The following is a 121,896-nucleotide window of genomic DNA, read 5'->3' as shown; positions in this document are numbered from 1 at the left end:
GCTCAATTGTGCGAAGCATTGCTGTAGTTGGTACATTCAACGTTGAGCATTATGCCGCATAATGCGCTCTAGTGCTGTAATTGGAAAACGCACTGTATAACTATATTATCGTAGACAGAATTGAGAATACATTACAGAAATTTGTATGGTCACAGAATACTAATTAAAACAGAGATGGCATATGTAAGGTGAATCTTTATTAATTGGCATATGACAGCGGCCACTTCAAAATTTAAAAAATGTCAAAATTAAATTGTGTATACAATATACATAATTGTAAATTGATAAAAAATAATAAAATAAGTTAGAGGTAGACGAATTACTTTAAAATATGGTTTTATTTGTTAATTAGAAACCTTGTTGCCAATTAATAACAAAAAAACGTATGAATGATATATGCCATTATAATATAAGTTTGGAGAATAAGGCAATGTATTGAATAAAAAGAAACATTTTCATCAAAAGGGAAGTTTCGGCTCTGTTTGTGCAGTAAGTATATAACATATTATATTAGGGCAGCTTTTCTTCTAGAAAACTAAAATTCTCCTCGTTTTTTTTTAAATTGCCTTCGTTGTCTTAAAATCTACACAAAAAACTGTAACTGCTGGTCATTACGTTTGAAGTGCATATGTTGCAATGATACTGGACAAACTGGCACATTGCCAATTAAATTCCAGAAATAACATATTTCTTACGCGTCTGTAGCGGAATGTTTATTAACCTGCGTATTACGATCGATTTATTAAAAGTGTAACGTTAAAATGGACCGTCAAAACATTCATTCTAGTGTCCATAGCTCTTTCAGAAGTCGGGATTCTACTTCTTCCACGAGAAGTGATCCTCGGGAAAAGATTAAGGACTGCCTTCGAAAATTTATAGCGTTTATGTTCACCCAAGTGGGTGTTGGCGCACTTGTTGTTTGCTATGCGATACTAGGAGCTGCCGGTTTCATGCACATAGAAAAAGATAGCCCAGATGAGCAATTAGAAAATGTGAAACAGTGGAGGCAAAGTTGTGTTGAGCAGCTCTGGAATATCACCAACAGATATAATGTTCTTAACCAAACACAATGGATGTACAACAGCAACCATGTCCTTAAAATATTCCAAAACAATATTTCGAATGCTATTCATCAAGGTTACACTGGACGTACACCAGAAGACATTTGGTCTTTCCCTGCAGCCCTTATGTACTCCCTATCTGTTTTTACAATGATTGGGTATGGGAATGTAGTGCCAAAAACTGCTTGGGGCAAAGTCAGCACAATAGCATATGCCTGTTTTGGAATACCAATTTATATACTTTATTTCTGCAATATGGGAAAGGTCTTAGCTCAGTCATTTAAATGGTTATACATCACAGCTCACGAGTGTAGCCGACGAGAAGATGTATTGATTGAGGATGGAGAAATGCAACCAATTAAAAGAAAAGTCACCGTTCCTTCCACAGCATGCTTGTGGGTTATATCATTTTATATATTATCAGGAACAATAATGTTTGGAGCCTGGGAGAAGTGGAACTATTTAGATTCAACATATTTCTGTGTTATTAGTCTGTGTAAAATTGGATTTGGTGATTTTGTACCTGGTGCAAATATTGCAGATTCTGCTGAAGGGTCACACTTGAAGCTTGTTATTAACTTCATATATGTTCTTCTTGGCATGGGGCTAGTGGCGATGTGCTACAACTTAATGTGTGAGGATGTACAGGTCAAAGTGCGAGAACTACGAGAAGAATTAAAGAACTGCTTGGACGATATAACTCTTAAGATTACTGTGTGTATGAATGACACTAAGTATTATCATCAACGTCAAACAAGAAATGTTAAATGAGCCTGTTAACATATTTAATTTGGTTTAATAACAATAATATTCTAAAATTATTTATAAACAGGCATCTGAAATATCACTGCAGTGAAGGTAAGGGAGTTGCACAATATTGTTATAAGTTATAACAAAAGAAATATAGTTTTAGTTTCCATTTTTTAATACCAATTATTGTCAATGTGTTTTTGGGAGGGAACTTGCCTTAACACAGGAAATTTTTTAAGGTCGAGGCTCTCATTCATGTATCAACATCATTCATATAAATTATTTTATGCTATTTCATGTAAGTTAACTATTTATAAATATTTTTTATTAAAGAACTAATTAAATAGATGTTTCTTTTGATTGGCTTTCTCTTATCACAAACAAAACTACATATTTTATATATGGGCAAAGTATGAGCCCATTATTAATAAAACATAAATGATTTATGTTTTACGCATAATTCCTGTCTGTTTTCGTCACAGCGTCAACAGAAATTGAAAGAAAGTAACGGAGGACGAGTGCTTTACTTAAAAGAGTGCAATTAGACTGATTTATTTTTTATAAATAATTTCCTTAGTTTTCAAATTGGAGGTTTGAAATTGCAATTCTTGGCTTAAGGGCCCATTACGGGATTAATGCTGGTTAATCTTAACAGGAAGTTAAAATTATAAATCTGTTTTCGTTATACTGGGCACTGAGGTTTATATATGTGTCTATTTCTAAGTTTAAGTTTTAACGCCTAAACAGATCAGAATGAATTTCGGTATGGTGGAAGGTGTCTTTTTGAAAAAGCCATTGCCAAAGCCAGTGATTACGTCATGCAAATTGCTGCAGATATGCAGCTAGGCAAGTAGGCGGTGCCGCGATGTTGCCTCTTCGGCTGCGTCGCGTAAGTGGACACGAGGGCCGCGAGAATGACATATTGTTCCACCCGCCACGGTCGAAGCCACCGACGCCTGAAACGTTGGTGTTTTTCGGTGGAGATGTGCAGGTATTTAAAAAGGGCAACGCTGCGGCTCTCTGTAGCCGCGATAAGGATTTTTTTGGTATTTTCAATAACATTTTTGAAGATATTCTATAGCCTGGGTTCATTTACGGTGGTAAAGTAGTTTTGGAGCTTATTCTATGCGAAGAAAAAAAAACGATGAAATCTTTTCTATGGTTAATCTCAGTACATTTAAGGGAGTGTTACGTCACGCAATTTTTGGAGATTATTGACCCCCCCCCCCCATGTAACGCGCCGTAACGTTTTTCTGTACCCAAGTACAGTACTGTTCCCAAATATAGTCAAACGTTTCGTGACCACCTAGTGACTCTTTATACCTAAAAGTTACCATTATGTGGTGTAAAGTACTGGAAAGTCGAAAATAATATTAACAATAACACGTAATTCAATCCCCGCCCCGCATCGTAACGTTTTAGAAAAAGACCCCCCCCCCAAATTCGTTACGTAATACTTGAACGCTCCCTAAGTAAAAGTGACTTCTTAATTATCTTGATATGCTTTGCTCTAAACAATATTTGAAGTTAACTATTCTAGTACCTATTGAAAGGTAAAAAATGATAACTTTAGCGTAACCTGGGTGACCTTCCTTCAAAGTCCACTCGTTCAGCGAGAACTAACTGGTTTTAACCCCGTCCCAATTATGATTAATCGAACAGGATTACGAGGAAGTTATGCAAGCCCACCGTGATAATAAGAATTACGTGAGATGGAGTCTCGAGAACACGGCGCGTCTGCTGAGCGAACACTTCCCGACCAAACACATCGTAGTCGTGAGACCGGCTCGGTAAGTGTATACGAACCCGTGACTTAATTCGTATCGAGAATAATAGCGGTGTACTAGAGAAAAAGTTTCCTTTCACATCACCAGCATAGAGTACAAAAGCTTCAGCTGCTACGACAACTTCGTCCCCAGCAGCAACGCCGGAGTGCCCGAACACACGCCGACTCACAGTGCGCTGCACCACCTCGAGAAGTGAGTGAACGAATATTTCAATAGACTCATTCTTGATCTCATTCTCAATTCTGTAGGAAGTTTGACACATTTCACAACGTTAAAGACGAGATCGTGACTTAGAATAGCCTTTTAGATATTTTTCCACGCAAATGTAGTCGAGACAAAAGGTTGTAATTAGAATAAGAGAATGTCGATCGATTGACAGATTGCTCCAAGAGGTGGGCAGCAGGGTAAAAGCGATGCCGGTCAGACAGTTGTGTGACGCTGTGGTGTCTCTCTTCTCGGATGATGTCGAACAGGTAACGAATAACTCACAAACCTTAAAACTGTTATTTAAATGCTTTATAGGTAGAAGTGGAATAAAGAAAAATAAGTAGCGCTCCCTATTAAATCCTAATTCTTGCATCTGAATGGAATTGACAAAATTATGTCCGTAATTATAATTAAGTGCCGAAGTTAATTTTTTTTCCAGTTAGGTCAACTAACTAAATGGTTTTCTTTCAGAGTTGTAGTCGGAAAGATAGCGACTCAAACGGCGCGACTAAATGTGATGCGGTTAAAGGAGAGAGCGACGACGATGACACGCAGTGAGTAGGTTTTGTTCCAATGGATGTCGTCTTCTAATTTACTTTACTCTTTAAGTTTAGGATAGCGATAGAGAGAAAGCGGGGCCGTAAGGTGCTTTAACTAATAAGAAAAAAGGTATCGGTCGGGCGTTTGCTTTTTACCAAATATGTATTCGTAAAATATATCCAATCGAAATAATCTAACATACGAAAAAAATCCCTTTTAAAGTCAGAAGTAATTTTGTCATTACGAAGGTCTTTTAGTAAAAAGTAGAATACGTAAACGCGACTAAAACGAACACACGGACAGAGCCTCCGCAGCCATGAGATGGCGCGAGTGCCTCCTCTTGGGCGAGAGCAAGGTGTCGGTGATGGGGTTCAGCAAGGGCTGCGTGGTGCTGAACCAGTTCATCTACGAGTTCCACTACGCCAAGACCCTCACGCCCTGGGACAAGCACATGTGCAGGTACCGCTAATTTAGATTATTTCTATACATTTTTAATGCCTCGCCACCGACGAGTGACGAGTGGGTCTGGTCCGTTATGTCTGTTCGTTGGCATACAATTGGGTATATACTTATAACTGTCATCAGTAATATGAACAAAAAGGAAATATGTTATTTTAGGCTCTGCATTTTATATTGAGTTATCCACGATCAAGAATGTTAACTAATTTTGAATATCCATAAAATTACTTCGATACGTCAATTATTTTTGGATTTATAGAAGTAAACGTGCGATGCAGACTCGTAGTTCGTACTCGACGATCAGTCCGCTCTCGGTGTCACGTTTCGTCGACGTCGTCTAAAGGAACGTCCAAATGCGAAAGAAATGGATAAAAGCTATGAAGAACTCTTCTTCATTCTCTAAAAGTGAAGGAGCCGTCGGTCGCCCGAACACTTTCGAGACGTAGACTAATTACTTTGACAGGTTCATAGAGCGCATCCAATCCATGTGGTGGCTGGACGGAGGTCACGCCGGAGGGAAGAACACCTGGATCACGGCTCGCAGTCTGCTGGAGACGCTGGCGCGACTCGGTACGTTTGTCTCTGAATTGCGCTTCTCGTAGATATCAAATCGTCGTTCGTTGTGCCGGACGGTGCCATAAAAATACTTTAACATTACAAGTGAGCGTCAATAGCGATACCGCCATATTAATTAAGTGCAAATGAAACAAAATGGCGGCGAAAGTCTTCTACATCGAGTCCACCTTTCAGACGTAAACGTCTACGTGCACGTCAGTCCGTATCAAGTCAACGACGAAGGCCGACCTTGGATTGGAAGAGAAGAGAAGACTTTCAGCTCCTTACTTCACAGGCTCGGGGCTAAGGTTAGTTTCAAACAATCCTTTGACTTATTTAAGCTTAAGTGGTGATTGTCGTTGCACTGTCGCCACAGGACAAACTTTACGTAATTTCTTTTAGTATTTAGTTTATTTCGGTGTTTTGGTATGGTTATCGGCGGCTGTATTGTAAGTTTTGCACTCTCGCCCTTTCCAACTATTCTTTTTTTACTTTGTTGTCTATCGAGCTCGCTATAATTGTTAGTTAATATGAATCGATTATCCGAAGGATTGCTTTATGGCTACCTTAATTGAGACTTCTCGCCTTAAAATGTGTACGCAGATCGAGCGGTACGTGCACGCAGAAGGCAGCACCCGTTACTCGCTGAATACGCACTTCAACGTGCTCGCAAACTTCAAAGAGGTGCAGGACTCGCGCTCGCCGGACCCCCACAACGTGTCCGACGACGATAACTAATTTTAAAAGATATTTATCAATATCATTTCTCTAATGTGGGCCCGGCTTCACGAAACATATATATATATAATTACAAAAGTAAAGTTTTCAAAAAGATTGTATATTTTAGCAAAATTCTATTTTCAGAGTTTAGAAACGGTCTCGAGATATATTTTGTTAAGAGTGTTCAAACTTATCTTTAATATGTATGAAAAAAATGATACACTTCGTAGGTTGGACCGAAACGTCTGGAGCCGAGCTATACCGATTACCGTAAGTTTCGTTAGCAATTACAAACAAACTTTAAATTGTTAGTCATTAATTTTATTGAATTAAATCATATCGTTAAAACTGATCTCATTTACTCGAATGTAATATAATTTATTAAAAATAAAGATGATATTTTGAACGTAACATTGGTTTTCATTTGGTAGGAGGAAGGAGGTGAAAGAAACTCGATTAAAATGAAATAACAGCTTGGCTTGATGTAGTTTTTATTATCATCAAATACGCACCTTACGAACTAATCATAAATGTATTTAGCTAAACGGATTCACATAAACTATCTTTGTCGAAACGGAACTAAAGTATTTAGTTGAAATTCAGTAAAATCAGTTCTAAGGCATTAAACGTGCAAATGATACGTAGAACTGCCGTGAATACATTTAGTTCGATAGAATTCGGCGAAGCGAGGCGAATTCTCGTAACCGAAAATGAACTTATTTTGCGGGAAGCGTATTTGCCGAAGCATTCCTAAAAGCCAGTACTGTATGAGTATTCAGGAAATGCATTGTTTTTGATGTACGTGAGCCAATTTAAACCCTCGCTTATCCGACGATCTGACTAGACGTAAAAAATTAGACATAGCTCAATATGTCGGCGTCTTTTACTCCGATACGTTGTGACCTTACACTATTATGAAAATATACAAATATGCGTAACGGTAACCTCGACTCGGTCGACGAAGCGAACTATTTACATTCGTGGAGTTTAACATTTTGCCGGATTAAGTTCACCTTACGCCGCAAAACTGTTACGCTTACGAAATACCGAATTACACTTACGACTCCCCCCTAGGGGGGCGAATCACTAATTGAATAAATGCAACAGATATACAAATATAAATTTAAGAAATCGACAGATAAGATTATTCCGTGTCGACGGTGACGATGAAGCCTATTCTAAATGCGTGGTCTTCGTCGTCGTCCGCGGCGACCGATGTATGTTACGTATGTATGTATTGCACAAAAACCGTCGTCCGCGTCGACGCGTTCAAGACGTCACTCGTCCGCTCGGTTTTCTCGGTCCCTTGGCGAAAGCCGGTCTCTTGAGGGCTCCGACGGGCTTCGCGGCCGGAGTCGACTTGGGCCTCGGGCTGGGTATTTGCGACACTCTGATGCCTATCGCGGTCTTCTGTTTCGTCGCCGCGGGGACGGCCCGCTCGGGTCGGCCCTCGAAAGTGGAGCTTCTCATCAGTTTCGGCGCTTCGGTCTCGTCGCTCTCGATCCAAACCTTCCTGTCGCTCCTCGCGGGCAACTTGCGGGTCTGTTCCGCTCTCCTCCAGAGATTGGCTATTTTGCTCTCGACGTCCTTCTGTTTCGGCGAAGGAATCGAATGAACGCTCGAGGCGCTACCCTGTCGAGAGCCTCGAGCCAGGACGACGGTCTTCCCGCTGTCGTTGCTCTGGAGGCTCTGGCTGGACGGGGAATTTTTCAGAGCGGTTTCGTTGCGTCTGGCCGAAGTCTTGGTCTGTTTGGGTTGGGGTGTCGCTTTAGAAGTCTGCGCTCGAGGGCGATTGAACTGAGGAAGCCTCGAAGGAGACGTGTTGGCCGAGGGTTTCATCGGAGACGTCGCGCTTCTTGCGCTCGGGGCGGTCTTCTCTTCGGGTATCGGAAGTTTCTTAGGTGGAACCGAACTCTCTTCCTTAGTGAAAGTTCCCTGTCGAACCAGAGGCGCGGACGTCCCGGCGGAGGGGGCGGCCGAAGATTTTTGTGCCGTTTTGGTGAGAGATTTAATCGGAACTGACTTTTTAGGGGAAGAATTAGTACTCGGGACTTTCGGCGGAGTTTTAATCGGTTTGGAAATGAAGTTTGATTTGGGAGGCGTGGACGCTTTTGGAGTGTTCGTCTTCGGAACGCACTTCGCTTGGGAGGTCGCGGCTCTCTTGGGCGCCGGCGTGTTTCTCCGATACGGAGAGACATAGGCGGCTTTCTTCCTCCCTCTGACGGGCTTCGGACTCTCTCGCTCTCTATCACCCGAGTCGTTGGAGTCCAAACTTTGGTCCCTTCGAAATTCCGGTTTGACTATTTTGGGTTTCGGTGCATTCGAGTTCACCTCCGTGTCCGATTCAGATCGAGCCCTGCCTTCGGAATTCGTGTCGCCTTCGAGACTCGCGAAGTCGCTCGTGCTCGGATTTAGATTTTTATCACTTCGAGACGCTCGTCGATACGACGCCGTCATTTCAATATTTTTCAAATTGTTGACCACACACAAGTCCACCGAGTCCGGACTCTCTACGACCGGTAGATAATTTCTAAAACTTTTGGGGTACGTCTCCGAGTGAGCAGAATTTAACTCGAAGTCTTCGTTGTGTCCGCCGTCGACGTCTCTAAAGACGTCGTCTAATATTTGTTGATGATTCGGTTCGTTCGAGGACAAGCTGTCGTAGCCGGTCGTAGTTTCGACGTTTTCAAAATTGGCGTCCTTGGTGACGAACGTAGGGGAGGGCGGGACGTCTTCGCTGAGCGTTCTAGTTCTGTACCTCTCGGCGTCTTCTATTCGCTTCTGTTTGATCGTCTTCTTCGCGGCCAATCGTCGCTTCAAACTTTCTATTTCGGGATCGACTCCCTTCGGTCGGCCGGCCGCGGAAGCTTCGGGCGCGAAAACGTCGCGAACGTCGACCGTCTGAGTCTGGTACCTAGCTCTGTCCTCCAGACGTCGTTGTTTCGCGCTCACTCGCCTCTTCGACTGAGACTCGGAATCGGCGGTCACGTATTCCTCGGATCTGTCGCTCTCGGATTTAGTCCAAGTGAGATATTCCTCCGGTTCCTCGGTCTCCAGAGAGAACTCGTTCTGCGAAACCGAATCTTTTATCGTGTAAGTTTGGTATCTATCGTTAGATACTTTTCGTTTTTCTTTCGGCGTCAAGTACGCGGCGTCCCTCAGTCTCTTCGGAGTCGATTCGACGCTGCCGACGTCGGAAGGCAGAGGCGTGCAGTCTTCCGACCCGGAGGGGATGTCGGTGACGACGTTCAACGTGGACTCGCAGTCTTCGAAGACGCGTTGCGCGGTCGTCTGCTCCGGTTCCAGAGTGGACTCCGCCATCTCGTCGAACAGAGAGGGCGGATTGACTTTGTCCAGGTCGTGGAACGCGCCGGACGGGGCCGGCCCGAGAGGAAAATCTCGCCCGGGCTGTCCGAAGTCGAAGACGATCTGCGGCCTATCTTTCGGATCGGTAACTTCCGAGACGATGCTGGACACGGATATCATGCTCCCTTCCATGTCGACGTTCTCCATCTCGGAAGGCGGTTTGACGTTATCCAGAAAGGTGACGTGGGGGGCGTCGAGGTGTTCCGAACTGCCCAAATGATGGGAGTTACTCAGCGCCCGCTTCACCATCGACGCGACCGGGAGGGACTTCTTCCTCGTCTTCTGGCTCCTCTTGGGCGTCTGCGCGGCCGCGTCCTCCCACTGCCCGGACGCACTCAGCGAGAGCAGACTTCCCAAGTTCGAGGGCGGATTCACGCGATCGAGATCGATGGAGGCCGAAGTCGACGTCGCGCCGTTCTCCAGAGACAGCTTCAGCTGCGCCGCCAGCCGGGCCGCCTCCTTTTCTATCGCGGCCGCCATCAACGAGTCGAACTTCTGCTCGCCGTCTTCCACGAGCGACGTGTAGCTGGGCTCCGGCACGTCTTCCAGGAGCGGTCGGTCCTCTTCTTTCGCGTCGCCGAGTTTGTCCGTCAGATCGGGCCTTAAGAATATGCGACGCGCGTCGCTCTTCTCGAGCAGGTCGGGAAGGGCGGAGGCCGGGTCTCCCGATTCGCTCCCGACGGACGACGCCAAGTGAACCGATCCGCTCACGGTCGGGAAGGTGACGTCGTCGGGACAGGTGTTCTCGTTCCACGTGTCGTGCTTGGAGACGTCGTCGGTCCACCGGAACCGGCGCCCGCTCTTGAGAGTCGGCGTCCCCGCGTCCCCGGGCCCCGGCCGGGGGGACCCGTCGCTCCAGGAGCCCTCCAACACGTCCGCGTACGACTCGTTGGATCTGTCGAGCTCGCCCTTCTCCGACTCGAATGTCGCGTCGGCGGACTCGGGGGCGAGGCACTCGTTGGATCTATTTATTTCGGCCTCGACGGCCTCGAAGGCGGCCTCCGAGTCGACCGCGGGACGCTCGTTCGGTCTAAAAAAGATGATGGAGTGCGATCGGACGTCGAAGTCGGTCGGGTCAGAGCCAGTTCCTCGCGCGGGATCGGCGCGCGCGCCTGCGACCGCGAGAAGCGCAGGCGGCGCCGGAACGTTTTTTGACTTCGGCTCCTCGTCGGGGCTGCGCGGCCGTCCTCCGCGGCGCTCGCCGGCCCCCCGGGCGATCGCCTCCTCGAGGACGGCTCGGTCCCGGGAGTACTCCTCGCCGACCATCCTGTCGAGGGCTCCGCGCGTCGAGTCCTTCTTGCGGCGCCGCGGCTCTCGCGCCTCCAGGCGGTCGTCGCTGCGGCCGCGTCTCTCGACCGGCTTCGCCATGCCCATGCGCACGCACTTCTCGAACACCTCCTTGTCGGTGGAGCCGAAGGAGTCGTTGCTGTGCGAGCTCGGCGAGTCGCTCCGGTCCCGCCCGCGGTCGATCCCGGCCGGCAGACCGGGAGGGCCGCCGTCGCGGAGCCGGCCGAGCCTCCGCGCGGCCCGGGCCGACCCCTCCGGCCTCGCTCCCTTCGCCGCGTCGGCCCTCGACCGGCGATCGAAGTCGAGGTCCCGGAGCCGAAGCTCGAGCTGAGTGATTTTGTCGCTTCGGTCCAGGGACTTGTGACGCCTAGGCTGCCCGTCGACCCCGGAGCGAGCCTTTCCCCCGGGAGAGTCGTCGGCGTGGCGGAAGTCGGGGTTGACGCTGGACAGCCCCGCCTCGACGGTCTCCTCGAAGATCTCTCTGTCCGTGGAGCCGAAGGAGTCCAGACTCAGGGAGCTCAGCGAGTCGTTCCCGGCGAGAGCGGTCGCGACGGAGGGGTCGGCCACGCCCCGGGGGGCGCTCCGCCGTTTGCCGCCCGGAATTTCTGGAAAGAATATAAGTTGTGAAGCGACGTGAAACGTGATCGTAATAAACTATGAAGCGGATCCTTCTGCCCAAAATTTTAGTAAAGAATTAATATACCGTCAAAGCGGGGCGCAGAGCGGACGGCGGGGGGCCGCGGAGGGGCACGAGGAGGCGTCTTGGGGGGCAGCGGAGGGGGGGCCGAGGGACTCGCGTCGCCGGCGAGCGTGGGCTCGTGCGAGGCCAGCACGGTCTCCGTGGAGGCTCGGAGGTACGACGGCAACGATCTCTGTAAGGGGCATTTAATCATAATATAGGTATAGGTCGGTTATCGAAAGCTGGCGCGTTCACAGTACTCACACTAATGCAATTTTACTATACAGTATGTTTAAAAATATGACTTTTTTGCCAAGCTATATTTAGTCTACTCTGGTTTTAGTAAGGTTGTAAATAAATAAAAATGTGTCAAATACATATAAATATTAGGTGCATACGAGGGTGGATCCAAAAGTTCTAAGCCCGACCAAGAACGTAAAAGAGTAGTTTGTGTAAATAATTTTTCATTTTTCAACATAAGCTCCATCTAGCTCAACACTCTTCACTTTTACTTCACTAACAATTCTTTCAATACTCCTCTTAGAAACCCCGGTCGCATCTGATGTCAAATTAAAAATTAAATTTTCATTAGGTAAACTGTTTTTATTAAGATGCTTAAAATAATTAAATTTTGTACACCATTTCACGAGATTGTCCTGGTAATGTTTAGACGGAATATATTTCATAAGACATTTTTTTTTCAAAGTATTCTAACCTCCAACCAAATAAGTAAACAATCACAGACAAAACAATAATGAGAAAAAAGATCAACATAAACAGTAGCAAAAGCAAAACAATAACTGTCTCTTTTATACTCATATGCTTGACCGAGCGCGAGAGAGACGGACAGTCTTTTCATGATGTATTTGTGATTGTATTTCAGTTTGACATCACGCCTCGCGCTTATTCACAGACACTACACAAGCACAAAGTGTAAATGTGTCGAAGCCGCCAGCTTTAGATAACATACCTATAACACATTGTACACTTATGACTTGTCAGTAAAGAAATACATAGCTTCTAATTTTACATTTAGTGCCAGTTCTCAAATCGACTCAATAGCAATAAACTCTCCGCCAATCTCGTTATCGTTAGTCAGCCTCGGGAGAGAAAGAATAACTCACGTAAACGTCGTCCCTGCCGCGGTGGGCGTGCACCGGGGACGCGTCGGACGAAGGCCCTCTGTTCTTCACGACCTGCAATGGAATTGTCGTTGAACTTCGGGTCTTCTCGACGAGTTTGAGAAGATGAAATTGTTACACTTCTCGGGAGACACTCCGAGCGAAGGAAACAGAAAAATCACTCAAAGAAACGTTTAGAAAATCGCACGTCAAAAAACAAAAAAGCGACCTGAGCGATGCCCTTCCGGATGCACTCCTCGAGCAGGTCTCCCGCGTCGCTCAGGTTGGAGCTGTCCGAGGTGTCGGCGGGGCGGAGGCCCGCGGCCGAGGACTCCACGGACAGCACCGACAGGTTGGAGTTGCTGCCCGCCTTCGACAGCACGGCGGGCGTGTCCTCGGTGAAGTAGACTCTGCACGTGTCCCCGGGGGTCTGGTTGCCTGTGAACGGCGAGGAGTGTCGGTTTAGTGCCGCCTTTCATAATCGACTTTCAGCGTCGGACGTACCTTTCGTTCGCTTGTTGAATCCACCCAAAACGGGAAGCGGGTCGGGGTCTCTGGAACAGACGAATTTTCACAAATAAGAAGACGTTTTAGACCAGTGCCGATAATTTTTTAAACCAAAAAAAATTACAGTAGGATGAAACCCATTAGAAAAGCAGGGGAATATGATCAAAATGAAAGGAAAAATAAATTACGGTCGATCCGCGGTCGGGAAGGGGTGAGGGGGGTAAGTTTTAAGGGTAAAAAACCCTTTATCTCGATTTCCGGCAAAACTAAAAGTCCTATTGCATTTTTCATTTCCGATTTCATCACAAGAAAGAAGAGCAATATCGAGGCAATAAAAAGAATCGACTTTACAAAGAGAACATCCGAGGGAGAGAGAGAGAGAGAGAGAGAGAGAAACAGAAGGAGTCCTCCGTGCCGTCATATGTTTTCGATCACTCACCCGTCGTCATCGTCCACTTCGTGCTCGATATTTTCCGCCGACGTGTCGGCGTCTGGATTGGTCGTGTCGGCCAATAGCGACGACTGGAAATACACAAAGTTTATATTAATATTTGCAATTCTGTATTTTAATGAAAACGTACAACAATTTGAATGTTAAATGAAGTTTCGTGATTAGACAGTTTTGTAGTGTTCGTTACGTGTACAGCCAATCGAGCGAGTGCCGATATCTCGCGTCTAAAGCTCGGTACGACCGGCGCGGTGGAGAGAGACAATAATTTGCATAAATCGGTTAAACCTTAGGCTCGTCGTTGATGGTGAGGCTGGAGAGGCTGGTGTTCCGAGAGAAATGCGCCGGAGTGTCCTCCACCACGAACCGGGACACGCGCTCCTCGAACACTGAGCCGGAGCCGCAATCCGCTGAATTCAAACATTACATCTCATTTATCCGTCTATTCGATATCAAATTAACGGAGAAATTATTCGGAAGAGCTACTCACGCGGCGGGGGCGTGGGGGGTTCCGTGGGCGGATCTCGAACCCTGTGCCGAGACCGAGGGGACAGCGGGACGCTCTGACCCGGAGAATCCGGGATCTCGCTCGGGGATATGCATCCCGAAGTTAGCCGGCTGGGGAGACGATATATCGGTTGCTTCGATCAAAACAATAAAATAAATATGTACTCTTTGGGCCTCTCGTTCCTGTCGTATCGAGAAGTTGGAATACGAGTCGATATAATGTAAGTCCGAGCCGCTTTGGGAACTTTAGGAGAAGTAAACGAAACTCACCTAACTTCGGAAACTACGGAGCCCTGATCGTCCTGATGTTCACACTCGGGGACGGAACCCAATGAACTGGATCGCGAGAACATGAGCGGGGTCTCCTCGATGAACCGTTGGGGCGAAGACGTGCGCGCCGACGTCGTTCCCGACGCGTCCTGCATTTCCACCGGCTCACTGGCGAACGTCACCGCTTTCGACGCTGGAATCGTGAAGAATATTATATATCACATAGCATACCCACATAGCAAAGAACTGATTTTTATTTGAAAGTCGACGACCCACCTTCTTTGTCTTTTCCGGAACTGCCGGCGCTTCGGTCTCGCAGGCCGGGATCGACGTTGATGGTGGCCTGGGCGTTTCTCTTGGCCAAGCAGTCTTCTTCGGTCGGCTCCCCTATGCTGCTCAGCGAGCTGACTCTGGAGAAATATCCGGGGGTACCCTCGTCGCAGTAGTTCACGGGTTTCTCCGGGCTGATCATCCCCGAGCTGAATTTCGTGTCGAATAACTCCCTCTTCTCCGGAACCGGTTCGGCAATTTGCGGAGTCGACACGGCCACGTCGTTATCGTGCCTCGGGGGATCTTCGATCGAACAAGTGTCTTTTTCATCGGAATGTGTCATCACTTCAGGGTTCTCCTTTACGTTCGACGTTTTCGGCTTTCCGTCTTTGCCGATCACGCGTAAATCGGACATAGACGTCGCCGTGGAGAAGATTATGGGAGTCTCGTACGGAGTGCCCTCCGTGGCGAAGTGTTTTATCGTGTCCTCGTTGATAGAAGGCCCGGGAGGTTCCGAAATATCTGACCCGGTTTCCGATTGGTGTTCGGCGTAGCGAAGCGAATAATCGGTAGGTTGATCCAAGTCCGTTTCTTGATAATCGCCAAAGGTGCCGGTCTCTTTCTTCGTGTACTTTTTGTTTGGACTCTTCGCTTTGCCGACAGGTTCGGATTCGACTATTTTGGTCTCCGAGTATTTTCTACTGAAATCGATAGGTTGGTCACAAGAATCCTGGTCGACGTCGTAACCGGATTCTGTATAATTAGTTCTCGAATCTGTCGAGCTACGCGGTGGAGGGACAGGAGGTTGACTGGCGTATCTGAGTAGAGCTGCATTCTTCGACAACGTTCCGGAGCTCTTCGGCCCTTCGGCGCCGTCGGTTTTCATGAGATCCTTATTCCTCGGCGTCGGTACGGGCACTTTTCCAGTCCGCATCACTTTTTCCAAGACCGAATCGGAATGCGTGCTCGTAACTGAATCTTTACTGTCTGATCTGTTGACGTCGTTAGAACTGCCTCCGGTCGCCGAGCGAGATGTCAACGCTCCCTTCAACAAGGTGTTGCTGCAACTTAAATAGCTAGCCAGGTTAGCACTATGACTTAACGATATCTGCGATGCTAGCGTTCCCATTAAGGGAGAACTGGACGTCATCCTGTGCCTCTCCAGATTCATCGCTATTTGCCTTTCCGTGGCGACGAAGAGATTCTTTTCTTCTCTGTTGTTCGTCGACGGAGACGTCGCCGGTTCGATATTATCACAGGTTTCAGCTAAGTTTTGGTCTAATTCTTGTTCTAGCGCTTTCTGTTTTCTAGCACCCAGAGTCGGCAACGCAGGCAAGTTCATGTTTCTCGCCGTCGTGTCCAAAGAGATGATGTGCGTCTTTCCGGGTTTTGAGTTCAAGAGATTTTTGAGAGCGGCGCTCGATCCCATAGCTATCATTTTGTGTTTCGAGTGAATGAGACTCCTGAGCATCGGCACCGCCCCTTGGTCCCACAGAAACTGCTGATCTTGCGGACACCTCGCAGACAAATTCCACAGAGTGCCGCAGGAGTTGCTGACTACGGTCAGGCTCGGAGACTTGAGGTGCTGAAGAAGGACACTTAAACAATTTCTCTCGCGGAGAATCTGTCTGTAATCTTCTCGGACGGCGATGTGACTGGACACGTTCCGCATGATGCCACCTGCGTTCTCGACGATCGCTAAAGTTTTCGTGGGGGAGTTGTAACTGAGCATATCTACTAGGAAGCCTAGAGCTCCGTCCACCGAGCATAGAGCCACTTTGTTCATGGAGCAGTGCGCTGTGAGGTTCCATAGAGCGGAGAGCACAGATTTGAGCGTGGCTTCCTTTTGGCAGGTCATGGCGGCCTCGGTGAGGCCCTTAACTGCGCCCACTTCTCGGAGGACTTGCTTGCTGTTTGTGTCTGCGCGCCACGATAAGTTCCTCAGGACGGCAGCGGTGACCTGCCAATATTGAAATTGCGACTATTATCTGGATGTAAAATTTCGATTCTATCTTATTTGAATTATGTACCTAGGCTGCCGTAATTGCAATTGCCAAATATTTACTAAAAACAATCTGCACTCACCTGTCGCATGTCGTCATTGGGCGACTCCAGTTGTTCGACGAGCGCCATCATAAAGTCTTTAAAAGAGCACAATAACGACTTATTGTTTCCATCGCCGAACGTTAAATTAGTTAAGGTCATTCCCGCGTATTTTCGCATCGTCAAACACGTGCTGTCGTCGGTTCTGCTCCCGTGTGCCGCTTGGTCGCCGCTCACCAACGCCGCTAATGCCTGGAGCCCCCCGAGCTGGCAGACGACATGTCTATGTTCTTCATCGAACGATAACTTCATCAAAGCGGCCACGCTTTGACTCGGATGTTTTGTCGTATCGTCCTCTAACGCTTCCTTCCCTTCTTTTCTATTTTCTACAATATCTTCCAAAGAGTAACAGTACTCTCTGACTTGTTCTAAAAGCCTCCACACCCGAGCCTCTCGCCTACCCGCTTTGTCATCGGTCTGTGTGTGAATAATGTTTCTCAGCGCTTTAGCGGCGCGATCTCTGGTTTCTCTGGCGACTTTTGAATGGATTAATTGCACTAACAGTGGTATACAACCGGCTTGTCGCATTGCTATACAACTTTCGACGGATCTACTCATATCTAAAAGCGGTCCACTCAAATCTGCATTGTTTTCGGGAGATAAACTGAGTAGGGAAATCAAAGAGCACACGCACTCCATTTTGTTTTCTAGATTTGACGATGGTCTGGGACAGTCACTGGAACCGTTGCTCGAGAAGCTGCGAACGCTTGAAGTATCGTGACCCGTCCAGACGTCGCGTTCTCCCGGCCAGGTCCCGGTGTAGAGTTGGGATGCTCTTTTATGCCGTTCACTCGATCTAGCTGCGTTTTCGAGCCCGTAATGTAAAGCGCTTCGATAATTGGTTCGATGTGGCCTATCGTCTTGTGAGGAAGACTGAGGTTTCGTCTGTCTTTTTGGAAGAGCTCCTTTCTTTTGTACTTGATTATCATCGACATCTTCATCTTCAAGGAAATTGGGATTTGTGATATCGCTTCTTTCATCAAATTCATCGGGTGACGGAGAGTGGTCTAGAAAATGAGGTTTTGGAATCCTACATTCTAGATTTGTTTTTGATTGTAGTTGAAACTCATCATCGAGAAAGTTTGAACGGCGGGGTATGGCGTCTGGTAACGTCTCCAAGTCCAGTGTGAAGTCACGGGCACGCGCCTTGTCTGTGATTTGTTTCTGTTTGGCCTGATACGTATTTTGCGTGTCCCGTTTGCGGCGCGTGTCCGGTGTTTCTGGAGATGAGACATTTATAGGGTTTCGTGTTTCACTGGAGGTAGACGGGGTGCAGTCGTCGCTAGCTGATGGTCCGGAATCTGTTAATGGCGAATTAGATGAGTCCATACTGCTCCAAGGATCTACCATAACTTCGTTCTCCAACTGAAATAAAATATAGGATATAGATTAAATTATGAACAGAAAATTAGTAATGTGTCAATATTAAGGAATGGATAGGCGCCATTAAGCCGTAATTTATCATAAATTAATTTATCGTAATTTATCAGGATACTGAGGCCGCTATCAAAACGTCAAGGATAAATTGAAAGCTTATTTTGGAATGTTTTGGGTTGTCGATATAAAAACATTTTTACAGTCATTCTAAAAGCATTAATACGTTTGCTCTTTTTTTTATTTCATATTTAATGAGGAAGCAAGCACGTAGCACACGTTTCCAATCTAGCAAATCAAAGCCAATTACGCCCTTACAACTAAATAACAGCTGTAAGGAGGCCTATACAAGAAAATATCGGAATAACCATTAAATGTGATGACAATTTAACTTGATACATGACTGTAATCATTTGGGTTGACAAGCGTTATGTGAAAGTAGTGCAGTTAGATTGTGGATTTCGCGTGCTCGATTTATGTTCACAGTTGTAGCAATTGATGTATGCGCTTTATGTTGGCCATCTTTATTAACACAGTTCACTAGAAACGGACAATCGCCGGAGGAAGCCGTCGTGCTTCAATGGCTGTAGACATCCGGCATCGATTGCATTACCTTATTTGCGTGAATAATTTTGTTATTTGCAATATTTTCAAAAGCCTTTTTCATACGACTTACCAAATCTCTATCATTAGCGGTAACGTCATCAAGTGGATTTCCGTTCTCGAGATCGACGCCGGAGTCGTTTAGATCGGCTCTTCGTCTCTCGTTTCTCATAACTTCGTGGAAGTTCCTAATCGAGTTAAAGTTAATGCGGAGGTCTGTCGTGAAGTCGTCGTAAAGTTTGAATTGGTTAGCATTGAACTCAGTCTCATTGTCTAGAATATCACGTGTGGGACGGTTCGAGTTTCTATTGAACATCACTCTGTAGTAATCGCGGTTCATTTTGGAATCCAAAAGACGATTTTAAATTTGTTGTCACTTGTTCTTCATAGTGTCACTGTCATTCACTTTATATGGAACTGTTAGTGAAATAGCAGTTGCGTCGATTGCTTATAATTATTGGATATAATCGCGATTAGCACGTAAAACTGTGGTGTAAAGGGACTGTAAGACGTAACGTAGATTCAGCATTAAAATTAATAGAATGTAATCAAACAGACTCAACCTCTTACTCAAACCGTACAGACAATAAAACTGGGCTAGAAATATTTACGCTAACAGATTTAAACAGAGGGTCAGTATAAGGTGTGCGGTAATGTATTCAGATTACTAAGAAATGTGTTTGTGGGTTAAGTATGATATGAAACAGAATTGTGATGAAAATAAATAACGCCTATATTCTATTTTTAATATCACAGATCAGGCTAATACGAGTGTTCCATGAAAAAGAAAGCTGAAGGAAAGGCGGTTAATCTTTTCATCTTTATCCTATTTATACCCTTGACATTAAATAGATCTGAAGATAAATATAACTTGAACCGTACATGATGGCACATTGCCAGCCATTAACAATACTGCGGGACTATTTATTACCCGACTAACAAAAAAATATGGATTATTATAACGACTCACAATTATAACCTTTTGGAATTGCTTTGTGAGAAACTACTTATTTCCACTGTGGGAGCGTCTTTTATTATTTATTGTTTTTATTAATAATTGAAACTAATTAAAATAAACTTAGCACATCCAATGAAATAGTATTGTAAAAAAATTAAGAACTCACGAACAAAACTGATGCTATAAAATTTTACAAATTGTAATCAGAAAGTTAAAAACGGCTTTTGGAATAAATAATTTAAGTCGCATGTCAGATAATTTCATAATATTTTCCTAAAATGGTGCGAGCAGAATTCACGGTCAGCAGGCGAGAATTTCTCAAGAGCTTATATATCCAGTTCCATGTAGATTTCTTGACCTACATCAGAACCGAGCGATGGCCCTTCAACTGCGAACGGTAAGCACCTCATAAGAGTGAATGTCTTGAAAAATTTCCTATACGTAATATTTTGACAGTAACCTCAAGTATGTAAGCTAAATGTATCAAATATCAATAAAACAGGTTGAAACAAAAACAATTCTTCCAGTTTCCTATTCGATGTTTGTTATTATATGTTCTTCTACAGTTTGTACACTAGTAAACAGCGCCCTTGCGGCATAACTTCTTTTTTTACTTTAAGGAAAGTGATATAGGCCACTAAACAAATTATCTATTTATATATGTTATAGGAAAACAAATAAATATAATCGAAATGTGTTTAGTCTGTTAGGAAATACGTTCAAGATTTAATTCTTGAATATTTTTTTAGCATATCTCAAAAATTAAAACACCCATCAAGCATGTCAAAAGCGGCTCTTAACAAAAGCACGACGTGCAGAATTGTCGTAAAATTATGGGATAAGCAATGTATCTATATGCTATATACTTTCAGTTTGTGCATTTCATAAAGATGATTTTAAGTTTTAAAAGCTTAGATAGAGCTTTAGGGTCTTAAGCTATGGATATGAAAATCGACAGTGCATTCTCCCCCATAAACATGTACGCAATATTGCACTATGCAACTGCACACCGAAGCACGCTACAGCAAATAATCTGCGTGTTCAGATCCACTCAAGCAGAACTTCATTTGTCGATGGTTATTATTAGCAGGTTAACAGCTTAATTATACCTTTCGTAAGAGTTTGCTAAGTTGTTTACGTATAAGAAAATCATTTCAAGTAAATCTTAAGCATAAAGTTATTAACATTCTTACGTCGTTCAAAGGAAGGCATTTTCACGGGATCATCCAGTTCATGACCACGCAATGTGCAAAGCGAGCGACATTCAGTTAGTTAATTACATTTAATTATAACCCGATCTTCGCACAGGCATTCTATTTCGTTCAAGGCCGTCAGTAGGTACGCGATCCATCCGAGCATGCTTTGCTTGGACGCCGACCAGAAATAAATCATAGTATACAACTTTTTGCGGTCCCGATTAGATTTTACATCAAGGCTAATAAGGCTTACGCCTAACTATTGAAACTTTATAGAAATCCCACACACTTCTTAATTTGGGCATTAATTTTTCATCGCAATGGAATTTCATATTTGGCATTTGAGTCCGATAGTAGAGATATAGTCAATACTTCTCATTACAAAGGTTCATATTGTAACCTTAAAAACAAAAAAACTATAGCTAACTAAAGCTACTAATCTGTACCCGGTTCCAATCCGTCGACACCTCATGAAACTCAGTCACATAACCGTTGGTTCATCGTTTATCTAAGTTTACAAATCATCTATATTTATCGTTTCCTGCACCATATTTTTGTCACACATCCAAAGCCGACATCTGATGCCTTGATGTATACTTCCTTCTTCGTGAAACAACGTTACTCACATTTTAAGTTCTTTTTTTATACAACCGCCCTAACATTACTTCACTAAAGTTTTTAGAAGAGAACACACTTTACAATATGATATTGGTAGGAATTCACGTCTTTCTGATAATAATAGTGCTACATTGTTTATTGTCGAAGACGCTTATACATCTTTAATAAGCAATGTCATGTTATACACAATCAAAATATGTAATTATAAACTGTTGTATTACTTTGCCAACTTTGCTTTGTTTTGTTTGAATAGTAATACATATAATTCATTCATGCTACATCGGAAAGGTAACGTTTTAAAGCAAAACCATGCACAAAGCAAAACAACTAGATCAAAAAGCATCACAATTCACAACTGAAAGCTGAATGAGCTCGCAACTCAAAAGACGCTTTAATCACAGCGATACTGCGGCGTTAACGTGCTGATTTGTACACAACGCCTAATTAACACGGAAAGAAACAAAAATAAATCGTATTGTTTTACTGTTTGGTCATCATTAATTGATATCATATTTCAAAGCGTCTCACTTTTAGTCCAACATTACTTTAGGAAACCTTATAAAACATTCATATATCTCAATCGAGCTAAAGACATTAAATAATGTGACTTAAAACATTTTGATTAGACAAATTAACGTAACTGTGTGTGGTTAAATGAAAAGTTAATTTTAAGCGGGTCGTTTGCCTAGAAGACGAAAGCAGAAAGAAACCCGCGGTTTGTATGTAACACGACCGGTGAAAGTGTGATAGAATTCTGTGATGCGCCCAACCTCTAGGCTATTATCGTAATTGGAGTGAGACGAATACGTGAACACATGACTGCTAAGTCAAATGAATAGACCGTTTCTTCGCTTGAAAAGGAAAGTGGTCGTGAGATCAACGTGCTTTTTATCACCACTCCCGAGGTTCCATTATTGTTATGGAACTTAAAAAAACCGCTGTTCATATTGTAGAAAACCTTAACATTTTCTCTGATGTAGCAGAATGTTTTGTACATCTTTTACTATTTCTTAATTATCATTTAATCTATAAGAGCAAATTAAATGATCTCCCTCCATGATCTCAGTCAAGTTACAAAGTTTTAAGATACAAATGGGAATATTGTGTCGCATTGCGGTGTCTTGAACCGTTTTCCTGCTCGTCGCTGCACTTCTCAGTACTTGAACTGGGCTAAGTGATTATTACAACTATTCTTAATGCTGCTTACATAACAGTACCTATACGATAAGCGTAATGTTATAAATTATATTTTCAACATTAGTTTAGTTTAGTAGAAGTAAAATTGAGACAAATGCGTTTAGGTTACAAAATTCGCAACGAAATGTGGCTCATTAGCAGAACTTGAACTATTTTGATAAGAGATAAGATAAATAACGAGAGATTATTCATTCAAGAAGTATGTGCCTCAACTGTTTGTGAACCATTTTATTATTAAACACACACACAGTAAAGTGATTGAATTAATAATTTCATTTGAAACTTGCCCACTCTACAAACACTGCTTACCAAACTTCTGCCTTTTAGGAGTTACACAACTGAAGATAAAATGGTAATCACCGTCGTAATAAATGAACGGAATTCAACAATTTGATTGCTTTTCAATTTGCATTGCTGTGTCGGATGTTTACCTCGGCCGATAGTGCATATATGGAAATACAATAATAAATTATTATTGCTAATTAATTAACTAACTTGCTAAACAGATAGAAAACGGTACAAGAAAATATTACGAAACTAATAACGGGGAAATACTCAATTTTCTCAGAAGACAAAAAAATTAAATCGTCTCGACGTTACATATCGAGTAGAACACGTAAGTTCCAGAAAAAGATACAATGAGTAGGAAAGTAATAATTATTAATATACACGGATATAAAGTATAAAATTATCAAATAATGAGATGAATATGCCTACATTGTTCTAATATTCACAGGATTTAGTATGTAATGTATTATTTACAATTACCTACCTTTAAAATGCGTATTTAAACACTAGTTCTCAATCGCCACATTTTATATGATCAAAGTATAAAAAAACCTTGGCAACATTATACGCCGAAGTTCCTGCGCCAAAGGGAAGCCCTTTGGCAATTTCCTATCGGGTCAAGACTAACATCAATCACAATACACCGTGAAGGCATGGGAAATGATGGTTTAAATTTACAGGTACAGCAACAGGATAACGTAGCTTTTAGTTAATTAAAGTCTGATGTTAGACGCGCGTCTCATTTAAAAACATAAAGCACCTTATTTTGTTCGAGTCCCTTTGATAAATCCTCTTACAATCATACTGAAAGCTCGTCTTTAATTCAATGAATATATGTCTACCTCGTATATCGCAATATTGTACTAAAGTCTAGTTGAAATGCTAGTTTGCATAAAACTGCAATTCGTATAATAATTACAAAGTTTTATATGGGCCAAGCAATACGCCACTCACAAGCAGGGCACGGCAATGCAATTTACATAGAACTTCGTAACGGTTTCTTAATATGCACTGATTATTATTACCTGTGTAATAATCGAGTTGGTGAAGTAACAAAAGACATAACACGTATGTTAATACGGCGTTTGACTGCTCGTAATCATTATAATTATACACGAGAAGCTTGTACGACGTCAGACTAGCACATGCTCCCTTAGTAATACACTCACCTCACTCCAATGTTTGGTAAAGTGAGATTTTAAATGCTAAGGGCACAAAATGAAATTGTCCAGCGGTTAGCGCTAAGTAACATATTTGTGCCCGATCACACTGCTACCAGGCACTTAGTAAAGTGTCATGTTTAAAGAACTTCTATGACAAAAACAGATGAGTTTCGTTACAACTGCTTTGAATTCTAAAGCACAATTCGTGTTTGATTCGATATATTATACAAAATGTATGTAGCAACAGATACCTAAAAAATCAAAAAGCGATTTCCCAACATTTTTCTTTTTCCAATTATGCCTAGATAGATGGAAACATTCAGGGTAAGTAAGTAGGCTAGGCAAATTTTTTTCTAGGCACGTTAGAAAAATTTAATACATTTTTAGTCTTAATACAACTGATAATAACGATTTAAATATTGTACATAGAATTAATTTTACTACATATACAAGCTTTGAAAGAGAAACTGGTTTCTTATAACAGAAAGGCTTTCTAGAATAAATTCCAGAATCAGCGCTGGCAAATATATTAAGATCACGGCGCACAAATCTAAAAAGGCTTCTTCAAAATTTTAAAGGATTTTTTACCTTTATATTGTTTTAACTTTAATTGATTGAATAGAAAGAAAAGTTTAAAAGGTGCATTTAAACAGTTAAAGGGAGAATATATATCCGATTTTTATGAGGAATATTTCCAGCAGTGTTGTTAGTTATGTGGGTTTAATGATTAATATTCATAACACAATTTCAACAATACCGACTGCGATTGGCTGCCCAATACGGTGCTGAAGCCTTCGATACTGCATACAAATAACTGGCGTAGGATGATTCCAATGAAATGGTGATGGAAGACAGATTTGAATTTAAGAAGGTTAAATCAATAGTAATTTATGACATTGACACATGACACTTTTGTCATTACCTATCGTAAACCGCAGTAGCCTGATGAACAACACAATATTATATTGGAAAAATATTATAATCTCTCAGAATATACATTATATTTTGCAAAACTTATTGGAATAGATCTTCAGACAACACATGCATTGTCTGATACGTAGGTTCGTCTAGAGCCAATTCGAAAGGAATGCTTCCAGTAAATAACAATGTGGGCGAAAGCTCCTAATAGAGTACACAGTAGGCAATAGAATTAAATTAAAGCTGAGTTTCGAGATCTAATTGGGTATATTTGTTGACGTAAGTAGCATAATTTGTATGTGCTTCACCCTTTATGAGAAATAAGGAGTTTTATTCTTGTAAAAGACAATCCTCATACTAATTTGTTACATTGTTAATAATTCCACGAATTTCAAGACAAAAATTCAAAATATTCCCTTATGGGTATGTATGATAAGAAAACTAATCAACGATTTCCTTAGACATAATAGTGAATCATGTAAACAGCAATTATTATGAAATCAAGCGATTGTTTCCGCTGAATTAAAATCGAGAGAAGGGAAAGCTATCTAAATCGAATCGAGAATGTTAATAGAAATGTCAATCGTGATATTATAAAGAGTTTTAATCATAAATAACAATAGATTTTGAAATCATTTTTAAATCATAACTTGATTTATCCAACTATGAAAAGAAGTGAACCCTAAATGCGATTGAGTATGAGAAGAATAAAAAAAGTTGGAACAGTGGAATAACTATGTTATCGGTTCAACAAAAACAATGCACAGTAAAAGACATAACGCACCATAACCGAATGTGGGACGTATTTACCATAACGAGTTCGTTGGTCCAACCTGCGAGACCGGTGTCTACTGGCCCGCTCTGACTCACCGTGTGACCCAATGCTTTTCATATCAAGTAGATAGAAAGTGCAATTTCAAACAAGGGTAGTTAGTCCCATAGCGATTAATATCAATTTTACGTTCTTCGCAGAACAAAAAGACGATGATAAGGAAACACGTGACCCATCTCCAACAATTATTATTAATATAACACGTATTTGAGAGATCAAGTTAATAATAGACACCGGATACACTTCAGCCTAAACCTACTTCAAAATATAGTATAAGTAGAAAAGTGTATATGTCACAGAAATTCTTAAGAAAGTAAATAAATAATACGCACAATGAATGTAGGAGTGCTTTGTTTATCGTGTTCATTAGATTTGAACAAATTACCGATTATTACTCATTTCTTAATTTAGAGTAAACGAATGATTACCGTGATTACTTCTTTAGGTTCATTAATAACAATTGATTTTCAGCGTAGAGGCAAACAGTTAGTAACTGTGTTATGACTAAGAGAAATGAGAAGGCAGATGTGCATCTTGGTGAATCATGCGCAGGTGAACATTTAAATTTTCGTCGAGTATGTTCACTTTCATCATTATTCTATACATTACCTATTTGCATTTTTTAAAGATAGTTAACTTGTACATAGTTTGAATGTATTAAATGTAACCCGATAGAACCATTTTTGCTTAAATTATTTCTTTGTCTCCTTCTATCCATTTATACTATCTTATTTTTATCTATCTTTCATAGTAGTTATATTAATGTATTGAGGACTGTCATGTTGGCAAGATAGACAGACAGCCTTTCTATTTCATTTTAAAACCATCATCAAAGTACGTAGCAGGGAATGAGGGAATAATTTGTTTGTAAAAAGACTTGTTACATCCCGATCTCACATCTAAAATAATATCTTCCGTAAACAAAGAATCACTTAAACCACATGTCCGACCTAATTCCTGTAATAAATTTCACAGAGCTCAGTGACGTACATATTTAATAACAGTAATAATTAATTCTACGCAGTTAGATTTTAACACTCTCTTTAAACTTTCTAACGAATTATTGTAATTGCAAATCTATTGTGTGATTTTAATTAAACTCCTAATGCAATGTTAAGATTATTTTTTTGTACTGAAATAATAGGTTTATGAAAATAGTATGATCTACTTTTCACAGATTGAATAGTCAACGCTGCACTATGGATTAGAAAGGTTTCGACCGGCCACTTAAGTTTGCGGTTACAAAATATTAAATGTATTTAGTACATTTTTAAATATTTTTTACTGGCTACGTCAAAAAAGTCCTGACTACTTTAGATACAAGGGTAGAACACACTCTATGCGTAGTCTTGCCCTAAATTCTCAAAATAATAATTGCATAACACATGTCCAACTAGTGTCATTGACAGTGCCAGTGAGTCAGCCACTAGAATAGGCGGTCGCGGTAAGGGGGTCATACTATTTATTAATTCTAATTAACACATACATTGTTAAGAACAACAAATTGTATTGTCTAAACTTTAAAGTAATTTAAGTAGACTTGGAATAAATATATTAAAGGCAAGTTATGATTTTCACTAACAAAGACCTGGGAGAAAGAAAGATTACGCAGCCTGGGACTTGAACATAATTGATGTGCATAACAAATGGTTATATTGTAATGGTATATGAGTGTTGGACGGCGTCGGTACTAAAGCACATTACGCTTAAAGCTTTGGTAACAATCGCTAGATTAATGTTAAAATTAGTCTAGTATTACAGTGACCTGTTTTCTGGCGCCAGTTTATTTGAGGTAGTGACTCACACGCCCGAGACACTTCTTAACTTCTTGAATATAAACTAAAACCATAATCAGTTTTTTAAAAGATACAAAATGCTATAATTCTACTATATAGTACCTGAAAGATAAGTGTTACATTTCCATTTGGAAGAAATATTTAAACACTTGTTTATGTATTTTAAAGAGTAAAGAGGACATACTATTCTTACCGGTTATTATTAACCTATGACCGACGCTAATAATAATAGCCAAATTCGACAATATTTTTGTCACTATTATCTCTCCTAAAACAGAATTAGTGTAGGTAATAATTATTAAATCAATTAGCACCTACGTAAGCAATTAATTGTGTAAGATGCAAATGTCGCATGCATATGCAACGAATTTCTACGAGTACAATCTAATTATAACGTTACACGCTCTCACTCCTCAGGTCGTTACTCCAGCGTCGGCTAATTCACTATTTGAGCCTAGGTCAAGAACGTCGCCACTACCACTCCTCTTTCTTTTTTAACATGTTGGAAACCGATCGGTGACCTTCCCCCGAGGCGAGTTCAATTGTCAATACGTGTCGTTCCGGATTCTTAAATTAACGTATTATTGTAATAAATAATTAACCGGCAATTTTAGCGCAGTTTAATAGTTATAATTTCCTTATTATACTGTGCTGTCTCATTATTAGCTAATAGCAAAAAAATAATAGAAACACAGAAATAGAAAAGTTCAAATTTTGTCAGTTGGCAGTTAGAAAAAAAGGTGGCTTTCGATGATTTATTTTATGTTATACCAATACGTATCTTGTGCTGAGATTTCTTTTAAGCTCTGACGCACAGTTCATAAAATGTGATAAAATACTGATAGTGGGATCATCCAAGATTGTAAATCATATTTCTATGATTCATTGTATACCAAAATACAGTAGCACAAAGGCGGAATAGCTAACATTTCCCAACTTTATTGAATACGTAGGGCTCGTACCGAACACATGTCAGGGGATCTTTACTTCCCTACAATTATATATACATTTCGTCATACCCGCATCAAATATCTCGTTAATTGCAATACAGACTTTCATGTTGGAACTATATAATTACGATTTTATTTTATTTAAGCCTTAGTCACAGGTTCAGATGGAATGGCGTTGGAACTTAACAAAATATGAAGGATTTTTTATATAAATTTTTATAGTAAGTAAAAATCATAACTGTACCGACGCAACCGCTACAGAGCACTAGTGCCTGAGACCAAACCGGCGACCATGTCCAAAATTCGATCAAGCATCACCACACGACATATCCACTATCAACACTGCTGTTATTTGCAAGCCACAACTCGTTTCAAATTTGAAACTGACAGCGACGCGCGCGCATGCCGCCGCGAGACCGACTGACGAATCAGTCTTCAATGTCCCGCGTGCGATTGTATAGGGGATATTGTTTCACGGCATTCATTTATCAAAAGTGCAAATGTAAATATTCCCCGGGGAAATTTGATAAACATTTTCCTTTATTATCATAACATTTTAATTAATTTGGAAACTAGTTTCGTAGAAATGATTCGATAGTATTAGATAACAAAATATTTCTCGGTAAATAAACATGATACAGCAAACAACATTATCTGAGGCCAAGAGTCTATCGCTGAGAGCCATCAATACAACGTGTGTGGAAGTCCATGGCGGGAAATTCCAATTGGCACGTGCATTATCGCCTTCCTAGCTCAGTCTTCGTTTTGATTCCCGGAAAAAACTTATCGCACTTGGCTTACAAGCACAGATCTCTCTGTGATGAGTAAGTAATAGAAAATTTCTATTGTACTCTCACATTTTTCAAGAAACGTCATTATTTTGAAGTCCATTGTAAACATTGGGCACGTGATTTACTCCAAGTCTTTAAGCTGAAATTACTTTCTCGTAGTGCAATTACTGTCGTAATTTTATCTATAACTACTATTAAGTGAAAGTGGAGATCAATATCGCGGTTGCAAAATGATTGCTACTTTAAAAATAAAAAAGCCTACGCATCAACAGCTTAAAACAGAGGTTTTAGTTATTATTATTCTTAGCTTTGTATTTTTTCATAACGAAACCTTTAGAAATATAGGTATCGCTGTTCTACATTGAGGTAATTAGATAATATTAAAAATGACAATAACCATTTAACAAACGATTTTTAAAAGAATAAAAGGTGAGGTAAATGAAATGAACCACACCCGGGAAGGAACTGAAGGGTGCAGAGGTAGACCATTCGAACATTTGAATAACATAACCATTTCAGTCTAGCCTAATATAGCTTTATGTATATACAACTAACTAATATAAATTAGTTACCTATATAATATCGTCTATACGAATTCCGCTTTTCTTTATTTAGCTACTGCATTGATTAGGCTAATGTGTGAACAAAAATGTTAGATTTTAACTTCTATATCTACATATTTTTGAACCCAAAATACATTTCGCACGCAATCTGGACGTTTATCACAATGCCCTAAATTACCTTTGTATCTATTAGCAATTATAAGACAAGGTTCTATTGTATTAAAGCATATTAGCCTCCAGCCAGACTCTTAATTATAGACAAAGGACAAGCAGTTTTAAAAGAATTGTATCGTCGTACATCGCTAATAGTTCAATCAAGCTCACTCCATTCATTCGCGAAATTGTTTACCCACAGTCTAGTGATTCACTCTCAAGCTGTGCATTACATCATTAATGCATTCATTGTCTTCGAATACCGAAGCTCGTCACAAGGACAGAAGCACTCTCTCAACTACAAGCCACACGATCATATCCAATGAAAATAACCTTTGTACCTTATACGCCCAAAATATACCAACAAACTAAGCCTCGGAAACTAAGCTAAAGAGGAAGCGTCGCGAATCACAGAATGACAGACCACGAAATCACAGATCACTATCACGCACACACACAAATTTCGACGGATTTTAACTAAGAGCTAAAAGCGCGATAATAACAGTCCGGATCCGACAGTTTTCCTTCGCGGGGAAGAAAAGAGTGGAATATGTGGCGCAGTATCGACGCGTCCGGACCACGCCGCTGAGGCGACTGAAAGGATCGAACAACCCCGGGGGAGGCTTCTGCGAGTTCGAGCGTGATCCGCAGACGATATTGTACTCGACCGTCCAAGCATAAGGCTCAATTTACCACGACAGTATTGATGGCATCAATCGATAAATGCGGTGTGTCGGAAAACCTGAAGAAACAATCACGCAATTCAAACTTGAGCTTTATGTGGAAACGATAAAGCTCACAGTTCTTTGTAAAGCATGAGTTGGAAAGTGAGGGATGAGGTTGTTTCCATCTGTTTAAGTGGGGTGTGTTCAGAGGGCGTTGGAATCGCGTATTTACCGGTCGCTTGTAATAGAAATTAGTAAACTTTGTTGCAAAGGAGGCTTTGGTTCTCATCTTTTATAGAAGTATATTTCCGGTTCTTATTAACCAAATAGAAAATACTTTGCTCAGTGTATTCAAACAAATAAGCTGATCAAGTGGCAAATATGTCATCCATCACTGGTCGTGTTAAACAAGGCCGTAATGCGAATATTATTCAAAGCAGTAGAAAATGCATGGTTTTGCAGTATGCTAATATAATACTAAATAAGGAAAGTATAGCGATAACGTATCATGTAAAATTGTAAAGCTAAAAATGTAATATGTATTCAAAATTCAATCCATTTTAAAATCTTATTATAATTTTCGTAACTGTAACGCTAAATTTATAATTATTCTTACAAAGTTTGATCTGCCGAAACTGAAGGCTGTTCTATTGGCAAACACACAGCGTCCGCGAGACGCCACGTGGGCGACGGCGGTGCAATCGATACCGTGATGCAGTGGAGCTTACCTCACATTGTTTACTGCTAGACCATGAAAATGAAAACTTTTAACATTATTGAGTACTTCTCAGGTGTATTATTACGTAGTATGGTTATTTAACTTTATATTTATTCTAATTGTGATAGTGTTTATTCGTTTAAAAGTCGTAGAACAAACGTTCAAATGACGTTCATTTTAATGGACGTAACTACTTCTGTTCTTAGATAGAACACTAAGGTATGACCTGTGAAGTCTGAATATATAACACCTGTAAAAACACTTCTCTACGTCTGTCCGCGAATGAGAGCAAATGCTTTGTTGGTCATGTTTGAGTATGTTGAAAAAGTAATGCGGCTAAAATGCACGCATCTTAAATGTTTCTGCATGACCTGGACAGCGGCGCTCTCGTGAATAACTACAGATGTCAACGTAAGACAATGTTATTGTTTTATTCTTTAGGTATTATGTTAAAGAACATCTCATTTGTGCAACAACTTAAGTTACCAAAACAATTTAAATTACTTCATATGGAATATATTTTTGATATTATAATAATAAGGTTAATCTTTATTATCCAAGAAGGTCTACTATACTTTTTTCAATAATAGTCATACTACTGCAAATTTTTATTTGGTTTTTTCAAGAACCTCAACCGCATACGCAATCCATAACTCATAAACCGCTATGCACGGCACGTCACATAGCAGGAAAGCACGTTTAGAGAATATCAATATACTATTAAAGAAAACGGTCAACGGAAGAATGGCGTTAGACATTCGCAAATCGATTTGCCGATTAGAAATGGTCTCATTATTATGATGTCACGACCTCTGTTTGCAAGTCGTTTGCAGAGCGTTCATTCACTCGGATCAATTACTAAGCCCAGTAGGAACTCGAAATTAGTAGAGCAGTGTTGGCCTAATGACTACAGCGTGCGACTCTGGGGGCGTACGATCCGTGAGGTCGTAGGTTCAACCCGGCTGTGCACCAATGGAGTTTCATTCTATGTGCGCATTTAAAATTCGCTCGAACGGTGAAGGATAACATCGTGAGGAATCCGGCTTGCCTTAGACCCAAAAAGTCGACAGCGTGTCTCAGGCACAGGAAACAGATACAGAAATCTGAGGCCCAGACCTTAAAAGGTTGTAGTGCTACTGATTTATTTAATTCAAAATTAGTTGTGTAAATATGTTTTTAGTTAGATTTACGTTGTCGACTAGATGTCTACAAAGTGAGGTGATATCTGCTACGATATCACTTACCTTTGTGTCCAAACTAAATACAATTTTTTTAAAAGAGACCAAAGAGATCGGACGTCATGCTACAGCTAACAAAGCTAAAAACTTTTTTCTTATGTTGTAAAATTGTATGTAATGATTTAAAGATTGGAAATTCATAACATAACTACGCAGTCAACAAGGGTCTGACTTTGGTTAAAAATATTCTGGTAGCCAAATAACTACCAGATGATAACCAGAAGCTTTTGTAACAAAAAAAGAATGCCCTCGATATTTTGCAAATAGAAAATAAAAATAATTTAATAATTTTTATTTTGAAATAAATAAATAATCAAATCAAATAGGTGTTTAAAACTTTTATTAAACAAGAAAGAATTTAAATAAACAAGCACTTCATAGAAAACCGGAATGTTTCTAGAAACTGTTAGGACGATAAAATGAAATGTATTTAGTAAATTAGTATAGATTAAACGTTGATCTAACTAATTTATAATTGTATTAAATTATTTGTAAACTTTTTCAGACTAATCCAGTTACGCGCCCTGCTCACATAATTTTACTTATTTTTTATTCCGATAACAATAATACCTATCGCCGCCTAAGATAAAAATGCGTAAATTTGAATTCCCCAAGACATCACAGCCAAAGCCAAAGCCAAAGCCGCACCCCGGATTACAACTTATTGCATGGCGATTAGATTTACGCTCCCCTCGAGAGCCTGAGCTATGTAGGAAATTATTTAATCGGCGTTTATTGCCACAGTCTTACGGTAGACGTACTAACATGCAATTATCTCATGGAATGATAAGTCTTTCAATGTAAGAAAATCAGAAGTCAATACAAGTAATCAAAGGGGTGTTATATTACATTTATTTTGGCTTAATCTTTTGAATCTATAATTAAAATCAAAAATTAATTATCAATTTACCTGTACATATATTCTAAGATTTGTCTGCCATACACGAAAGAAAAAAATATTTGAAATATATTTTCAAAACCCGTTATAAGAAGACACTTCCTGCGCACAAATAGATGTACCAACGAGTGTTTCGGTGTTAGAGATGAATGACAAGAGTCCTCTCGGGCTGACAAAACGGAACGTTTCTGAAAGCTGGTTAGGATATAAGTCCCGAAGGTCCTGGTTCCCTTTAAACCTAAATTTGTGTCGGGTCAGCATAGACGGCCGATCACCTTACAATGATCATGAAATGAACTGACTTCGGACTTATGAGTGGTTTTGGGACGAAAAAAAAACTCCGTATACTTTCTGTACGTCATGGGCCAGTTCAGTTCAGTAGACCCTATTATTACGCTACTACCCTACAGGCAGCTAAAGTGCGACGTAATTAGCGACCCCCTATGTCGGCACGTGGCTGGGACACGGCAGAATAATTGTTAACGACAAGATATTGACTGGTATTTTTTTGACAGCTATCCACTATAAATCGTAAATAAAATTAATAGTACATATTTCTAATTTGACTGTAATAAAGTATTCGACGATCGCTCGTAATTATTAAATATTACTTAATAAAATATTTTCGCATGATTTAAGTAAATGGGTACAGAAAAGAGCGAAAATGTATGAACGCCGAATTGTATTGATCGAAATGCAATTGGCTTGCCGTAAGTACACAAGGGGAATGAACGACTCTATAAATTCGACTAGACTCGAGGGATGTAAAGAAAAAAATTGTTGGGGGATTAAGTGCCTTTCTGAATGTATAAGCCGAACTTTGTATCTAGGGGTCACGAGCAATGTATATATGTGTTTACAAAAATTCTGACTAGACATAAAAATAAAATCCCATGAAAATATGTAATACATATAACATATTGCCTTTAAAACTATAGTATGACATACTGTATATGATTTTGCAAATATCCAAAATTAAATGAAGATAATAGCGTCAACACTGGATTAGTTTAGATTAAACTTTATTCTTGTTGCTATGTTTCAAATGAACCAGGTTTTAAACCAACTGCAAACTGGTTGCTGATTGTGTGGGTGCAAAACCTATATCAAGATAGTTAATAAAAGAGACACAATTTTTATCTCCTAGATATTTTGAGATTTACATAAATTTCTTAGAAATGAGATTTAAATTTACTTACCCCTCAGGAATCCATGGCCGATCCATTTTTAAGTGCTTTTATTAACCAAGTTTTCATGTGTGTGTGGGCAACCTTAAACATAAGTATGTTTTTTGAATTATGATTGTGCTTGTATTTATGGAATTAAGATTCCTTGTTAGAAAAAACATATAAACCTTATTTAAAAATGAAACTGTAGAGAAATATTTGCATTTGAGGCAAACAATTCTTTATAATATCAGAGCATTGTTCCTCAACTTTCATTGTTATATCATTTGTAAAGTTTGTATACATATTTTTATGAAGTTTTGGGTTATTTACAAAATGCATGGTACTACATTATTAAATAGAAAGAAAGAAAATAATCAATGTACATACAATAAGATATTCTAGAAAGTATGAAGTAACAAACAGTTAAACCGACAACATTCTTATTGGCTTACAGGGAATTTATTCTATGTGTCACCCGTCCCAGTGTTAACAATATTGAATAGATATAAAAATGCCTTGAACAGTACCTTGATAAAGTTGGGAGGGGGCCCCAAGCACGGCAGACTCAGTGAGCCTCACCAGCGCTATCTGCCCCCACCTGTGAAAACAATATAGTAACATAAAACAAAAAATATGGATTATGAATTCCAAAGTTTATTAAAAGTAATTTTAGCGTGATAAAGAGTTTTGGACAGAAGTACTAAAAATTATAAATATGAAATTGAATATGAATAATTAAAGATGATTCTTCTCAGATTTTAAATATTTCCATAGACGATGAGAAATACTGTTGATAAAAAGCAGAAAGCTTTAAACAATATTATCTTATTGAGATACTTTTTATGACTAGAACGATAAAAAGCCGATTATGGATTCAAACATAGTTAGCAGGTAGATGAAAATTGTAAAAACAATGCGTAGTACACACTAGTATATTAAAAAAATTTACCATATCTTTTTTATCCCATTTTTTTAGGTTCAATGTATCATGCATACATGAGGATATAATAAAATCTGTGTAATAACGCTGGTTTTAACGAAATTGTTACAAAATACCAGAACTTGTTCAGTATAGTAGCAAAAGCACATTAAAACGTACGTACATCTTTATTATACATAAATGCTTACCGTTAAATAGTACTCCTCTTTTCCGTAATATATTGATTTACCAATTAAACTCACTAACTATTGTATATAAATTGAATATGAAATTATTACACTGCCATCCATTGCACTTGCAATCGAATTCAACGACAAGACAAGCGTATACACAAAGGTACTCTGTGGCCAATAGACCACAGATGAGTTATAGACCACTACAATGGATTTTGTGTGTGCTTTTTGTAAGGTTTCCAGGCAAAACTGTAGAGGTAAACTATTAAATTTCTAATGATTTTAACAAATAAAAATATTGCTGATAGACCGGGCGCTAGAAGTAAGTGAGTATGCAAAATGTGAGTGACGAATTTCGCCAACGGATTTGAGTTAAGAAAAGGTAAAGGAATAATAATGTGGATCTTGCCGGTCCATTCTTTTACCCCCTTTTCTCTTATGCGTAAAGGGAATGTATTGAGTACATGATATAAAATCATTTTAATGATGATTTCTATAATAATTTATATACTTCGTTCTTATGGTAAGGTGAGGGTAGATTCTTAAATCATAAATTAATTAATAATATTTTTTCATTAATAAAAATATATAAGTTATAAATGAAAAACCAGCAAATTCAAGCATAAATGTACATGTAGGTAAAAAAAATGCTCATTTTTATTTTAACATTTGTTATTGTTGCAGTTACATAATGAAGTACAAAACAATTCAGATTTTTTGCAATTACAAGACGGAAGAGGAAGCCCCATGTCTGCGGACTGTCGAACACTGGTATTTAGAATTCCAGCATGTACATACTAGTGTGAAGTAGTGCGAAGAATGCCCAAAATCCGCAGAAGATCTTGCATGAAGCACTTGGTGTGCAAAACCTATTTTGTCGTTGGATACCGCATCTGCTTTCCGACGATCGTGGCAGCTCGCGTCAGATGGTGAAAGAAAACTCTGCAAAGGTGCCACCGATGAGAGTCAAATCTCATCTACGACATCATCAGTGGTAACAAATCTTGGATTTATGCCTACGATCCTGATTTCACCATCCTGCACCACGATAACGCAAGCTCACACAGCGCTTGTCAAACGATTGAGTATTTGAAGCAGAAAAAAAGTAGAAATTCTTGACCATCCTCCATACAGTCGTGACCTAAGCCCCAACAATTTCTTTACATTTCCTAGAATTAAGAAAAGTCTTCGTGGTCAAAGGTTCCAGTCTGGTGAAGAAGCAGTCGACGCTTTCAACTCAGCCATTCTGAACACCCCCACTTTAGAGTGGAATAAATATTATAATAACTAGATTGAGCGAATGGAAAAGTGTATTAAGGTACGTGGTGAATAAAAACAAAGAAAAAACTATAAAAAGTTCTACAAGGCTCTAAGTAATTGTGTTTTTTTCTTCAAACGACAAATCTTAAAAGGCACGCCTGTAAACGATCAAATTTGCTTGACAAACTTGTTTGTCAAACTTCACGTTTTCATCAAACAATAGCTTAGACGATCAAACCAAATATCTATCAAATTTGTTAAATTTCTAGTAGATTCTCCTTTCGTGACGTGACGTTGCCGTGCCGAGCGCGAGTAATTCAGATGACGCATTTTTGGCATTGACTCTAGCACTGTGTATCAAGACAAAAAAAAGAAGACGATGGAGTCGAGAATGGTTGAAATTAAGAGATAAATACGAGAATTTGCTACGGGAAATATTGCGCACTGAACCTAAAGACTACGCAAACTTCCTGCGCATGGACCATAAAACTTTTGAAGATTTACTGACTATACTCCATCCTCGTATTGAAAAAAAGGACACAGTTATGCGGAAATCTATACCAGCTTCTCAAAGGTTATCAATAACTTTGAGGTATCTGGCTAGCGGCGATGATTTCGAAGACTTAAAATTTCAAGCCTGCGTTGCACCTCGAACATTGAGCAACATTATCATTGAAACTTGTGAAGCAATAAATAAAATAAAATAAAATAAAAAGCCTTTTATTTCTTGCTAAAAGATATACAAAATAACATAGGTTTACTAAAAATAAAAAAAAATCACGATAAACAGATATGAAATGCAACATAAATTCTATGTTAGTAATATTGACACTCATATTGTCACTGAGCGTAGCGTCCTCCATGATGTCAATACAACGAGTGAGATCTTGTTTCAAACTCGACATCAATCCAGATTTTCATCAAACACGACAAACACGTAGATTGTTTGACAAACGCGTCAAACACAGCAGTACACTATCAAATAATTTGACAAACACGTAAAATTTGACAAACAATTTGATCGTTTACAGGGCACTTTATAGACCATCTAAAATGGCACTTTTGAACGTCAAAAAAAAAAATATAAAGAAGATTCTAGTTGCCCCTTCCAAAAGGTAGTTTCGTGTGGAGAAGAATGGGCATAGACCGAGACCCCCAATACTTGCTAAGTATTTCCAGTAATAAACTGCCAAGACAAATACATCTGTATCAGCGCTAATTATGATAATATGAGCAGATTGTATCCTTTCTGCGTGACATGTGTGGACGAACATTCTTGAATCAGCTTCTGAATGGTTTGATTGTAATTCAAGTAGGTACCTCACAAAGGGAGGAGAAAACTGCCAAACTTTGCCAATAGTACCGCTGGTATCGCTTGACCCATAACAAATGCAAACTAACGTCAAATCCCCTACTTTATTATTATAACACAAGGTAAAACATTTTTTTTCTCCAAAAATACCTCGCTGCGCAGCAACCGTTTGTGATAACAATGGCAATCACAGTTTTCCTAAGGATTTACGCATAAAATGACTGGGAAAAAGCTCTAAAAAGACGTAATTTCAAAGCTATAAACTCTTGGAGGTTATGTTCGGAAGCGGAACATTTTATTGAATCCGATTATAAAGGTGTAAACTCCTCTACAGGTTTGCATAAACTACTTTTAAATTATGATGTATATGGTATAGGTACTAAGGTATGTAATAAGTACTAATTATTATGCATTCATTTTAGGTTTACCTCAAGTTCATAGATATATGAAAAAGACTCCAATCCCAACTGTTTTCGCATGGAAGAAACCCACTACCAATGCAAGTATCGTAATAATATAATTATAGTGTCAGTCAAGTCATTAACATCAGTTGAATGGATCAATTTCTTTTGATGTTAGTTAAATTAAGAAGAAATAAATCTGATTTTGAGATGGCAATTTTTTTTTACATTAGTACTACTTACTGCTGTTGGGAATATATTTGTTACGTCATGGGTAAATTTTGTTTATGAATTATGGAAAAAATAGATATTTGGCCTAGTCACTCACTGGTTGTTAATATTATGATAGATTTATTTAAGCAATATCATCCAGCTACCAGAGTGATAATAATAGATGGTACAGAAATACCCATATCAAAATCAAAAAAGGGTTGGGTGTGAGAGTGATGCACCCGAATCTGATGATACTGATTATGCAGGAGTCTCGGAGACCTTGATTGGAACACCTCCAAGTGATTTTAGCTGCCGGAAATGCGTCAAAATATTTAAAAAAATTTTTTGTGAAATGTATTGAAATTTGTAAACAATCCGCCATTATCTACTTTTCTATTGGTTATAAGTGATGTGACTTCTCGGAAAATTAATCGGATCGATTATTTTCTCATTTGTTATTTTTAAAGTTGAACCTAATCGAATCGATTATTTCCTCATTTGTTAATTACCCTGACATTTTACAAACGAGTTAAAATATAGTCTATAGTCCTTTTCACGAAAGAAGTCCCCCAGACGCGGCGCTGCAATCGCATGACGTAATGTTGCCATTTATGAGTAAAAGATTTACCTATTTTATTTACATTTAGCAGATGTAATTTATCAAGTAATATTATTTTCTGCATACTTCGATGAAACAATATTTCTGTTATGTAAAAAGTATATACATATTTATTTACTTATATTAGCGGTGTTCTACCTACTTACAGGGAAAAGTTGAGAAGATAGGGTAAAGAAAAGCAATACAATTTTTTATTCAGAGTTTTATTGCAAAATTGTTGGGTTACAATTTTTTTCGAAGTACACACCGCTGTTATACCTTCGTTTGTAATTCTTGTTATAGTTATTTCTGACACACCTGCAATTAAATTATGAACAACTAAAAATAATAATAACTTTAAGTTTATAATGCTTAGGGTTAGGGTTAGGGTAGAAGGACTCCTTTTTCCGCAATTAGACTCGTGGTTGGTCCGTTGTGCGTACGAGTCCTGGCTAATTTAGCCAGCCTAGCTCCTTCCAGAAGCACAGAAGTCTCCTGGGCACTTCACAGGCTTCCCGGAGCGACCTCACCGTTCCGAGGATTTTTTCACGTTGATTAGCCACAGCCTCGCATTCCAGGACTACGTGGGTGACTGTTTCTTCTGCGCTGAAACAGCCTCTGCACAGGGGGCTGTCTGTCGCGCCTAGGATAAAAAGATGTTTATTTAGGAGGCAATGACCCGTTATTGTCCCTATCATTATTTTAAGGTTGGTTCTATTTAAGTTAAGTAGTCGCTTTGTCAGTTGCGGGTTTACTGCTGGCAGAGCCACTTTGGACTGTCTGCAGGCCGCACCATGCGACCATCGTTGTTGCTGGAGGTCAGCGGATCTCTGGCGGATCCAGGTTCGCACCAGCGAGAAGGGCAGAGGAAGGAGCGGATACGGGCCAGCAGGCATCATTCCGGAGCCTCTTCTCGCAAGCTCGTCCGCAGCATCATTGCCGAGAGATCCACTGTGTCCCTTTATCCACTGTAAGGTAACCCTATTGGTTCGGGTTATAGCCTCCAGTGCTTCATGACACTCCAGTATTAGTTTGCTGTTGGTTTTTTTGTTTCCGAGCGCCATCAGCACGGATGCACTGTCGGATACGAATTTAATGCAAAAGTCATTAATCCCTAGCCGCTGCACGGCTCTGGCTGCTTCGGTTAAGGCGACACATTCACATTGAAAGATCGTGCTCTGTGTGCCCAAGGGTAGGTGTATGTTGATGTTGAGATCAAGAGAGAATATGCCAGCGCCTGAGCCGGACCCTGTTTTGGATCCATCTGTATATATACGTAGCTCATTCACGGTCGACCGGTCATGTTCCTCTTCTCTCAGTTGTATATGATATTTCCTGTTAAATATTAGTTGGTTAGTGATTCTATCACAGGGCGCAGCAATAAGAGGTTGATACTCTGTTGCCCTGTTGAGAATCACTGTGTGTGTACTGTAGTGATTTTTTCCCCATAGATCCAGTACCATAAGCCTGATAGCAGCCAGGGCTGCCTCCTGCTGTATGTGTAGGTCCAGGGGTAAGATCTGCAGGGCCATCTCCATTGCTGCGGTTGGTGTTGTTTTCATGCAACCGCTAGCAGCGGACAAAGCAAGCCTCTGGAAGCGTCCGAGTTTGGTAATTGCCGTTTGAAGTTCTGTTCTGGGCCACCAAACAAGGGCTCCATAGGCAAGCATTGGCCTAATTATGGCAGTGTATATCCATAATGTTACCTTAGGCGATAGGCCCCATTTCACGCCTAGCATCTTTTTGCATTGATAAAAGGCGATCGTTGCTTTGTTTAGTTTGTGTTCTAGATGTTTGTTCCAGAGCAGTTTACTGTCCAAAATCACACCTAGGTACTTGATTTCATTCTTGAGAATGAGTTCAGTGTTGAAGAGTTTCGGAAGTTTGTACGGTCCAAGAACTCTTCGGTTGGTAAAAAGTATTAGTTCTGTTTTTGATGGGTTGACAGATAACTCGTGCTCATTGCACCATCTCTCAATCACTTTGAAAGCTCGTCTCATGAGGTCGCATAAGGTGCTTTCAAAGTTCCCAGATATCAAGATTGCTATGTCATCAGCATATCCCACAGTGAAGAGATTGTCAGCGTTGAGTTTTGTGATTAGTTCATTAACCACAAGGTTCCACAGTAGCGGCGATAGAACACCTCCCTGCGGACATCCTCTGCTGACAATGCCTCGTGTTGTGGAGTTTACCGTGAACTGTATAGCTCGTTGTTTTAGCATGTTGTTTACCCATTCTATAAGGGTTGATGGTACTCCACATGACCTTAGTGCTCTGGTTATACTCGTGAAGTTTGTTTTGTCAAAAGCACCTTCGATGTCAATGAATGCACCAAGGGTTGACTGCTTTAACTTCAGGGAGTTGCCAATGCGAGACACGACGCTGTGGAGTGATGAGTCCGTTGATTTGCCCGAACTGTAGGCATGTTGATTAGGGTGTAGGAATTTGGATAGCGATACCCGGCTGCGTATCTCCAGGTCCCCCAGCCTCTCCATCGTTTTTAAGAAAAATGAAGTAAGGCTAATAGGCCTGAAGGACTTCGCTTGGGTATAGTCCTCTTTACCCGGTTTTGGGATGAATATGATTTTTACTTCTCTCCATTTCAAGGGTATGTATCGGTGGGCTATACAGGCTCGGAAGACAGAGACAAGATAGTCTACTATTAGGTTCCCACTCCATCTTAGTAGGCCTGGGAAGATGCCGTCCAAACCAGCCGCTTTGAATGGAAGGAAGGAGTTGATTGCCCACGTTACTTTTTCATTAGTGATTATTTTGTGAGCTACTTGCCAGTCTGAGCTGTCGGTGGCTCTCTCCGAGTATGGTTGCCAAGCCTGTTCGTTGGCAATTATGCAACCCGGAAAGTGTGTTGCCAGTAGTAGTTCACATGTTTCTGAATCAGTTTTTGTAAATGAATTGTCAGGTTTTTTAAGACAACCGATCGAGTGATTGGGCTCTCTGGAGAGGCATGATTTCACCCTGGTTGCCTGGTTGTTGGTTTCAATACTGGTGCAGAAGTGTCTCCAACACTCCAGCTTCCTAGTACGTAAAAGTTTTTTGAATCGCCTTCTCGCGACCGTGTACTTGTCCCAGTCGGTGGGTAACCGTGTGTTCACTGCTCTATTGAACAGCTTCCTGACCTTCCGTCGGTGTCTCTCCAGTTCGGGGCACCACCAGTTATGTCTCCCTCCCCATCTTGGTATGGTAAGGGGACACGACCGTTCATAGCTTGTCAGGAGTAGGGACGTTAGGTTGTTTACATGTTTGTCTATGTCTTGTATATTTATGGTGGTTGGTATCGATAGTTTGTCTACCTCGGAGCTGATAAGTCTATGAAATTTTACCAAATCGGTTCTCCGTGGTATACGTCTAGGTTGAGGTTTAGGTAGCTCCCCTTTGATTGCAAAGCGGATCCACCTATGATCAGAGCATGATAACTCGTTGGATACGTGCCAGTCCTGTATGTGATCTGACAGACCAGCAGTTACCATTGTTAAATCAATAATAGTTTGCGAACGCGCGTTGATAAAAGTTGGTTTTGAGCCATTGTTTGCCAAGATAAGGTTATTGCTAAGTATAAAATTAAGCATGTCCTCACCTCGAGTGTTGGTACTAGCGTTACCCCATAACGTGTGGTGCGCATTGGAGTCCGCCGCGATGATTAGCTCCAGTTTCTCCCTCTCACAGTAGTCAGCCAGAAGGCCGAGTTCTGGAGTGGGCACGTCCTCGTCACCTGGTAAGTAGGCGGACGCCAGGACGACGTCTGGTTGATTGTTTCTGTGTAACCTAATAGCTGTAAGGTTCCTTGAACAGAGTTCGTTTATTAGAAATGCTGGTACATGTTTAGGCAAGATTATGCAAGTTCTAGGGTTACTTACGGAGGTATCCAGTAAAAGTTTACCACCGGTGCTGCCCAGGCCACATATCTTGCCATTCCTGATCCACGGCTCTTGGATCGCGGCGATGGTCTTCGGATTGGTCTCCAGCAGTCTGCGTAGGGAAGCCGACGCTGTCTGACTGTGCTGGAGGTTAGCCTGGATGAGGTCAGTTCGGCGATGGGGAGGAGCGCAGACAGCTGTCGCTGAATTCACTCCCCCCGGTCTCCTGAAACAACTCATCATCCGAAGTTAGTTGCACCGGTGACGGTGGATGTGTAGCTACCTCCATAGGGGCGTGTGTCCCGGTGACCGAAGCCGCCCCCGTCAGAGACGTGGACGGCCCCGACCCCGACGACGCCACCCCCGATGTGCTGGTAGTTGTTGGTGGGGCGTTGGCCACCTGCGAGGGTTCATCTCTATCCAGGATGCGGATATAGATGTTCCCCATCAGGTAGTATAAACGCCGATTGCGCTCTTTGATTTTAGGGATCTCAAACTCTGGCACACGAAAGAAGAGGGACACGCCTGTCGGGTCCTGAGTTCTTCGTTCGTGTGTCAGGGTCCATGATCTGATGTTGAGGTGGCGGTTTTGCCTCGTGATCAGTTTCCTCAGTGTTTCCGTGTTGCCACTGTAGTCTGGTACATGTAGCAGACACGGAATCCTATTCGGAATCGCCGATTGAGGCCGAACCACCAGCCTGGTGTCAGGTATTGGATTTGTGATGACATCACAAGTCCCGGTCAGCCAACCCAGAGTGTAAGTGTCCTCGCACCAAGTTTTGAGGACACCATCCGAGAAATGGGCCTTACCCCGGAACCTGATGTCGTTGGGCTCGGTAGTTAGGGTAGCATCAAGATCCGCCAGGAGCTCGTCTTGAATTTTACCCTCGATTTGTAGGCGGATGTTATCCGCCTGTTCTTGTGTCATATCCACGAAGGGCTCAGTCATCACGGCAACACAAAGCTCGTTAGTTTTGTATGACGCTGCCGCTTCCGCGTAACTGGCCGAGGTCCCTGCCACCGTCTGAGGTTTGTTGGGTTTGACCCTTTTACTTTCCCCAGTCGGTGTTACGGTTTCCTCTGGCCGGTTGCGCTTCTGGCCCTTCGTGGCTTGGTTGGTTTTGGAACTCTTAAGTCCCTTGCCGCACCCAGAGCAGCTAGGCACGGGCGCAGCAGTGGATCTTTTAGGCTTCGGTGTCCTTTTCCCGCCTCTCTCAACTGTGGTTACAGCGGGGGCAGTTCCAGGTTTCACAGGAGGCCTCGGAGCGCCGGTGACCAGCTTCTGCTGTTCCGGCGCCCTTAAGGCTCTCCTGTGCCGTCGCCTTTTGGAGTTGCTTACGACCATTTTGAAAGTCGGCTCCTGAATTGCGGTCTTCAGGGCCGACATATCCATGGTCGTGGTTATTGCACTGGACGTGCCCACCGTCGCAGCCTCGGTCTGCCGCATCGCTCTTGCCGCGGAAGCCCCCCCTTCAGACGCAGACAGTGCTGTATCATCGTCCGGGGTTGCCATCTTTGGCTCGACCGACGCAGCCAACCTGGCCGCAGCAGTGGTCACATCCTTGTGCGGTTGTATAAGGGATTCCATCGGATTGGGTACGGGCCGGAGTGCAGCCCGGATTGGTGCAACCCCAGCCGCTGCCCTCTCCTTTGGGGTCCCGGACGCTGCCCGTGAGGGTGCATCCATGTGTGTGACAGGGGCATCAGAGAATCGCGCCACTGGTGACTTGCACCGCGACGCGTCCAAAGACGCAACCCTGGGTTTGTTGGTGTTTGTGTTTGTTCTGTTAAGTTTGTTTGCCTCTTTATCCATGAGGTGATATGGTTTGAATTCACCTTTGGAGCTCTCCACCCGCCACGGAGCCCTCACGTCGGGGACGTCCCTTGCTCAGCAAGCGACGTCAGAGCTACTCCTCCGGTATAGAGCCGGCACGTAGGGAGGCAGACGCATCTGCACGCAGCAAGGAAGTACGGAGCTGTTCACGCCACGAGACTATGACGCAACTCACCCCGAGTCCCGTACCGCGCCGACGGCCCCCCCCCCACATCCCGACTCTCGCTCGGCAGCCCGCTTATGGGATGCCACAGCCGGTTGACCGTGGTTAGCTAAACCCCGGCCTCCCGTGTGAGGAGAAATCCAGACCAAAGAGGTGTGTTGTGTGCAGCGCACAACTGTTCCGGCGCACTACTCCACTCAACCCCCAGGATTCCTTCATCCTCCCGTACGGGTCCCCGCGCACGGCACAAACACGCGGGAGGTCATTTACTGTCCACCGTCCTTCCTGTTTGGACGATGAACTCGCAAGGACATGACCTCTCCATCCCTGCAATAGTTCGCTTGGCGGTTTTAGTTACGTCTAATACATAGGGTATTAGACCAAGAACAGGGTCGGCAACCTCGAGAAGGCTAGTCCACCAAACTTGCTTTGAGGGGATCATAGCGACTTGCGCTACCCCCAAAAGCCACGCCTCCCTACCCATCAGAAGGATGTGGTAGGGTGGGTTTGCACCTATGCTACCATGCAAGCATGTCGTACTGGGAACCGTAGAAGCATAGACCCAAACCCCCCCCGTTTATAATGCTTATGTAATATATGTTTTAATTTCAGTTACCTAGTTTCATCACGTTATGTATTTGTTCAATTTTGTCGCAAAAACGAATTTATATCATAAAAGTCCCATCAATACAGCAAAAAAAAAATATTAAATGGCAACTCTAAAAAGTACCTGTTTTGGCGGCAATTCTCTTCCGAACATTGTTTAGTTGTATTAAAACACCTTGATTCTTATGTTCCGCTTCACAGAACTCTTTCACCTTTAATATCATTTCTCGAGCCGAACTTTTTACAACTTTTGGCATTGTAATCAATATTTAAAATGCACTAAGCTAGTTAAAAATTCACAAAAATCTACCACAACAAACGAACTTGATAACATCGACGAATGACAACATTGCCGACCTGTCAAATTTAGTTCCAAAAATATCCGCGGGACTTCTTTCATGAAAAGCACTATACCTTAGGAGTATGGGGTTTGTTATTGGTTGTCAGCGGCTAACCCGCAGCCCGCAGCCGTCATAGTATCCGTCATCCGAGTCATAATACAAAAGTAAATTGCAAAATGTCAAAATATTCATAATTTTGATCAGTGAATATTTGTAATTTTTGTAAATATTAAAAACAGTGAATTATTTAAATAAACATAAGATAAAACATAAAAAGGTTGTTGTTATTTAATTTGTTATCTAGTTTTAGACACTTTTACAATCCATTATAGTATTTGTTACTCTTCATAAGCGTGATGTAAGAAGCCTAGTTTTTCATGATTTTCAGTCTCATTAGACAGTATATCACATTTATAGTGATGAAATCATTTTATATTTTATTAGTTTTATCTCACATTTCCAACATGGTTAATATAAATTACAGAGTATGTTGAAATTTGGAGCCTTAGTGTCGTGGAGGTTAGGAACCCGTTCAGCTTTGCGAAACTTATCAGGCCCCGGCGCCACTGTAATTAAGTCTGAAAAATCTGATCATCTCAAGGATGTTACTGGCAAAGATCATGAATTTGAAATGTCAGATGAGAAAGCTAGAACAGGTATGTGCATGTAAACTATATGAATCATCTTATCGTTTTCATTTTTTTTAAATAAATTCAATAAACTCCTTGAAGATTCATATGTCTAAGCTGTCTGAATTAAGCAAAGTTTTAAAGGCACTTAAAACTTGACATTTTATTCTTGCAAACAAAATAATCATCTAAGTTACAATGATTGTATTTCATAAAAAATGTAAACTAGTTTTTACGGACCATATATTTATGAATAACATTTAATACAAAGAGCGTTCTAAAGATTAGGCTTAAAGATTTTGTTATTAGGCCATAAAATCTAAAAAAAAAATACTAGAGAAGCTTAAACATTCACTTTTAATATAATTTGTTCAAAATCTACTCTCTATTTTAATGAAATATTTGCTTTATTATTGCAGACTACATCCAAACTCACTTACATACTAAATTATGCAACTATTTTTAGGCCTTGTAGCAGCTGCATTTGCTACATTAAACACACCAGAAAGTGAAGTAAAAAAACCAAGTGTAAAGTCTGTTAGGCTTTCTCGGACTCAACAATTAGACACGCTAATAATGAAAGCCACAGACATAAATAGCCTTCTGTCAGTGGCTGAAAACCCAATTGTGTCAAGAAAACATGCTTTAAAGGTATTGTTCTTAATTGTTAGAAGTAATAATTATTGTCATGAGATGTTTGTGTGTGTGTGAGTTATGGGCGTCATTAACACTCGCTAGTATGTTGAAAAACATTTTGACGAAACAGTCATGACTCAGACCCAAAAGTTGAAGGTGTTTGTTAGGCTCAGAAGGCCTGACATACTTGCCTTTAAAGTAAAAAAAATACAAAACAGAACATTTATAGAAATCTGAGACCAAGGGTTGTTGGAGCGGCCCTTTTTTTTTACTTTAATCTCTTTAAAATATTTTTATTAATATAGAACATATTGAACTTATTTATAATTCAGGTAATTAAAGTAATTTAAATAAATAAGGAGTGGTCGTGTGTGCAGTGTTTAAATTCAGACAAAAAATATTTTCAGATGGTTTCAGTTCTATCGGAATGGTCGAGTTCTAATCGGGTGAAATTATCAGATTTTGAGAAAGACCCGAGATTTCTTAAGTTGTGTCGAATTCTGGCACGAACTCCAGCCAGCCACGCGATGACATCATTGACCATGGCGGAAGATCTGAGTACCGTGTTAGGTATAACTGGAGACGATGAAGCGGCCAGACTTATTGGTAATTTGTCACTGTCACAAATGATTAAGGTAAATTTCTCGATAGTTAATATCAATATAAGTAATAATGGAAAGTATGCATCGTAGGATATTAATTGATATATAAATTGAAAGCACAAGAGTGTGGTTAATGGAGATGGAATTAAGTTATTTTCATCAAAATGAATTTGGAGTAATTAATCATCAATATAATGTTTTGAACAAACCTTTAAATAATAGTATAAATTATGTTTAGGTGATGAAAGCCCTTCAGCAAAAAAGTCGTCGAAGTACTCCATTACTGCGCGCTCTGTCCTACAACATCACCAAACAGCCGGACAACATCGATCTAAAGAAGTCGGCAGATTTGCTGTTCTCTATGGCATCCTTGAATTTCCCTGACCCCGTATTGTTGGACAGGATTTGCAGGTAATTTAAAAAGACCACACTTTTTTTTATAGCCTTAAGTTTATTTAATGCTTTTTTGCAATACCGGGCCAGGTCGTGCCGAGAGATCGGGCTCGTCCTTAAAGATGGCATTTATCACTCGCAAAAAGCAAAATAAGATAAATTACTTTCTTATTATAAAACTAATGTGTTTCACAGCGAAGTCATAAAGAATCTTCCGTCAAACGTAGAAAAGCCGGCGGTGGTGAACTCGATCCTGGTGTCGTTGGGGCTCCTCAAGTACAGACACGAGGAAGCCCTGTCGGCCCTCGTGGATTGGATGCGGACCAACCGAGCCGTGTGTAGACCGAGCGATATCGCATCGGCCGTGGTCACCCTGGCCAACGTCAACTTCGTTCCGCCCGACTCCGAGGGCTTTCTGGAGGTGAGTACTTCGAACTCCCGACGTCCGTTCGTCGAAATCGGTCGGGCTCACCTGTATCGAAATGTCTCCGGCAGGCCGCGCTCCTGCTCAAGGAAGACGAAATGACGAAAGCTCTCTCGTGGCTGGACCTCGTCTTCTCTCTCCTCGTCCTGGAGAAGGCCGAGATGCATCATCTCACTTCCACTTTGAAGCCGGAGTTCATCGAGAAGCTGTTGTCTCTCGGAGGTGAGGGTTTATTTAATATTAAAGAACTTGTTTTAAATCGACCTAAATTCGAGAGGCTTTTATATTGTGTATATATATATATATATATATATATATCGTTTTGTTAAATAATATTTTTGTTATATGCATCTCGGAATATATGACTAATAAATATAGATTTATAAAAAAGTCCGATTACAAGTTTCCCAATTCTCGTTCGCCTTACGAAAAAGTGAGGCAAAAGGCATCAATTTTGCTCCAGAATTGATTTGCTATTTTACACGCTTTACATTAGCTTCACCTGTATGTATGTATGTAACCGACTCCTTCGGACTCGATTTTGACCCACTTTTAACGGACAGATTTAATTCACACTTTGTACACTTATAAAGAATCAGCGACAATACAATAAATTCATAGGTTATCTCGAAAAAACAATGAATTTTTTTTTAAGTCCACAAAGCAATACGATTAAATTGAGACAACACGTATTGCTGCTAGGACTAAAAAGTGAAAAATAATTTAGGCAGAAAATGGTAATGAACAAAAAATACTGGTATTATTGTGAAAAAAGCGTGGGGCGCTCTGTGCCATATTTTTCGTCTATCGAGCGACCTGTGCTTTAAAAGTGTGTTTTATAGTTGTTTTAAACTATATTACTACATCGGTTCAGTTATAGTCACTCGAATCACATGAAATAATCAAACGGCGGTAAAAAACAGAATTCGATTGCAGAAATTTCGATTCCGTCCCGTCGCAAACTAATGGCGATAGACGCGTACGTGGCCGCGAAGCTGCCCCACCCGCCCCGACTCCCCGAAGACATATCGGTGGGCGTGGCCCTCGTGCCCACGAAGGAGAAGGCGCTCTTCGTGCAGAGCGTCATGGACACCTTCAAGAGTCTGGTCTCGGCGGAGACGTTCCTGCAGAGGGACTGCAACTCCGGCATGGGCTTCCTCTACGGTGAGCCTCACTCTAGCCGATGCGACTTATTCTTGTCTATACTTCAATTCATTCAACTGAACAAATTGTCATTTCAGACGCAGAATTCGCAGTAGACTCGAAATGCCATCCGGTTCCCTTACAAAAGGCTGTCAATAATCACAAGTGAGTCTATGTATAATTGTCGTATGTGAGAATATAATATGACGCTGTCTCATGATTACAATTATTGCTATAAAGAAAACGACACTTCAAGCGTTAGCTTCTAAGCCGCGATGAACTCTTTGGTAACCTAATGTCGTATATTGCATTCATTTGTTATTTGTTTTTATTATTGGCGGCAAATCTAAAACTCTCGTTACACGCGAAAATGAACCTAACGCGAGAAATTTTTTTTATTGAATGCTGAGCATTTTCTCTTCCGACCTGTAGCGTTCACCGGATAGCAGTTCTCGCGCTGGATTACCACGACATGACGCGAAGGGTGCCGGTCGAATTGGGCACCTTCAGGCTTTACACGCGCCTGTTGGAGCTTAGGGTGAGTATTTTTCAAATAAAACGATTATTTTGCATGTCGGTTATTGTTATATATAGGCATAATTTTTGATTAGACCGTTAAAAAACAGAGGTAACGGGCCTCGTCCTATATCGTAGAAGTGGAGCTACATTGCTCAGATTTTTTAATCGTTTTGGTAAACTTTTCTTAATAGAAATGTTGGTGATTAGCGATCTATGCCTGTGCTTAGGTCTATGACGTTTCGATTTCGTGAGCGTGAGAAAATCTTTTTCCCTCCCCCCTGGACCGCGGAAGCGTTTAGACGTGTGCATTCTATTTGTTTTATAACTTAAAAATCAAATTAAAAATAAATTCCGTGCGAATAAATTAAGGTGTGTACCAGGAGCGCATGAGTTGCGTTGCAGTAAGTGCATCTGTGCGAACGGGACAACACTTGTGAGACAGCTTAAGTTGTACGCTCCGTCTGCGCGCATCATCGATACGCAAGCTTTGTAAGTTGCCGTAATTCATAAGCGATAGCGGGTAGCGGAAATTTATAGGGGGCTGGTCCAAGTTTATTTTTTCGTGTACTCTGGTGTCATCTTTTGTCAGAAATATGCCTCTTAAGCGCACACCTCCCAGCACCCCCACTCCCGAAGACTTAAAGGAAGCTAGGTTGAACGCGCCGAAAGCTTCTTTTTCGGGCTCCGCGCCAGATTTATCTAATGAGGAGCGAAGCAATGTAACTATGAGGCGCAAGCAGGATGAGTCCTATATTAAAAAATTCATAACCGAAATTAAGGATATGCTTGCTAAAGCAAACTCTCAAAATGAAAGTAAATTCACCTCCTTGCAATCCTCCATGAGAGAAATCTTGACACAAAATACAGAAATAAAAGACTCCATTGCTTTTGTCTCTAAGCAGTACGAAGATATGAAAGCTAAATACGAGAAGTTGGAAAAACAGAGGAATGAAGATCGTCTGTATATTGATCAGCTTGAAAAGAAAATCGAGTCGCTGGAACGAACGTCTGCCTCAACTAAACTTGAACTAAGAAATATTCCTAAGATTACCGGTGAAAATAAGGATAGTTTATGTAAAATTGCTTCAAAAGCTGCAGATGTTATTGATTTTCCCATACAGAAACAGGATATTAAGGATATTTATCGTACAAAAAGTAAAACTGGACATGGAGCAATTATTGTGGAATTGGGCAGCGTTATATTGAAAGATGGTATTATTGAAAAGGCACGCAAATTTAACAAAATGAATTCTGCTAACAAATTGAACACGGCACACTTAAGTTTGGAAGGACCAGCAAAGCCATTTTTTATTTCAGAATGTCTATCACCCTGCGGAAAACGATTAAATTATCTGGCTCGTGCATTTGCTCAGGAAAATGGATATAAATTCTGCTGGACCTCATTTGGAAGAACCTACCTGAGACAAGATGAAGGTAAACGGCATATTAGAATTGATAGTGAGGGTGATTTAAATAAACTTCGTCTAAAACAATGACTTTTTGAGGCCCCCAGGAAACTCCGCCGGCCTACGATAACTTTCCTGTTTGTGAAAATCCGGCACTTAATTATTGTTTTTATAGATATTATTTTATTTTTTTATATATTATATTATTGTTTTACTTTATATACATACTTATACTCTGTTCATTGTATTGTATTTTACATAACTAAAAAATTATACATTCTTAGTCTAGTGATCATGTTGAAATCGAGATCTTATCTTTGTAAAAATGTCAGCATTTCTCAGACACGAGTAGCTGCGACAAAAAGCTTAATATTTTACAAATGGCTAGATTTATTGATAATATAAATAATGATATTGATAATATAACAGTGGCAACTGCCTACAGTTGTGATATAAATAATTGTAATGATTTAGTAAAAAAATCAGGAAACTCCCTAAAAATTATAACACAAAATATCCGTAGCGTTTACAAAAATATTGATGCATTCTTGGCCCATATAGCTCGTCTGTACTTTGATCCAGATATAATAATTTTAACTGAATGCTGGTTAAACGATAATAAACCCATACCCAGTCTCAAGGATTATAATTCTTATTTCACAAAAAAATGCTTAAATCAAAATGACGGTATTATAATTTATGCTAAACAAAATATAAATTGCGAAATTGAAGAACCTAATCCTAAAGATGCTAACTTTCTGCTAGCTAAAATAGTACCAGATATTGTACTTTTAGCTATTTATAGATCACCATCCTTTTACTACACTGAGCGCTTTTTGAATGCTTTGAATGATATTGTTAAATCTAGGGATGCATCCGATACCGATGCCGATACCGATATATCGGCGATACTTTGGGTTTGCCGATATATCGGCATCGGCGATATTTTCATTGCCGATTCACCGATACTTTTCAAATTTCACGCTTTAAAAAAATAATGTAAACGCGCATTTTGTATGATCTAGTTTGTTGCAAACGAGCCACGGACTATTGTTGCCCGAGAAATCACCGCGTTTTATTCAGTTTGTTGTCTGTATCATTCGCTTGGGGACAAAGCATTATTATTTATGTATAATGTATATATGTATTTCATTTCGCTAAACACTATTTATTTATTAACACTTTGTTGCATTACAATATAAAAATTAAACATAATTAAATGAAAAGGAGGGAAAAGATACATATTACATATAAACTAAAAAATGTCTACATGAAAAATAAAAAGTGCACATGAAATCACGATAATTTACGATCAGTCTCACGTCAGTTAGTAGTTAGTACGAAAAACTCTTGTAGGATTGATTAGTAGACCAAAATTTTTACTCGAGTCAACTATTTTTGCTAGCGCATAGTTATTAGATAGGTATTATGGCTTGCGAGAGATCATTGAGACTTTATTGAACGTAGATTTGAAGATCATTTAGTTGACTTTTAACTGCTATCGCGAGTAGTATTTTTTCGATACCAAATTTAATAAAATACAAAATTACAACAATGTTATCATTGTTAATTTTTAATTATTAACAGTTATTTATTTGATTTTAATTTTAGTAACAACCTTTAAAATAATTCAAAATTTGTGGCTATTTTTTGTATGTATATATATTTTTTTAATAAAAATTATAAACTTTAACTTAACTTGATATATTTTACCTTAATTTAATTTTAATTCAATAAATGTTGGTATCGGTATCGGTATCGGTATCGACGATATTCCTACAAGTGTATCGGCATCGGTATCGTATCGGCAAAAAAGCGTATCGATGCATCCCTAGTTAAATCTATAAAATCTAAGAATATATTTTTAATAGGTGATATAAATATCGATATAAAACCTGGAAACGGTGACAGAAACAGTAACTCTTACTTAAATTTAACCAGCGAATTGGGTTTTCTGCCAGGCCACACATATCCAACACGATTAAGCAATTGTCTCGATCATGTAATGGTTAAAACTGTTTTACAAACTAGTGTTATAGTTATAAATTCCACCGTAACTGATCACGACTCTATTCTAATAAATCTATCCCTTAACAGTAAACGGACTAATACTCAGTGCCCTTCCATTGTTGAAAGAGTAAATTTTAGTGAAGCTATAAAATATGTTGAATTGGCTGATTTTACTTTTATGACTAACAAGCAAGACGCCGAGTCTGCTGCGACTCGATTTGTTGAAATTCTGTCATCTGCTATTAAAGCTAACACTGAAAAAGTCCGTGTACCCAGGCGCAAAAAATCTCTTAAGCCCTGGATGACTCCGGGCCTACTTCGCTGTATCCGTCACCGGGATAAACTGCATCTTAATTTAAAAAGGGACCCCCAAAATGAAATTCTTAAAATAACCTATAAAAGGTACAGGAATTTTTGTTGCTCATTACTTAGAAAATTGAAGCGCGAACACGATAAATTCTTATTAAAAAGTGCAAAATCAAATAAAGAAACCTGGGCTGCAATAAAATATGTCACCGATAGTTCAAGTAAAAAATCTTCTGCCGATGAGTTAATTAGGAATTGTAACGCATTGGATGCGGTTGAGGACATAAATAGTTATTTTTCTAATGTTGGTAGAGAGCTAGCTGAAAAACTTACAGGGTGTAAGTATAACTACATATGTACAAGATCTAATTGCTCGACTAACTCCTTCGTACTAATGCCACCAGATGAGGTTGAGGTGGAATCTCTCATCTTAAGCTTAAAAAATGATTGTGCCACTGGTTGGGACTCTATACCAGCTCGATTTCTAAAAATGGTAAGACATGTCATTGTATCGCCGCTTACTATCTTGTTTCAGACATGTTTTAGGGAAGGCTGCTTTCCAAAAGTCTTTAAAAGGTCTCTCATTACTCCTGTTCACAAGGGTGGGGCACGGGATTGTGTTGCAAACTACAGACCGATTTCTGTGCTTACAGCACTATCAAAAATCCTAGAAAAGATGCTTAACGTGAGGTTAATACAGTTTTTAAATCGGTACAATATTCTGTCCAGCTCACAATTTGGTTTCAGAATGGGTATGTCAACAGAAGACGCTGTGGGTAGCTTGATTGAGTTTGTCACAGAAAAACTTGACAGGAAACAAAAGTGCCTTGGTGTCTTCCTCGATCTTGCCAAGGCATTTGATACCGTCTCAATACCTATACTTGTGGACAAATTGGAGCGAATTGGAATAAGAGACTCAGCCCTGCTTATTTTTAAAGATTTCCTTAGTGGTCGGGTGCAAAGGGTTAAGATTAATAATTATATTAGTTCCGACGCAAATGTAACTTTTGGAGTTCCGCAAGGCAGTATTCTTGGTCCAAGTCTTTTTCTTATTTACATAAACGACCTATGTAATATGTCCCTAACTAGTTGCAGGTTGTTTACCTATGCCGATGATACGGCTATAGTTTTTTATGGGGACACCTGGACCGAGATACAAAATATTGCCGAAAGCGGACTGCAGAAGGTGGCTAGATGGCTCAGGGAAAATTTACTTACTTTAAATATTTCTAAAACTTCGTATATTCAGTTCCAAACTATTAATTCCCATATGACTGATATTAATCTTAAAATACACATATGTGTCTCTGAGCGCAATTGTACTTGCATTAATATAACAAAATCCAATACCATTAAATACCTCGGTATCGAATTAGATAATAAATTGAGTTGGCTTCCTCACATTGAGATTATAACGGCACGCACGCGAAAACTAATCTGGACATTCAAAAAATTACGTTATGCCGCGGAATTTGAACTACTCCGCACTGTTTACTTTGCCTTAGTAAAATCGGTTATTGGATACTGCGTGAGCGTGTGGGGTGGAGCGTGCAAGTCACATCTAATTCAGCTTGAAAGAGCCCACAGATCTTTACTAAAAGTAATGACTTTCAAACCCTACAGATTTTCAACCACACTTTTATATAAACAGTGTGAGCTCCTCAGTGTTAGACAGTTATTCGTCTTTAATATAATAGCCAAACAACATGTCCATACCCCTTATAACCCAGAGGTTTGCAGTAACAAACGCTGTATACCAAATGTACTCCCCACAGCAAAATTCCGTACTACCTTCGCAAGGCGACAACGAGCATATCTCTCAGTCTTTCTATATAATAAAATAAACAAAAAATTAAATTTCTACCCTCTTTCACTACATGACTGCAAATCAATTGTTAAGACTTGGCTTTTGTCCTTAAATTATGAGGAAACAGAAGATCTATTTAACTAACATGCTACAATAATATTTTAGTTATTTTGATTCATTAATTATGTGTATAATTTATATATTTATACTAGTGTTACATATACCCATATGTAAAATGTATAATTATGTATATTTATGTATTATGTATATTTATGTATTTTAGTATTTTATGTGTATGTACCTATTTTATTACCTATTATATTCATTGTAATTTATACTGAAACATTTTTTTTTAATATATGTTATTTTTGTTTAAGTATATTATGTGTAAGAAGATAATTAGATGTAATATCTGGAATTTACAAATGTCTATAAAAAGTATTGTCTTGTAAAATTTTGAATAAGCTCTCTTGACACTTGTTACGAATTATATTGGGAGAAGCCACTGACTCCTGAGATACAGGCACTAAAGCCTAGTTTAGGTGTCAGAGTCTTCATAGGATTTCTGTAATTACAAATATGTCAATAAAGATTATTATTATTATTATTATTATTATTATTATTATTTTTGTGCACAGTCAGGCAACGAGTGCCCGACTCTTTATTTTCTTATACAAATTATACGTAATTTTGTTCCAGGGTTTCAAAGTACTCAAAGTCCCGTACACGGAATACAACCCGAAGGACAAATTGGTGTCGCGAGTGCAATACGTTGAGAAGCAATTGAAGGAGCTGATCGCTTTATAGAGCTTGGACGGACTTAGTTAATTTGTGTGGATGTGATATTGTGAGCGCGAGAAATACTTTTTCGATAAACGATGACAAATTCCATCAGAATCGGTTCAGCAGTGTGACCGACTCCCTTTGGATGATGCAGGCTAATTTATTTTCTACATATATCAAACCCCGAATGAAAAGGATTCTTTTTTCTATGATTCCTCTTCATTTTCAAAATAGTTTCAGGATTTTTTCTGTATTTCAGGAATTCCATGAATCGGTCGTGTTTATTGTATATAAAAAGAATGGAAAAGATAATTATTGTCATCAATTTCACCTTAATCTTTCTTGTGTAAATAACTTTGAATCCATTTAAAATAATAGTATTTTTATCAACTTTGTTGATTAGTTTCGTGTGATAATTGTACAGTGTATGAAAGGAGGAATCGTACGAAGTATTTTGTATTTATTTGTTAATAACTTGTACGGTTACGTTAATAAATAGATTTTAACAAAACATTCTTTAATTATCCTTAATTGTCTTGTCTTGTTGTATCAATCCGGTAGAATTATCTCTAATGCAGGCCTCTTGATACGAAACTGTGAAAATTAATATCATTATTAAAAATTTCTTTAAATCGATACTCGAGGTCAATCTAGCAATTGGGCGAATAGATATTAAAAGCGGAAAATCTTGGACTCTATAACCCTTAACTGAATCATTAAGCAAAGGTCAATTACCGTTCAACTTAGAAATGTTATCGGCTGAAATCCATCTTAGGCGTGTGACTAGGTGAGTACCTCGTAATATTTTTAAAGAAGTTCCGTATAACTTTGACAGCATCGCTAAACATTTGCACGGCGACCGGCGTGGCGACCAGTGCCGGTGGTGGCTGAAAGACCAGATGGTGAGACAGGCGCTGGAGACTTCTGTAGTTGTGTCTTCCTACGCCTACGTTGCCGAAAACTCTATACTGGAATTAAGTAAAATACGGATAGATTAATTGTTGAGGAGCGAATAACTCTATTGAATTAAAAATTATGTTAATGTAATAATGTACACATTTTCCAAGATTTTCGTAAAATTAAGATTTGGTAAACAATACAAATCTGTACATTTCATTTTAAACTACTTTAACCGTTTTATTATTTATGCAATTGCGACTTGACGGTGATATTCGTTGGAAGGCAAAGATAACCTTATCACCTGTTTGCTTATAAATAAAAATAATCATGCCTTCTATCTATTAGGCAATAAAGCAATGGTAAAAGCGGTCTTGACTTCAGCATGCGACTCTCATCCCTGAGGTCATAGCTTCGACCCCGGGTGTTCACCAATAGCTGTCTATGTATAATAGCGGCCACTGACTATACGTCCATTAATCCGAATGGAGTAGTCGTCGTCCAAAATCGTCCCATGAATGGTAAAAAAGTATTCCATTTGGATGGACGTCAGCCAGCTCTGGATTTCCAAAAGGATTGAAATCCATGCGTCCAGGCCAAATGGACGTCATCCGTGGCCGTCCGTCAATGGCAGAAACGTGCGCCACTCCATATGGAAGCAGTCCGAATTGTCCGTGAATGGACGAAACGGCGTCCATTTTTTTGAGGTTTTTGTTTCAGTTTATGTTTTGATGTCGATGGTGGTGCATATGCTGTATATTTGTCAAGCGTTATAATTTTCTTTTTATTATGTCTTTGTCCGCGCGTGACTTTGTGTTGGAAGTAATAGAAAAAAATAAAAGTATTTCTATTTTTAAATAAATATATTTATATTATTAAATAAATAAAAGTATTTCTTTGTTTCAACCAATCCTTCATCCACCTTCTCTTAGGTTTTTTTTGTCTTTTTAATAAAATACACACAACTGCTGCCGTACGATTGCAAAGTTCGAAGTGACGCCATGCATCCAAATGGAAGTATCGTGAATGGTACCGTATCTCGATAAATTTCCATTTGGAGTGCATCCAAAAGGAAGTCTACTAAATGGACGTATCGTCAGTGGCCGACTTACACTCGTTCGTACGGTGCACCAAAACATCCAAACAAAAGACCCATATAGGATTGTAGTGTCACTGGATTATTATTATTATTATCTCATAGGGAGTTATACATACCAAGGCGTCAGAAATATGTATGGGTTTATCATATATAATCCAAACGACTACTTCATTGCACTCTGGTGAGGTCAGTGAGCCCAAATACGAATAATAAGATTCCTTCACAGGGATGAGTTTTCTGAAAGTTTCATAATTTCAAAACGTAATTTATGCATAACTATCAGGCATTTCGAGCGTGTACAATATGTATAATAAATGTTGTTGTTAAATATTTTATTACTTGGATATAACATAAAATAAAACCTTTACCGATAAATGTTGATGGAAGATAACATTCTTCCAAACATGTAGTGTAATGTAGCGTGCGATTATTAACCCATAGGTTCGAATCTCAATGTCAAACAATGCGTATTAGACTCGAGAAAAATGGTGACGTGTATCAGGCACAGAAGGTTGACCACATCATCATAATTGAAGCGCTACAGCCGGTCCTATCTTGTACTTCCTGCATCCAGTTGGTAAAAGAAATTAAGCCAAAAAATGAAATAGACGCAGTTAGGTGTCTGTCCTGTGACCGGGTTACGGTACTTCATACCTACTGGTTTGTGTTGCATAATTAATAACGCCTGTTCAGGCACCTACGCGCATTTATTTTATATCTTATGATAATACACTGTTGAATGACCGATCGACCTAGACTTAAATTGGTCACTCATTTACAAACCGTACTTACGGTCACATCTAAGGTAAAATAAGGAGCTTCATTATTGGTTACATCCTACTTCAAAAAGAAATATGATGCCAATATGCTGCACGTCCTTTATAATTCTGAATTACTCGTATAGGCGAAGTAAAGACATATTATATCGTTGATGAACTAGATTTTGTACCAGACAAGTTTGAATAAAAACTGTCTAGTAGTGTTTGCTTGAGAGCTACGTTAATTAAAACAATAATCCTTACTCCAGATCCATAAGTACACCGCTGATGCGATTTGCAGTCTTCATCAATAAAGGAATATGCAGCATCAGTTCCTCCGATGTGTCTGCTTCCTCAGACTTGAGCTCTGTCTTAACCTGTTTTAGTACAACTTATAAACACATGAAAAATATTACTATGACTAACAACCTCTCGTGGTACAGGTAGCAGGTTAGACTGATTATAGATCTTACTGGTAAGGGAACGGAACTCCTTCCAAGGGTCCAATCTTTTATTGACCTATGCTGGTCATATTATAATAAATTATCTGCATATTAGTAGAAACGGTTGCTATTTCTACGCGATTTTTAATCAAAATAATGTCAGTTGCATTATCAATTCTAGTCAAACTTAACGGAATATACCTAAGTTATATTTTAAGTATACAAATGAATTAGATAAGCTTCCTGTTTTAGAGAGTTGGTCGGAAATATAAAAGCAGTTTATAATAATTATTATCTATGATAAGACTGGAGATAATATTTAAAAAACTGATAAATGAATTGTTCGATTGGATAGATAAGAGTGTAATGCATTAATAAATCAAATGGTGTGATAATACTAATCACACATTTATATTAATTATTTGTTACTGCCCAAAACCTGTTAGGTCCGGAATCGTATTTGCTATGGCGAAGTTTCAACTAAATAATAACAGAAACTCTGCAACATTCATATAAAATAAACATATAGATTTATAGTATAACTTCACGTATATTGCGCTCTATCAACGAAATTGCACATGAAACGGCTTTATTTTTTATGCTTTTACCATTAAAATAGTATAAAGCGACTGCAGACTAAGAAGAAACAAAAATAGTTAAACATTTCATATAAAATATCCTCTTCTTACATTGCAAAACACGGAGACTATAGCAAGTCCATCTCGTTTGTTGAGTGCCTCTGATACTTTTAAATCAGATCTCACGTGGACGAAATGAATCTCCATAGGAAACCTGTAACAGTTCAATATTTCTTAGGTTTATATCGTGACGTGTGTCGTTGTATAGTTAAGAATACTTAAGTTAGGTATTTATTGTTATTTAGTGAAATAAATTGCCTTTATTGCTGTAAATACTTAAACTGGTACATAAAAATGATTGTTATTATTATAGTGAAATAAAATCGAAATCCTCAATAGTGACGTAATTGCGGCCGGTCAGACGAAGCAGCGATAGGCCGATTCACGCTGTGATATGGATCATTTTGTATTTTCGGTCCGATAATAGTCTGGTAGAAACCACCGAGATCGAATCCGACAATGCACTGTTACCGGCATCACACATAGTGAATACAGTTTAATAGATCTTAATATTAACTGAAGTGAATATGAAATAATCCTTACTTGGCTCCGTTGACAGCATGCTCGGATAGCCAGTGGAAGTGGAGCTGCTCCAGACGATAGTCGTGTTTCAAAGGACCTCCGGTGAGAGTCGGGTGCATCGAATTGTCACCCTCGGTACTAAATTGAACTGAAATTGCGAATTACATCTCAAAAATATTATATAAAAATATACATTATTCATAACTTAAATGTTGTTAAGACTAGCCTCAACCCGCATCTTCAATATACATATTTAGGCTGAACTCTGAAGCCTGATATACCACGAGTCAAATTTTGGGCTTGGTGATTTGGTATAAAACTATTTGTTTTCTACGTATTAGTTTTCAATTAAAAATAAATCAGTTTAGTAGACGTAAAAAGTATACATTTCTATAAAAGATAATAAACAACGATAAAGATCATGCATTTGTACGATTATATAATTGTAATTAATTGTCATTTCTTGAAGGTTGTATGAAATCAGTAAAAAAGTTCGTTATCTGAACAGGAAATATCTAATTTTAAACGTTAGACATATGTTCACTCACCGGTATGCCCATTATTGATTCCTGTCAATAAAACAGCTTCATAGCCCTTGTATTTCAGTTTGCCGTATTTAATAAATTGTTTTTCGAAGTCAATGATTACATTTTTGGACTGTATGTCGATAGGTGACTGCCGCTTGCCCCCTACTTTGCAAAAGCCCCCTGGCCATGAACTTTCATCTGTGGAATACAGTAGTATGATGATATTACTAGCATTAGTTTCACGTGATTTTATAGTGTAATAGTTTCTGGTGCGAAATTGCGTTCGACAAATCAAAATAAAAATACGCGTTAGATTGTTTTTAATAGTTAGTCTCTATTTGCAATTTAAAGATTATTTAAATTATAACTATTTAATCTGACTAACATACCATTATAACTCCAAATTGGTCCAAATTTTATAACAGATCCAGCGAAATCTATAAAAAAATATAATCAAATTAAATTATTACTAACTTTGCTGAATATACATCGGAGTCGGGACGTGACCACCCACTGGTGAAAAACCTGTGACAGACGTTATTTCACCAGCGCAATCTGTCAACCCCTTCATAGTAAGAGTACCATACTGTTGCCAAATGGACAGACACGACTGGAGCAGTACGGAGTGAAGTGATGCAGTAGGTTCACCTTATTCTACTCGAGTTTCGTGTAATGAGTTAATTTCCCGATTTAGGACACCTCGGTTCAGCTCAGCTCTGAAACCACCTATCACGGTGGAAGATATTTTCACGACTTTGCTTTAGCCAGAACCGAGCAAGTCGTACTGACACAAATGGTCCCTGTGATTACGCGAATACCTGACATGAGTGGTCATAAACCCTCTTTGTTTGACCTTCTGTTGGCTTCGCATCCGCAGAACTACTCAGTCTCTGTTGATCCGCCAATGGGTTCAAGTCAATCTTCTCTTCTTGGCGGCCTTGCGTCTTAAGGAAGAATACTTTAAAGCCTGGGCAAAATCGGCGACATCCTGTGATGCGACTATCAAAGTCAGAGCTCATTGCTAGATTTGCCGAGAAATTGGCCCGCCTCCTCGTATTCGGAGGACTTGTGCGAGTTGATACATGCAGTTGAGTTTCATCATCGGACGTCGAGGCAGAATACGAAATACCACGCTAAATTTTTGCCGCGCACCACCGCTATGGGGGAACAGCTGTTAACTTCCACTTAGGGTCTTTCAAGAAAGGAGCGTACCAATTCTTAAAACTTGTAAGCCTTCTGGCAATATGATGTAATGTAATATGTGTCCATGCGGTATCTAACATACGTAGTCGGTCCCAAAGTTCCGTCATAAATGGAAATAAAGATAAAAACAAAACTACTGATCGATAATCGAAAATATTCGAAATGACCTCACTTATTTTTAATACAGGCCCTTAAGCGCCGCGGCCAGTCATCTATCACAGCACGCACCATATTTATGTCGATTTCAGTCTCTGATATTTTTAAAGATGACTTCAGAATCTCCAAATTTTTATGTGGTATAGAACAGACCTTCCTCTCTAAGACCTGAAATTTATAGTCCAAAGGATTAAGGTCCGGACTGGAGTAAGGCCAATCCTCATGTATAATTAAGTCGATGTTTTGACGCTCAAACCAGGCTTTAGTGGTCTTGGCTTTGTATGCAGGCGAAGAGTCCTGCTGGAACACGAAGTGATGTCCCGCAAATAGGGTGCTGGACAGGTCTTTGACAAGGCGATCCAAAACCGTCTCTTGGTACACTTTAGCACTGGTTTTGACCCCCTTTTCGCAAAAATAAACCTCAGTTAGCCCGGATAGGACATTCCCAACTAGACCATTACTGATGATAGATGATGACCATGTTGCACCCTTGGAACTTTATTTTCAGCTTCTTCAGAACTCCTAGCGTACACTGTATCATTTTTTTTATTGTACTCGTCTTCGATATCGAAAATTTTTTCGTCCGTAAAGAGGATATCACAGTGTCGGTTTTTCGCGTACCACTTAAAGAACACCCGCGATCTCTTAAGCCTTATTGCTTTTAGACGAGCATTAAGTAAGTTCCTACTCTTTTTTTGTATGGTCATAGACCAAGATCTTCATTTAAAACCTTTTTCACTGTTTTCCTACTGACACCCATCTGCATAGCCATCAACTTCTGATTTCGGACAGGATTTCTTACTATCCGCGCCTTGATAGCTTTGATTACTGCTGGTGTTCTTACGGAGCGTGGCCGGCCAGTTCTTTCTCTTGTCCTCAACACTGGAGACTTCAAGGTACCTATCAATAGTACCGTACACACACCTAAGCGTTATATTCAAATTTTTGAGCAACTTGAAAATGGTACTCGGCGAGTGCCCACAGCGGTGCAACGCAATAACAACTATTCGGTTTTCTTTCAATGTCCACTCCATCATGAAAAATTACGGAAAGTTATTGTTTTTTGTTTTAAAACAATAGTCAAACATTCCAAAATAGAATGCAATTATTTTTTTATAAAATCCTCCTCGAAATTTAGAAATAATGTGCCAGTGACAGAACTTTGGGACCAACTACGTATACATAACATCAGTAGAGCCTGATGCCCGTTTGCCCCTTGGTATATATAAAATACTTAAATAGAGGCAATATCTGGTTTTCCCCCGCAGCTACGTCGCAGGAAACACTGAATAATCGGCCAAAAACAAGGTTTTATAAATAACAGTTCGTTTTATACTTAAATATTTTAACATTTCAGGAAAAAAGTTCAATTTCGAAAATAATTATTCATGTCCTTAAGTTTGAATTCAGGCAAAACTACGAAACTATACTGACTTCCTGATAGCTGATCAAGCGAGATGGACTCGCTATAGTCTCCGTGTTTTGCAATGAAAGAAAAGGATCGTTAATATATAAAGTTTATCAATTTTCTATATCTTCTATGTCTATAATATGAGAGGCGCTGGACAGAAACCGGTGGAAACAGATAGCCTACTCGAAGAGTGAGAGAACGAGATACCTGTCCTTACTTAACAAAAATAGAGGACCTTAAACAGATGTGTAATAGACAGATCGACGATGTACACGCCGTGTGGTACAACTGAAATTATGCCCGTAGAGGGCCCACGAGACACTCATGATGCTTGTATGACTTAAATAAAATATCACTTACCCGTACAAAAGACAAATAGAATAAAATAAATCATGTTAGTTGGTGCACAAATCACATCTGCCGACAATGGTTGAATGAGGCGAGAATTCGTGATGTAAGTATTGTTTATTAAATAACGAATGCTTTGTTTTTGTATTTTTTAATACTGAAATTTGATCTTAAAATACATAACATTTTAGTTTTAATTAGGCGACGAAATATTTTTCAGAGTGAGGTGGTCCATTGTTGCCTTTACTATGTAATTTAATAAATCCAATTTAGCGGAATTGATACAAATTTGTAATTGGTTTTAGTTTGATAAAAAGATTCACTGGTAAATTATTATTTTTTTACTACCTACTTTATACTTGTAATGTTAGACTAGTATTTTGTAATGTAATGTAATCGTTACTCATTTATTTGGTCAACGTGTTATTTTTTAAACAATTAGTTAGTCCGATTTTATTTAAAGTGCAATTCAAAGATTACATCTAAAGTAATTCAACCAAACCGTTCCAGGAGCAGAAGGAGTAATTAGCTCGGGACAATTTTTGTTTCACCGGGAGATCGCCAAAAACGTTGCGTCAGTTAACCACTAAGATACAAAGGCGATTACGTATATTATGTATTTTATACAATTTTGGGTTTTTATTACAATCTGTTATGATTTCTGAAGCAATTAGTATCTTCTTATAGTAATAATAACTAATGGCTTCAGGATGTGGTGATGTAGTTTATTTATTTATTTATATACGTTCTAAAACAATGTGTATGCCTAAAAAAATACAAGAAAATATGAATTCACAAATTTAACACACTTACACATCAATTATATTAGAACATAGGTAATCTATCAAAGGAAAAAATTAAAACTAAATGAAAACTTAAACTTCATTAAGAGCGTGAAAATCAAGGTTTCGGAAACTCGGCAGACCAAGTTCTAAGAGCGAGACAGCCTATTTACTGGACCATTCAAAGTGGCAGATAGGCAAGTTGTTGGAGCTTCTTACAAAACGTCTTGTAAAAGAATACTTGGCGATTAAAAAGAAATGATGATGGGTTGGTGATTTTATGCTAGTAATTCTCGTCCGTTATACACTTAATTTTAGTATTATTTTATCCTTTTAATTGACGTAATGTAAGTGCACATGGCACCTAAACTTTTTAAACGTGTCTATAAATGAATTTGTGTCATAGATCCATTTAGGATAATGGCCGCAAATCTAAATTGAGATCTAGCCGTAGGTGAGAACAACTAACTTCCTGAGGGTCCTGCTAGATTATTCTATGTTGTAGGCGGATTTCTACATTAAGATTTGCAAGTTTGCAACCTAAAGTAGGCAATTGTAAGGCCGTCTACAAGTGAAGCGCGGTAAAGTTATGTCATAAGGCACAAAGGATAAAAACTACATTTACGTTCCTAATGCTTTCAGTAATAAGCCGACTCTCTCTACGATTTTTTTACTACGATTGCTTTAATCTTTAGTGCAACGACTGGGTTTAAAATAAAGTAAACAAAGATTTTGGTCTACTAATGAATGCCTACATAAGCAAAGTTATAATTATTGGCAGCCTTATCTCACGTCCAAAATTGATTGGACCAGGATACTTCCTGAACATATCGACGGCGTGCCTTTGAATATTAGGGGGCCGATGGCTCTCCTTGCGTCATACTCGTGAACGGGTGCTACTTGTGGTGACTGGTGGGACTTGAATTTGTATATGCGGTGATGTTAGTTATTTCGACTATGCTAGTCTTGATGTCGAAAAGCTAGGACATCACGGACTGTCATGCTAAAACAGTGCAGGCCGCTTCTCGAGACACGCCGCACTTAACCATATCATACGCCGGTCCCTTGCAACCGTCAACGTGCCAAGTCTACTTGAGCCGACTGGAAGAGACGATGGCAAGAGACCGGACGGTATGAGTTTGATTTCATGGAAGTTGGGCTGGGTGCTGGTATGGGATGCAACCTGTTCAGATACACTGGCCCTTTCCATATACGTGGAACCAACAACATAGCTGGTGCGGCTTGTGATGCAGCTGAAAAAGCTAAAGCATGCAAATACAGGGGTCTAGGCTCCTAATATGTTGTCCCATTCGGTGTCGAGACCCTTGGTCCGTGGGGTCGTAGCAAGAAGGTTAGTCGACATCACAGGAGACCGAAGAGTTGGCAGCTACCTCGGACAAAGAATGAGTCTAGCTATTCAAAGGGCGAACGCTGCCAGAATCTTCGGAACCTTGCCTAAAGGGACTCTTTTTAATATCATATTTTAGTTAATATATTTGAAGGTTAGTTATTGCTTTTTGTTATATTAATTTATGTTAGCAGTATTATATTACCTATTTATATTTTATTTAGAATAATAATAATGTTATATTATCTTGATATGATACTTAATAATTATTATATTAACTATTAATAATTAGTAAAAGATGTCATGTGGAACATGGTGTAATGGTTGCAGCTCCTTACAAACGTTGTATAAAACAAAAAAAAACTTGGCGATTAAAAACAGTGACGGATAGTTTATTGCCAGTTCTTCTCGTCCGTTCTACGACCTTGATTTGAGAACTGTCAGTAAGTGAACATATTAGAAGTATTTTATATATATTTCATTATTGACGTTCATAAGTGTACATTGTGGTATCTAAATGATTTTGAATTTGAATACAGTTAAGAATTTGGAGGGGCTTGATCAAAATTTATCCTGGGTATTTATCCAGCATGTGAAAGAAGTTAGCCGCAAATTGTACGGTGCCTCTAGTATCCTTCGACGTCTCAGTAATTTTCTTTCCTTCAGCACTAAAACCTCACTTTCACATTCTCTCCTTCTGCCACTACTAGACTACACAGATTCTTGCACTTCCGTTCTAAGCGATCCCTATTTGCTTAGCTCCTTCTCTATTTCCCTTTAAATTTCTACTGTACAAACATTACCTGTCCACATCGTATCCCTAACATTCATACTAACTGATGTGAAACTGATCTAAAATTATGGTGATTCACGTGCTCTTTTTCTTTTTTTAAATACGGACAGTGTTTAATTCACTGTTTACATGTTTTAATTGCTTTATTTTGTTCTATTCGTTTTGTCTATAGGACTTATGTATTTTTGGATTACTTGCCTTTTCTTTTTTTCTTTCCTCACAGTGGTTGCCTGGAAGAGATCGATCGAAAGCGATAAGGCCGCCAGTTGCCCTCCTTTTCATTTCATTATCATTCATTCAGGCGCTCAAAGTTACAAAAGCATTAAAAAATATTTTTATGAAGACAAACGTTTCGTGTTATCGTGTTACACATGCAATAAAAGAAGGGAATTTAGGTGAGATATTTTATAATTTATGGCGCTATTTGAGATATATTTAATAATCTTTTGTGTGTATAAGTCTTCAAACAATCATCGTATTTGGTCTGATAAAACATGATAGAATATACCTCAATTATTATTTTAAAAGGTGAGTATATCTAAGTGTATATCTAAGCGGAAGCTACCTTCTGTCATGGCACCCAATTGGACCGAAATAGATATATATATTTGTTATAGTTATTTGTACAAGTTTCAATAAAAAAAAGCCAAAAATTATTTTAATGTTTATTTAATAAATAAATTAAGAGTTTAGCATAAAAGAACACATTAACACAACCGGTATAACACTACAAATAAAACAATCATATAAAAAATCGACTATTTGCACACAGCCATATTTACAACTTTTAAATAATCTAATTTGAAACAAAAACAATAAATCTTAAAGTATTCTATATTATGACTAAGACCTTTACAAACAATGAACATAGACACAACAATATCTTTTACCTTTAAATAAATTACATCTGACTACTACTGATTGAGCTGCAAATTAATACTTTTGGTATTTAGACATATTAGATAGCTAGAAAATGCGAACGTATAGCTAGAATGTATAGTAGATACCTATATAGAGCTTGGCAAGAATTTGCTTGGCAATTATCTAATCGCGAAACTATTAAATTATTGTAATTGACAATAACGAGCTATCAATATAGGCTAATAAATAATTTTGTATCACACCACTCTTAACATGACGTAAACTAATTTATAGTTTCATTGAACTCTAGTAGGCCTATATTTTAAACTAATGTCATAACTTATTATATAATTTTGTTTCACTCGTGTTTAATTACGTACTTATTTATTTAATGGCATGAAAAATATAATAAATTAACAAAAACTTAAATTAACTTACATTTTAAATATTACCTCATTTAATTTTTATTGAAATGGGTTATAATTAAATATGTTATTTATATATAAGCGTAACGTTAGAATTGAGCATAAAAAACAAAACAATAAATAGAAAACAACAAGAACAGAAAATCATGTCTTGTCTGTAAAGTTTTTGGCTATTGTAACACCGCGATCGGCTCGGTTCACTGACTTTTTCCTCAAAGATAAACGAACTCACTTTATGTATCTAGTAATAATTAGGATAATAAATACGAGATAATGCTAAATCCGTCCAAAAATAATTTCCAGACGTCATCGTTATAACGCTATAAATAGTTTAATAAAATGTTTATTCACAATAATCTTTTGCGATAATTTGACGAAGCTTATCGGGGTTCTATTAAAAGCCGTTCCTAATTAATATATTTGATAGACGATCAAAGTTAAATATATTATGATGTATTTTTGGATATATTTCCAGAACTTGCTAATACTATATATTGTAATTATTTCAATGCAATACGCTAAACTCGGGCTCTATAACCTAGTTACAAATCTATAGAAAAAAGCCAATACGCTGCTGTGGTAAGGACTTGATACGATCGGACTATCACGAGACCGACAGCCCTGCGTGAAAACTTGCTATCATAAAACTACGTCATAATTTACATTTTTATAACATGCCACTAGGGACTATGTTTATTAATATGCAATAAATTAAAATAAAGTATTCTTAAATCTTATCGATACCTACTTGAGAATGACGAGTAATCTGCAATAATATGTCTAAAATATATAATGCCATAAAACGATAGTTATAGCTGTAAAAATATATAGATTGTATATGTTTTGTTACTTTTGCATTTTGTTTCTCGATTAGCATGATTATATTATAGTTGCTAATCTAATCATAATTGATGATTGATTGATCAAGCAGGATTTGCGTTATATTGCTATACTAAGAGGAGACTTCGGTATATACTGTCAAATAGCCTCTACTTAATCTTTTGAACGATTTGAGCTGCCGTAAGTAGAACGTCGGCTATAAACTTCAACTTTTCTAACCAATCAGGTACATTTTTAATACTCTGAATGTTTGTTTTGAACCCTTTTAGTATTAAAAAGAATTAATTTTCCTAAACCACATAGCGGACTGATTAGTTCGTTTTGACAGTGCAATTTTGAATCGTACTGCCCAAAAACTTTCTCTTTATATTGACTAATGTACAGACACCCTTACTCAAAACGGTGGAAAGTGAAGAAGAGAGATTCAGGAAAGTAATTAGAAGTCCCAGAAGACCGGGCAAAGCTGTGGAGGCACAGGACGCAAGGCTGCGGTATATTTCGCGGTCTACTGCTTGAAGACTTCTGTAGTTGTCTATTCTACCGACGTCGACTCGACTTATTTGTTTGTACTGTAAGAGAACATAATATAGGTATACAAGATTATACATTTTCATACTTTCTAAGTTAAGCTTCAAGCGTGCGATTCTCGACCACGAGGTCGTTCGATCGAACCTTGGTGGTGCACCGGAAGTTTTTTTTCTATATCAGCAATACCGGACACCGGCATTCCGACCCCGAAAATTGATAGCGTCACAAACGTGTGTGACAAACTGGGAGAGGGAATATACTACAAACTACTTTAACATGATTCATCGAAGGAATAAGATATACATTGGCATACCTGTGTATCGGATATGATGAGGGGTCTGTCCATTACAACCCATGTGACGACTTCCTGGCAGTTGGGAGTCGTAAGTGATCCGTGATATGTGTAGAAGGACTGTGGCTCGGGGCTTAAGAGACGTCTAGAAAGTAAATATTCATTACTTGCCGAGTTTCTGCTTACGACGATGTCGCATCTAGCTATAACTTTAGGGAATCGGGAACAGAAACAGATACCGGTACATTTTAACTTTTTAGTTAACAATAAAACGCAACTTTTGTATTGGCGTCATGGAATCCAAATATTTTAAACGTAATATCAAACTAAAAATAAATCAGTGGCGCTACAACCTCTTTAGGTCTTGGCCTCAGATTTCTGAATCTGTTTCATGATCATTTTTAAATCTAATAGACAAGTAGGTGATCAGCCTCCAGTGCCAGACACACGCCGTCTACTTTTCGGTTTCCTCACGATGTTTTCCTTCACCGTTCGAGCAAATGTTAAATGCGCACATAGAAAGAAAGTCCATTGGTGCACAGCCGGGGATCCAACCTACGACCTCAGGTAAGAGAGTCGCACGCTGAAGCCACTAGGCCAACACTGCTCAATGTGTAATATGAAACTACTTACGTGAAATCTAAAACAGCTGGATCTGGGTACACCGAGTTCCTCTCCACCAGTTTTGGAAAGTAACTTTCGATTTCTCCGAGGGCATAATCACTAGCACCACCACTGTTTACCTGGAGGTGAATAAATCAGGAGAGATCAATAAAACAACTTACGACGGAACCTAATCGTGATTATTTGAATTGTCTTTATCGCAATCGCTCATTAATGCTATCAGGAATAGGTCTTAAAGGTGAAAAATTGATCCAGTTTAGGGATCTATAATTTCTGTATTAGTAATAATCGCTAAACCCTTCTGATCCACATACAATCAAGATTGTGTATACTGCATTACGTCAGTCGATATTATCTTACTGCATATCGGTATGAGGTGGATCGTCTTCAATGCTGAAAATTGAGCGCACACAACGCGCTATTCTGAAGTTATCCTATAGGAAACCTTTTCGCTACTCAACTTCAAAATTGTACAACCAAACAAAACTTTTAACTGTTAGACTTTTATACTTAATTGCAATAAATTTTACATTTTGACTTTTATAATTACTAGCAGACTTTTTTTGAAACAAACACCCGCCACACCACATCAAGCACAACGCAAACATATAATTATAAATTTGTGTTATGTACAAATCATAAAGTAAAGTATAGTTAACATGTCAATACGAAGAGAGTAGCTGCCCACAATCTACCTACAACAGGATATTTTACCTAAATATCCTGTTATTGTGTAGAATTATTTTTTTCTTTCTTTCTTTTTTTCTAAAGTTTATGTTGATTGCATGTTCACTGTATTACTTAGTAAACCTAATCAATTTAACTTTTGCCCGATCGACATGAACATGTACAAAATAGATTTGAATAGTTGTTGAATTCGGATCGTCTATTAATAGAGTTACGGATATTGTTACCTGACAAAGGATAGCAATAACGCTGAGGCCGTCCGGCCGCTGAAGTGCCTCGTCCAACGTGAGGCCAGTCTTTATGTGCACCATGTGAATTTCCATCGGATATCTATAGAGATTTATTATTTTATTATGTATCATGTTATTGTTATTTATTTATATTTCGAACTGGAATTGAGTGGGTTGAATGGAGACAATGTTCCATTTTAATTGTGATAATTTTACTATATATTCTATACGCATTCGCATTTATATTACGCATATATATTAATCTAAACGCATTCTGCAAAGTGTATTTTGAATCAAATATTTAAGTAAGTATAAGTAGTTCAGTGCATTTGCAGAATTCCTCTTTGTTCCTAAGTACCTACTAACATTATCTTTCTATTTACTCACTTCATTCCGTCGATGGCATGTTCAGAGAGCCAGTGTAGGTGAAATTGCATGAAGCTATAGTTTCCTCTCAGTGGGCCGCCGTACACCATCGGAACTGGTGCATCATCAACCAACGTCCATTTCACTAAATGAAAAAAAAATATATAAAAGCAGCAGTTCCCTTATGAATATAAGTAAAAATAAGAAGATTGAAATGCCAGGTATACTTACACGTATGACCATCATTATAGGCTGTGACGTTGACCTTGTTATATCCTCGGAACACTAAAGGGCCCCTTATGTGAAGTCCATGCCGGTCCACCAGTGCACTGCGGCTCATTATATTGATGGGTGACTGCATTTTACCTTCGTTGCATTGCCCAGGCCATTGGGTTTCATCTAAGGGGAAAACCTTGCTTTTGGATGACAATTACATCAACAATGTTATACAACATTGATTACTGTAATGACTAACTCTTGATTTCGACCTTCGTGTACCAGCAGAATGATACAATACATAAGGTAAACAGTTTCCTGCCGAAAGGTTCCTTTCTTTGGTGTTGTGCTTTGGCTATATGTACGATATAATAGATTTTTTTAATCTATATATATAAAAGAAAGTCGTGTTTGTTACAACACTTATAACTCGAGATCGGCTGGACCGATGTTAGTTATGTCTTTTTTGATGGATTTTTCTCCACTCCGAATAGCAGAATAAGTAATAAAATATCGGATAAGTTATCGAATAACAATAAATCAATTAATTAATTTTACGAATACACACGGCATGTGGTGACATTTGTTGACAAAACTACGCATCATTTTACGTCGAATTCGTGTCACTTCAAGAAATTCCGAACTTGAGGTAAATGAGGAGATGCATAACCAGGCTTTGATCTTGATCGAAAACATGTGTTACCTCATCATAAAATGTTGTAAAGCAGAAAGTGCTTTAACATGCAGTATCGCAATATTGGCGATAGAGAGAAGAGGCCTAATGTGTAAAACTGCCATTCTTCTTTTGCAATGGCAAGCAATAAAACATTTCTCTATTTGCAAAAATTAAAATTATCACCTTAATGAAATCCTAAAATAAGTTTAACTAAAGTAACAACGATATTATTATTAAGGCGGAACGAAGTTAGCCGGGTCAGCTAGTTATCTAATAGAAATAAGCTAAAAGTGACATGACATAGAGTCGAATTAGTTTAATGATTCTCGTTGAAAGGTACTTGTTGCCTGAATGCTCTCATTGAATCTAGTAAAGCTTGCGAGGTCTAGTTTCGAATTGTATGTCGACACAGTGACCTATATTCTGAAGAGCAAGCTCGCGTTAATTGGATTTACGTCTCTTGGGCAAAGAGCGGCAAACTGCTAAATATTATATTTGCAATTGCTTTTAATGCATTTTGGAAAATAATACTTTGGAAAATATGCATTTAATAAAAATTTGTAACAATGTTGTATTTGCAAGAATTTTTTAGGGTCATAGAATAGAAATTACTTACAATCATATGACCACTCTGCTCCATGGATTGTACCTGTAACAATTAAATTCCTTATAATTCCTTCTAGTATTAAGATGAACAAAAAATAAAGGAGACAGGTCAAGGAATAAGGTCCAACTTTCAAGGCGATTTTTTACGTAGTCAGTGTTGTCGATAAGTTTTTTATCGATATCGGTCCAGTCACATCTATCTACACGTACTTTAACTTATCTTGATACATGAACGGATGCTGGCTTATTATGTTGATTTGAAAAATCTAAATATTTTATCAAATTAAGGGCCACTCCAGATAACAATGACATAAGATTTACGTGGATAATATGTCAGATACGCCAAATTGCAAGATTAAATAGTGCTGACGAAATATGATAATGTCACAAAGGTAAATAGGAGAACAAACTTGGTTACCTGACATATTATTATTGTTAAGGAAATTTTGTTCTATTAACTTTATTGGAAATTGGTTTTGTTAAAATGAATTCTAAGCTTCAAACATTAAGGTACATAAGTGAATCAGACGTACGTTTATGTTTTAAAGAGAAATTTATAAACCAAATCAATCTACGTATTACCCTTGGCCTGAAAGAGTTTAAGCACAATTTTTTTTCAGTTCGTAATTTACTATTGATTATACTACAAAAATATGCAAAGTGCACTGTACCGTGATAATGTATCTTATCGACTTGTCTCGCAAACTCACTTCTGTAGGTACATCATGTCATATTAATCCGCCTTTGGCAAGTCTGACACCGATGTTTTCAATACATTAACTACGTCATATTATGAAGTGTTACAAGTCCATATCTATGACGTTTAACGTTGTACTTTATATGAAATGGAGGATATTCATCCATCCACTTTTATCGTGTTTATGTACATCGTATTATGCCCTACCCAAGATTTAAAACCGTGACCTCATGTTCTGCTGAACATGCTGACCATTAGACCATGAACATGACATGACCATGACCATTAGGTCTGTCATATAAGTAAAATCGAATAATATATATAAAAGTTTAAATCTTTTCAATTATATATTTTTGTTTTGTTTTAAACACCTAGTTTTCATCAGCTTGGTGAGCCAGAAGCAATTGCAATATTTTGACGATTCAACTGTGTCGACTGTGAACGATTTGAACACGACGTATCTTGCGCTTACTTTGTGATTTGGAAACAAAAAGATATATTCAACCCCGTTTCGTGAAATTGCAAAAGAGAATATAGAAATGACGCTATTCCAATAAAAATTTCGTTGAAAGCTCCGAATTTTCGGAGGAATCTTTTTAAGGAAAGAACGAAATAATTTGTACACGTTTAGGATAGGTGAGTGTCCTCAATTAATGCTAGAATATTTGTGACACTTCCTACTAAATCAATTTATGTAAATTTATAGAGAAGTTTGAAAAATAGATCTTTTGCGATCCCTTTATGGGGAATGGGAAGACATATTTATTGATCAATACGGGACTTAGACGAGTCGGTACCCTTACGGTGTTTTCTTTTACTGTACAAGACATATACATCTCGCACGTCGAAAGAAAAACTAATTGCCTAAAGCCATTCCAATGATGATGAACGTGATGTTAACCAAGAGGCTAACGATGCATTAAGTTAGGAATATTTTATATCTTAGTTATATGTTACAATTGATAAAATATTATAAACCTGTTTTTGTGTTCTTCTGTTAAATATACAAAACAAATAACGATTACAATTCTTCTAATTTATATTTAAAATACAAATCTTCAAAAGAAATCTATTATAAGTGCGTAAATATATAATGATATCTACTAAGTGGTACGAGTTTCTATTTGTCTTACACATTCTAAAATGCAGCAAATCCTCTTGGAGATTTTATAACAATAATATTATTAATTGACTTACTCTTAGGCAACTAGGTGATCAGGAAGGTAGGTTTTTGTAATAGCTTCCCAAAAGCTTAACAAATTCCCACTCGGGTGCGTGATGGACATTAAAGAAACTAACCAGCAAGCAATCGAAGTATGGCATAACGTTTTATTATCTTTAAATATTTCATCGCGGCTTCAACTTGTTTAACCTGGATTTGAACCTGACCCCCATCAATGTCACGTGTAATGGGACTTTCATACAAAGAGCAATTACCAGAGTCACTGGCACAGTGCGGTGAAGGTCAGGTGTTCGACTCTGATTGAGTCAATCTATTTAATTGTAGGGCTTTTATCGTTATTGCCCATTGTGCCTGACTCTTAATAAATTATCATTAAACATTATAATTAAATGGAATCGCTAGGAACTCCTAAGCGTTTAAAATAAATAATTAATTAAAATTTAGTTAGATATTTAAAAAAAAAAATTTATGTTAGTCAAACACACACACATTTAAAGTTTATTTAGTCAAATACTATTTATGGAAATCATAAAATTTCATTGAGGTAATTTTTAGAAAATTTACCCGTTTGAAAATAAAGGCATAATGAGATTTTAAATGCCTGAAATAATAAATAATGTAAATAAATTTAAATTTATGTGCATTATTATTTTATTTTTACAACCCGCTAAAATAATTTTACTTAAATGTTAATTCACCATAAAAATATCTTTTAAAAGGCTGTACTTCGAATTATTATTTTCACGAAACACTAAATAAATTTTAACTTCCTTTAAAGTAAAAATAATTGCAGTTAAAAATTTAGTCAAGTGGAATGAAAACATTAATTTATTGACATAAAGTTAGTAAAACATCTAAAAGTAAATAAATAAACAAGAGGTACTCACCGGCACCAATTAATAAAATCGCAAAAGGCCACATATTTGGATTTGAAAAATGTTTCTTCAATTCGTCACAACCCCTCCGACTGACAAAGCCCACTAGCGCAGAAAGTGTCTTGACATTGTTTTTATGTACATATATCTAATATATAATACATATTATGTATCAAGATCACTTCGCCTTGTCGGCCAGTGCTGCACTGCTAAATTCTCCACGACTTGTGACACACAGACTGACAGCTTGATAAGCGTGTTATCGGTACATTTCGTGTTATGGTCATTTTAACTGTTCTTCCAGATAGTCAAACAGGTAGGACATCAGCTATTGACAACTGTTTCAAATAAAAAAATTGCTGTATGTGTATCCAGTCAAGGACATAATATATTAAATAACGTTTAATTTATAGGATATGAGCACCGGGACAAACTTGTGACTGAAGTCAAAACTCTGCTACGTGGACTCTCGGACTGGGGTTAACTAAATCGACTAATCTAGGACTAAGATCTGCAGCTGAGTTTCGTCATCGGAAGTCAAGGCAGCATACGAAATTCCAGCCGTATCACCACCACAACTAAGTGTTTTTTAAGACAGTATTAACCAGCTGCCCGCTAAGGTAATTCCGAACCAATTCGACTTAGGGTCCTTCAAGAAAGGAGCGTACCAATTCTTGAAAGATAGGCAACGCACTTGCGAGCCTTCTGGCAATATGAGTGTCCATGGGCGGCGTATCACTTAACATCAGGTGAGCCTCCTGCCAGTTGGCCCTGGCGTTATAGAAAAAATGAGCTCTTGAAATTAATATTTTATTTTGGTAGATAAAACCAAAATGCACAATTATAGATTTTTATAATAATAATAATAATCAATTATTTATCTTTGTGCATAAGTGTTATCATAGACCAAATCGAAAGATATCAGAATTAGTGCGACAAGGAACAATTGGTATAATTTGTTTTAACATTTATATAACCTGTATTAGGAGCAAAAGTTAATTCGATATAATCCTCAGTGTCGGTATATCACAATGTAAAGTGCGCTGCGCGCAGGTCAACTAATTTTCTAATAAAAATTCCGTGAGGGAAGCTGGCAACACCGGGACTGTAATTTATTAATATTGCTATTAAATTAATAATTACGTATTTCAAAATTAGTTTTCCTTCTGATTAGATTGGAAAGTTTCATAAGCTGGAAAACAAATGTACTTTGCTGAGCATAAAACGCGAGAGGCGATTAAATAGTGTTTTTGGACAATGTCTTACAGGCATTAGAATAAATAGAAAATGCTACACTTTGATTATTTTACCGATTAATTCTTTTATTGAAACGACTATCGACTGATAAGCGTAAACGTGAAAAATCACCAATGTTAAGATATATTTGTGTGAATTGAAAGCGTTTTCTGCAATAAAACGGAACAACAAATATATAATCAGATTTATTAGCAGTATTTAGTTATGGGATGAAAAATTAATTAATATCATTTCGATTAATAAGGGATTACTGCTGTCAAAATCGTTGCAGGTCGTTCGGAACATTTAAATAGCAGTTGTGTCTGCTCTGCATTATATATATTTTTATTATTATCCCATCTAGCTTCGAAGAGGAGCTAGTTGAGGTCGGGATTTCCGGCAAAACTAAAAGTCCTATGGAAAAAAGTCAAATCTTGACGTATTGTTTGTAGATAATAAAAAGATATAAAACTTTTGTATTACACAACACAACACATTTTTCACATATCCTCAAAATTTAGTGTGCTTTCAAATATCTACTTTCCGATGGTAAAAATTGTGAATCTTAAAAACTCACCCCTTCCCTTTCCCGACCTCAGATCGCCCGTAAATTATTTTTCCTTTCATTTTTATTATATTCTCCTCCTTCTCCAAAGGTTTTCAACCTACTATTATTTTTTTTGGTTTCAAAAATTATCCACCCTGGTCTAAAAACCAACTTACGTGTCTTAGAAGCTCTTATCGTTTCGTGTTATCAGCAGTCGAGGTCTGAGGTCCGAGGTATTCCAATACGTATTTGTAATTCCAAGACTTGGGGAAAAGTATTTACTACAATTAAACACAAAAAATATCCGGCGGTGATACATACACATTATAGAAGTATTAAAATATATAAATATACTAGAAAGGCACACTTTGAATCTGCTTGACAACGGGTGCTCTTGGTATAATATGTATATATAACTAACGCGATTGGCCTCGTCAAATTTATAGTATTTTGTGGGTACGTGTCTGTATGATATCGGTAATCCTCACTTGATTTGTTAAATCTGATCTCAATTTTTAAGTAAGTAGGTGGCGTAAGGATCGATAACCTGATTTATATAGATAATATTTATCTTAAATTAAAGTCTGGGCAAAGGGTTTATTAGGATTTGGGTACCAAGTTTAGGTCAGCGGTTGAAATATTTCGTTCACCCAAACTTTCAGTTGCGTTAAAGTTAGATTGAATATATTCGTAAAATGTATGCGTTCTGATGCATATTTCAGTTATATGTTGTACTGGATTTCAATTGGAGATAATATGTTTTGACTTATATAATGAATTTAAACATTATTATTATTACTAGACGTTTTAAGTGCTTTTTAGAAATCACGGCAAATTCAAAACCATGTTAAAGAAGTTTATTTTAATGTACATTTATAACCTCATAATCTTTCTTTTTTGATGCTAAAATTATGATTTAGTTTAACTGATAACTGTTGAGTACAAACAATCTTTGTTTGTACACTATATTGGACAGCATTAACGAGTGTCAATTGTCACTCGTTCTGTCCATACAAAATCTGTGGAGTCCGATTAAACTCTGATAGGAAATAAAGCGAGCATTAGACATACAACTGAATGTCGAAATGAAAGTAGCTGAATGTCAATTTTTACAATACCTGCTTTAAGTCTTTTTCAAAGGTATATTATACACGTAATCACGTTATTTATTTATTTGTAGATATTATTATTAGTTTTTAATTCATTGATTAATTAGTTTGTTTATTAGAAATGTTTCATTCTTCACCGTTAGAGGTACATAGTATTGCCATGACGGAAAATTTCTTTAAAAAAAAATAGCAGAGGTCAGAATCTCATGAAAGGTAGCGTAGTCCCATTAAGCGAAAATAAAGTAAATTATACTGATCGGTTTTTAAATACATAGTAAGTAATAAATAAACGTAAAACAGTGATATGATGATTTGTATTCGTAATTTACATATGAAAATGACAACATCAGACTATTCATATATTGTAATGAAATGCAAGTTATAGAGAACACACTTATCCAATATTTTCAATACAATTACAATATTATGCAAAATGAATAAACATTCTTATTGCGCTTCACGAATGACTTCCCAGATTAGAATAACAAAAGAGCATCGTCCATCCAAAGACTAAAACGGCAATAAACAACAAAGGAGGCTCTCACGTCAGTCGATGTTATTATATTTAAATTATATTTGCTATTAAACTCACGCAATAATAAAAAATATTAAATTTACTGGCATTTCATAGGTTCTTCTGGAGCTTCTGCTCTTCAATAGCTGTATTATCAATCGCATAATTTCCTGTTCATTACCATTGCAATGCCCACGCCAGCCTCCATTATGCCTCGGCCACAATAATGGACATTCACGGGAATCTGTAAATGACCATTATCGAATGCTCACAGTTATAGTTTAGTGAAATATGTTTAGGGAACGGATCGTTTCTTATTTGCACGACAATAGTTTGTTTCATAATCAGCAGTTTTAATATTTAGAACTCAAATACATAGATTATATCTACCTCCAGTATACGTCGAATTATATATCGAACAGCAATTGCCTGGTTTTAGCTGGCCATTATGAAATGGGTGGCTAAGATCGATATTGAAAATTTTTCATAGTAATAATCTGTAGAGTAGGTTATTTCATTTCCGTGATAAATAAGAAGGGTTCAACGATTTCCAAAATTTAAATTAAATCTGTTTGGCCGCTTGCTCACAATGATGTTTATTCGTTTTTACAACAAACAACATATTGTGTAGTAAAAATACAATGGATAGTTCCCATTGACAATTTTTACAAGAGACGTTGTCGTTTTGTGTTACGATTTTGTGCGAAAAGAAGGGAAATATCGTTATAATACGCAAGAGGCGCCGCGCGGGCTAAAGCCAAGTAAGTTTAATAAAGCAATGTTGGCCTAGTGGCATAAGCGTGCGACTCACATCCCTAAGGTCGTAGGTTGGAACCCGGGCTGAGCACCAATGGACTTTCTTTCTATGTGCGCAATTTACATGCTCGAACGGTGAAGGAATACCTCGTCAGGAAACCGGCTTTCCTTAGACCAAAAAAGTCGACGGCGTGTATCAGGCAGTAAGCTCTAATCACCTACTTGCCTACAAATAAATTATAATGAAACAGATACAAAAATCTGAGGTCCAGACCAAAAAAGTTTGTAGCGCCACTGATTTATTTTTTTATTTTTAATAACGCGAATTAATCTCAACTTGAATCAGTTGAATTTATTACAAATATACATTTATCTTAGTTAGGTATTTAGACCGCTAAATCTAAGAAATTTGCGGGATACATACAATTTTAGAAACGTTTTTCTAAGGCAGTTTTTGCCGCGCATCACCATTATGTGGAACCAGCTGCCCACTGAAGTATTTCCGAACCAATTCGACTTAGGGTCTTTCAAGAAAAGAGCGTACTAATTCTTGAAAGGCCGGCAACGCACTTGCGAGCCTTCTGGTAATGTGAGTGTCCATGAGCGGTGGTAACACTTAAAATCAACCCTATTACATAAAAACCATTTAAAAATTAAACAAACGAATTCTATTTATCTGAATTTGCTATTATTTCGACGGTAGTGAACTTAGCTATAATATTTACCCAACCCAGCACGCCATTGTTGGGCGGTGTTGCCGTTTTTGACCGTCGTCTAGTATCAATGAGTTTGCAATGGTGTTCAATTTATCGACCAATTTTATCTCAATTTGTACATTATCATTGTACTATAACAAAAATATGCACATTACACCTATACTCTTGCACTATAAAAAAATTCTATAATGATTTATATACGTTGTACTAGCAGCCTCGGCCAAGCGTTGCTGTGGCTAAGGTTTTGTTATATTACATAGTAGTAAACTATTCTTTTTTTTTTTCTTTTTTTTTATAGAACCGGGGGCAAACGGGCAGGAGGCTCACCTGATGTTAAGTGATACCGCCGCCCATGGACACTCTCAATGCCAGAGGCTATTCAAGGGAAACGGTAGGAGAACCCCAGTCATGGAGACCACCATGCTTTTTTGGAGGTTATGCCATTAAATTGTAGCTTATGTGAAACGTTGGTACTTTCAACAGAGCGCCATCTGTTAGAATTGTGACTGTCAAATAATAAACAAATAATTTGCAATAAAATAATATTGCTGGTATAAATTAAGTGTTAGTTATCCTATCTTCTAAGTTAGTTAACCGATTTCAATCAAAATTGCACACCGTGTGCAGTTTGATTGAAATCGGTTAAGTAGTTAAGGAGTCCATAGCGCACAAACAACGTGACGCGTAATTTATATAGATAAGAAAAATGACCATCTCGATATACCATAGAAACCATCTAACAACGACATCTGATGTTAATCATAAGTATTTTGTTTGTATGTCCGATAAGGAAATACAACTGAGAATATTTACACAGTCGCAAATGTCGCAGATTTGGATTCTTTTTATCAGTTATAAAAACCAATGTCAATTTCATCATGATCGATCCACCATTTGACACATCGATTATTCAAATGGGATTATATTTCCTAGTTTTCATAGTTATGACGATTGTAGATTCAATAAAGCAAACAAGTGGTCAAGCGGAATATATATACGGTCGATTGTTAACTGCTTTTAATTTTTACCGACTAAAGTAGGATGAAAAACAATCACTAATTCAAAAGAAACGCGATCTTCTCTGTCAAATATATATTTAAAACATTTTAGTATTGCACTTGACAACCACTGAAGATGTTTCATACAAATATTGTATCTCTCATACTATAAAACATATTTTAAGAAGAAACCCGAATTGCTTAAAAAACAAAGAATAACGTTGGTCACGTTATATAAGGCGTAAAACTTCTTAAAGTAATTATGGATAAGCCGATTTTATGCGCTAAGGCAATTAATTAATCGCTTCTGATCGTCATTAATCTTATTAGGTTATGAGATTAATTTGATTTTTTAAATTTAACACTATTTTGGAATTTTGAGGACATGTCCGTTGTATTATGTTTTACGGTTTTCTGTCTCGAAAAATTGTTCAAAACCTGTAAAAGTTTCTGCCCCAATTATGGTTACGAATACTTTAACAGACAGTGTCAAGGGAATCTCTTAGAGATAAATTCAAGGAAATTAATATCATCATTATCCCTCGCAGTATATTTATGAAAATATTATGTATTGTAATAGTGATAATTTTACTAGAATAGAACATACGCACAATGTTAATACTCGGAACAAACGCAGGCTGCAATTTCCCCGTACTAGACTATCTAAAGCTAGTAATTCTTTTTTGGGAAAAGGGATACTCTTTTTTAATAAAATCCCAGAGGCTCTTTTATCTCTGCCTTTTAATAAATTTAAGAAGTGTATTAAAGAAAAGCTGTGTAAAAAGGCTTACTATAAAGTTAACGATTATCTAGTTGATAAAAGGGCCTGGGACTAGTGCTAGACAGGCTACTTCTAATTAATTTGCGATATTTGTTTTAAAATAAGTGTTGATTGATGATTTGCTCTTTTAAAAGAGTACCGAGAGTTTTTTACGCCGGCTTTTTCTCTCGGCCTACATCCTCTGTCTTCTCTGCCGATGAGTAGGGATGCCTACATATTCAAATTTGATGACGTGGAATAAGTGACATTTATGACATTTTTAGTTTATTATGGAACATAAGATACAGGTATCTTATGTTCCATAATAAACATATTTTATTTTTATTTTAATAAAAGATTTTTTTAGTTTATTATTATTAAATAAACATAAATATTGATAGCTGCAATTATTTGTCTCAGTCGCTTAAAGACTATAGTATACATTAAGTGTGTTGACGCATAGTAAACCTCTAAATCCGAGAGAGGAAGCAGTAAAAAATAATTGTGATGACGGGAGGGTGCGAATCTTGTTCTATCAGGGAAATATCATTATCCTTTTTTATTTTCGCATATTTTATCACAAAGATGAAATTATTCGTTTTTAATATAAGATATTATATCCAACGTTCATTTAATGGAAAGACATCAATCACGTAAGGTCGTAATGACCATGATGACAATATATTGCCATACGCAAGTCGGAAGAGAATACCAATTGAGGTGATAGACTTTTCTAGAATAGACAAACAGATGTCGGTCGGTGAAAAGTTGAATGCCTTCCTGTGAATGTAAGGTTTAGGGATTCCTATTGCGGTTTTGTATATTCAGTGTGTGTTACATGTTTTCCAATTTTTTTCAATAACGATTCATAAGACCTTATATTTTTTGATTAATAGTCTTGAATTGTTGAGGTTTCGGTCTCGGTGTCTTTTCAGAGCAAGCTTTCTAAACAATGTCTTGCCGCAAAACTTGTCTGTTCTAAACTAAGCCCCAAAAAACTATCATCACGTAATTTACATCCCTCGTGTCGTAATCGTGAAATTTTATTTAACTTCGTATATTTTATAAGATAAGAAAAGATTCTATGAATGGGAAGTGCTCATTACAATCAACTACAATGCAGTGCCGTACTTATCACAAAGGTCTATTTATAACTAGAAATGTAGGTCACATGTCCGCGAAATACCCGTACCGTTAACTGGTTATACAACGTGAACGAAATTTAAGAAAACGTATAGCTCACTCAAGTAAGTTTTTTATTGTAGGTCTCTTTTGCTGGCTTTCGGCTTATTAAAAAACGTTAAGCGGAACAGTGTCAATATTTGGCACAAACAATTACAATACGTAACTAGTTCCTTTAAAGGAAATAAAGCTCTTCGACATATTTAAAGCGAAGGTGGATTCAGGTGCCGAGGGAAGCTTTAGAGGTGATTTTAATAATTACGATTTTCTAATTAAGGGGAACTTTTCTAGAAACTGCCCATTCATTTATACTAGTGCAAAAGTATCTCAATTGATATCAATAATATTAGATTTTTGACATTTTCTTATCTTATTCACAAAATGCGTCGAAAATGATTGAGTGAATTTAGATGGATGATTAGAAATTATTCGTTTTGCATATGGTTACCAACGCGTCTGCGCTTTAAAACTAGAAAATAACAAAACAAGGAATGCAAAAGACACATGTTCATGTTTTCTTTTCTGCTTGTCATTGTAAACATACTAATATCCAAAACTACTACTGCTGTGTGCTGAATAACTTACTTTAAAAATGAAATGTATGAATGTTTGGAAATTATTTAATGTTCAAATAGCAACTCTGAAATATTTACAACCCCGCTTAGAATGTGACTCGAATTCAGGTAGAAAATGGTTGATCCTTACTGGGATTGTATATTTTAAAGTTGCTTTTCTTTAAGATACTAAATTTTAATGAGGATTTACGTATCATGATTTTTTCAATATTTTCTTTAATCTCGATTTAAATTTATAACAGAATTTGGTCAAGTTGACAAGTCACATCTTTACTTATAAAGGGTCGCGTCTCTCTGTCGCTAAGAACGAAAGATATAAATATATAGATAGATAGAAAGATATAAAGATATAAAAATGACGTTTTCGTACGGTTTTCAGCAACACAAAGCGTGTTTCTGTGATTTTTGACGAAGGTTTAGACCACATTGTACCTACCACAATGAATTATAATTCATTGTGGTAGGTACAATTATAGTTCAAGAGTTCGTTTAAAATCTTTCCAAAATACACGAACCTCACGCGGTCGAAGCTGCGGGCGGAATCTAGCTATTATAATACATCCATAAGATTTAGAATACACAATGATGTATCATTTACATTTAGATCATGCGAAACTACTTACTGTTTTACACTTTTCTTTATCTTAGGAATGAAAAACACAATTTCCAATGATGTACTTTTTATTGTATATTTGCATAACACGACTTTGCATCCAGACCGAATCTAATCTAATGCCAAAGATCACTTTCATATAATAAGTATCCCCAAATGAACTGGGAAAATCAAAACTGAAATCTGTTATAAGCGATGACTGCTAGCATTTGGTTTGCGGTTCTAGTTATGAACTAAAATATAACAAAACATAACATCATCATTCATTTTTATTTGAGAAGTGTGGGTACCGTACACATCGGCTCCCGTGTAAAAATACAATAAAAATAAAAATAATATAATATGTTAGTCAGTCTGTTCGTTGACTTATGGTTTTTGAAACACGAAACAACTACCACGATGAAATTGATTTAACAATAAATACGTATTCTCTCCTACGTTTGTTGCTGCTTATGACTTAACATGCCGCTCACCAAAACATATTGTTTTTAACTTTATTTTTAACGATTAAACATTTCGTACTTAACTTTAATTTGAGCTTTATACAAAAAAAACAATGGTAACTTAATAAAAGCAAGTTCGTGCGTAGTACACATGTCAAGTGAAACTTCTTTGGCAAACAAATTTTTAACTCTTGGTCATAACAAATCAAATCTAAAACTTTAGATTTCCGAGACTTAGGGGGAGGGAAAAATACAAATGCGTAGCATTGCATGGTCTTCACATAATCTTGTTATGTCTGGACCTCTGAGTTTGTTTCGGCGTTTCTTCTCAGAGTAGTCAGATAGGAAACGTCGAACTCATCTAGTTTTAAAAAAAATATGATTGACGTGTAAAAGTGTTTGTACAAACCTACTTACAGAAAATAAATCATTTATCATTTACAAATAATATATTGTTTTTTAATTTATTTCTTCGATAATAAAAACACGTGGCGTTTTAATTTACAATTCGTCTTATTATTTTTTATACGACCCAGCAAAAAAACCAATCTTCTGGTCATCGTAATTAACACCAGGAATGGTTATAGAATGCGTGAAGGTCTCATCAAGTCTTAACTTGATATAATATGTCAACATGAGGCGGGAGTTTAAACATGATTCTATTATCATGTATCTATATTACCATGATTCCACAAAACTCTATCTTCCTTCCATTCATATGTCGAGCGGGTCTAATGGCATCCCCCCAATTGTGCTGCGTACTTGTACTCCTGAGTTGGCTCCGGTCCTAAAACGGCTTTTGAAGCGCTGGAAGCTCGCTTGAATAGATCCAATCCTTCAGAAAGACCGATCTCCTATCTCTCTGATCCGTCCAACTATCGCCCAATAACTATAACCTTCTTGTTCTCCAATAATGGAAACTATTACTAACGGCCAGCTCCTGAGATATCTAGAAGGCCACCAGCTGATCGTGGTCACTCGGCTGGTGACCTTCTTGTATACCTTACACATAGATGGGCAGAGGCAATTGTTTAAAAAAATGTGCTTTGATAACATTTTCAATTATAGGAATAAGCAATGTCATGAAGTTAACAATGTTTATTTGTTTAATGTCAAATCTAAAGACATATTATGTAAGTTTAAATCAAAATAATTGTAGGTTAAAAAAATTAAATATAAAATATTTTTGAGGTTTTTAAACTTCAAGTCCATTCATGAAATATAAAGAACATTAAATATATATAAAGGCAGCAAACAAAACTAAAAGAGCGGGTTTCGAGAGGAATTGCGCCCCGGCTCGCCCATGAATATTGTAAATAAAAATATTACCGATGTAGCCGGGGCGTATTTCGCGAGACGCGTACACCATTTGTGAAGTACATTATTGTAATTAAAATTTTAGAGATAGAAAAATTCCCTGGACACAATGGCAGTAGAGTAATGTTAATAAAAAAAAATACTAATTTATTTTTGTTAAGGAAAGTTAAATTAAATTTTTCAGAATTCAATATACAACTTAAATAATCATGTTACGTATGTTGGATCAAAGATAATCTTACAATTGCTTAAATCTTAATCTACACGATTTCAAGTGATCAATATTGATTTTTCTTTAATGAAATACTAAATTTTCTGAAAATGACATTGCCATAACTTATTTAATAAATTCGGAAGGAATTTGACTTCAGTTTAGCACTAAACACACCCTTAATGTTAGATTTGTTTCATTAATAATTGTTGTTCAAGTTACTGGATGTGTGGGTCAAAGTACAACAGTATCACATATATACGTAGGTTGTGTTAAAACTTACATTAAGATACTTCACTTAAGGTTATCCTCTTTTAAAGTTTTTATATGTTTTTTGCAGGTTTTTTATTATTTTTATAAACTTTACTATAGGTAGTTAAATTGCACCCTCACTTTTTATAATTTGAAGTGTTAAGTGCGACCATCAGTGGTAGTTAACAAGAATGAGGAAGAGAATGACCAGTCTCGATGATTCCCTCCCAGTCAATTATACCAGCATAACACAATTATTGTTTAGAAGAGATACTAAGCTGAGACCACAAATCTATGTTGAATACAGTTGGACAACTGTAATTTTTTGTATAAAAATTTCATAATTTGTAACATATTTGACTTTTTGTGTCTAAGAAAAGGCGGATTTTCACGATGTTTTTGTAATGAACTTGTCATATTCATTGTTTTTCGTGCTGGCTAAGTTATCATTTAAATTGTTTAACAAAGATGGTAATTTTATGCGGAGAAAGTCGCGGATACCGGCTAGTCATTAATCAAAACCTTAACTTGTCTTATGATAACTTCTCATTTAAAAGAGCCAACACAAATGACGTACTCTCATTTTATTATTATTTAACAAGATAAGAGACAATCAAACATTAGATTTTAAAAGTAGGTTGAAAAAAAAAATCGTATAATACGAGTAGTAATATTCGCGGTACACTATACGTACAGCGTTATGGCACGAAGACCACGAAGAGCCTGATCTTTTCCAACAGATGCTAACTCAGAAGATGTAAAAGGATTGACTTCGTTTGGAATGGCTGGTGAGACAAGATCATTTATTATTATGATATGGATTTATTGTTATAATAGAGAGGGGGCGATGGTTCATGCGTCGTACTCGTGAACGACTGATGCCAGGTTTTCTTGATTTTGTGTATGGCGTAAACTCTATGAAAAAAAAATGGTGATTAAAAAATGTGATGATAAGCTTCTTGGCAATAACAGTGCATTAGAAATAATTTAATCTTATAAAAAACATATGATTGTTATTTCAGAAAATAACAGTCTTATGGACGCGTTTAAAAAACCAGCCAACTACTTCCGCATTAGTAGTATTCATACAAAAGGAAAGATATTTATTTTAAGATATAACAAATGACAATTTTACGGTAGAGATAGTAATGTGTACAAAGTAAATAGTGATTGATGAGAAAAGCGAAGTTTTAGGTATTTTAGTATTATTCAAAATGTCTAACTGTGAAGTGGATAATGAGAAATGTTGGAGTTACGGAGACGCGTTTGAGATAACTGGTAATTTAAATCGAAACACAAATGCAGCTCTTATTACAAAAATAAAGATCTGATTTGACCTATGCGGATTAGTCGTTTGACGTAGGTGAATTTAACATTCAACGTAAATGTTGATACAACAGTCAGTGGGGTTGTATACGAGTATATTAATTAATTCCTCATTGCACCAAAGCACTACTTAGCAAGTACTTAAGACTTTAAAAATGATGGGAGAAACAAACAGAGAAACCGAGGAACGAAATTATTATTCTAATAAATTATTATTTAATATATGAGATAAAAATTGATGTTACGACTTCTTTCATAAAAACATTTTATGACTTATTTTATTAACAAAAATGTTATCTATATTTCAAGCATATATTCCTGTAACTATGTAAACTTTTTCAGGTCATGGCCGATACAACTATAAAGTGCTAGCGGCATGCAGTTTGATATCAGTAGCGGTGGCCTTTGAAATGTTTGGCTTTGCAATCACCGTAGCTGCTGCTACCTGTGATCTGGATCTTACCATCAGCCAGATTGGTCTTCTAGCTAGTTCACCGTTTGCAGGTATCAAGTGTCTATTAAAAGGATTTTTTTACCTCAGATACTACATTAATAGAAAATATATTTGATATTTAGACAGCCATTTGTGACAGACATCATACTTAGATCTTCCAGGAACGTCTGGTTTTCGGACAATTATTATCACCACCGAGTAGAAACAGAAAATCCATTGGTGCACTGCCGAGATATGAATACAAGATCTAAAGCTTGAGATTTCCGAATGTTCCTTATCTTAGCGTATTATAATATAAAAAACCTTTTATTTATATTTTCGAGTTCACAAGAAAATACCTAAGCATACAGATAAGGACGGGGCTTTATGTTATTTATTGTGGTATATATTTTTTCCCAGGCTTACTCTTTGCATACCCATGGGGCTACTATGCTGACACACGAGGAAGGAAAAGCGCCTTGCTGCTCTCCACTTCAATTGGATTTATTTTTGGACTTCTAGGGAGTTTCTCAGTCAATTGGCAGATGATGCTAGCGTTCAAGATTATTGGGTGTAGCTTGTGAGTGTTTTTTTAATATTATCACTGCTGACTGTTATAGTATTTGAGTGTTTAGAGAAATGAGAAGAAAGGTTCATTTCAAAGGTATCACATACCCTTCGCACACCCGCGCTATGTATCCGTATTCTATACGTCTTAAACGCATAGATTTGACTGCATTAACGTTTCAAGGCTCACAACATCTTGTGTAGAGATGTGGGGTCACTCTGCATTTATCATAAAGATTGTTCGAAGGACTTGTTCGGCTTAAGAGTTCGCCTGCTGAGTTCTATCATCAGTCGTCGAGGCAGAATACGAAATTCCACCCGTATAACCTCGACGTCCGTCGTTACACAACTGAGCAGTTTAAGGCAGTTTTAGCCGCGTACCTACCACCCCTAAGTGGAACCTGTTACTCACTGAAGTACTAAGCATTAATTAATAAGTAAGGATCAATTCGACTTAGGCAATATCTACAAGATCGACACGAAAATCCTCCGAGAGAGCATAGATAGTCTCCAGATAAGACGTCTGCCCTGTTTCTATAAAAAAAAATAGAAAGGCGGTGTTTTGGATATTTCCCTTAACTCATGATTAGGTCTAAGGCATACCATGAGTTAAAGATAACGTAAAATATTTCGGCGTCAAATCGTAGTATCAGAAACAATAGTTGAACCATTTATAGCGCCTCTGGTGGTAACTGCAAATATGTATTACTCAATATGACAGACATATTTAGGTATAAATAATGTCATAGATATTTAGCCGGTATTTCAAAGTTTTAATTAGTTACCATGTTAAAACATCAACCTTTATAAACCGTTCTTTTTCCAGCTCTACTGCATCATTCACGCTTACAATGACATACCTCGGAGAGTGTACCAGAGACAGGAATAGAGGACAATATATCTTCATAATGATGAGCATGAATTTAGCAAGTGAAATGTTGTCTTATGGTGCGTAATTAGTATCGTGAAGTAAGTCATATTAGTAGAATATTTAATAAGTGGCGTGAACAACTTGAAACGCGATTACTAATAAAGTGTAGCAATGACTACACATATGTAATAGAAATCTTTTTTATATTTTCGTCTATTTGTCTATATTGGATAAATGTATTATAAAATTTAATTAAGAGGCGTTTATTCTAGATTAGATATATGTTTATTACCCAAACCTAATCCTAGAACCCTAATCCACTAGAAAACCTTTTATTTCTTTGGAATTTTTACAGGTCTAGCCTACATCATTCTACCTTTGACATTTGCGTGCCCCATACCCTTGTTATCTATTACATTCAACTCTTGGCGTCTTTTCTCGATGGTTTTGTGTATGCCACTTGGTTTCGGCGCCATTTTCATGTGGACCCTGCAAGAGAGCCCTAAATTCTTAGCAGACAGAGGAGACGGAGATGAAGCTTTACAGGTCCTGAAGACGATGTTTGTGGCGAATGGGAATAAAGAACACGAATTTCCGGTGAGTTTTAAACGATCCAGTGATTTGTTGTATTCTGTAATAGTATTAGTTGTAAGCGTCTTGTTCAAATCCCTAATAAATTGTAATTTTGTCTTGTAGGTTAAGTCGCTTCAGTCAACGGTCAGCGTCGCCAAAGAAATTTCCTGTTGTGTTACACTTGGGCAACAAATAGGCCAACTGTTTAAGCCACCATTATTGTGGAGGACATTGCAGCTGTTCTATTTATTATCACTTACTTGTTCTATGTAAGTTATTTAGGTATTCACGTTTTTAAATAAGCTGTCTTCTAGTTTTGTCTAACATGCGTATTTTTTGTGTTTTGTAACTTTATGCGCGTCGCCGACGATTACATTAAGTAACCGCCCAATGTTAAATCAGATGAGGAAGGAGCCTCATCGACTGGAGGAAATTTGAAAAATAACTTTCATTAAAAAAAAATATCAAAAATATATTTAACTTATCACATAAGATTTCATATCGATGATACTTAAAAAACTATTGTTCAAATATGCATCCTCATGAGAAACTCGGTCAAATTTTAGTTTTTCCGAACAGGTTTACAAAATATTATAATGTGGCATCGTTGATAAATACCATTTACATAACAATGAGCCTTCAGCAATGGCTCTAGTTTAAATATAACAAATGTTTTCAATTGATTTACCGATATCGCTGAGGATTTAACGGAAAAAGTATGTAATTACCCCTGTAATGGAAAGGAATGTCTTAGATATTTATAAATTATTCCATAATGCCAGAAATCCGATGTTTTAACTACCAGATCGAGATGTGTAGGTGTTATAAATCGTTGCATCTCTCATATCTTTTAGAAAAAGTCATATTTAAAAAATTTCAGAAACAACACTATTGTGATGTGGTTCCCAACGATGCTAGATATTGTTTTCAAATCGTTTTCATCAGATGGAGCGCAGGTTTCATTCTGTGAAAGTATAACGGAGGACTCTGTTTCGCATAGAAACTCTAATGTAAGTATCTTTGTAGGAATCTCTGAATACAATATCCGGATAGTATGGATGTTATGCACAGAAAGCGAATTACTTCAATATGGCATATGAAAGAACTCTTTCTCTCTCCGTTAGGCTTTAGAGCTAATTAAAAGGCTTAATCATAGTCCTTTCGCAAGCTACATTACAAATATATATATATTATTTTATGGTAATGCCCTGGAGTGCAAGCTGCCATGGAAGGAAGAGTCCCTATTTAGGTAAATTGGTGTCTAATTAATAACATTCATTTTTCTGTTTCACGGCACTCTTGCGAGCTGTATACAGAAGCAAAGGAATTGGGTTCTGGTTTTTAGGTCACGAATCAAGTCCGTTACACCTTCAAACTTAAACTCCTAACCTGCCCCCTGGACAACCAGCATTAGGGTTATGAAGAATAGAATAAACATTGGCTTGACATTTGTTTACTCTATGTAATTTGTCCTAACGTATCGAATATAATTATAAAATATAAAACTAAATAATAAAGTATAATAATTGGTAGCCAAATGTTGTTAAAGTCTTGAAACGAATCGTTAGCGTCATATGATAAACTCTATAGTTAGCCAAGCGGCGCTTTTGACAAATTCGACTATTAACTTTCGTATCGTAGTGAATGCCAAAACCTTGCAGACAACGATACAAAATAGAGCCCCTCGCGATCAGCTGTTGGTTATTGTGGGAGAATATAAGTGAAACTTACATTTAAAATAATACATGAATTTAGACTGTTCAAAATCTTATTGTGTTCGTTAAAATAAGTGATGGTATTAAAGTTACGCCCAGTATTCTGATGCTGTCTATGAATTTGAGAAGAGTGTCTTCGAAGAGAGAAGTAGCGGTATTTTAGCGGAAAACAAGCGACCTTGGGTCTTCTTGGAGTTAAAATAGAGAAGTACCTCAGTCCGGGACTCAACGTAGCAGAGTTTGGACACACAAGACACGAGACACAAGTTTTCTCTGGTACTGATCGACGACTGCCTAAGAATGCGTAATTTGATATCGATAATACTACAGCGTCAGCGTTTAACGACCCACAGCTCCTAATATTTTGATATCAAGATGATACCAAATAAAAGTCATTTATGTCAATTAGGTCGCAGCATCATGTGATATGTCATAATATGACCTCTGAATAAATTACTCTAAAACAAACCTTTTTCAATTCAATGCTATACTTGGTGAGATGTAAACGAAACTTTTCAGTTGTATAATATTAACTATAAAATTTCAGGCACCCTGCACTGGAACATTATCTGAAGAAACAATTTTTTCTGGTATTATTGCAAGTTTATTTTTCGTAGTAGTGAACCTTTGTGTTGCGAAATTGGCGACGTGGCGACGCCAGATTTTGATGGGCTCTCTTTTTATTTCTGGAGTCAGTTGTGTTATGGTAAGCGAAGTCTTTAAAGATGCCTGAAGAGGATTTTTCATAGACCACGTATTTTATAGTACACGTATATTGGTTTCCTACTTAATAGATTAAAATGTTTTCAGATAATAGTATTGAGACAGCCCATAGCAAGCATAATATTCTTCACATTGGCTCAAATAACTGCCATCGGGATCGGGAGCATCGCATCTTATTTCGTCGACTTATATCCCACATCCTGCAGGTGCTTTATACAACATTTACTCATAGTAAAGTTTTGTGAGACAACTATGGTCAGCATGGCCAAAAAGATTCTTATGTACATTTAATAGAACCTTATTTTAACATCAGTTTGAGGCTACTTTGTTGTTATTATTGAACTACATGCGATATGATGATATATTTAGATGACAAGATCACGGTTTTTAAATACGTTTAGTAGTTTTTGAGTTCATTTTTTACACCCAGTAAATAATTTTATTTCAGAGGTCTCGCACCAAGCTTGGGCTTCATGTTAGGTCGTTTCGTATCTCTAACGGCTGTGATATTAATCGGAGGAACTATCGTGAACCATTGCAACGCTATTTTCTATACTTCTGCTACGTTGGCTTTTTGTAAGTGTATTTTATTATATGTGCTCAGCTACCTTGTTACTAGTCAATCTAGAATAATTAATTTCACAGCCGTGGATCTAAATTGAAATAACTCTTGTTATCTGTTACTATGGTGAAATTTTTTTTCTATTCATTTACTTGGTCAACGAAGGCAGACTGATATAATTTTTTTACACAATATGTCGTCGATATTCAGATACTACTCGCCGGTTGCAAGATCTTTTGCAAGACCTTTAATGTTTGAGCAAGTGAGCAACAAAAAAAAAATGAATTAATTAATAAGCTAGACTAATAAGTAAATTTAGTGACCCTATTCGGGATTTTCTTCCATAGTCTGTTACTAACATTATGCTTCACAATTATAACGCCTTCAAAAGATATTTATTTATTTCAGCTGGCGCGGCCGTTGCGTTATTACTTCCATAGGCCATTACATATAAGCGAACATGTCTTATGACAAAATTAAAAAATAAAAGTTTTCTTAAAATAAGGTAACTATTGGGATCTCATATTGCTTAGACACTTCTTCCATTGCTATCATCGTTATTCTGGATCTATAAAACAATGGTACATAGGAAGCCATTATAAGAAGAAAAACTAATATATTTATAAGCAATCTACAATCGAACAATAGTTGACTCAGAATTGACAAAGACTCTCTTTTGTCAACTGTCATATTGAGATTGTTATCATTCTGTGCTCAATACTCGCGTCTATTTAAGGTTGTTTAACCTATTTAGTACTCAAAACCTAGAAATTATCGCCACATTCACGTTCTCATGCAAATTCAAATTTAAAATCATTTATCCATTTTGTTAACAAAATGTACACTTATGAACGTCAATAAAGAAATTTGTACGTATTAAATGCTTCTAATTTTACATTTACTGCCAGTTCTCAAATCAAAGGCGTAGAACGGACGTGAAGAACTGGCAATAAACTCTCTGTTAGACGGTTCCATTTGAGGTGACTGGGCTCTGGAGGTAAGGGTCTATTTTAAAACACTGACTTCATAGTTAATATTATATTATATATTACAAACATTACACACTATTACACATTTACAAGAACTTATGTTTATAAAACCCTAGGATATTTCACTGTCCGTGTCTAGAAGAGAAGAAAGTTTCATAACAGAAAACAACCATGTTATAACATTTGAATAAACATTCCGATATTCAAAAACTGTGACAAATGTTGTCTGCCATTACTGACACATTCAAACTCCAACACTCTCCGCCACTCCTTTTAATCGCCAAGTTTTTTGTTTTACAAAATGTTTGTAAGGAGCTGCAACCATTGCACCATTTCTATGCTGACATGACATCTTTAAGTAATTAATAATAAAAAAAAACAAAGATTTGTCCTCTATCAGCTATCTACTCGTGAAAAAAGAGGGTACGAAAACTGTTCTTTGGTCTTCAGCGACTCTCCCTTAGTTAATATAAAAATTAAAAGGTTTTAATCATCTTGTACTATGAAAAAAATGCTACTGCTATTAAAGACAATTAATATTTCAATTTATGATTAGATTTTCGTTCAGTGGTGTATTTATTTTTTTAACAACAAACAAGTTTTTAATTTTACAACATATTTTTTAATAAATGTTTGCACATGTTTATTAAGAAGCAAATGAGCAGGCGGCTACTTTTGCAACGCTGGAGGACTTCTACTGGCAGCTTTTTCCAATAAAAGTTCACTCACTCACTCACATAAGGAAAAGAGTTTATTTCAATATTAAACAAATCTATTATAACATAGACGTTCTATTTGGTTACCATGACATTTTAAGAAACCAATAATTTTTTCACTTATTATAGAAGTATAAGTAACACAAACAAAAAATAAGGTTATGTCTTGCCATGCCCATAGTAACAGACGATCCGAAGTTGTATTGACTTTCACTTTTTTTATTGATCAAGGCAAATAAACGGCAAACGGGCAGGAGGCTCGCAAGTGCGTTGCCGGCCTTTTGAGAATTTGTACTATCTGATCTTAAACGACCCTAAGTCGAATTGGTTCGGAAATAGTTTAGTAGTCATATACACACACAGTGGTGGTGCGCGGCGGTCCGATGATGAAAGTCAGTTAAGTAAATAAAATTATATTTATGAACGTGTTTTCTTATAGTAATCAAATATAGTGTGATACACCTAACTTATCTCAACTTCTTAATAAAAAATATTAACAAAAGATAGCTAACAATAGATGTAATCACAACAATTGTGCAATACACTTTCAACGATTACAATATGACGACAACAAGATATTATTACTGCAATTATTAAAATTTAATAATATGATAAGGTTTATGGATAACTGGTGCGAGATGTCTACAGGTGGAGTTATCTCGTAAAAATTGCTTATTATTACAATACAAGTATTTCTTATATGCTATTTTCTTTCTCTTCACTTTTCTTATCACCCGGCAGGAGTAGACCAGTAAATGCTCCGACTAAAAACAATGAAATGAGTAAAATGGTAATGCTTCTAATAATAGATAATATTTTTAACGCTCAATTTACTTAATATCACTACGGTCCTCTACCGTATAATTTTGATATGCATGTGCGTTATCCTTCAGCGCCGGACTGACGATTGTTGTTGATGTTAATATTTATTTTGGGTCAGGTTAGGTAAAGGCAAGGTAAATCTTTTTATTTAACTGTTACGATCTTATAAGCATTGCCATCGCCTGCAATAGAATACTCACTGAAAGCCAATGCTGGAAAGCAGTAAAAGGCCAGTTCGCAATTATAGGTCAACATACTCTTGACCACATTGATACCAATCACTGACACTCCCCTTCCGATCATCATCGATAGACATATTGCCATTGCCCTGGAAACACACTTATTATTAATTGCTATGAAATTATGTATACAAAAAGGTCATAAGGTAATACATATTAACGGCTTGGGTCAAAAGATCTGTGATACGATTAATATATTTAGGAGCTAAAACCCGCCTTTGCGTTTATCGTAAGTACGTTTAATAACTACTGGATATTAAATTCCTTTATAGTGCAGTTATTCTATACTATGGAACATTAATACTTACTTGACGTACGTTGGAAACATATCAACACTAAAGGTGCAGAGGAAGCCGAAATTAAGTATTCCAACCAAGAAGAGAAGAAACAAAACACTATTCATAGCCCAGTGAGCACTGAAGTTAATGCCCAGGCCGGTCAGACCTGAGATTATCTGAAAATATATTTTTTTTATCAATTTTGATTTACTGCAATTTAGTTTATTATAATTAATCTTATTGAAAAAAATTCGTATGACCCCGTGACAGATGATCACAAATAATGCAAAATCGATATTAAATGATACTTGTGTATTGTCACATCCTATCCCTGATTGATAATTTTTCATCATTACTTGTTACATATATTTTTGTACTAGTGAAAGTATTTTAAAAAGTCGATACTATAATTTCGGATATTACGTTCTTCAAACTCAGAATATTGAAAATACCTGGACGCAAATAAGAAGCCTCTTTTTACCAATATGTTCAATAGTTGCACTGAGGAAGGCGTTCAAACTTCCTAACACGAGAGTCACTATAAATACAGTGAACATCGCCGTACTATTCATTGCACATTCATTACTCTGAAATTGTAAAATAAATAGTTACTTTCTGTGTAGACAAATTTATTTATGAAAAACCATTTGAAATTATTAACGTGCAAGTACTCAAATAGAATGACGAAATACCTGTGCAACAGTGAGATTTTCAGAATACCGAAGTGTTTCGCAAAGGGTAAGGCCATTTTGCCCATTGTTCTTGGTTTGTACAATAGCGTTTGCTACAACTGGTAACCAGACGTAGAATGGATTAATACTAAAACAAAAATAATTTCACATCTCTAGAATTTCATTGTATACGAACATCTCGTATATCCAAACGTCAGACTATACAAGGATTTGCAAATAGGCCAATATAATCACTATATTTTGCTTCTCTAAGAGCATGTGTTTTTACTTAGTTTACAAATCATCTATTTTAATAATACTTACACAAAGTATACGATACTGAATAAAAAGGAGAGAATTAGAGTATTCTTGAGTAACGGCGGCTTTAGCAATGGCGTTGTTTGAGATTTTATAGATGCCCATAAGCTCTTGCTCGGTTCTGAACTCGATTCGTCCAAGAATAAGGAATGTACCTACAAACATTTAAACAACTGAGAATGTTTTGTATGGGATCGTCTATACATTGTATAAATGCATTAAATTTATAACATCTACATCTACTGTGCAATTGGCACTTATCAACGCATCATTGCTTTTCTAAATTTATAGATACAGAGACAAAATATTTCTATATGTTTATTATATGAAATTTATTTAACAGTGATTATTAGAAATATAAGAAACTCCGGAAGCCGAGTTTGTTAAGACTAGGAATTTATTTGAAGCAGTTTTCATTGCAACTGAATAAACGGTTATGTTGTGACGCACTGTTGTACCACATAAAGGTTTTTGTGCATTGAAGCATCGATATATTTCCTACAATTGTAAATGTTATCGAAGACCTATGTACAAATAAATATATTCGCTTGACAATAGTCGCCGTTGCCCTCGAAATTCCTGAAAAAAACGTAATAACTGATAAATTTAATACTTAAATTATTTTGTTAGAAGCCAGCCATTATTAGATTGAATTAGAGACCGAACTTAAAAATGTACGAGTATTGCAACGTTTTACGTTTCATACATCGCAATAGTCATTAACTGAAATTAATATAAAATTAAGTTTAAGCTTTCGCGCATTTAATTTATATTTTATACCTGATATTCCTCTCTTCCTTTGCCAGTATTTATGTTAAACATTCTTCTTAACACATCTAAAGCTTTCTCTTCCTCTCCCACACTTAAAAGAAACTTTGGTGTCTCATATGTAAGGTAAGTGGCAAATGCGGCAATGGCAGCTGGTGTCGTGGTCAAGAAGTTTAGAAGACGCCAGGGAACCAGGTTTATATCCAGAATTGGCACGTGATATGAAAACTTTAGGTTGGATATTGGTATCGATAGTACTGAAAGCGATAATTAGACTTTGATCTTTGGGTTTGTAAGTTGATCAGGCATTTTGTGTTCAGCCAGCTATTAAATGGATAAACAGTTTAATAGCTCTTTGAAATTTATTATGCATATATAATATAATAAAAAATAATCTTTACTCTTTATGTTATGTAGATAAATAAAAAAAATGTACTTACTTCCTAGCAAACCAAATGACGTTGTAAATACTGTCCCAATCATAGCCACTATTATTGCTCTCTTATGCGCAGGAGTAAATTCACCGAGTATTGTCAATCCTAAAGGATAAGTGCCAGCTAAGCTAAAATAAATAAAAAAACCAAAATATTATTTACGAAATGTACAAGATCTTGTTGTGAGAAAAATATTCTGCTTTGTTTTTATTTAAATTAAAAATACTTACGCAGTAGAAGAAATGAATTTAAATATAAACAAACATATCCAGTTTGGTGAAAAACAGGCCAGAGTGCTAGAAGAGAATGAGAGTAAGAGCGACAGAATAACTATTTTCCGTCTGCCTCTCGTATCAGCCAGGTACCCCCAAAAATTCGATGTTAATATAATACCTGAAAGTATTCAACGAGTATTCGATTAAGATAGATCGAAGAAGATAATTACAAAATATCCACAATGGTGTATTAGTTTCAGTGATATTACTCAATATGGTAGAATTCGAATCCATAGTTTTGCAATTGTTTTATGCCAGTACATTTACATAGTGTCTGGATGCGATCACTGTTTGTGATGGTTGTACTGATATGATAGTTTGATACGCCTTTTAGAAGCCAGTATTATTCATTACTCACCGGCCATGGGTGTACTAGCAATCAACCCCTGTTGATAAACTGTAGTCTGCAAGTCACAGGCACTTGTTGGTACGACATAGGAAACGGAATAAATCTCAAACACAACACTAAGTATCACTAAAACATTCACCAGTAATGTTACGTAGTTGAATTTGCCGAATCCTGAAACAAAGTAATTTTAGGGCTTGCGTCGATGTTTGATGATGTAGAGGCCAAAAGAAGTAAGTACGTAATTTTAGTTTTTGACCTATACAGCCAGTCTAAGCTAAGGTCGCTTCGGGATATTATTGATTTGCGCGCACATAACACTTGTTCGTACGATTCGATGTGTTCCGGCACAGAAGGCTGATGTATGTGGTACTCTATGAAAGAAAATGATTAAAGAAACAGTTATGGTACATTTAAGAATTTACAGACCGATACGGTAATATTTAAGATTTTTCATTAATTAATATTTGTGAATCAAGATCATTACTTGATCGTGAATACTATATTATTTACAACACATTTCTTACTCACCGGTTAAATTTAACGCTTCCTCAAACGGTACTTTCCTTGATGTATCCATTTTTACGCAGCTGAAGTAACCAGTGTATAACTTTATCAAGACATCAAAATCCGTAACAAAATAAACTAAATTGTGGAATTTGGGTACAATTAACGCACAATTCACTAAACAGAGTAAACAATGACTGTGCTATATAATTACAATTCATCTCTTTTATATAATTAATGTTATCTTTGTCATACGTAGGAAATGAAAATCACAATGATCTATATGATTGTAAAATGTCTCGTATAATTCAGTTGATGAGACCCAGTTGAGATAAGAATGTTGTTTAAATATAACAATCGTATTTGTACTCATATTATGCCAGATTAACGTTTAATAAAAAGAGAGCAACAGCGGTAGTATTTAAATTAAGTTGAACAAACGTTGTTTGCGTTTTTGAATTCTGGAGCACAAGGAAGTTTGGTGTCAATGGCATTGGTGGAGAGGTTACAGCTGCGTATTTAGCCTGCTAGCGGGGGTTACTTGGTGAAGGTGGACTAAACGTTTGCGGGGACGATTACAACTTCTGCCATTATTTTAGATAATGTAGTGGGTATATTGGAAATGATGGTAATTTAAGAAGTGGATGTGCCACTTGTTAAGTTAGCTCCAGTTGTTTTTTATCCAGAATGTCTAATATTTTAAGCTGAGGTTACAAGGATTAACATGGGATGAATCTTTAGCAGGTGAATTGTTAAGTTTTCGGGAGATTTGCCTCGCGATCGGATTACCCTGATAGACCCTTAGGCACCACGTTTAGGTTTTCCAATCAAGGTGTCATCGATCCGAAATGCCAAGATCGTAAATAGACGTAACGTCGACCTCTGTGTTTTGGTCTGCCTTGTTACAAAATCTGTTCTACTGGATTTTTTCATTCCTGTTGTTACAAATATTTACTTTTTGCCAATTTTTTTTCTCTTACGTCATCCCGAATAGTGCTTTATGTAACGTATGATCCTAAACCCTGTGCCGATCACTCCAACTTGTAGGAAAATGTCATTTTATACCGTACCAAGTTTTCAAAATTAATTTTCGCACTACGTCAACTGATCGTCCTGAAAAAAAATGTATTACTCCAGTTTGGCAAGCAGCTTTAAAAGTTCACGCATTTAATAAGGATTCTAACGTGGTATAACACTTACTTCATTATTTCTTAGATCGGCCATAAAAAATTTTTTTGTTAAACAAAGTCTGTTTTTAAAAATTTCTCTGGAATTACAAAAAACGATTCTAGTGTACCCAAAGCGTTCCTAATAACCACAGCGTGGTTTAAATAAGATGGCGTAAAGTGTGAGCGAGACAGATAGTGACGCTACTTATTGCTATTGACACACGCACTACAGGTCAGTACGCAACGCTCCTTCGTTTACTACGCATCTTTTCGGATTCGCTGGTGTTATTTTGTGTTCTAACTACTTTGGCTTCGTTTACGGACTTGTTTGCTTGTGATTTGGATTTTACATTTGTGATCTACGACGACCTTTACTTTTCCCTGGACTTACGTGTTATTGTGTATTTGTACCATACCATGGCTACGTACACTACACAGGAATATGCTAACATGCACCTCATTTATGGGGAATGTTTATGTAAGGCCAGTGAAGCCGCTAGACGGTATCGCGAGAGATACCTTAATGCAGATCGCTATTCGGATCACAGAGTTTTTTACCAATGTGCACCGTCTACTGTTCTCCGAGGGCCGACTGCCAAACCAAGTGCACGGTGAAGGTAGAATTTCACTACCCTACGAGGCAGTTGTCCTTCAAGCAGTTGATGAGGACCCAAGTTGTTCTGTACGTGGAATTGAGGCCAGCACAGGTGTGCCCAAAAGTACAGCTCACCGAATACTACAAAAAAATGAGTTCCATCCATTTCATGTACAGCGAGTACAATCCTTATTACCTCGAGATTATGAACCTCGGGTTGCTTTTTGCCAAACAATAATTCAAAAACACCGAGAAGACCCACAATTCTTAGAAACAAATTTATGGTCGGATGAATCAACTTTTAAAAAAGACGGCTACATGAACCTACACAATTAGCACGAGTGGCACGTCGAAAATCCACGATTGATGAGACCAGACAGATCACTGTACCGTTTCAAAGTTAACATGTGGACTGGAATTTTGAACGTAAAAGTCATAGGGCCTTTTGAGTTACCAGAAGTTTTAAATGCTGAAATTTATTTAGATTTCTTACAAAATCATTTGCCCAATTTGCTGGAGGACGTGCCGCTTACTATTTTACGAGATATGTGGTTCCAGCAAGATTGTTGTCCAGCGCATTACAGCCGCTTAGTTCGAAACCACCTTAACGAGGAGTATCCAGACGGATGGATAGGGCGGGGTGGTACAATCTCGTGGCCCGCCCGCTCACGCGATTTAAATGCTCTTGATTTTTTTTACTGGGAAGCAGTAAAGGAAAAAGTCTATTCCAAGTCGATTCAAAATGTAGAAGAGCTTAGACAGAGAATAGCGGAAGCAGTAGAATTTGTGAATAATGGACGTTTTGCCCGCTTCATTTCACGATCTTTTTTAAGGAGATGTCGAGCCTGTATTGCAGCTGAAGGACGGCAATTTGAACATCTTTTATAAAAAAAGTTATAAATCTAATCATAAGAAAGAAACTGTCTATTTTACTTATTTGCGTCCGTATGTCATAAGCGTCACTATCTGTCTCGCTCACATTTTATGGAATGTCTCTCTCCATCTTATTTAAACCACGCTGTGGTCATTAGGAACGTTTTGGGTGCGCTAGAATCATTTGTTGTAATTTCAAAGAGATTGTTAAAAACAGACTTTGTTTAACAAAAAAAAATATCTTATGGCCGATCTAAGAAATAATGGACTCAGTGTTATACCACTGTAGAATCCTTATTAAATGCGCTAACTTTTAAAGCTACTTGCCAAACTGGAGTAATACATTTTTTTTCAGGACGATCAGTTGACGTAGTGCGAAAATTAATTTTGAAAACTTGGTACGGTATAAAATGACATTTTCCTAAAAGTTGGAGTGATCAGCACAGAGTTTAGGATCATAGGTTACATAAAACACTATTCGGGATGACGTAAGAGAAAAAAAATTGGCAAAAAGTAAATATTTGTAACAACAGGAATGAAAAAACTGTCACATGGTGTGCATTTTCTGGAATAACAAAAAAATACCCATAACTTCAAAAATACATGACTTATATTTTTTTTTAATTTTTCTGATAACTGGTGTGGCATTACCTATGAGAAAATTTCGACTTGACGTCGACTTTTGGGACACCCTGTATATTCTCAATTATACGCGACGCGTATCTCGTTCGTATATTATATTAAGTTTCTCATGTAAATAAAATAATATATAACTCTCTGATTTAATTACTTTACTGCGACATATAGATTACTAACACAATCTAAGCTAACCTACCAACAAAATCAATATGTTTGGTTATAGCAACTACCAACTATTGTAAAACAGGAAATAAAAAGGCTTATTATTATTATTATTATAATTATTAGGTATGTAAATAAAAATATATTTTTTTTTTGTAATGAGAAATAAAGTTCTTTAAACATTAAACATTCAATTTCTGCTAAGCAATGTAATTCATCCAAAAATTATCTTATATAATATATATATATATATATATATAATATAAAATATAAATAAATCTTATAATATATTTGTTTGAAATGAATAGGCTCCGAAACTACAGGACCAATTTCAAAAATTCTTTCACCGTTGGCAAGCTACACTATTCCCGAGTGACATAGGCTATGTTTCATTTAAAAAAAAATAGGGATGCTTACTAAAACTTGAATAATCTAACCCAAGGTGTAAAAAAAAATAAACAAAAAACTTCCTTCAATCGCGTGCGCTGCGAAAACTATTAATGATAGAACAAAATGATCACATCACTATCTATAAAAAATGTCGCGACAGCATGCCTCTATCTTTTATAGTTACGTCACAATAAGCGTACTTTTATTATTTTTTTTGACGTGATAACGTCTTTAAAATCGTTTTAGTCGGGTGACATGTTCAGAAACTTGTGTCACACCAAAACCTCACGAGCGCGATCGCAGGTATAACGAGGGAGAGACGGACCGATCTCCCGTCTCATCTCGAGCGCTGCCAGTCATTCCGTGAATGTATGAAGAAAAATGTATATCATAGTCGAATAAGTAAACTTGTCATTTTACACCCGAAATTTATCATCAAAAGTGTGAATAAAACGATAGATGTAATTTAAAATTTGAAAAAATTGTTATCTTCATTAATTCCTTACTTCCCAAAAACTTATATTAGTCTAGTCGACAAGTTGAAAATGGAACAAAATAGAGATACTGCTCTTAAAATTATGTGCGATAGCTCATTGGATCCGGAATGACGTCTAGAAAAATGTGCTAAAAGCGTGTATTAGCACATAAAAAATTGCAAAAGTTATAGACAATTAAAGATGAAAAAAAAATGGCATTTAGTTTTTTGCCAATATTTAATAAACTATTAATATTTAAGAAATTTCAAATAAAGATTCTGAAAGAGGAGGACATTTCCAATAAAAAACTCCAAACTCCCGGAACTCTATCTCCATTATTTATAATGTTAATTCAACGCTGAAAATAGGTCTGCGGGTGACATTTTTAGGATTCGCGCGTGGCGTCAAAAGCGAGTACGGCACATTAATTAATTTATTTAAGGTATTGAAATTTTTTAAATTTGAAAAAATTATGGTGTGTTCTGAACACTATAATTAATTTATTCCCGTTGAAAATTTTACTTAAAGTTAATTTTTCAACAAGTTAAATAATTGTTAACTAACGAAATTTTCTCGAACGACCGTCTTAATTGTAAGTGAAAAAAAATGTTTAAATAATGGTTGTAAAAATATTTTGCTTCGTAGAGCCTTTCTTACATACATACTTAACAAGATCGTGCAATAAAAATTAAAAAAATATTTATACTTTGTTTATAACATTTTTTTTACTTAAACAAAAACTTAAAAATCCATGTAATGTTGTTAAAAAAAATTTTTTTTTCCTAAATCATCATATCGTCGTTTTTTTTATTAATACAAGATATTTATTGATTTGCAAAAAAAAATTCCCGCCATTTGTTGATAAATTTTTTTTAAACAAATTGATTAAATCAATATTTAAAAAAAAATTTTTAACACAACTTTATTACATTAAAAATTTTATGATTTTTAAAAAAAAAATTTTCCTTAATAACATTTTTTAATTGTTTAATCGTTTTTTTTTTTTTTTTAATTTTCTATTGTTTAAATAATTAGTTAAGAAATGTTTTTTTTCTAAAAATCATAATTGACAGTTCTCTATAAAGTAACAGAAAAATTTTTTTTTTAATCAACAATTCTATTGTTTATTAACATACCAAGTACACATAAACAAATATTCAACTTTTTTTATTTTTTTTCTAAAACTTCTAAAATTAACAAAAACAACCATATATAACAAAGTATAGAATTTTTGAAGCATGCTTTAAATATTAGATTAATTTCCAATTTATATTCATACAATTTATTATTCATACAATAATATTAACAATATATTTAGAAGTACAGTGTAAAGTCTTTATACCGTCATTCGATATAACGAAAAACTCACTATAACGTAAAAATTAGGTAAATTTGTTTGGTTTAACACAATACCCATACATTAATTATTCTCCCCTATAACGAATAAAAGCCGTTAAAGAGGTTGCATATAAACGGCATTTACTCAAAAACTACTGAATGGATTTTGACTTTGTTTTCATTGTGAGCGTGATTCATAGGAAAGATTTGAATTTAGAACACTTTAAAATTTTACGTAAATTGACTGAAATATAGGCCGTCAAAGAGGTTGTATATTATCGGCATTTACTTAAAATTTACCGAATGGATTTTGACTTTGTTTTGATTGGTAACTAGCGTGAACGTTTAAATATATAATTTATCATAGTTTTCATGTAAATTTCTTAAATTTTTAACGATAATTGACTTAATAATGTACATAAACGTAATGTTCTTATAAAATATTTAATTGCGTTGCCTGCGTTATTTTAGCATTTTAATGTATACTATAACTTTTTCAATAAAGCGGTCCTGCAATTTGTAGGTTTTAATCAAGTATACTAGATGGCGCTAGATGTTAAGTAAAACGCGATGACGTTAAATGGCAAATACAACATAAGAAGTTTATGCTTGTATATTACGTATTCGACGAGGTTAGGTTAGGTTAGGTTAGGTTTTTTTTTTTTTTTTTTTTTTTTTTGCACCTAATAGGCCTACCTTCCCCGGCTACTTTATCGCACAGGGGCGTTGTCTAAGCTAAACTTCCATCATTTCTATCATCCTTCCTCGAAATAATTGACACACAGCTTTATTTTTTATTAGGTTTTACACGGGTAATATTACAGTCTTTTTTACTTATTAGCCTACTTAACATTGTTTCCTTTATTTTATTTACACATTCCCATCCAGAGACGTGGCCCGCGAGGCGGGCGGCTTTGACTTCTCCGTGAGTATTCTCATAATACTCATTGGCAAGTGGGCGCCGGCCGCCTCGCGGTCCCCGCCCTGACTTTACTCCCATTGAACTTTGCTGTCCTATTTACTATTTTTAGGCAAAAATCCTCCAGGTGCGATCTGTTACAGACTAGCATGTCGGGCAGTCCCTGAAGACTGAGCGACATGCCTGTCCTCTGTTCCAGGTCGCATCTGGAGGAGGCAAAAATGGGGCACTCCATAAGAAGGTGTGGGATGGATTGTTCCACCCCACTCTCACATTCACAGTCTCCTCTTTCCTTCAGCCTGAAACGGCACAGGTATTCGGCAAAGGGCCCATGGCCTGTGAGGATCTGTGCCATTTCAGGACTGTATCTTTTTTCTCGTATTTGTTTATGTGCAACAGCGACGTTCTTCAGGAACAGTTTTGTTTTTCCCGCTGTTTCTCCCTCTTTATACCGCCGGTCCCATTCTTCGATCGTTTTCCTTCTGATCTCTTTCCTTATGTATGACAGCGGGTACTCTACGTGAGCTGCTCTGACCTTCGAGGTCTCCGCAGCGGCTCTCGCAAGTTCGTCCGCCCTCTCGTTCCCCTCCGTGCCGACGTGCGCTTTCACCCAGTGGAGTCTTATATTCTGGCCCTTTTTTCGGCTCTCCGCCAGGTGTCTGCGGATCTCGACTACTCGGGGGTTTCGAGAGCGTCCGCCCGCAATCGCCTCGAGCGAAGACCGCGAGTCGCTGCAGATGTTCACGTCAGCACCCACTGTCATCGCTTCCCTTACTGCACCAACGAGAGCTGCCAGCTCTGCTTGGTATACGGTGCAGTAAGGGGCCATCTTTATCTTCTTCCACTTCTTTTCCCTTCCACTCTCCCATCTGGACCAGGCGGCTCCTACTCCTTTCTCTGTCTTACTTCCATCCGTATAGATAGCTGTTGTGTCGTCGTCTTGTATTAGGCCAGGGTCAGTTGTGATGGCGAAGCTTATCTCCGGTTTTTCCGCGGGATGGGGTTGTTCTAAAGCAGGTACGGCTCGCTCAATCCGGTCTCCTTCGCGTATGAACGGAGACGACCCCCTTCTGGCCTCAAACATCGCGGCGGCTTCTTCCACCCTGAGGTCGAGGGGCAGTATCCCCGCCAATAGCGTCGCGGAATTTAGCGATGTCGTCCTGTAGGTCTTTGCTATTTTCTGTGCAAAAGCCCTCTGCACCGTCTCCAGTTTTTTCTTCGTGCACAGTTTCTTTACTGTCGGTGCCCAGGCTGCCGACGCGTACGTAACTATCGGCTCTATGACGGCTTGGTATACCTGGTGTACCATGTCTCCCGTCATTCCCCATTCCAGCTTCGCCATTCTAGCTACTTTTTTATGAATATCCGCCGCTTTTCTTGTGACATTTTGCACATGCTTGTTAAACGTTAGCCCTTCGTCTATAGTCAGCCCCAGTAATTTAATTTCCTTCTCTAATGCTATGTCCTGTCCATTCATTCTTATTCTTGGGGTATCGAACTTCAATCTTCGCGTCAGGACCATTGCTTTGGTTTTTTGTGGCGCGAAGTTGAGCTTGTTCTCGATACCCCACTTCCTCACATACTCGAGGGCAACGTTCGCTCGGTTTTCGATGGAGTGCGTGTCCGTTCCGCTGAACATCAGCACAACATCGTCTGCGAAAGCCTGTGCATATGTCCCATCTTCTTCTAGTTCGACCAGTAGTGGGTCGAGCAAGATGTTCCAGAAGGTGGGGCCGCTAATCGAGCCCTGAATGCATCCCTTTTCAGGTCGCCTCACATGCTCTCTGTTTGCGTAGCGGACCACCACCCTCCTGCCTTTAAAGTAGTCTTCCACTACCAGCCTTAGTTGCTTGGGACAGTCTTTCTTTGCTAGTTGGTACTTGATCGCTGGCCACCATGCGTTGTCGAAAGCCCCCTCGATATCTAGCGACACCATCAGCACTATTTCCTTGTTATTTATGTGGCTCCTCGCTTTTGTCAAGATATCGTAGAGGGCATCCTCCGTGCTTTTCCCTGGCATGAATCCATACTGCCTCCTGCTCATCCTGGGGAGTAGGCTGTGTCTAATCCTGTTAATAATAACCTTTTCTAGTATCTTCCCCATGACTGGCAAGAGGCCTATCGGACGGTAGGATTTGGCGGCCGCGTAATCCTCCTTTCCTGGCTTCCTCAGTACCACTATTGTGCATTCCTTCCATAGATCAGGGAAGCATCCCACTTCGAGGCATTTATTGAAGATGGCCAAGGGAACCTCCGGGTTCGCCGTGATAGCTGCGCAGCAGATATCCGCAGTGAGTCCGTCGGATCCCGGGGCCTTCCTCGGGTTGAAGCTTCTAGCAGTACTGATGAGCTCCGCCATTGTGATTGGCACTTCATCAGCACTACTTCCCTGCAAGCTGCTGGTCATTTCCTCAACCGTTTTTCTCATTCTTTGATGGATGTCATCATCCATCTCGCAATTATCAGGCGGGAAGAATTTCCGTGCCAGCAGCTGCACCGATTCTTCGGAGTTCAACGAAATGCCCTTCTCTATTAGCGTGGTGTCTTCCCTGATCCCTTCCGCCTTTCTTATTATTTTATATATCCTGTCCCATAAGCTTTCCCCTTCTTGCTTCGTGCAGAGTTTTTTCCACCCTTCCTTTTGAGCCCTTTCGATCTCTTCTTCATAGGTCTTTTTTGCCTCCAGGTAGGCGTTTACTACGCACTCTCTCCTCCTGGGAGCTGCGTATGAGATCCTTTTCTTTTTTCTTGTCATATCCTTTTTTAGGGCCTCTATTTCCTTGTTCCACCAGGGTGGATCGAAGCTTTTCTTCCTTTGTTTTACTTTGGGGATATGTTTCTCAGCGGCTTTTATTATTAGTTTCGTGTAATCCTTTACTATGTTATTGACCCCGACCTTTGTGTCCTGTCCTTTTATTGTTTCTATGTCCAGTCCTAGATGTGTCAATTCCATGTTTATCTTGTCTCTAAATTCCTCCCAGTCTGCGTTTTTCGTATTGAATTTGCGGGTTGTCTTCGGTAGGTTGTGCGTTTGGGGTTTTTGAAGGGCTGTAGTCATAAAAATTGTGTTGTGGTCAGAGCTAGTGATGGAAGTATCAACCCACCATCTCGTTACCTTACTGAGGAGGGCCGTTGTGCATACTGTTATATCTACTGCACTCGTGTATCTACGGCCCCCTCTTACGGTGTCGAAGGTGGGTGTGTTGCCACAATTTAGGATGCTCAGCCCTTCTTCGTCAAGGAACCCTCGTAGTTCCTTTCCTCGTGTGTCTTCGTTTCGGCTCCCCCACCATTCACTCCATGCGTTCACGTCCCCTCCAATCAGTACCATCTTGGTTTTTAGTCTCTTCGTGAAGCTTCCTAGTTGTACGAGGTATGGTTCGATGGGTTCATCGCCTTCGAAGTACACTGAAATTACCCCTATCTCCCACTGGTCCGTTCTCAGGATGGCAGCCACTATGTTTTCCGTTATAAGAGTTTTGTCTTGTAGGACCTCAATGTGCTCGTCGAAAACAAGTATCGCCGCCTTCACCGGTTTATTTCCAGTGGGTACGCACTGCACTACTCTGTACACAGGGCTTTCTGCCATCTGTTTACTGGCCCCTGTGTACGGTTCCTGGAGTAGCGCTATCTTAACTTTCCTACCGCCCGCTTCTTTTACAAACTCCTGGATCGCGATTCTCTTTTTTCTTAGGTTCGCTTGTGCCAGGAGAAAGCCGGTAATTGTATTTGTGCCCTCGGCTTTTTTAACAGTACGCGTAGCTTTGCCTTGCCGCTTTGTCCCACCCCTGTCGGGTTGGACAGCTCTGGCTAAAGGCGCCATGCTCCGCGTTTTTTCCGTTTATACCTTTACAGTTTATGCAGCTGGGAGGCTTTCCGTCCTTATACATCTGGCAATCAGCCCTCATGTGGGCTCCTCCACAATGGCTGCACACCTCTGTCTCCTTTTTACAGTGTCTGCGGGTATGTCCATACCCCAGACACATTGTGCATTGGACCAGAGGGGATTGGTCCTCTACCCAGACCCTCTGTAGGTCCACGTGTATCCTGCCAGCCGATGTTAGCGCTTGCCAAAGTTTAGGCGTGACCTGGAGGACCACGTGGCTCTCCAGAGGGTTTCTCGCCTTTCTTCTATATTTTTCTATTATTTCCATGTCTCGTTCCTCAAGGTGTGCAGTCATGTGTTTGTTCTGATTCCTTATGGCCCGGGTAATATCCTCAGTTGAGTTGCAGGACAAGACATTTTTTATTTTAACTAGGGGGTTTTTGTTTAAAGTGTCTTTCACTATCATTTGTTCTCCTAGCTTTTCCTTTAGTCTGTTCCTTTCTTCCTCCGTCCTACAACCCATTATCACCTTCCCATCTCTGGCTCTCTTTATTCTTTCCACCTGCCAGCCTTCTTCTTTAGCATTCAACAGATTTCTGATATTTTGCATGGTCGCTTCCGTCGTATCGCTTGCGCCCTTGGGCGCTACTACGACCGAGTGCAGCGTTCGTTTTTGTCTCCCCGGGCCATCTTTATTGTATTGCTCCTGACCGAAATTTCCTTTGGTCGCTTCAGCGTATGACCTCATTTGCTTTTCCCATATATTATGCCTTTCTATTTCTTTCCTTTCTTTTTCTTCAAACTCTTTCCTAATCTCGGTCAGGACGCTTTCATTGTTCTTCGTTGCCAGATGTTCCATTTCTTTTCTGAGTTTCTCTAGTTTTTTATTTTCCGTTTCCATTCTCTCTATTTGTTTATTTAACCTGTCGTTTACATCCGTTTGCATTTCATTTCTTTGTTTCGGTGTTTGTTTGCCTGGGTTCTTTGTTAGCTCCTCTTCGGCCTCCTTAACTATTTGGTACAGCCGCTTTACAGCTGACTGTACCCCTGTTTTTATATCTGTCTTTATATTGCGAGACTCCGCCAGGTGCGCCATTGCCTTTAAATAGCAGTTTTTGGCTTCTTTTTCCCTGGTTTGAGCGGGAGCAGGAGACTTACCTCCTCCACCCGCCCCAGCCAGGGGAGCCTCTTTTGCCACCTTTGGGGCCTGGCTGGAGGCCTCCTCCCACTTGTCAATGCTGCGCCTGATGGCAGGCGCCGATGTCTGGTTACTCGGAGGAGTGCGAAGACCCAACATTTCGCCTATTAGGATTTGTCCCTTTTTTAAAATAAAATAAGATAAAATCAATTAAGTTCAATAGAGTACTTAGTCTAGGGTCTACTCCCAATAGGGTAGTAGACGTGTCAATAATATATTTTTTATTTACAATTTTTAAATATACAATAAACTTATCCTAGGGTCTACTCCCAATAGGGAAGTAACCGTCAATATACAATAATAATATTTTTATATTTACAATTATTAATTTCTTAATAATATTACTTAACCTAAGGTCTACTCCCAAAAGGGTAGTAGCCGTGTCAGTATAATTACAATGCAGTATTATTTATAATTAGATTATTTAATAAATTAAAAGTCAAAAATAAGGTCTGATACTGCTGACTAAAAATGTATATAATAACAGTTCCCAATAGGGGGAAGTTATGTCAGTAGTTTAAAACTTAGCCTACTTTCTTATCTAACTTAAAACTAGTGTCTTTTCCCAAAAGGGAAAAGGCAGTCAATAAAGCTATTTGTTTTAGGTCCTCGGGAAGGGCTGGTATAATTTAGAAATAAATAAATACGCGCGCTGGACCGTCCGCCCTAGTCGACGAGGATGTGTGTGTTTGTGTATAAGTGTGGTGGTTGTCAGGTGACTCCCCTCTTTGAGTGGAGTCAAATGAGCCGTCACACTTAGTGTTTATGGTGTTTTGTGTGTGTGTGTGTGTGTGTAAGTCACTTGTGTGTCCGTGTAATTAGGTGCGGTAGCTATAATAAGACTCCCCTCTTTGAGTGGAGTCGTTTGAGCCGTCGCACCTGTATGTTGTTATTTTGATGGGTGGTCAGGCGGACGTGTCCCTGGGTTAGATGCGTTTTTTATATATGTATATTCCCCTAATTTGTCCAAACTTGCTAAGTATACGTATATTACGTATACAAGTCCGCTGCCAAAATTGCCGAAAAACGCACCGTTTTCGAGTTATTTACTGCCAAAAGATTTTAATATTTCAAAAGTTTTAGAAATTTTTAATAAATTTTGAAAATTTGGAATTTAAAAATTTTGAATTTAGATCCTGGTAGGGGCGGACCAGGCGGACAAAACCAATATATTAATATGTATTAATATATTGATCTGCCCTTAAAAACGCGAAAAAACCAACCGTTCCCGAGATATTCCCGATTTTTTAGTTGAAATCTTCCCGTCGACTTTTCTCGGCAACCGCTGGGTCGTTCTTGTTGCTTGAAGCGGCACCTTCCTGGTCTTGACGGGAGCTTTCTGTTGATATGCCGCAAGTCGTTGTCGTCCCACGGGAACACTGACCACGTGCCACGTGCTTTTTGTTATTTTTGCTTCTAGGCGCTTAAGTTTTATTCTTAAAATTATGTGCGACCCCTCAAACGGTGCAGAATAAAATGCTGCACCTTACGGTGATTTTTAATTATAGGGTTGTCGCTTTACTTTTTGCAGAAATCTTTATTTTTTGCTTCTTTGTAAGGTTATATTATTCTTTTCGTTATTAAAATTTTTCCGCCGCGCCGATTTTAAATAGTGATACGTCGTTAAATTCAGCTTGTTAAGGCGCTTCTTTTGACGTATCACACATGTGGGGGAAAACGCGCTTTCACAGAGCACGTGCCATGTGCTTTTCTGGTTTTTCTTAATTTTCTCCTTTTTTCCTAAATGGAAAAATCTGATTCACAGGTCAAAAGATGCGTCTCAATAAGGCGCGTTTGATCGTGTATTAAAAATAGGTGGTTACAGATCTCAATTCGACGCCGCACGCACTTTTATGTGAAAAATTTGTAACTTTTTCGGTTTTTTACACTTTTTATCACTTTTTCTTGAACTTTGGACTAAAATAGTTATATCACTGGATTCGCCGTCACAAACTGCACACAATGATATACTTTGTTTGTTAATCGCGTTAAAAAATCCTATTTTTAGGATTTTTCGATTGCGGAACTGTATTGATTTGATGCTTTCGCGACGGCGGTTCGACTGCGACTGGTTAGGTTAGGTTAGGTTAGGTTAGGTTAGGTTAGGTTAGGTTAGGTTAGGTTAGGTTAGGTTAGGTTAGGTTAGGTTAGGTTAGGTTAGGTTAGGTTAGGTTAGGTTAGGTTAGGTTAGGTTAGGTTAGGTTAGGTTAGGTTAGGTTAGGTTAGGTTAGGTTAGGTTAGGTTAGGTTAGGTTAGGTTAGGTTAGGTTAGGTTAGGTTAGGTTAGGTTAGGTTAGGTTAGGTTAGGTTAGGTTAGGTTAGGTTAGGTTAGGTTAGGTTTTTTTTTTTTTTTTTTTTTTTTTTTTTTTTTATGCACCTAATAGGCCTACCTTCCCCGGCTACCTTATCGCACAGGGTCGTTGTCTAAGCTAATCATCCATCTTTTCTCATATCCTTCCTCGAAATAATTGACAACACAGCTTTATTTTTTATTAGGGTTTTACACATATCAGTATCACAGTTTCAGTTTCATTTTTTATTATCCTATTTTTATCTTTTTCTTTACTCTATCTATTTATCTTTACATTTATATCACAGTCAGTCTCTTATTTTCCTACTTTTATCTATATCCTTACATTAATAATTTTCAACACATTCCTATCCAGAGACGGGGCCCGCGACGCGGGCGGCTTTTACTTTTCCGTGAGTATTCTTATAATACTCATTGGCAAGTGGGCGCCGGCCGCCTCGCGGTCCCCGCCCCGGCCTTACTCTCATTGAACTTAGCTGTTCTTTTGGTAATTTTTTGGCAAAAATCCTCCAGGTGCGATCTGTTACAGACTAGCATGTCGGGCAGTCCCTGAAGACTAAGCGACATGCCTGTCATCTGTTCCAGGTCGCATCTGGAGGAGGCAAAAATGGGGCACTCCAAAAGTAGGTGTGGGATGGATTGTTCCACCCCACTCTCACATTCGCAGTCCGGTTTTTCTTTCAGCCTGAAACGGCACAGGTACTCGGCAAAGGGCCCATGGCCTGTGAGGACCTGTGCCATCTCAGGACTGAATCTACTCTCTCTTATTTGCTTCTGCGCAACTGCTACGTTCTTTAGGAACAGTTTTGTTATTCCCCCTGTTATCCCTTCCTTGTACCGCCGGTCCCATTCCTCGATCGTTTTCCTTCTCACTTCTTTTCTAATGTATGACAGTGGGTACTCTACGTGGGCTGCTCTGACCTTCGAGGTCTCCGCAGCGGCTCTCGCAAGTTCGTCCGCCCTCTCATTCCCCTCCGTGCCGACGTGCGCTTTCACCCAGTGGAGTCTTATATTTTGGCCCTTTTTTCGGCTCTCCACCAGGTGTCTGCGGATCTCGACTACTCGGGGGTTTCGAGAGCGCCCGCCCGCAATCGCCTCGAGCGAAGACCGCGAGTCGCTGCAGATATTCACGTCAGTATCCACTGTCATCGCCTCCCTTACTGCACCAACGAGAGCTGCCAGCTCTGCTTGGTATACGGTGCAGTAAGGGGCCATCTTTATCTTCTTCCATTTCTTTTCACTTCCACTCTCCCATTTGGACCAGGCGGCACCTACTCCTTTCTCCGTCTTACTACCGTCTGTGTAGATTGCCGTTTTATTGTCATTTTCTATTTGGCCAGGGTCATTGGTGATGGCGAAGCTAATATCCGGTTTTTCCGCGGGATGGGGTTGTTCTAACGCAGGTACGGCTCGCTCAATCCGGTCTCCTTCGCGTATGAACGGAGACGACCCCCTTCTGGCCTCAAACATCGCGGCGGCTTCTTCCACCCTGAGGTCGAGGGGCAGTATCCCCGCCAATAGCGTCGCGGAATTTAGCGATGCCGTCCTGTACGTCTTCGCTATTTTTTGTGCGAAAGCCCTCTGCACCGTCTCCAGTTTCTTCCTTGTGCACAGTTTCTTAACTGTCGGTGCCCAGGCTGCCGACGCGTATGTTACTATCGGCTCTATGACGGCTTGGTATACCTGGTGAACCATGTCTCCCGTCATTCCCCATTCCAGCTTCGCCATTCTAGCTACTTTTTTGTGTATGTCAGCCGCCTTTCTCGTGACATTTTGCACATGCTTGTTAAACGTTAGCCCTTCATCTATAGTCAACCCCAGTAATTTAATTTCCTTTTCTAATGCTATTTCCTGTCCATTCATTCTTATTCTTGGGGTATCGAACTTCAACCTTCGCGTCAGGACCATCGCTTTGGTTTTTTGTGGCGCGAAGTTGAGCTTGTTCTCGATACCCCACTTCCTCACATACTCGAGGGCAACGTTTGCTCGGTTTTCGATGGAGTGCGTGTCCATTCCGCTGAACATCAGCACAACATCGTCTGCGAAAGCTTGTGCATATGTCCCATCCTCTTCTAGTTCGACCAGTAGTGGGTCGAGCAAGATGTTCCAGAAGGTGGGGCCACTAATCGAGCCCTGAATGCATCCCTTTTCAGGTCGCCTCACATGCTCTCTGTTTGCGTAGCGGACCACCACCTTCCTGCCTTTAAAGTAGTCTTCCACTACCAGCCTTAGTTGCTTGGGACAGTCTTTCTTTGCTAGTTGGTACTTGATCGCTGGCCACCATGCGTTGTCGAAAGCCCCCTCGATATCTAGCGACACCATCAGCACTATTTCCTTGTTTTTAATGTGGCTCCTCGCTTTTGTCAAGATATCGTAGAGGGCATCCTCCGTGCTCTTTCCTGGCATGAATCCATACTGCCTCCTGCTCATCCTGGGGAGTAGGCTGTGTCTGATCCTGTTGATAATTACCTTTTCTAGTATCTTCCCCATGACTGGCAAGAGGCCTATTGGACGGTAGGATTTGGCGGCCGCGTAATCCTCCTTTCCTGGCTTCCTCAGTACCACTATTGTGCATTCCTTCCATAGATCAGGGAAGCATCCCACTTCGAGGCATTTATTGAAGATGGCCAAGGGAACCTCCGGGTTCGCCGTGATAGCTGCGCAGCAGATATCCGCAGTGAGTCCGTCGGCCCCCGGGGCCTTCCTCGGGTTGAAGCTTCTAGCAGTGCTGATGAGCTCCGCCATTGTGATTGGCACTTCATCAGCGCTACTTCCCTGCAAGCTGCTGGTCATTTCCTCTACCGTTTTCCTCATTTTTCGATGGATGTCATCATCCATCTCGCAATTATCAGGCGGGAAGAATTTCCGTGCCAGCAGCTGCACCGATTCTTCGGAGTTCAACGAAATGCCCTTCTCTATTAGCGTGGTGTCTTCCCTGATCCCTTCCGCCTTTCTTATTATTTTATATATCCTGTCCCATAAGCTTTCCCCTTCTTGCTTCGTACAGAGTTTTTTCCACCCTTCCTTTTGAGCCCTTTCGATCTCTTCTTCATAGGTCTTTTTTGCCTCCAGGTAGGCGTTTACTACGCACTCTCTCCTCCTGGGAGCTGCGTATGAGATCCTTTTCTTTTTTCTTGTCATATCCTTTTTTAGGGCCTCTATTTCCTTGTTCCACCAGGGTGGATCGAAGCTTTTCTTCCTTTGTTTTACTTTGGGGATATGTTTCTCAGCGGCTTTTATTATTAATTTCGTGTAATCCTTTACTATGTTATTGACCCCGGCCTTTGTGTCCTGTCCTTTTATTGTTTTTATGTCCAGTCCTAGATGTGTCAATTCCATGTTTATCTTGTCTCTAAATTCCTCCCAGTCTGCGTTTTTCGTATTGAATTTGCGGGTTGTCTTCGGTAGGTTGTGCGTTTGGGGTTTTTGAAGGGCTGTAGTCATAAAAATTGTGTTGTGGTCAGAGCTAGTGATGGAAGTATCAACCCACCATCTCGTTACCTTACTGAGGAGGGCCGTTGTGCATACTGTGATGTCCACTGCACTCGTGTATCTACGGCCCCCTCTTACGGTGTCGAAGGTGGGTGTGTTGCCACAATTTAGGATGCTCAGCCCTTCTTCGTCAAGGAACCCTCGTAATTCCTTTCCTCGTGTGTCTTCGTTTCGGCTCCCCCACCATTCACTCCATGCGTTCACGTCCCCTCCAATTAGTACCATCTTGGTTTTAAGTTTTTTCGTGACGCTTCCTAGTTGTTCGAGGTATGGTTCGATGGGTTCATCGCCTTCGAAGTACACTGATATTACCCCTATTTCCCACTGGTCCGTTCTCAGGACGGCAGCCACTATGTTTTCCGTGATAAGTGACTTGTCTTGAAAGACTTCAATGTGTTCGTCGAAAACAAGTATCGCCGGTTAGGTTAGGTTAGGTTAGGTTAGGTTAGGTTAGGTTAGGTTAGGTTAGGTTAGGTTAGGTTAGGTTAGGTTAGGTTAGGTTAGGTTAGGTTAGGTTAGGTTAGGTTAGGTTAGGTTAGGTTAGGTTAGGTTAGGTTAGGTTAGGTTAGGTTAGGTTAGGTTAGGTTAGGTTAGGTTAGGTTAGGTTAGGTTAGGTTAGGTTAGGTTAGGTTAGGTTAGGTTAGGTTAGGTTAGGTTAGGTTAGGTTAGGTTAGGTTAGGTTAGGTTAGGCTAGGTTAGGTTAGGTTAGGTTAGGTTAGGTTAGGTTAGGTTAGGTTAGGTTAGGTTAGGTTAGGTTAGGTTAGGTTAGGTTAGGTTAGGTTAGGTTAGGTTAGGTTAGGTTAGGTTAGGTTAGGTTAGGTTAGGTTAGGTTAGGTTAGGTTAGGTTAGGTTAGGTTAGGTTAGGTTAGGTTAGGTTAGGTTAGGTTAGGTTAGGTTAGGTTAGGTTAGGTTAGGTTAGGTTAGGTTAGGTTAGGTTAGGTTAGGTTAGGTTAGGTTAGGTTAGGTTAGGTTAGGTTAGGTTAGGTTAGGTTAGGTTAGGTTAGGTTAGGTTAGGTTAGGTTAGGTTTTTTTTTTTTTTTTTTTTTTTTTTTTTTTTTTTTTTTTTTTTTTTGCACCTAATAGGCCTACCTTCCCCGGCTACTTTATCGCACAGGGTCGTTGTCTAAGCTACACTTCCATCATTTCTATCATCCTTCCTCTAAATAATTGACAACACAGCTTTATTTTTTATTAGGTTTTACACATATAAGTATCACGGTTTCATTTACATTTTTTATTCCTACTTCTTTCTCTTTCCTTACTATCTATTTATCTTTATATTTATATCACAGTCAGTCTTTTATTTTCCCATTTTTATCTATTTCCTTACAATATTTATTGTCTACACATACCAATCACGAGACGTGGCCCGCGAGGCGGGCGGCTTTCACTTCTCCGTGAGTATCCTCATAATACCCATTAGCAAGTTGGCGCCGGCCGCCTCGCGGTCCCCGCCCCGGCTTTACTCTCATTGAACTTAGCTGTTCTTTTAGTAATTTTAAGGCAAAAATCCTCCAGGTGCGCTCTGTTACAGGCTAGCATGTCGGGCAGTCCCTGGAGACTAAGCGACATGCCTGTCATCTGTTCCAGGTCGCACCTGGAGGAGGCAAAAATGGGGCACTCCAGAAGTAGGTGTGGGATGGATTGTTCCACCCCACTCTCGCATTCACATTCTCCACTTTCCTTCAGCCTGAAACGGCACAGGTACTCGGCAAAGGGCCCATGGCCTGTGAGGACCTGTGCCATCTCAGGACTAAATCTTTTCTTCCTTATTAGTTTATGTGCCGCTGTGACGTTTGTAAGGAACAGTTTTGTGGTTCCTCCTGTCATTCCTTCTTTGTACCGTCGGTCCCATTCCTCAATTGTCTTCCTTCTAATCTCTTTCCTTATGTATGACAGCGGGTACTCTACGTGAGCTGCTCTGACCTTCGAGGTCTCCGCCGCGGCTCTCGCAAGTTCGTCCGCCCTCTCATTCCCCTCCGTGCCGACGTGCGCTTTCACCCAGTGGAGTCTTATGTTTTGGCCCTTTTTTCGGCTCTCCACCAGGTGTCTGCGGATCTCGACTACTCGGGGGTTTCGAGAGCGCCCGCCCGCAATCGCCTCGAGCGAAGACCGCGAGTCGCTGCAGATATTCACGTCAGTACCCACTGTCATCGCCTCCCTTACTGCACCAACGAGAGCTGCCAGCTCTGCTTGGTATACGGTGCAGTAAGGGGCCATCTTTATCTTCTTCCATTTCTTTTCACTTCCACTCTCCCATTTGGACCAGGCGGCACCTACTCCTTTGTCCGTCTTACTTCCGTCTGTGTATATAGCCGTAGTGCTGTCATTTTGTATTAGGCCAGGGTCAGTTGTGATGGCGAAGCTTATCTCCGGTTTTTCCGCGGGATGGGGTTGTTCTAAAGCAGGTACGGCTCGCTCAATCCGGTCTCCTTCGCGTATGAACGGAGACGACCCCCTTCTGGCCTCAAACATCGCGGCGGCTTCTTCCACCCTGAGGTCGAGGGGCAGTATCCCCGCCAATAGCGTCGCGGAATTTAGCGATGCCGTCCTGTAGGTCTTTGCTATTTTCTGTGCAAAAGCCCTCTGCACCGTCTCCAGTTTTTTCTTCGTGCACAGTTTCTTAACTGTCGGTGCCCAGGCTGCCGACGCGTACGTAACTATCGGCTCTATGACGGCTTGGTATACCTGGTGTACCATGTCTCCCGTCATTCCCCATTCCAGCTTCGCCATTCTAGCTACTTTTTTATGAATATCCGCCGCTTTTCTTGTGACATTTTGCACATGCTTGTTAAACGTTAGCCCTTCGTCTATAGTCAGCCCCAGTAATTTAATTTCCTTCTCTAATGCTATATCCTGTCCATTCATTCTTATTCTTGGGGTATCGAACTTCAATCTTCGCGTCAGGACCATTGCTTTGGTTTTTTGTGGCGCGAAGTTGAGCTTGTTCTCGATACCCCACTTCCTCACATACTCGAGGGCAACGTTCGCTCGGTTTTCGATGGAGTGCGTGTCCG

The 121,896-nt window shown here is 38.4% G+C and overlaps 8 protein-coding genes across 25 annotated transcripts; 3 read left to right on the top strand and 5 right to left on the bottom strand.

Moving 5' to 3' along the window:
• The first annotated feature begins 333 nt into the window (after positions 1 to 333).
• On the top strand, positions 334 to 6,490 carry LOC125049975 (mitochondrial protein C2orf69 homolog). 5 transcript variants are annotated; one of them, XM_047649544.1, is made up of 10 exons: positions 335 to 489; positions 2,646 to 2,802; positions 3,474 to 3,601; positions 3,686 to 3,790; positions 3,978 to 4,071; positions 4,277 to 4,359; positions 4,649 to 4,804; positions 5,268 to 5,374; positions 5,555 to 5,667; positions 5,963 to 6,490. In XM_047649544.1, exons 2-10 carry the CDS (start codon positions 2,677 to 2,679, stop codon positions 6,095 to 6,097), a joined length of 1,047 nt encoding a protein of 348 aa, XP_047505500.1. In that variant the 5' UTR covers positions 335 to 489; positions 2,646 to 2,676; the 3' UTR covers positions 6,098 to 6,490. The 5 variants fall into 5 exon arrangements, 4 of the variants coding, with proteins under 4 accessions (XP_047505500.1, XP_047505502.1, XP_047505503.1 ...); XM_047649546.1 differs by having other exon boundaries at positions 341 to 489; positions 2,559 to 2,802; XM_047649547.1 differs by lacking the exon at positions 335 to 489 and adding an exon at positions 1,823 to 1,919.
• A 63-nt stretch (positions 6,491 to 6,553) lies between these two features.
• Positions 6,554 to 36,007, bottom strand: LOC125049971 (adenomatous polyposis coli protein-like). 9 transcript variants are annotated; one of them, XM_047649536.1, is made up of 14 exons: positions 35,854 to 36,007; positions 35,253 to 35,323; positions 34,756 to 34,827; positions 16,620 to 18,002; positions 14,541 to 16,494; positions 14,265 to 14,457; positions 13,978 to 14,105; positions 13,776 to 13,897; positions 13,479 to 13,561; positions 13,037 to 13,086; positions 12,762 to 12,970; positions 12,536 to 12,607; positions 11,436 to 11,604; positions 6,554 to 11,337 (listed from the first exon to the last, which is right to left on the bottom strand). In XM_047649536.1, the coding sequence occupies exons 4-14, from the start codon at positions 17,985 to 17,987 to the stop codon at positions 7,349 to 7,351; spliced, it is 8,337 nt and encodes a 2,778-aa protein (XP_047505492.1). In that variant the 5' UTR covers positions 17,988 to 18,002; positions 34,756 to 34,827; positions 35,253 to 35,323; positions 35,854 to 36,007; the 3' UTR covers positions 6,554 to 7,348. The 9 variants fall into 9 exon arrangements, with proteins under 9 accessions (XP_047505492.1, XP_047505486.1, XP_047505489.1 ...); XM_047649530.1 differs by lacking the exons at positions 34,756 to 34,827; positions 35,253 to 35,323; positions 35,854 to 36,007 and adding exons at positions 18,688 to 19,116; positions 30,379 to 30,625; XM_047649533.1 differs by lacking the exons at positions 34,756 to 34,827; positions 35,253 to 35,323; positions 35,854 to 36,007 and adding exons at positions 18,688 to 19,019; positions 30,379 to 30,625.
• Positions 36,008 to 36,201: 194 nt separating this feature from the next.
• Positions 36,202 to 71,742, top strand: LOC125049974 (FAST kinase domain-containing protein 4). 4 transcript variants are annotated; one of them, XR_007117078.1, is made up of 13 exons: positions 46,642 to 46,799; positions 46,926 to 47,097; positions 47,537 to 47,721; positions 48,114 to 48,341; positions 48,547 to 48,719; positions 48,897 to 49,122; positions 49,197 to 49,347; positions 50,062 to 50,289; positions 50,367 to 50,433; positions 50,701 to 50,806; positions 57,016 to 57,199; positions 63,894 to 63,899; positions 71,733 to 71,742. XR_007117078.1 is itself a non-coding variant. In XM_047649543.1 (11 exons), the coding sequence occupies exons 2-11, from the start codon at positions 46,929 to 46,931 to the stop codon at positions 57,121 to 57,123; spliced, it is 1,641 nt and encodes a 546-aa protein (XP_047505499.1). In that variant the 5' UTR covers positions 36,202 to 36,220; positions 46,926 to 46,928; the 3' UTR covers positions 57,124 to 57,610. The 4 variants fall into 4 exon arrangements, 3 of the variants coding, with proteins under 3 accessions (XP_047505499.1, XP_047505497.1, XP_047505496.1); XM_047649543.1 differs by lacking the exons at positions 46,642 to 46,799; positions 63,894 to 63,899; positions 71,733 to 71,742 and adding an exon at positions 36,202 to 36,220 and having other exon boundaries at positions 57,016 to 57,610; XM_047649541.1 differs by lacking the exons at positions 63,894 to 63,899; positions 71,733 to 71,742 and having other exon boundaries at positions 46,593 to 46,718; positions 57,016 to 57,610.
• LOC125049973 lies at positions 43,230 to 46,062 on the bottom strand. The gene is made up of 2 exons (XM_047649539.1): positions 43,498 to 46,062; positions 43,230 to 43,423 (listed from the first exon to the last, which is right to left on the bottom strand). The coding sequence occupies exon 1, from the start codon at positions 45,308 to 45,310 to the stop codon at positions 43,664 to 43,666; it is 1,647 nt and encodes a 548-aa protein (XP_047505495.1). The 5' UTR covers positions 45,311 to 46,062; the 3' UTR covers positions 43,230 to 43,423; positions 43,498 to 43,663.
• LOC125049695 (carbonic anhydrase 1-like) lies at positions 57,578 to 62,554 on the bottom strand. The gene is made up of 8 exons (XM_047649117.1): positions 62,458 to 62,554; positions 62,005 to 62,181; positions 61,478 to 61,604; positions 60,986 to 61,088; positions 60,118 to 60,230; positions 59,212 to 59,332; positions 57,895 to 58,067; positions 57,578 to 57,693 (listed from the first exon to the last, which is right to left on the bottom strand). Exons 1-8 carry the CDS (start codon positions 62,552 to 62,554, stop codon positions 57,669 to 57,671), a joined length of 936 nt encoding a protein of 311 aa, XP_047505073.1. The 3' UTR covers positions 57,578 to 57,668.
• Positions 69,355 to 77,355, bottom strand: LOC125049976 (putative carbonic anhydrase 5). The gene is made up of 8 exons (XM_047649548.1): positions 77,143 to 77,355; positions 74,386 to 74,418; positions 73,109 to 73,276; positions 72,899 to 73,022; positions 72,509 to 72,611; positions 71,604 to 71,713; positions 70,992 to 71,115; positions 69,355 to 70,719 (listed from the first exon to the last, which is right to left on the bottom strand). The coding sequence occupies exons 1-8, from the start codon at positions 77,174 to 77,176 to the stop codon at positions 70,462 to 70,464; spliced, it is 954 nt and encodes a 317-aa protein (XP_047505504.1). The 5' UTR covers positions 77,177 to 77,355; the 3' UTR covers positions 69,355 to 70,461.
• Positions 77,356 to 77,559: 204 nt separating this feature from the next.
• LOC125049961 (synaptic vesicle glycoprotein 2C-like) lies at positions 77,560 to 96,005 on the top strand. 3 transcript variants are annotated; one of them, XM_047649516.1, is made up of 11 exons: positions 77,560 to 77,750; positions 90,028 to 90,189; positions 90,539 to 90,698; positions 91,512 to 91,633; positions 91,912 to 92,153; positions 92,253 to 92,398; positions 93,010 to 93,139; positions 94,392 to 94,550; positions 94,655 to 94,773; positions 95,016 to 95,143; positions 95,538 to 96,005. In XM_047649516.1, exons 2-11 carry the CDS (start codon positions 90,096 to 90,098, stop codon positions 95,567 to 95,569), a joined length of 1,332 nt encoding a protein of 443 aa, XP_047505472.1. In that variant the 5' UTR covers positions 77,560 to 77,750; positions 90,028 to 90,095; the 3' UTR covers positions 95,570 to 96,005. The 3 variants fall into 3 exon arrangements, with proteins under 3 accessions (XP_047505472.1, XP_047505473.1, XP_047505471.1); XM_047649517.1 differs by lacking the exon at positions 77,560 to 77,750 and adding an exon at positions 84,970 to 85,013; XM_047649515.1 differs by lacking the exon at positions 77,560 to 77,750 and adding an exon at positions 89,523 to 89,637.
• A 1,332-nt stretch (positions 96,006 to 97,337) lies between these two features.
• LOC125049938 (organic cation/carnitine transporter 7-like) lies at positions 97,338 to 101,745 on the bottom strand. The gene is made up of 11 exons (XM_047649481.1): positions 101,517 to 101,745; positions 100,998 to 101,159; positions 100,595 to 100,757; positions 100,371 to 100,492; positions 99,943 to 100,187; positions 99,169 to 99,317; positions 98,866 to 98,992; positions 98,626 to 98,760; positions 98,204 to 98,349; positions 97,857 to 97,984; positions 97,338 to 97,598 (listed from the first exon to the last, which is right to left on the bottom strand). The coding sequence occupies exons 1-11, from the start codon at positions 101,563 to 101,565 to the stop codon at positions 97,531 to 97,533; spliced, it is 1,494 nt and encodes a 497-aa protein (XP_047505437.1). The 5' UTR covers positions 101,566 to 101,745; the 3' UTR covers positions 97,338 to 97,530.
• Between the last annotated feature and the right edge of the window lie 20,151 nt (positions 101,746 to 121,896).

This window comes from Pieris napi, chromosome 5, assembly GCF_905475465.1.
Source record: "Pieris napi chromosome 5, ilPieNapi1.2, whole genome shotgun sequence".
In the NCBI taxonomy this organism is placed as follows: domain Eukaryota; kingdom Metazoa; phylum Arthropoda; class Insecta; order Lepidoptera; family Pieridae; genus Pieris; species Pieris napi.
This window is presented reverse-complemented; position numbering and strand designations above follow the sequence as displayed.

Bases quoted from the DNA above. Each gene is read 5' to 3' on its own strand.
- LOC125049938 (XM_047649481.1), bottom strand. From the start codon at position 101,565: ATGGATACATCAAGGAAAGTACCGTTTGAGGAAGCGTTAAATTTAACC. The intron at 101,160-101,516 runs GTGAGTAAGAAA...ACTTTGTTTCAG, and splicing joins GGAAGCGTTAAATTTAACCG to GATTCGGCAAATTCAACTAC. The intron at 98,761-98,865 runs GTATTTCGTCAT...TTACAATTTCAG, and splicing joins AAAATCTCACTGTTGCACAG to AGTAATGAATGTGCAATGAA.
- LOC125049973 (XM_047649539.1), bottom strand. From the start codon at position 45,310: ATGGATAAAGAGGCAAACAAACTTAACAGAACAAACACAAACACCAAC.
- LOC125049971 (XM_047649530.1), bottom strand. From the start codon at position 18,954: ATGAACCGCGATTACTACAGAGTGATGTTCAATAGAAACTCGAACCGT. The intron at 14,106-14,264 runs GTGAGTTTCGTT...TCGTCTCCCCAG, and splicing joins TCCGTAGTTTCCGAAGTTAG to CCGGCTAACTTCGGGATGCA. The intron at 11,338-11,435 runs GTATATTAATTC...TATTCTTTCCAG, and splicing joins CTCTGCGCCCCGCTTTGACG to AAATTCCGGGCGGCAAACGG.
- LOC125049961 (XM_047649515.1), top strand. From the start codon at position 89,574: ATGTCTAACTGTGAAGTGGATAATGAGAAATGTTGGAGTTACGGAGAC. The intron at 92,154-92,252 runs GTGAGTTTTAAA...TTTGTCTTGTAG, and splicing joins ATAAAGAACACGAATTTCCG to GTTAAGTCGCTTCAGTCAAC. The intron at 93,140-94,391 runs GTAAGTATCTTT...ATAAAATTTCAG, and splicing joins TTTCGCATAGAAACTCTAAT to GCACCCTGCACTGGAACATT.
- LOC125049974 (XM_047649543.1), top strand. From the start codon at position 46,929: ATGTTGAAATTTGGAGCCTTAGTGTCGTGGAGGTTAGGAACCCGTTCA. The intron at 50,290-50,366 runs GTGAGCCTCACT...TTGTCATTTCAG, and splicing joins CGGCATGGGCTTCCTCTACG to ACGCAGAATTCGCAGTAGAC. The intron at 50,807-57,015 runs GTGAGTATTTTT...ATTTTGTTCCAG, and splicing joins CGCGCCTGTTGGAGCTTAGG to GGTTTCAAAGTACTCAAAGT.
- LOC125049695 (XM_047649117.1), bottom strand. From the start codon at position 62,554: ATGAAGGGGTTGACAGATTGCGCTGGTGAAATAACGTCTGTCACAGGT. The intron at 61,089-61,477 runs GTAAGGATTATT...GAACTGTTACAG, and splicing joins CATGCTGTCAACGGAGCCAA to GTTTCCTATGGAGATTCATT. The intron at 60,231-60,985 runs GTAAGAAGAGGA...GTACTAAAACAG, and splicing joins TAGTCTCCGTGTTTTGCAAT to GTTAAGACAGAGCTCAAGTC.
- LOC125049975 (XM_047649544.1), top strand. From the start codon at position 2,677: ATGTTGCCTCTTCGGCTGCGTCGCGTAAGTGGACACGAGGGCCGCGAG. The intron at 3,791-3,977 runs GTGAGTGAACGA...ATCGATTGACAG, and splicing joins GCGCTGCACCACCTCGAGAA to ATTGCTCCAAGAGGTGGGCA. The intron at 5,375-5,554 runs GTACGTTTGTCT...TCCACCTTTCAG, and splicing joins GGAGACGCTGGCGCGACTCG to ACGTAAACGTCTACGTGCAC.
- LOC125049976 (XM_047649548.1), bottom strand. From the start codon at position 77,176: ATGTGGCCTTTTGCGATTTTATTAATTGGTGCCG. The intron at 72,612-72,898 runs GTGAGTAAATAG...AAATCTCTATAG, and splicing joins CATGCCATCGACGGAATGAA to ATATCCGATGGAAATTCACA. The intron at 71,116-71,603 runs GTAAGTAGTTTC...TTTACTTTCTAG, and splicing joins CCAGCTGTTTTAGATTTCAC to ACGTCTCTTAAGCCCCGAGC.